The sequence below is a fragment of the Sturnira hondurensis genome, unplaced genomic scaffold (genome assembly GCF_014824575.4).
Source record: "Sturnira hondurensis isolate 20B ecotype Veracruz unplaced genomic scaffold, ASM1482457v3 Scaffold0016273, whole genome shotgun sequence".
Lineage (NCBI taxonomy): Eukaryota > Metazoa > Chordata > Mammalia > Chiroptera > Phyllostomidae > Sturnira > Sturnira hondurensis.
This window is the reverse complement of record NW_028088904.1, coordinates 1,497,645-1,641,823: the sequence shown is the minus strand read 5'-3', so window position 1 is coordinate 1,641,823 and position 144,179 is coordinate 1,497,645. Positions and strand designations below refer to the sequence as shown.

General features: G+C 39.6%; 1 protein-coding gene and 1 pseudogene across 1 annotated transcript; both read right to left on the bottom strand.

The window, feature by feature from the left end:
* Positions 1-2,998: 2,998 nt before the first annotated feature.
* LOC119000750 (ATP-dependent RNA helicase DDX3X-like) lies at positions 2,999-20,587 on the bottom strand. Its single transcript, XM_037065877.1, has 18 exons — positions 20,327-20,587; positions 19,468-19,599; positions 16,472-16,532; positions 15,187-15,234; positions 12,238-12,364; positions 11,301-11,456; positions 11,008-11,107; positions 10,532-10,667; positions 9,546-9,631; positions 9,014-9,112; positions 8,770-8,930; positions 6,257-6,401; positions 6,008-6,152; positions 5,581-5,762; positions 5,391-5,508; positions 4,972-5,125; positions 4,557-4,699; positions 2,999-4,377 (listed from the first exon to the last, which is right to left on the bottom strand). The coding sequence occupies exons 2-18, from the start codon at positions 19,510-19,512 to the stop codon at positions 4,298-4,300; spliced, it is 1,986 nt and encodes a 661-aa protein (XP_036921772.1). The 5' UTR covers positions 19,513-19,599; positions 20,327-20,587; the 3' UTR covers positions 2,999-4,297.
* A 25,094-nt stretch (positions 20,588-45,681) lies between these two features.
* Positions 45,682-108,928, bottom strand: LOC119000754 (eukaryotic translation initiation factor 1A, X-chromosomal-like; annotated as a pseudogene).
* Between the last annotated feature and the right edge of the window lie 35,251 nt (positions 108,929-144,179).

Below are 144,179 nucleotides of genomic sequence, written 5' to 3'. Positions count from 1 at the left end.
TTTAAAAAAAATCCATCACCTGAGGATGCTTTTTTGATTTTAGAAAGAAAAGGAAAGAGGAATACTGATGCGAGAAACATTCATTGGCTTCCTCCCATAAACACCCTGATGGGACCAAACCCTTAACCTTTTGAGGCACAGAACACTCACTACAAGCTGCCCAGCCAGGGCCTGAGTGTCATTCTTAAAAATTTCAATCTCACTGCCCTGGCTGGAGTGGCTCAGTGGATTGAGCATTGGCCTGTGAACCAAAAGGTCACTAGGTCAATTCCCAGTCAGAACACCTGCCTGGGTTGTGGGTCAGGTCCTCAGTAGCGGCATGTCAGAGGCAACTCCCTTCTCTTAAAATTAAATATTAGAAACAAGTTTTCACTTCCCCGGTATTTGTTACAGATACAAATTATCATGTAACAATCATTTCAGCTTTTGGAGCAAGACTCAAGTTTATTTTACTTTATTTTATTTTATATCTTTTTTTAAAGATTTTATTTATTTATCTTTAGAGGGGAAGGGAAGGAGACAGGGAGAGAAATATCAATGTATGGTTGCCTCTTGTGAGGCCCCTGCTGGAAACTGACCTGCAACCCAGGCATGTGCCCTGACTAGGAATCGAAACATGATCCTCTGGTTCGTAGGTCCGAGCTCAATCCACTGAGCCACACCAGCCAGGGCCCCAATTTTAAACAGTCTAACCTGTTAGTACAAGTCACTTTCTCAAAAATTTCAATGTCTTGAGAAGAAAAATCATGGAAAATCTTTGGGCTAGATCACAAAATGGGCAACAGTGTTTGTGTCTGTGCTGCCCAAGTTTACAAACTAATCAGATTAGCTAGAATCCCATGCTCAGTATGTGATCGACCTAAAAAAAAAGAGACTCTTCATATTCTCCATCCTTATTTTTAAAAAGATTTTATTTACTTATTTTCAGAGAGGGGGGAAGAAAGAGAGAGAGAGACAGAAATATCAATGTTTGGTTGCCTCTTGTGCACCCCCTACTGGGGCCCTGGCCTGAAACCCAGGCATGTGCCCTGGCTGGGAATCAAACCAGTGACTCTCTGGCTAGCAAGCTAGCACTCAGTCCACTTAGCCACCCCAGCCAGAGCCCCATCCTTATTTTCCAAATCTATTCCAGGTATTGTAAATGACCTATTGTCTAATGACCTTCACAAAGAGTCTTGTTTAGATAAGCCAGAATTCTTCCACCTTTACCCCATGTTTCTGCCCTCATAGTAATTTCCACATACTGATGCCCAAGTTGTTCCTTAGCTATAAAGTCCTACCACTAATCTATGCTACCTCAACCCAGAGACTCAGCATATAACTTAATTCTACAAAGCTGTCAGAGTAGACTAAAAAGTATGCATATTGTTATCTCAGAGGTAACAATGTGTGAAAGAAGTTATACCAGAATATAAAATAGTACTCTTTATAGTGATGAGAAGTTGGGTGTAAAGAGACACAAAAAAACATTGATGTTGATTCCCTTAATCATTTTTCATATTATTATAGTGTTTAAGATGGTTTGGCTGTTATACTCTGCTAATTCATAGTGGTTGCCTACATGAATGTAAGAGCAGTAGATTATTAGCCAACAAAAGGAAATGAAGTTGGAGACTAGGAATCTATGTCATCTTTGCTATCCCTGACCTGTTCTAATTAATTCTGGATCCTCATACAGATTAATGCTACCCATGCTATACAAGTTATACAAAGTTCTTTTAGATTACTGTGATTTATAATAAAAATCCTGCTTTAGGCATCCCAACCTTTACACCACCTAAGGGCAAAGGAGTACTTACTACTTCATGAAGAAGAGGTATTTCAAAAACAGCTTTAGCAATTAATCAAGAAATGTCCAAAAATAACCAAGAATTTTCAACTATTCAGGTTCAGAGCATAAATACATTTCTACCTTTCTTATTAAGTCACAACGGTTGGCAAAAAGATTGTGTTCAACTTTTTATTTTAGTAAAATGAGAATAAACACAGCACATGCAGCACTAGCATGTACAACTAAAACTGCAAGCAACTACCAAACCTATGGTATGTTGAGGCTCAATGACTTCACAAAGTAAGTTTAAACCAATCCTTACTTACTCACTAATAAAAATGAATGTCAAAGTCACAGATTATGGCAACACACAAAGATAATCACATGGTTGAGGACTGCAAATAAGCCACAAAGTCAGTGAAAACTAAACCAAACAAAACACTTACCTAAAAAAAATCCTCGAAACCTTTGGGAATGTAGAATTTTCCTCTCAGTGTTTACAAAGCATATCATTAATATTTTAAGACAAGTATATCAAAACCCTGGCATATATTAAATTACCAATTTTGCCTTAAATTTTGTCAGAACAACCAGTCACACCAACAAAGCCAGATCTGCTAATTCAACTCAAGTTTAACAGGCCTCAACATTAAAAGCTCACACTACTCTGAAATGTATGATTTCACACATGCTGACATTTAAGTGCCAGTGTTTTTCTACATCTTTTGGTCAAGTTTTTTTAAACTTTCACAGAATTACTCTAGGCTTACAAAAATAAATATTTGTCAAAATGTTCAATAAATATTACACAAAGTAGCAGCAAAAGTATCTAAAATCTGTCATGTGCAAACAGTTTCTTCACAAGTATCATTCCATGGTCCCAAACAAAATTTTAGAATCTAGTTCTTAAGCCACATTTAACAATCTACATGAGATAAAACAAGATTGGAAGTTTAAGGACACACACACAAAAAACTTGTATGGGTATTGCATATTTGTGTGTGTATATGTGCATATATATAAAAATTTTCTGAATGTGCAATAAAATAAGTACTTTGTAAAAAAGTTATGGGCAAAGTGTACAAGACTCTACACCTATACTAACTGAAGTAGCACCATCACAAATGACCTCAGTACTGTCAAGTGCACCTACTTAATAAAGTTTTAGAGCAAGGCACAATATGCTTGAAAATCTATTGCACTTTTAAGAAATTTTTGCTTCCTGAAGACACCATAACGATTAGTTTATAATCACTGATATCTAGCCACAGATTCAGCACAAAATCTCAAGTGGCAGAGGCATTTTTAGTGATGAGCAATCATCTTTGGCGAAATTTAACCATAAAGAGTTATAAATACAATGGTAACCTATACAACTAAAAAAAGGCTAAAATAATATATATAGATAAACACCTTGTACACTTAGTATATTTTTCCAACCTGTGTAATCTCAAGGATTTCAGCTTGTTAGTTGCATTTACAAAGTCTACAAGTGTAAGCCATTTTAACATTCAACACAGCTTAAAGAAAGTAATGTGAATTTCTGTGTTAAATTAAACCTGCTGTACAATTCTCCTTGTTCATATCCTCTTGACCAAAATACACCAACACTAGTATGCATTATAGATCAAATTCCAACCATGTCCATAAAGAGGACAAGTCATTGCCATGGTCAACCATTCTACCTTTCAATTTTATTTATGGCAGGCATTAAAATAATCTAGTCTAAATTCCTCCAAAACACTTAAAAAAATCAAACACTTAAACTTTCCCTGTAATAGCATGGACACACTTGACTACATTATAATCAATACATATTAAAAAAGAAATTGTTGTATATACTTGCATTAACTTTGAAGAGTGCTTTGAAAAATGCATAGCTGTATTCATATATGCCACCTTGTCATAACTGGAATGACAGATAATGTTTTAAGTGCTTGTCTAGGGCACAGTGAGCAAGTCAGAACTTTACAATGTATATTTTGCCACATTAGGAACTAATTTTGCTTAAGATGTTCTCCCCAGCCTGCAAGTATCAAAAACTACTAGAGGCTACTGCCCACATTTTTTTAAATGCTGTGATATTTATGGATAAAGTGATGACTCCTTTTAAGTTATTATCATATCTGTGTGCTTGATTTTAACCCGTGTTCAGTAATTTATTTTGTCAAAACAATTGATATCTAGACCATTATTGAGCCAACAGGACATCATATATTGTCTAAAAGTAAAGTTACAGTACATTAACAAACAAATGATTCTCAGTCACAAAGTTATAAATGCAGTTTGGGATGTAAAATTAGCAGAAGGGTATTAAACCAAAGTAGAGCAATTAAGTCTTTGAAGCAACTTCTGAATGGTGTTGTTATTGTTCCTTTCTTCTTGTGACTTTGAGCTTCCATGAATTTTCAGGAGAATCACACCTAATAATGTACTGCAAGTTCTTAAAGCTACATGATATAGTCTAAATTACATGTGGTTTCCATATTAGCTCATTTGAAAGGGTGATGTTGCTGCAGAGCTGGTTCAGTTGCCCCACCAGTCAACCCCCTGGGAGTTATAATTTCCTCCATATCCGTCACTAGTGTAGAAGCCTCCATAGCCACCTATTAATAAAGGTTCAGAGAGACATTAGGGTTAGCTGGTGTACTGTGATATGAGTAAAAAAACACACAAAAGAACGCTAAAATATTCAATTGCATTCTTTGAAAATAAAATTTCCCCAATATGCTATTCACTGAAAAAGGCTCTTTCCAAAGTTATAACAGGGGGAGATTAATATTACCTCCACCAAATCCTCTGTTGCTGCTGTGAGCACCTCCACTGCTGTGAGCACCTCCACTACTGCGGCTACTGCTTCCACGACTACTATTAAAGCTGGAACTGCTACTTTGTCGATAATCTCTGGCACCAAAGCCTCCACTGAATCTGCCATAAAGAAAAACAAGTATGATGACCTGGAAATACAAAATTCAATTAAAATAACAAGAAACATACACATACCCCCAAACTCTAATTTCTGATTTTCCACTGTTGTCAATACGTGTATTTCCAAAGGCCTCATTAGTAGAGCTGAAACAAATCTGTGTCACTGTTTCTAATAATATTCCTTGCCCGAAGCATGTAACTAGCAGCAGTGTTTTAGTGAACACTGAACATAAGTTCCTACTCAAAGAATGAATGATCCAAACAACCTATACCTCTTAGAACGTCCACGACTGCTACCCTTATAGGGATGCTCATAAGCCATATTTTCTAACCAAGATGGCACTTCTTGTTTAGCTTCAATGAGAAGATCCAATAAATCCTTTGTAATGTTTATATTTCTTTCATTAAAAAATGAGGTGGCAAGACCTGTAACAGAAAGAAAGAAGACAAAAGCAACTCCCCCAAAGACATATTATCTGTACTTCCATTGAGCAGCCCTTTATTCTTACTGTAGTATATAGAACACTTACTAAAACACAAAAAAATTGACCCTACAATCTGAAATGTAACCAATATAAGAAACTAAATCCGAAACTTTTAATGTCTGACAGGTGATGTCACCCTTTCCTTTGAAAATAAGGGTTTAAGTATCCAGGTTCTGTGTCAAACCATCAAATAACTAAACACTTACCAAGGTTTCCTACACGTCCTGTACGACCAATCCGATGTACATATTCTTCAATATCATTTGGCAAATCAAAATTAATAACATGTTTCACATTAGAAATGTCTAGTCCTCTTGCAGCCACCTGAAAAAATAATTTTTGTTAGAAAGAGACAATATTCAAACATGCTTAACTTAAAAATAAAAATATGCTTACAGCTGTAGCCACTAGAATTGGGCTTTTTCCTGAGCGAAACTGGTGAAGAGCTTCTTCTCTATCTCTTTGTGATCGATCTCCATGGATACTAGTACAAGCATATCCTTCGTGGTATAAAAAATCCTCCAGAGAATCAGCACCCTTTTTGGTCTCCACAAACACTAAAGTAAGAGAATCTCTACCTGAAAAATTATAAATAATGGTTTTGTTTATCAATAGCAATATAGCATTAACCACTGATTTGATAGGATCTAATTAATCAACCGGCTTAATTCTTTGATCTTAAGTTATCATGTATACTTCAGTTAATTAAAATATGCTTTGTTTTAAACCTTAGAAAATTGAGGAAAGGGCAGGTTAGGAGTTAAAGCAACCCAAAACCATGTTCCTTACATCTAACTGACACTATTTCTATTTATCACTTTACCTGTTGCATTTAACAGATCAAGAAGAAATGACCGTTTGTCTAACTCTTCCACCCAAACTACTTTTTGTGTGATGTTCTCAGAGGTAGAGCCAACTCTGCCTACAGCCAGAAAGATATATTCATCCAAGAAATCGCGAGCAAGCATCTGAAAGGTAAGAAAACTTATTATCTCCTTTAATTTTTCTAATTATCCGAAGACAACATATCACTTATAAACAAAAATAATCTAAAAATTATGTCAAACAATACCTGTATTTCCTTAGGAAAGGTAGCACTAAACATCATTGTGTGGCGAATACCTTTTGGTGGCATAGTATCTTGTTCAACTATACGACGTATCTGAGGTTCAAACCCCATGTCTAGCATCCTATCAGCTTCATCCAACACTAAGTATCTGTCACAAAAGATGCAGTTTAGAATTTGATGAAAAACTTAGCACTAAGTATAGTTGTGTCTGTAGTTATATTAATATAGTCATATTAGCCTAACATAGTCACATTAGCCTAACATTTCAACACATGTGAAACATACAGATCACATAATCTAATTACCTATCATTTTTCCAATCAGCTATACACATTAATTGTAATTTTCAGTAAAAATATACCGACTTCTGGTCCAGATGGTGGGTAGGTAAACCTACAACCACATCAAAATCACAACTGAACTGTAAGACAACCACCATTCTCACAACTGCCTGCTATTTGGCCGAATGGGAGTTCTGTTACAAGAGAATTTAAGAAGCAGCCACATCAAGTCTGGTAGAAGGGGCAAAGATGCACATCCTATTCCCACATATAATGATAAAATCAGGAGGGACATCTTGGCTGCAGAGGTTCCAAGGGGTCATGGCCCCATACCAGCCTCTTCAACCCAGGGTTCCTATACTAGGAAGAGAAGTCCCCATAACTCCTGGCTGTAAAAACCAAAATAGACTAAGGCTGTGGAAGACAGAAACTGTTGGAGTGCCAGGCAGTTCCTGTGAAAGGGCCAGCACAAGGACTTACATTAAATCAATTGCTCTGAGCTCTACCACTGAGACAACAGCTTGAAAGCCACTATAGACATACAGGAAGAAACTGAAATGCCAGGTATCAGGGTGAAAGACTGAGACACTGGCAGAGGAGAAGGTAAAGCACAGCTTACTCACAGAGAGAAGGGCTTGCAGAGAGGCCATCATTCCTCTGCTGAGCTCTCCTGAGAATCCATCAACCTGCCTCACACTGTTCACATCACCCTGCGGTACAGCAGGCCAACCCAAGCTGTTTACAATGTTTTTTTTAAAAAAATATTTTATTTATTTATCTTTAGATGGGGAGGGAAGGAGGGAAATATCAATGTATGGTTGCCTGTCATGAGTTCCCTGCTGGGAACTGGCCTGCAACCCAGGCATGTGCCCTGACTGGGAAATCAAACCGCGATCGTGTGGTTCGCAGGCCCACGCTCAATACACTGAGCTACACCAGCCAGGGCTACAATGGTTTTTTGATACAAATACCCTAACATTACTCATGTTTGAAACCTTCCTAAAATCTTTCACAGGGTCACACAACCCAGTAATAAGCAGCATCTGGACTTCGCATGCTAACTGCCCTCAGGGCTGGCAATAGTAGTTCACAGTTGCGTTTCACCTGGGCACCTCCAAGGCCACACAAATAGCAGCTAATTTGCCTTGTAGATCATACCAGGTAGCCCCAAGAACAACAAAAGCAGTGGCCACCCTTGGCATACACCTCCCAGGACACAGCATAGTTGGACTATGTCATCAACACCCAATCACATCCACAGATTATACACTCAAAAGGTAGACTCAGCAGGCACCAGAGCCCTACTGAAGTTAAGTCCTTGGGAAGTGGGCAGAGGACAAAGGTTGTAGCCAATTCTTGCAGCTGACTGGCCTCAGAGTACATCCTTCCCACTATTAATAATCAATTTGCCAATAGCAGTCAATACTCAACTACAAATGCAAAGCGTGTGTATCCCATAGAGGAAGTACCTGGAGCATACATATTGAATGAATGGGGAGGCAGTGCCCCAGGACCCAACAGGACACCACTATAATAGGCTATGTTACTAAGTCCAGGAGAAGTAGCAGATGCAATACATAGAAACAAAGGGAGGCTGCCCAGAAAGGAAAAACAAAACAAAACACACTTCCTTAACCTGGTGAAGGAAAGATACACAAGTCTAGGAAGTATGGAGAGTCCCCAAAGAGAGGTCCCCACACCAAAACACATTATAATTAATCTATAAAAGGTCAAAGATGAAGAGAGAATCTTAAAAGCAGCAAAAGAAAAGCAGTTAGTTACCTATAAGGGAGCTCCTATAGAACGTCAGATGATTTTTCAACAGAACCTTTGCAGGTCAGAGTGACTGGTAGAGTGATGAAAAGCAAGGACCTACAACCAAGATTACCCTATCCATCAAAGGTTTATCACATACTATCAAAGGACATTTAAGGAGTTTCCTACTCAACAAAAACCTAAAGGAGTTCTTCACTACCAAACTAGTATTATTACATATATGTTAAAGCAACTTTTAAAAAATAAAGAAAATAAAAAACAAAATAAATACACATGTACAAGTGAATTGAAAAAACAAACAAGTAGAACCAAAGAGGTAAAAACCTCTTTGAAAATTTTAATTTTCAAAGAAAGTTAAAAGTACATTTACATCTTAAAATTAATCCTAGTAAATGCTAAGAAATTAATGACTGCCAATATTTTTAAGATGTTATAACCCATATATAAAAATCAACATACTTGCAGAAGTCTAATCCAATCTTCCCTCGTTCCATCATATCCACTAGACGTCCTGGAGTGGCTACTAATAAGTGACACCCACGTTCTAAGTCTCGAATTTGGTGACCGATATCAGCACCACCATAAACCACACAAGGACGAACTCTAGACCGGTATGAAAACTATAAGCAAAGAATTTATTAGGTGGTCATAAAAAAAGCAGAATTAATGAAAATGCCAAGACTAAGTAAAAATGCACATTTACTTTTCTGGCTTCCTCATAGATCTGTACAGCCAATTCTCTTGTTGGAGCTAAAACCAAGGAGATTGGATATTGTTTACGGCGTCCATACCTTCCAGTATCCTAAAAAATAAGCACAATTTATAATTACATTCAAAGACCTAAAAGTTTTTTATTCTTTCAAAAAGTCCTAACAACAACAACAAAAATAAACTGTTAGTAATTTAAGAATAAAATACAAATACAAGTTATCAATGGAGAAACAATGAAAAGAAAATGTACAGCTCTGGTCAGGTAGGTCATGTGCATAACTGTCTTCCAGGTACACTGAGGTTGTATTGTAAGTTCAATTCCCCCTCAAGGCACATATAACAAGTAATCAAGGAGCAGATAAGGAGTAGAACAAATGGATATTTCTTTGTCTCTAAGAAATAACATTTTAAAAAATGTACAGAAATGTAAATATGGTATATCTGTCACAACTTACAGATAAAGGTGCAAACAGATACTTACAAAACATTTCCTATGAAAAAAGTTCTTATTCAAAAACCTTTACCTTCATTGCCTTCAAAGTCTCGCCTGGACCATCTGTATAAATTTGACTCAAGATCGGCAGAAGAAATGCCGCAGTTTTTCCAGACCCTGTTAAAAAATAACTGGCTTCTAAATTTAAAATATTAATATAATGTGAATTTTTTTCTATAAAATAATTTTAGTTACTTTAATGCATACTTTAAGCCATTTTTTGGATAACATAGTATATTTACACAGCTAAGCAAATAATGCCAGATGACTATGATCTATGTCAAACAATGTGATGTTCATTCCTGTATATGTCATTTTTACAAAAACACAGGACCTCTGCCTATAAACTGGCATCAACTTCCATCCATTTCAGTATTTTTGTGTGTTATTATGTACTTTTGGAATGTAAAGCAGCAATCAGCAAACTTCCTGGAGAGCCTAACTGTAAAGGGCTTTGCAGAACAGTCTGTATCCCTTTGGAGAACGTAAGTTAGGAATACAGTCGTTTCAATAAACGTTACTGGGTTTGGCCCAAGGCCTTAGATATAAGAAATAAAATTCTTTTTTTTTAAAGAAGGAAATAATATTAACTGATAAATGACTCAAGTTTTACAGATTAATATACCCTAGCCCTTCCATTCCCTGGTTTCCTAAATACTGGAAGAAGCCAGGAAGAACCTTTTCCCTACCACATTTTCATAGATCACAGGGGCTTCCCTGATTTTATACTTCCAATTCCAATTATACTGCTAACCTTCCCTCCACTGCATTCACAATCTCCCATTACAGTAATACCAGGCTGACAAGGTAGTTTAACTTTCCCAAGACACACATATGAAAACTCTGTTTTATCCAAAGGCAACAAAGATATAACATAAAAAGAGACATCTTCACTTAACCTTTACCTAATTCAAGATAATGTTAACCACAGTAAATTATGGTAAATTATTTACCATAATTATTTTTAGAGTTAAGCCCAGTCAAGATTAATTTTCATTGTTTATATAGTGAGTTTACCTGTTTGAGCACAAGCCATCAAGTCTCTTTTTTCTTTGATAATAGGAATGGCATATTTTTGTACTGGTGTAGGACGAGTATAACGAGTAAGAGCAATGTTCCCCATGACAATCTCTCCCATCTCAACATCGCTGAACTGTCAAGAGAAATTTAACCATGTCTATCAAACACACATACAACTAGAAATGCATTATATGTTGAAATTTTCTACTAAGGTTGAGCCTAAAAGCAATCAACTAAATGTCTAGGTGTGACTGAGTTTATAGTTGCTTTGATTTTATGCAAAATACCATTTTTAAAAAATGAACTCCTGAGTCTAATGTACTCCAGTTTTTGGATTTGTACTATATTTGATACATTTTCTACTCCAGGACTACTCATAATGGTGAAATTAATTTCAGTATCTCCCTTTTCAAAACCCAGTTGTTTTTGGTATTACTTTTGAGGAACTGTAAAATTTTTTTCAAGCAACTTACACTTTCAATATGTGGAGGACAGTTACTGCCAGTTGCCTCTACTGGAATATCATCATACTTCTCAAAGTTAATCCCAGTGTTTCCTCCAGAAAAAAGTTCACTGAAACCAAATGATTATTGCATGTTATAAAGTAGCAGTAACCTATCAACAGCAATGTAAATATGACATATCAACTGAGTATTTTCAACACAGAAGAACAATCTGGCTTAATCTATTGTCTGAAAGAAATTAAGTAAAAGTAGTCAATATAAAGTAAGTTTCATAACAATTAACATTCATTTCAAAAACTTACTGCTCCAAACGTTCGCTTGGTGGAAGTGGTTTTGACCAATCATCTTCATCTGATTTGTCACACCATCGACTATATCCACTGCGCTCATATTTGCCAAAACCAGTCCTGTCACGACTGCCAATACCATCAGAGTCACTCCGGCCACGATCACCCAACCTGAAAAGTGCAGGCAATTAGGGTATGTCATTTAGCCAATATCATATTACTATCTTTCTAAACACATACTTGTGTATTTGTTGAATTATGAGTTACCAAGTAACTTGCAAAGATATCAGCAATTCAATTTTGGTTATCTCACTTATGAGATATGGCTCTCTAGTCAGCCAGTGGTGATATGTAATTATATATACCACATAATTACACTATTATATATATATGTAATTATATATAATGTACAGTCTTTCTGAAACAGCATCCTTTATTGTTCTTAGATTTAACATGTTTCACATACTGTTTTAAAATACTTGTAAATAGTACTTTACATTTCATTTTACAACAATTCAAATGTTTAATAAGAAAACAAGTAACATGAGTATCAATTATTGTGGATATACAGGAAAAGCCTCTTATTGACAGGACTTCATATTTTTAGTTTTATTTGTGAAAAACAGATCTACTTATCAACCTTATGCAGTCACATAAAAGATTTAACTACAGGAGATGCCATGAATAATTTTATAAAAATAACAGATCCATTCTGTCAAAGAGTATGTTCTTATTGAGCATAACTTGTTTTACAGAAATTAAAAAAAACTGTAGAGACTTAAGAATTGATAAACTAACATTTTGCTTAAAGTCCTTAACAGAGAGATGGTCTATTGAGGAGGAAAAAAATCAAGACTAAAGATCAAGAGAAGTTCATAGAATGAAAATACACCAAACTAGAGCTGTTTACTAAACTGTTACTTGTATACACATTTGCAAACTTAGATTTTACCTTCCTCGTGATCCACCTTCACGATCACTGTAGTAAGCAGACTTTCCCCTTGAATCTCGAGACCCAAAACTGCCATATGAATCCTTATCTTTACAACTCCACCCTGAACTCTCTTTATCATGGAATCCTTAAAAAAAAAAAAGCAAAAGTTGGAAGTTGACAGTATTTTAGGAAGATCCCTGACTTTTCAAATAAGTGGTTTCCTTATCTTATCCTTTGGATGGGGAAGGCACCACGTGTCAATAGGATTATTTTTATTATGATGAGGTCTAAAAACAAGCTGAAGGAATACGACCCCTAAGAGATTAACAAAAACCAAAGAGCCTACCACAATGAGATTAATTTAAACATGATGGTGGCACGAGTTTTTTTTAAAACTTGACTGCAATGACATTGGTTCACAAAAACTTATATTGGTTCACATACAGATTTTAAGTATACAATTTAACAAAACATCATCTAAGTCATCTTAACTATGACTGCTAAAACAAAACTCCAACTAAACAAACACAAAAGCATATGACAGTTTAACAGGAACCTCCAAAACTTTAAAGGTCAAAGGCAGCAACCAGAGCAGCTTTTTGTTATGTCCCATCACTAAATATACAAACCCTGAATATAAAAATTGTCTTACAGCCCTGGCTGGTGTAGCTCAGTGGATTGAGCACGGGCCTGCGAACCACACGATCTCAGCTCGATTCCCAGTCAGGGCACATGCCTGGGTTGCAGGCCAGTTCCCAGCAGGGGACCCAAAAGAAGCAACCACACATTGACATTTCTCTCTCCCTCTCTCCTTCCCTTCCCCTCTAAAAATAAATAAATAAAACCTTTAAAAAAATTAGTAAGTAAAATCTTTTAAAAAATTGTCTTACAATATATACTACATAGCACATACAATAAACATTTTGGAATTTTGCATTAAATACAAGGTTACCTTGTGTACAGTCAGTTAAACTGAGAGAAAAACTTAAATGAAGAAATATACACAATGATTGCCAATAAGAAATATGTCCAATGTATTATGACAATGTTTCAAGATTCACAAAGGATAAAGCTTCAATTACAGGCATTGAGTTATGCTCAAACTACTCATATGGGATACATGCAGTAGGTGGTATGGTGAATACAGGAACTTATTCAATAAAAAAAAAAAACAAAGCAAAGTGGCAGTAACCTATCAACAGCAATCTAAATATGACATATCAACTGAGTATTTTCAACACAGAAGAACAATCTGGCTTGATCTATTGTCTGAAAGAAATTAAGTAAAAGTAGTCAATATAAAGAGTTTTAATGCTATCTACTTTGCTCTAGAAGACTTTTAAGGGAAGAGTATGCTCAGAAGCACCCATATAGAAATATACCCATATTCACAAACTATAACAACTGGGTCAAAAAATATTACATGCTTACAATTTAAGGCACAGAACAGTGAAACATCTACAGTAAACAGATTTTCCCATGAGAATACTAATTTTAGAAAATTCACAACCTATTTTGTAAATAGTTTAAAAATTCACTGTACTTAGAAACAAAGATTTCTCAATCCACGGTCATGAATATCTCTTGTGCTTCACTACTAACATCCAAAATAAGAGTCTGGAGAACCATATTGTACTTCATAACCATGTATACTATTTTTCAAACTCTAGGTGTCCAATGATATTGCTTCCCATGGACATGTCTCTAGAACACATCTACAGATAGATGATGTACTCACTTAAAAATTAACTACATTTACACATTTTGAGTTTACAAATTAAGAGGTTACTTTCTCTCTCCACTAATAGTAGCCAGTCATTTTACCAACACCTTTTACTGGCTAGAAAAAGAACATTAGATTGCATTTAAATATTTTATTAATTAATTCATTTATAGATAGTGGGGAACAAAGGGGAAAAAAAGAACTATCAACTGGGTGCCTCCCACACTCCCCCAATTGGAGACCTGGCTTGCAACCCAGGCCTGCATCCCATTTGGGAAGCAAACCAGGACTACACTCAACCCACTGAGGAACACTAGCCCGGGCAGAATATTAGATCTTTAACTTCTCTTCCACTCCTTAACTTCCTAAGATAATGCCATTTCCTCTGAAACACTTATTTTAGATGCATATTCCAGGCATATAGATTTGGAGATATTCTCATAATAAAGAAAACACTGTAGTTACTGTGAAAAAACCCCTATCACCAGGTAAGTGATCACCTTATAGATACAAAAATCCATAATATTAAATACTGTAAATGATACACTACATATTGGAGGCATAATGCCCAAACACCACCTATATTTTATGTTTACCATTTTCCAATACTACCTACCCACCCCAATTCCTAGTCTAAAACCTTCTTTCCTATTGGTTTCACTTTCCCTTTTTAAAAAAGCTGAAATTCATATCTTGGTGAATATACAAACACTCAAATAGTTATACCTATAATATGATCCTAATAAAATACCACTCTACATTAAAAGCATAACACTAAAAGGTATCTATTTTAATAATATTTTAGACCAACCCTGTAATACCAAACCAAGGCAAAAAAGGTGACATGATACAATCCCTCAAACCCACTAAAATTGCCCAAAGCTTTAATCTTCCAATTGTGAACTCTTCTGCAAGAACTGCATTTTCACTGCGGCAACATTTTAAGACAGCAGTAAAGTAGGCACTCATAGCATGCAGTTTTACATAATTGAGCAACCTACAAACACACATCTTTCAAGTGAAATCATATGTTTACAAATACATAAAGCACAGAGTAGTAAAATTATACTATTAAAACTTTCAGCTCAAAGTTGGTTAAAAAACAAAACAAAACAATCCATTATGTAACATTACATTAACTTGTTCCAAGTTAGGAAACGCAAGTTCTTGAAAACAGATGGAAGCACAAAAGAAAAACTGTATACACTTCCCAGAATTACCTTAAAGTTGCCATAAGCACCTACCTTTTGACACTTCTCTGTTCCTTAAGTGAGGAGGTATATAGCGTCCTTCTAAAGATAAAATGTAAAATTAAAAGCCTATAATATTCTCCAAGACAGAAAACAATTTTAAAATTGCTTTTTAAAAATATTTTGCTGGGGGGAATATCTGAAAATTGGTTATGAATAATTAACAGGCTTTTAAAATCCTAGGCCCCCCAGTCCAAATAGGTGGGGAGAAGCAAGCTTGGCAACATGAAATGTGAGAAAAGAAACCCTCAATCTACTACACTGAAGTAGCTATTACTGGTTATTTAACAAATGTTTTTAAGAGGCCCTGACATTTCAGGAAATAGTTAACATGAATTAAAACATTTAATAACTATAACCATTACTGAAACAAAAAGCCTACTGAATCAATTAACTAATTTCAATTATCCCAAAGGTGCTGCTACTTCTATTGACAAGATAACCATACCATAAAAATATATAAAACCTGGAAAGAAAAATTATTTCAACAGGGAATGGAGTTTCCTGATTCAAGTCAACAATCTAGCCTATGATTAAGAAACAAAATAACTTAACTCACAAAGTAGAAGGAAGTTAACTAAAAACCCAATTTTCTAACTAAATTTCTGACTTTTGACTAAGTATCCCAAACTGTCAGTATGATTAAATCCTTTGCATATAATGGCAAAAAAGATGCAATGTGAATTAACCAAATTTAAAGAGGCTTTTCAGAATATCTGGGTCCAAGCTGAGATCTGCCAAATAATAAACCACCAATCTCCTTCCCTACAGGAACATTAAACTCTAACAAATCTCAAAATAACTAAATAAATATACTAATGAAACACCACCCCAGACTCTTTTCAAAGATCTTCATTTCCAAACAATTTAATATTGTTGATGGTTTAAGAATCCGTATAGCTACTGGTTATCATTAAGTCTCCAGACTTCAGGGGAAATGGTACCACTAGCTGTAGCACATAAAGGTAGATTGTCTTTATTAGGTTGAATAAACAACTCCCAAGAAAAAGGGCATATCCTCATATATTTCATGCTCACCCATGATTTATACTGTACATATATGTGGTTTTCCAAAAATGCATATAACCTTAACTTTTTTGTAACTGATAACTGTTTCAATCAAAAAGGACCAACAAGTCTGTTTTATTACTGAGATATGCCAAAATACTTCAAATATGTAAAAGTAGAAAAAAAATTTATTTTAAAATTGTAAAGTACAATAAGAGATCAACACTAAGTTCTAATAAAGATTCTAGACAAAAAGAAAATGTTTACTTACTGGTTGCTGTACTTCCCTCTTTACTTTGATTATCAGAAGAGTTCAGGTCTAGACCAGCAAACTAGGAGGAGAGATATTAATAGCTCACATGAGGACATACTACATATACTAAGGGGAGGAAAGTCAAGCACAGATAGCCTTGCAAAAGAACCAATCAGGTCCTAAAATCCAGTCCTACCCAAGTAGCATTTACTAGCAAGCTTCCCTGTCTGTCTTTTTGGTATTAAGAATGCTTTTTAAAAAGTCTACACTGTATGACAAATGCAAAAAGGCAGGACCTGGATGCCAGAAGCAGACCAGTATAGATGATTCAAATACATTAATCTAAAACAAATTTTACTGTAACAATTTTCCATAACAAAAATTCTGCAATCACCAAACAAAATGATTATCATCAATTACAGCCAGTGGAGCTCTACTTGCTACTATTTACATCCTAAAAATTTAACCTGAAACATGTTAGGTGAATTTTAACACAACTGAGTTTCTTTACCCCTAAAAATTGTGCAACTTTTAAATTTGGATCAATTGCTAAGCAGCCACACCACCATCCACCACCTGTCACATAGTGAGAATTATTTTACTTAGCACTGTATTATTTAATGCTTGCCATACGGTAAACACAATACTTATTTCTCCCATTTTGGAGATGAGACAAGAACAGAAAAATCACTCACCATGTTTAACTACAAAGTGGCACAAACTGGTACTCGAAATTTTTAAAAGGAACCTATTAATTTTTATTCTTACCTGTCCCTTTACATTGATACATTTCAACACTAGAGGAAAAGTTAATTTTCTCCTATTGTATTGTGTATTACTAAGAGGCACTTACAAGCTGTATATTAACTACCTATATTACAATAAACTTTTAAAAAGCATAAAAGACCAAAGCAAAAACTAAGGTTGCCACCCTGCTTTTAATGTTTATAAACACTTGCCATATATATATATATATATATATATATATATATATAAACTAGATTAAAAAATCCAAGACATTATCAAATTTACATGTACCACCAATTGATACTATTCTTTAAATTATTAAACTTCCAGATCAAATTTGCTTACCACTAAATTCAAATGATCCAGATATCACAATTTATCAAAAGTTAAATGCATTTCAGCTACACATAAAATGCTATAAATCCTATTGTTTGTAGTATTCATATGAGATTTGAACATATACAATTTTTGTGTCATTAATCTGTTTCAGGAGAATTCGGCAGTCTGTCAAACATATTTTGTAAAAGGTTCATGTTTTAAATCAACAATTTTCAACTAGTGTGGCATTAAGAATTTTTAAAACAGGCAATATATGACTAATAAAGGGTTCTTTTTAAATTTTTATTCATTTAATTTTAGAGGGGAAGGGAAGGAGAGAGGGAGAGAAATATCAATGTATGGTTGCCTCTTGTGTGCCCCCCACTGGGAACTGGCCTGCAACCCAGGCATGTGCCCTGACTGGGAATCAAACTGCGGTTGTTTGGTTCGCAGGCCTGTGCTCCATCCACTGAGCTACACCAGCCAGGGCTTTAATAAAGGGTTCTGATGTATTTTCCAGTTTATGGTGAAATGAAATGTTATTGCTGTCCAGTGTAAATGAGCCAAAATTGTATCTATTTTCTGACAGGTTGTCCAAATTGTTTTGTGTGTGTGTGTGTGTGGTACAGAATGTTAGCTATTAGTTTATGTATGCCACGAGATAAATGAGATTGAAAACCGTTGCCCTAAATAATTCCATCAATTAAATGTTTTAAGATAAAAGTGAAGACAAGGTGGTGTTCAGTTAAGGTGTCCCAACGACTGAGTAGAAAGTTTTGTACAGGCAATACCGCTTAACAAGACAGGCTTACTGTCTTGGAAAACAGGCCTGTAAACTCTATTGTCAGATGTAATATAATATTCTACACCACACTTCAAACACCGCATAAGAAGGAAAATTAGAGGTTTGAGTTATGTTCCCCCACCGGAGACAGGACAAATAAGTAAAAAAAACTTCACTTCACTAAAAAATCAACCAAGATAATCTTGGTTGTCTGGGTTTTTTTCTGTTTGACTCCAGACTGTTGTGCCATGTAAATACACATACAACTTACTGTGTCCTCCCCATCCCGCCCCATGACACGGAGCACAGTCAGATAAATGGCCATTCAGTTACTGTCAGAATAAATAAAGAAGTAAAGTGTAGAGCCACATCTCCCAGATGGCTCCCAGCAACGGTCTAACTTGTATTATCTGCACGCATGGTTAAAATAAGGACCGCAGCCATTCTTTCTCCTCTGGAGTACCTCTTTCTGGGTCTTCAGCATAACAAAACTTTATACTTTATAAACAACCTCAACCACCACTCCACTTCATGGCAATAGCCGAGTAGCAAAAGATCAGTAGGGAAGAGAAGCCTAATTCCGTAGGTTTTTTCAGAGTAATTGGCAGCCCGGTTCCGCTGGAGCAGATGTTCAGTTCGAGGACACCAGTGCAGAACCACGCAGCCCAAATACAAGATACTGCCGCCATTATTCAGACAAAACCCCACTTTCTCCCAGCGAATAGTCCGTGGCTGTCCAGACATATCAACGACACCTCAAGGCCTAAGTGAGGTCCATACAATCAGACCTAACTCCCTCAACGAGAAAAACAGCCCTCTTTCTATACCTCCACCCCATCACCTCTAAGCCCACGCTCGCACAAGTCCGTGTGTACGAGGTGGCGCAAAAACACAAAAGCCGCCAATGTACATCAGCCAGTACTATAGTACAGCTGGTAATATGGAATACCCAGACCAGTGATAGTAACAATAACCAACCCCACTGCCATTTTGTTTCCTCCACAAAGTTCAATAAAGTTTCTTTCTCTATCTGTGTACCGCTCCACCCACAGCAACCCACTAGATACCTGGATAAAGTAAAAGCCGGTAGTTATCATTACGCCACAAGGCACGTTAAACCAGGAAAGAGTCCACGAATACACTAAACAGCCATATTTAAACTGACCTGCTGGTCTAACTCGGGCGTGTTTTCCGCCGCCACATGCCTCATGGCTGAAGGAAACCCAGAACTCGGAGAATCCACCGGGTGATCCAGTTTGTCAGGAGGTGTGTAACACTTCGGAAGTCACAGGTTTGCCTAGGCCACAATATACCGAGTTCGAGAGGTTTACGTCATTACGCAAGACGTTAGGGTTCTTTTTTTTCCTGCCCCGCCCACCACCAACTGCATTATTTTTACCGTTAGTTGTTACTAAGTCGCGTTCTTTAAATCTCAAACTCTCGAGATAACCTCGCGACATATTCTACTCAATCTCGTTCACAAACGGTCTCAAAATTTGCGGGAGCTCCGCACTCCCCCTCAATACCCCTACCGCCACTCCAGGGCCCTTCCAAAGTCTGGGAGTTCTTGAAAAGTAGCGAAAATGTATCGATTTCTATATTGGTACCAATTGGGAGATGTTAAACATAGTCCAGGATACCGTTATCTCTCCCATTTTCCTCTACACCCTGCCAGTTTTTCTTGTCAGTCAACTGCTTTTCCTTTCACTTTTGGGAATCCTAACTTTGGTAAAATCTCCCCATTTTCAGTCATTGCTCCCCAATCTTTCTGGCATCAGGGACTGGTTTCGTGGAAGGCAATTTTTTTTTCATAAAGCGGTGTGGGTGAGGGGGATAAAGGAGACGAGCTCAGGTGGGAATATCTTAGCTACGAAATGACAGTGAACCTTCTCTACGTTGCCTATGGCTCACCTGCTGTGCGGCCCGGAACCCAGCAGACTAGGGCGACCTGGGGATTGGCGTAACTTGTCCTATTGAAACCGAGTAAACTGACTGTCATAAAATCAGATATGTAGCGCGCTTACCATTTTATGGAGGGATCAACGACGACTTCTATAGTAGTTTTCAGCTGTGGAGGCGAAAAGTAAAGATGTGAACCCAGTTACTCTACGGAAGTTGGACAGAAAGCGGAGGTGGAATCGGCAGCACCGGAGGGCTGGTCGGAGCTACCAGGAGTGAAGGCGTTAGGCTGCCAGGACTTGCCCAGCATTCCCAGCCTTCTCCCGTTTCCAAGGGGTACGGCGCATTTTATACTCCCGTGGCCTCCGCGTCACCTAGTGACGGAACAATGAGGCAAATAATTCTTAAGACCTACTCCCAACCTCAACTCCCCGCCGCATCCGCCCTACTCCCAACTTTGCCCCTTCTCGAGCAATTAGGCTATATTAGGGTTTTAGATTGCTCCAGAGATCCAGGTCCTGTGGACGCTCACTGAGGATTTTGAACTATCCTCTTGAGGGCCAAGGGACTGAACGCTGTTTGGGGTTTGGCGGAATCAGTCGGTCAAAAGTACCTTGCTGTTAGTAAACTAGGTTCCAATTACATGACCCGCAGGCTGCTGCGGTGGGCCGTAAATAGAAACAAGCTAGGTACCTTAGTTCAGAGTCGGCTCCATAGGTTCCTCAGAGGTCTGGGAACGTATTCACTACTGGCTCTGTGCCTTTAGACAAGTGGCGCCATGTGTTTGATTCCCTGAACCCTTCCTTGATAACGATCTACTGCTAAGATTATAATAGGTCCATTCTCAAAACTTTAACCACATAAATGACTTTCCTGCTTTTTCAGTTTCAAAATGGGAAACTTCAGAACTGATTTGAACAAGTTACTTTGCCAACTTTTTATTAGCTGACTTACATAAGTCGTTCTACATCAAATATGCTCCTAACGACATTTTTACTGTACTGAAATTAATTTATAAGTGATATAAATTAAAACCTCTGATGCAGTTTTTTCCCAAACTGGCCTAATTGTAAAATAAATAAAAGGTAAATAATTATGATAAACACAATAGTCACTACATAAATCTATAGTGGTTGTCCCATTTAGCCATAAGAGAAGCAATGTGTTCACATATTCTGTACATAATGTCACTGCTAGTATTAGTTTCAAAAATTGTGAAAATAAAAATTTACCTGAAGTTACACAGTACTTCCAAAAAAAGTCCTGAAAAAATCTCAGTACACTGACATTGTTTAAAAAACACTATTTATATCATTAAACACAATTGAAGTAAGTAAATATAATCACAAAAAATGGCTTCATTCAACCATTGGTGAATCCTGTCTAGGATTCTATCAGGCCAGCAGAAAGGAATTCAGAGGAGCTATATAAAATGAAAAGCTTTTATAGGCGGAACAGAGAAAGTGCACTGTTTTATGCAAGGTCATCTTTCTTTAGGAGACTCCAAAAGAAGTCTGTTAGTTGTATTACCATACTGGGTGATGACCAGCATAATCCTAGACTGGCAGGTACAAACTATGATTAGGTTAGGAATTAAGTCTTGGTTTGGTAATGTGCATTTAGCACAAGTCACTCCAGTAAGCAGAGTTCTAACAAACAGCATTTTCAACGGTGTGAATGATTCTTTATAAAGAACTGTCCCCAATGTAATGGGAGAAACTGCCTCAGAGAGTGGAGAAGTGTGGAGGAGGGCAAATGCTTGCGACTCCCAGGCAACTCCTAGTAGATAGGTGCTAAGACACTGGGGAAAAGAGAAGCATGTAAGGCGGGCACCAAAAACTAGACTAGAAAGGATAAGAGATACATATGCTACCATCTACTTCCACTGCACTGGGGATTGGGGGCGGGGCTTTTAAGAAGGCACAGAAGGTACAAAAGCCAGGCTTATCACTTTACCTTTTCTTCCCTGGTGGGTCCACAGGTAGGAACTGGGTTTCCTGAGCTAGCCACCTAGGCTGAGATCCCAGTGTCCTCTGACATAGCACTCCAGGGACTGTCTATTTTGGAGCGAGGCTGTCTTTAGGTGAGAGAACAGAGGGGTGGGGACTCAGGCAGCAGGCAAGGTGGGGAGTCTTGCAGCCTGCTGCAAGACTCAGGGAGGCTTGGGCCGGCAAGCCCCCATGCCTCTTGGTCAAGCAAGAAGCTTCATGACTCCCACCCACCCATTGCCCACGCCACTGCGAGTCATTTGACTATGGCTGTGCTGTAACCAGGGAGTGTTAGCTGCCCCACCCTGAACACTTGGGTGCCGCGTCCAGTGCTAACCAGGTCGGCTGACACAGTCACGGCTTGGACACAAAGGCTTCACAGAGGCATTATCTAACCATGTCAGTTGACACAGTCACGACTTGGAGATGACGGCTTCACAGAAGCGTTTTCCAGCAGGACGGACGTGGCATTAATGGATATATGGTGTTGCTTTTATTCTTACTGTTTCTTAGTATTCTAACCTTTACACTTCTGATAATTTGGAATCTCCTAGAATTAATGACCACTCTCAGAGAAAAAACAACAGTTGGCTCAAGTCCTAAGCAATATCACCCTGGCTGATTTAAGGCATCGTACTTTACTTATTTGTTCTTGCGAAAGCCACCCTAGAAAGAACAGTTCAGGGAAAAATATGTTTTCCCACAGAACTGCCTCATAGAATAGCAAAAAAACCCTTTAGAAAATAGCCCCTGGTTGTCAAAGATTTGTTAGAATAACAGCCCCTCCTTTACCTTGAATAGGAATATATATCAATTAGAATTAGACAGGCATAAAAACAGAAGAAGCTGGTTAGCTATTACAAACTAAGCACTTAGAAACAACTACCAAGGAGTCAGAGTCCTAAGTATACAAAAAACATTTTAGACAGCATGATAGATAGCTAAGTTAGATATTACAAAGGCTTATAGTATATTTCCTAACCTCTGCTCGGTCTAACGTACCTGTTGCCAATGACAATTTCTGAGAACTTTAATAAATAATAAGACATTTAAACTGTATACATAGAACTATTTCAAATTGTCTGATTAATGGTTTTCCTGGTCAAAATGACTTTTGTTTAACATAACTGAAACTATGGGAACATTCGTATTTTCCTGGTTACGTTTGTATTGATTTTTTCTGCTTAACTGATCATGCTGTACACCTGTAAATGTTAATCTATGCCAAAAATGAAAATATAAAAAATCAGCTTGTACTTGCAATAAACGGAACAGTGCTTCACCTGCCTTTGAGCTGTGTAGTTGCCTGTTATCCAGTGCTGACGCCTACTCTCACCTGAGGACCCTTAGATGGGCTGCGGCTGGACCGAGGCACTTGGGGCCTGACCAGGAGCACAGCAAGGCAAGTTACCAATGAAATGGTGGGGGTGCGGGGAGGAGTATTGAGCAGGTCCACTAAGGGAGGCAGGTACTGGAAGGTTGCTGGCAGGCGACAAACACGTGTGAAACACCAAGATGGCAACCCACTAGCAGTCTGCTCACTCCTCTGACAGTACTGGTGGGGGTAAGCATCAGAAAATCTACTCTGTACATCTATAAGAAAATGAAAATTCCTGTTCCCTTTTTACTGGACTCTGTCTTCAAGCTTAACTAGCTGTGCAGTTACTGTGGTGGTGCCCAATGTCAGGCCACTTGTAGTAAGTCACCACTGCCCCTACTCCCTAAGGAGTGCCACTGTATGTTACCCCAGTTGCCAGGAATTTCTCAGCAAACCAGCTAGGGGTTTCACAACTTAAAAACACCTCATAGGTGAAAAGGAAATGGATCTAGGAAGGGAAAAGACTCTGAGAAGAAAGAAGGAACACCTGAAATTTAAGGTTATAAACTGGAGTCTGGTGGAAACTGGCAGAGTTTTAAGTGGGCCATAACTCAGGGCACTGTTTCTAAGAATGGTTGATGGAAGGCTAGCTTATGTGTACTCTTCAGAATAATGGACTTGTCGTTTCATGTTTTGCTTGCATTTTCCCATTCTCTTTGTCAAAGCTTTAGGACTATATACCTGGGCCAACACTGGTGATTCTGTGTCGTTTCCTCAAAGGAGCTCACTGGGTATAATTTTATCAGACTGGGGTATGTACTAATTTAGTATCATAATGTGTAGCCTATGTATGTTTTAGATTGTGGGGAAAGGTGGTCCATAGTGGCTCCCTAGATTACTATACTATAATGAGACTGGATCAGTTTTGCCAACTGTTGCATAAATGGGATGAAATCCATCATGTCTAGGCATTTGTGGCATGATGAGATTTCACTAGAAACAGAATTTACTTAATGGAGGAGAGAAGGCAAAGAGATTTGATATTTCCTCATGATAGTGCACAGGAAGAAAAGAAGAATGAGAAAATGGGCCTCATTAATGCCCGAACCTCAAGGGAGGAATGATCATAGCAGAAGAATCACATCCATCATCACCCTAAGTGCAAGCCACCCCACAAACAGAGCCAAGGTAACCAACAGTCCCAACCTTCTATGATGAATGGTGGGTCTCTCCTTCAAAGACACATTAAGGACTCTATTTGACTGGGAGCCTCCCTACCCAGACCAAGGCAGCATCCTATAAGCTGACTAAATCAGCAAGGCCAGCCCACTGGCTACTACTGGGCTCATAATCTGTTCTCTACTTCAGACTTGCTGAGTTGGAAGAATACCAACCTCATAAAGGTAACATCTTCAGAGAATGGAAGATCTTATCACCTCCATTTTTGCCACTCATCATAAAAAATGGGACGTTTAGTACTAAACGTCTTAACACCCGATAAGAGATAGCTGCATATAAACAAGGTTAATGAAGAGGCCTAATAGTTTTACCAGGGCAATCTCAATGGAAATCCTAACCCAGCTGAGGCAATTTCCTTAATAGACCCTGAGTGGGACCCAAACACCAGGAACCTGACTCTGATAAAACATTACAGAAAGTGCATACTGGAAGGCTTAAGAAGTGGGTAGTCCCCACCAAAAGGCCTGAATATGTTATAGGCCCTTTAGCAAAAGCCTGATGAGGACACTTGAGAATTTTTGGAGAGGATCTATCAGCATATAGGGAGCATTCTGATGCTTATGAGCAGGTATCAGAGAGTGTGTAGATGGTGAGCATGACTTTATTTGGACACACTGCTTCAGATATCAGAAAGAAACACTAGAGTTTAGATGGGTGCTGCAAATGAATCCCTCTCAGCTGGTATAGACTTAGCTTTAAAGCCTATAATGCCTGGGAAGCAAGGAAGGTAAAGCAAGCCACAGTGTTCTTAGAAATAGGGTGATGAGACAAGAGGTAGGACCCTAAACAGAAAAAGGGAAAACTGCAAGGCACCTAAAATTGTGCGCATTGCAAGGAGCAGGGCCATTGGAGAAAGGAGTGCCCAAAATTCAAACCGAAAAGTAAGAATGAATACCCTCATTGAGAAAAGCTGAAAAAATGACCAAGTCTGTTGATGAGTGTGCCCAGGGGCACCACTGGATATCTCCCTACTTATTAGTATATTACCAGAGGAGCCTTGGATACAGTTAATGGTGAACAAGCCAGTTGATTTTCTTGTAGATACAGGAGCTACATGCTTAGCACAGAATACAAAAGTAACCAAGGAAAGTTCAGAGACAGTAATGGTTATCGAAGTGACTGAACAATTATAAAATCGGGTGTTCCTTCAACCTTCAAAATCACCAGTTCCTTCAGGCTGGTGATCAAAGAATTGTATACAGTTTTCTCTGTATACAATTCTGTATCAGAGAAACCTGTGCCAGGTTGGTCTATTCAACTGCTAGGTGAAGTGTGCTTTGAAAATTATATATCCAACTAACTTTTTTGACTGAAAGTAGCAACTATGTATAGAAGCCCCACTGGAACATGCTCTCCAGCTCCACGCACTCCTGACCTGTCCAAGGTCTCAGAGGTGAAGACTTCTTTTCTGACATCTATGAGTAAGTTGATTAAACTATTTGGGTTGATAGAACCCAGGGTAAAGAGGTTAATGTCCAACCCTATAAAAGTTAAAATAGGGGTTATGGATTCCATGTAAGAAACAGTACCCTCTCAAAAAGGAAGCATTAGTGGTTATTTGGCCAGCATTAAAGAAATTTATAAAAGTGTAACTAATTTAGTGATGCCACTTACCCAACAACACTCCCATATCACCAGTCAAAAAGCCTCACTATGACGAATGTAGATTTGCACAGGATCTTGCTGCAGTCTGCAAGGTCCAGGGATTCCTGAAAGGTGGGTAAGGCATTGGCGGTGGGTAACAGACGACAACATGCCTCAAAGGTCAGTGAAGCTCTGTTCTGTTTATTGCAAGTAAAAGCAGATCTTTATACTTTCATTTTTGGTAGTGATTAACATTTGGAGGTGCATAGCATGATCAGTTAAGCAGAAAAAAATCAATACAAAGGTAACCAGGAAAAATACAATAATTTCCATAATTTGAGTTATGTTAAACAAAAGTTGTTTTGACCAGGAGAACCATTAATCAGACAATTTGAAATAGCTCTATGTACAATGTTTGAATGTCTTATTGTTTATTAAAGTTCTCAGAGTCTGTCATGGGGCAAAAGGTATGCTAGACTGAGCAGAGGTTAGGAAATTCATTATAAGACTTTGTGATGTCTAACTTAGCTTTCTATCTTTCTGTCTAAAATGCTTCTTTATGTACTAAGGACTCTAACTCCTTGGTAATCATTTCTACGTGCTTAGTTTGTAGTAGCTAACCAGCTTCTCCTGTTTCTTTGCCTAATTCTAATTGATATATATTCCTATTCAAGGTAAAGGAGGGGCTGTTATTTCAACAACTTTTAGACATTCAGGGGCTATTTCATTAGAGGGGGTTTTTCCATCCTTTCAGGGCAGTTCTGTAGGGAATACTAATGTTTTCCCCTGAACTGTCCCTTCCTCTTGGGTGATTTTCACAGGAATAAGTAAGTACAGTACAATGCTTATATTCAGTAGCAAGAGCAAAATAATTAAAATAAAACAGCCAATTGTTAACCCATTTGGAATGCCACGTTCTCTTCCATGGAGATGAATTCCTTGAACTCAAGTCCTCCATGCCCAGACCTTGTCAGACAACATGGTTGGAAGAGGATGTGGCAGATTCTTAGAGCCATAATGACATTGTGCAGGACACATCCTACAGTGGCCAACCCCAGTACTCTGTTGGCCATGGTGCTTGGTGATAGCAATGGTTTTCAATCAGAGACTGAAGGATGCCTTTACTGCATCCCAACAGATGAATAGCCTCAGCAACTATTCACCATTAAATGTCAGGGACCAGAAACTAAAGCCATGCTCCAGCCCTACTGCTGGACTGTGCTGCCACACTGATTTACCAACTCCCCAACTATATTTAGTGATGTGTTGCCCAAGGAGTTAATGGATGTTCAATTGTTATTACGAGTTCTTCTGCAGTGCATAGATAACCAGCAGCACCCATGAGGACTGTTTGTTCAATACCATCACAATCCTAAATCATTTGGCAAAAAGGGGATATAAGGTATCACTTCATAAGGCCCAGATTTGCAAACAGGGAGTGGCAAATAAGAGATCTGAACAGTAACAGGGCCATAGGAGCTTGATGGTGAATAGAAAACCAACCATCGCTACACAGAAAAACCCAGAAAACTGAAGGCAGCCTTGTCAGTTCTTAGGGATCCAAACTTTGGGTTTGGTTCTTAGGAATCCAAACTTTGGGGTTATAGCAAAACCACTCTATGATTCCTTGAAAGGATCCCCTGTATGAATCCTTGAAAGGACTGGACTCTGAACCTTTTGCATGTACAAGGGAATGTCAGATAGCATTTGATACCTGGAAGGAAAAACTATATTCTGCTCCCACACAAGAATTGTCCAATGCATACAAGTCTTTCAAATTGTATGTTAGCAAAAGGCAGGGGATTGGACTGGATTTACTAATTCAGACTCTGGCAAACATTCTCAAACCCACTCTATGTTTTGCAAAAGTTGGGTAACATGACAATGACATGGCCACCATGTATTCAAGCAATAGCAGCCATCTGTGACATTTTACAGCATGCTGAGAAGTTCATTTTGGGACTGCCTAGATCAGTATGGTGTCACATTGGTCTTAAATCTACTGGAAAAGGAAGGACGGTATTGGTTGATGGCAGGGTGCATGGGGAAATACCAGGCCATTCTGTCGGACAATACAAATGTTACTCAGCAGACTCATAAAACGTTAAAACCAGCCACTCTGCTCCCAGACACAGAAGGAAACTCAGCCCTCTAGCATGATTGCTTGAAAATGATTTATGATTAATGATTAAACTTTACCAAGTTTATTCTAGCAGGCCAGATCTACTGGACCTACTATTGGTGGCCCAGCCTTGGAATGTACCCAGACAGGAGAAGCTTCATGGGCAATGTCCCATAATGAGCCAGGTACACAGTAGTCATTGTAGACAAGGTAATAGAAGACCCAAGCCCTTGCACCTGAAATTTCAGCACAGAAGGCTGAATGGATAGCCCTCATGAGATCCTTAGTGCTGTCCCGGGGAAAGAAGGTTAACATCTACAAAGACTCCAAATACACCTTTGTGGTAGTACATGCCCATGAACCAAAATGGAAGAAGAGAGAGCTCTTTTTTTTTTTGTAAAGGAAAGATATCTCAGTGCTTAGATTAAGTTATTCTTTGCTTTAACTTTAGTTTCATTTCTTGCTTTCTGATTTTTGGGGGGACTTGGGTAACAGATTTTTTTTTACACTGGGAATCCTCTCTGTGCCATTTTTATTTTGAGCAATTTGGACCTAATAAAGATTGTCTGGTGCTGGATAGAGCTGGCTGGAGTGAGAGAGCACATCTGCCATGAGACTAGTTGGTGAGAGGTCATTTCTGCCAGGACAGCAGTAAACGCTCTGGTAGGGGAGGAGATGCCTCTACCATTGGGGCTTTCTGCCATGGTTGCCAGGTAGAATTCAGCTGGGGCAAGAACATATCTCTGCCATTTGAGGCTTTGTGCTATTTGGTGCCTGAGAAATGTCATTTATGTGAGCAGTAAGTGGGACTAGTTGGTGGGAGACAAAATTCTAAGCCTAGTTTTAGTTCCCTCTTTTGCAACTCTGTCCTTGTTTTGGAGTTTTGTTTTGTTTCTGTTTGTTCCTTTTTTATATGAATAATTACTTTTTTATTTAAAGATTTTATTTACTTATCTTTAGTGGGGAAGGGAAGGAGAGAGGGAGAGAAATATCAATGTATGGTTGCCTCTGGTGTGTTCGCTGCTGGGAACTGGCTTGCAACCCAGGCATGTGCCCTGACTGGGAATCGAACCGTGATCATGTGGTTCGCAGGCCCACACTCAATCCACTGAGCTACGCCAGCCAGGGCCTTGTTTGTTCCTTTAAAAAATTTTTTATTTATTTTTAGAGAGAGGGGAAGGGAGGGAGAAAGAGAAGAGAAACATCAATGCGTGGTTGCCTCTCATGCACCCTCCTACTGGGGACCTGGCCCTCAACCCTTGCCTCTCATGCACCCCCTTACTGGGGACCTGGCCCGCAACCAGGGCATGTGCCCTCACTGGGAATTGGACTGGCCACCCGTTGGGTCAAAAACCCAGGCTCAATTCACTGCGCTACATTAGCTGGGGTGGATATTTGGTTGGTTCTGTTTTGATAAGGTTGAGGTTCCTAAGGGGTAAAACTTCACACCAAGTGGAAAAGTAATGAAATGTGTAAGGCATGGAAATGCAATTTTGGTGCATATTGGAAGAACTAGAATTTTCCTTTTTGCTTTTTTATTTTTCTTCTGATTGATCTCTTAGAATTTGGCATTCTTGATGAGTAATGATATAAAATTTTCTTTCCATGAAACCAATAAGACTAGTTTCATTTGGGGGTTTTAATAATCAAGAGTTTGACTGGAATGCCATGCCTGAAGGAGGCGTGCCTGGGCTCTGGTTGTTAGCAGAAAGCCTTGAGGAACTGAGATTAACTTTTGAACCTATCAAAAGTCCACTGGGAAAATGACCTGGTACCTTGTTTTGTTGTGTGGTACATAGCAGTTTTTCTGAGAAAGGGAACAAAGGTTGCTTTCCTGAAAGATGCCAACAAGGAAACTTGAGACATGTTGTGAACCTCAATGACTTGAGGAACACAGGTAGTGGAGGGGCACAGGGCCCTCTGCTGTCAAGCCTACCCATTATTGTAATGAGGCTTAAATTTTTAGGTGCTGGCCTGCTAACAGGCCCTAGCCTCCTTTTCTCCCACTCTTATTAATGTTCGGGGCCTAGAATTTCCAGCCCCATCAGGGAAGGGGATTATAGAAGGAATTGCATCTCTCCATGTTGTTTTTTTGCAGTGAGTCTCATCTTTCATCCCACTCCCCTTACACTACCCCCACCCCCAGAAGGCCTTATGTGTCTCAGTTTGCAGCAGCCATGGCTGCCAGGGCAATACATGCATGTGTTACTCAACCCCTCTGCCATTTTCAGGCTCCCTCATTATCCTATCTCACCATACAAGCATGTCCACTTGTTTTATTGCCTTGTCCAGGACAAATACAAGTTATTTAACTCTGTATCACTACTAAGTGGTTTTTTATTTGTAAATGCTGATTTACAATTAGTATAAGCTGCTTTTGTTCTAATGGGATAACTCTATAGTCTTAAAATAGATTGATTACTGATGAACAGTGTTCTTAATGATTATTTTAGGAATTTCCCGACTGCTCTTCCTGCTTCCATTCTTTATCTCTTTATCTCAGTCTTTGTATTTGAATTGTTTCATAAAACATAGCTGATTGTATCATACTCCCCACTAAAAAGACTTTGATATCTCTCATGACATGCAAGATAATTTATGATGTGGTTTTAAAAGGGCTGTTTGATCACATTTTCTATATCTGATCTTTTCCCATTTCTCCTTCACTCTGTTCTCTACTACCATCATTGCACTTTCACCCCAAATATAATGACTACTTTCACTGAATACTCTCAGTATTTCCCTACTTTTGTGTTATGTTGACACTACACTTAAATAGGCTCTGGCTGGTTTGCTCAGGTGGTTAGAGTATCATCCTGATATGCCAATGTTGAGTATTTCATCCCTGTCAGGGCACGTAGAAGAATCAATTAATGAAAGCATAAAAGCGGAACAACAAATTGGTATCTCTCTCTTCCACCCTCTATCTCTCTAACATCGATATATTTAAAAAGTAAAGAGGGTTGCCAATTAGGAGGGCTTGGGAGAGGTAGCCAATTGATGTTTCTCTTCCTCTCTTTCTCCCTCACTATCCCTTGCTCTAAAAATAGAAATTTTAAAAAACTAAAATTAAAACCACAGTGAGTTATCACCTCACACTTATTAGAGTAGCTACCATCAATAAATCAACAAGTGCTGCTGAAGTTGAGAAGAAAACACAAGGGACACTGTAGGTAGGAATGCAAAATGGTGCTGACACTTGGAAAACAGTATGGAATGTCCTCAAAAATTCAAAAATGGATCTGCCTTATAATCCAGCAATTCAACGTCTGGGAATATAGCCATAAAAAACCCAAAACACTATTTGAAAGACCAAATTGCATCCTTATGTTCATAGCAGTATTATGTACAATAGCCAAGATCTGAAAAGTTCCTATCAGCCTAAGGAGGTGAGGGGCTAAAAAAGCTCTGGTACATTTACAGTGGAATATTACTCAGCCACAGGTTGGTTTTTTTGTGGGTTTTTTTTTTTTTTTTTGCCTTTTACCACAGCATGGGCAGACCTGGAGAGTATTATACCAGGTAAAAAAGTCAGTCAGAGAAAGACAAGTACCATAATATTCACTTATATGTGGAAACTAATGAATGAAATAGATAAGAGACTCACAGACACAACAGATTGACAGCTGTCAGAGGTGAGGGGATTAGGGGCACTGAGTGAAGGTGAAGGAATTAAGCAAAAACAATCAAACAAACAACTTATAGACACAGATAATAGGGTGGTGGCTACCAGAGGGAGAAGGCAGTGGGGAGGGGTGGCAGGTAGAAGGGGATAAAGGGGAGTAAATGGTGATGTAAGGAGACTGTGACAAACACAAAATATGACACACAGATGATACGTTGTGGAACTGTATATGTAAAATTTATATTAATGTTAATTAATTGGCAATAATACTAGTTGGAATTAAAAAACATAGAAAATTGGTACAAGAACATAAAAGTGTGTGACACCTCTTTGTAACAGATGTTTAAATCTAATCCTACATTTACCTCCAAAAATTATGCACATCTGGAAAATATAATAATTAATAAATAATAAAAGAATTGTGTTCTGTGTCACAACTGTAAATCTACTTTTCCTTACCTGTATATTACTGTTTGTCAAGTAAATAGATTTACTGTAAACACTCAAATATATGCTTTGATGTAAAAAAAATAGTCCAGAGTATATATTATGGCCTGTGTAGTACAGCATTTAGCTCATCCAACAAAAAAGTTAATACAAGCTTCAGAATATTCTGCCTAACACTTTTTGTTTACCTGGTAGCTTTTGGTCTCAGTGTATTATCACAATGTGTGGACTTTGTGACCCTGTGACATCCGATAGCCATTCACGTTCATGAGACTGAAGTAATAACAACCCTGGGCATCAAGGCATGAGTCAGTTTCATAGATTGGTAACATTTCCTACATATTGTTTCATGTCACTGCCGGAAAAAGTTGGCTCTCTACATGACGTCAGTGGGAGATGCCAGCTTGGAAACTTTGGATTTTCAAATCCAATATACCAGGAGTCCCCAACTCCTGGGCTGCAGATTGGCACCAATCTATGGCCTGTTAGGAAGGAGCAAGTGAAGTTCGACTGAACTGCATCTTCACTCAAACCACCTTGTCTGTGGAACAACCAGTCACTGCTGCTAAAAATGTTAGGGACCGCTGCCATAGACTCTGCCTGTGTTCCTTCTCTGACTGATTTTAATCTATATCCTTTTATTAATAAATTGCGACCAAAAGGCATAAAATCGAAGTTTCATAACCTTTCAGTCAAAAGTTCTCAGTTCACTCTGGAAGATGGAGACAAAGTGGGAAGGAGGGGATTCCACTTCCCCCTACATGTGGGAGAAAAACCTGGCCAATCTACAGAGGAACAGAGCAAACAGCAAACAGTGCTCCCACATATATGAAAGTAAGAGACCAGAAGTTGTAGCAGACACTGAAAAACCAGACACTAAGAAGAAAGCTGCAGGACAGTAGGGTCCCAGGGACCTGCACTAAGACAGAAGCAGCATCAGCCTTGGCCCAGGCCGGCACCCAGCGGGTCTACCACAGACTCTTTGGGAGATGCAGACCTGCCACAGGGTCCTTGGGAGAGAAATGGATTATCAGGTCCCTCCCTCCCTAGCCAAGCAGGGTTTGGGCAACACCAAGAGAGACCTGGTGGCTTGAAGTTGCAGGGAGAAGAATAAGGACAAAGAGGCAAACACAAGGGTCATGATTACCTGTGGAATCTGTGGTAGTGCGTGGCTTGGGAGAGTTGAGAATCCTGCACTGACTTGCACTGACCCTGATAGTCACCGGTCTGGCTGGAGAATTGGGCTGTACTGAGTGGATGGCAGGCTTGATTAGGAGGAATTTCTCAAAAAGTAAACTGTCTGAAAGATTGTCCCACAAAGCCGCTTGGCCTACTCACCACCCAGCCTGGCAGCGAGGTTGGGCAGAAGGCCCTGCATTCCCCCGAAACACTGGGAAGGGTTCGCACCCAAACCTGCAAGACCCTGGCAGCCTGGCCAGGTGTGCGTGCCCACACCCCAGTCCATGGTGATGATCTGTGGGGAAAGAGTGCTCTGAAGAGGACCTGAATCCCGTGCGTGGGGTACTGGGGAGAGGCGCCAGACTAGCTCTTGGGAGTGTGCTCCCAAGACTGCCTGAGTACACATTGGGAAGGGAGAAAGGCTACACCAATCACCACTTAGCCTGCTGTAGGCAGTGAGACCAGAAAAACCAGTTTGGCCAGTCTGAAATCAATTAGAGATTTTCTAAAGTAATATTTTATTTTTTTAATTTTATTTTATTTTATTGTTTTGTCTTTCAATACCTTTTCCCTTCTTTTCTCTCTCTCTCTCTCTCTCTCTTTCCAAACCTGTCGCTTCTTCCTCTCTTCTCCTGCCTTTTTTTTTCTTTTTCTTTTTACGCACAAGTGAGACAAACAACTTGGAACTGTGAAAATACCAGAGTTGGACCCAAAGAGGGGGCATCCCAACAGTAGACACAGAGAGACAAATTTCACTTTGCTATAGCAGAGAAGCTACAAGTTGCTACATTTTATTTATTTATTTATTTATTTATTTATTTATTTATTTATTGTTCTCACTCCTTTTATCTTAATAGTATCTTTGTATTCCTCCTCCTTCTGTATAATCTTTGCCTTGGTTGGTTATATTGATCATTTGACAGGTTTTCCCTGTTCTCTCTTCCACAGTGTACTGCTAATTTGCTACCATTCATGTCACTTATATTCCTTTAGCACACTGCTCAAAGTTCTATACCCTCTATTCATGTTATCCAGATAACATAGATTCTGTCATATGATTGTTGCTCTGATATTATTGTAAATAATAACTGTTCTATAAAACTGTAAATACTTCACAACACCCTGAATGAATCTCAGCTCACTTCATGGTTTCCTGAACTCTATTCCTGTAGCAGTTAACTCTATTCTCTCACACACTATACCTATTTACCCTCCTTTACTCTCACCTTACCTCAGAATCTGACCTCCCTCAACCTCACTGCTTTCTAGATCCAACTCACAAGCCTTCCCTCTTCAAAAAGAGTCTTATCTTCTTTCCATACTTTCTGAAAAGTTGCTAGTGGTGTTAAAAATTACAGTTAACATTATACAAAGCCTAAAGATCTCCCCTATCTCTTCTCTATTGGCTGCTATTGTAATATCATAGAATACTCTCCTGCTGCCATAAACCAGTTTGTCTCCCCCTCCAACTGATCACAAATACAAAAGTAGGTGGAAAAGGTGAACACCAGGATGCCCATTGAAAGAGGAATCCCAACAACAAAGGAACCACCAACAGATAACAACAGGAGAAGGTGGAGGAGGGAGTGGAAACCACACAAACCTCATTCCAAGAACTATTTGGGAAAAAACAACTAAACAGCAGAGAAACTACCCAGTATAAACAACTGAAGAATAGCAAAAGGGAATCCTCAAAACCTTGTATACACAGAAGAACTAGCTTCAACACAACCTTCCCTCACCAGTACAACAGACTAAAATAGGTGGCGGACAGAGGGAACATCAGTTGACCAACTGGTAGGAAGGGCCACCGAAGAAAGACCCCCTAAACAACCTAAACCCAAAGACAAACACAGAGCCAATGTAAAGGACAGCCCAAGACCAGCAGCCTGGGGAGATCAAGGAGACCACACCACCAAATTTCACAGATATTATACCACAGAAGTTCACTCAATAAACTCAGGAAGCCACAAAAAATCAATTTAAGAAGCTGAAGCTAATAAGAAGAGTCTGACAAACAATGGGAAGACAAAGAAACAATCCCCAAATGAAAGAAAAGCAGGAAGTCTCCCTCTATTGAGGAATGCTCCCTCTATTCCCACTTTGCTGAGTGTTTTTATCAAAAATGGTGTTGTACCTTCTCAAAAGTTTTTTCCAATCTATTGATATGATCATGTGATTTTTGTCTTTGCTTTTGTTTATATTATATATTACATTTACTGATTTGCAGATATTGAACCATCCTTGAGTCCCTGGGATGAATCCCACTTCGTTGTGGTGTGTGATCTTTTTGATGTATTGTTGGATGCGATTTGCCATTATTTTATTGAGGATTTTAGCATCTATGTTCATCAGCGATATTGGCCTGAAGTTTTCTTTCTTTGTTGTGTCTCTATCTGGTTTTGGAATTAGGATGATGCTGGCTTCATAAAAAGAGTTTGGGAGTTTCCCATCATTTTGGACTTTTTGGAATAGTCTATGAAGAATAGGGGTTAGCTCTTCCTTAAATGCTTTGTAGAATTCTCCCGTGAAACCATCTGGTCCAGGGCTTTTGTGTGATGGGAGTTTTTTTGATTACTTCTTCAATTTCATTTGCTGTTATTGGTCTGTTCGGGCTTTCTACTTCTTCTTCATTGAGTTTTGGAAGATTATATTGTTCTAGAAATTTGTCCATTTCACCTAGGTTTTCAAATTTCTTGCATAGAGTTCTTCATAGTAATTCCTTACAATGCTTTGCATTTCTGTGGTGTCTGTTGTAATCTCTCCTCTTTCATTTCTGATTGTGTTTATTTGGGTCCTCTTTCTTCTTGATGAGCCTACTTAAAGGCTTGTCCATTTTGTTTATCTTTAAAAAAAAATCAGGTCCTGGATTCATTGATCCTTAGAATTGTGCTTTTAGTGTCTATGTCATTTAATTCTGCTTTGATCTTGGTTATTTCCTTCCTTCTACTTTCTCTGGGCTGTCTTTGTTGTTGTTCTTCGAGTTCTTGCAGACATCAGGTTAGGTTGTTTGTTTGAAATGTTTCTATGTTTTTGAGGTAGGCCTATATTGCTATGAATTTCCCTCTCAGGACAGCCTTTGCTGTGTCCCGTAAGTTTTGGGTTGTGATGAATTCATTTTGATTTGGTTCCAGGAACTTTTTGATTTCTTCCCTAATTTCATTCTTGACCAATTTGTTGTTTAATAGCATGATATTCAATTTCCATGATTTTGAGTGTTTTGGGTCTTTTCCCTTGGGGTTGGTTTCCAGTTTTAGTCCCTAGGGGTTGGAGAAAATGCTTGTTATGATTTCAATTTTCTTGAATTTGTTGAGGCATGTTTTGTGGTCTATCATGTGGTCTATCTTTGAAAATGTTTCATGTGCATTTGAAAAGAATGTGTATTTAGCTTCTTTAGGGTGAAGGGTTCTCTATGTTAAGTCCGTTTCTCTAGGGCATTGTTCAACGCCATAATATCTTTTGATATTTTGTTTGGAAGATCTGTCCATTTTTGACAGTGGGGTGTTAATATCCCCTACTGTAATTGTGTCATTGTCAATATCTTTCTTGAAGTCCTCTAGAATTTTCTCCATATATTTGGGTGCTCCTATGTTGGGTGTATGTAATTTATGACATTTATGTCTTCTTGGTGTATTCTTCCCTTGCGTGCTATGAAGTGACCTTCTGGGTCTCTCTTTATGGCCCTTTGTTTTGAAGTCCATTTTATCTGATATGAGTATTGCTATCCTGGCTTTTTTCTTTCCTGGCTGTTTGCTTGAAAAATTTGTTTCCAGCCCTTCACTTTTAGTCTGTGTAGGTCTTTTGTCCTGAGGTGGGTCTCTTGTAGGCAGTGTGGGGATGACTTTTCCCGCAAGTCACCCTGTCAGCCATGAATGAAAGTAAACAAGGCATGATCTGCTTGGGGAGGAGAGGGTGGCCTTGAGCCCCTTCCTCTAGGGGCTTTTTTGGGGTTGTAATACACAGGAATACAGGGCAGCAGGATCAAACAGTAGATAGCATTTCAAAGGAATCTGAGGGCTTAGTGTGAGTCAGTGTCTGTCAGGAACGGGTTTTGTAGAAACTTTTAGGGTTTCCTGCTTGGACTAACATATGAATCAAAGCACTTTTAGCAGAGCAGGTTTCACAGTTTTTCAGGAATTCTTTGTGATGACAGATTTTTTCATGGGATCTGCTCTGGCAAGGCAAGGAGCTGCACCCCTCTCCATCAGGTATTCAGGTTTAAGGGGATTAGAGCCAGGAAGTGCTTCCCCCAGAGGACATGGGGACTTGGGCTATGTCACATAGCTAGAGGGCACAGGTCTTGCTCAGTCTTTGTTGCAGCACCCTGAGTCCTTCCATAATGGCCTCCCAAGTGATCATGTCTGGCTTAGGTTGTTCCGTGCTGTGAGGGGTCTTACCTGTGAGGGGCCTTACAACATAGACCATGCTTTGGAAGCAGGGAGAGGAAACTGAGGCAGCATTTGCTACCAGAGACAAACTTTGTCTTCTGTGGCTTGCATTCCAGAAGCTACTCCCTTATTCTTAGCCATGGGGGGTAGAGTTACAATTCCTGAAACCAGGCAGAGTGGGCCACAACAGGCAGCATATGTGTGGGTCATGCCTTCTTATCCATTCAGCTATTCTTTGTCTTTTGATTGGAGCATTTAATTCATTTATGTTTAAGGTTATTATTGATAGGTACTTATTCACTGCCATTTTTGTACCTGTGTGCCTCTGTTTCTCTCTTTTCCTTCCTTTCCTTAAAGCTTTCTTTTTAGCATCTCTTGCAGAGCTGGTTTGGTGGAGGTGTATTCTTTTAGATTTTCTTTGTCTTGGAAGCTCTTTATTTGGCCTTCTATCTTGATTGAGAGCCTTGCTGGGTAAAGCAGCCTTGGTTGCAGGCCTCTGGTTCTCATTACTTAGAATATTTCTTGCCATTCTCTTCTTGCTTGGAGTGTTTCCATTGAGAAGTCAGAAGCTAACCTTATTGGGGCTCCCTTGTCTGTTACTTCCTTTTTCTCCCTTGCTGCCTTTAAGATTCTCTCTTTGTCTTGGAATTTTTGCCATTTTAATTATGATGTGTCTTGAGGTGGGCCTCTTTGGTTCCTCTTGAATGGGACTCTCTGTGATTCCTGGATTCTTGTGACTTTTTCTCTCATTAAATTAGGAAAGTTTTCCATCACTACTTTTTAAAATAGGTTTTCTATGCCTTGTTCTTCTTCTTCTGGTATTCCTATTATTCAGATATTATTACATTTCATATTGTCTTGCATTTCTCTTAATTCCTCTTCATTCTTTCTGAGCCTCTTTTCCTTTTCTTGCTTTTTCTGGGTGTTTTTCTGTACTTTGTTCTCCAGCTCACTGATCTGGTCTTCTGCCTCATTGATCCTACTTTGGGTTCCTTCCACTGTGTTCTTCAGTTCAGAAATTGTATTCTTCATTTCCTCTTGGCCCTTGTTGACAGTTTCTATTTCCTTTTTCATGTTGATATAGTTTGCAGTGAGTTCACTGTAGCCCCTCCCCCCTGTAGTTTCTGGTAGCTCATTGTGAACTCTTTCCAATTCCTGGTAACCAATGCTTTGAATTCAATATCTGATAGCTGACTTGCCTGTATTTCACCTAGCACTCTTTCTGAGGCTTCCTTCTTTCCTTTCATTGGGAGTTTGTTTGTCTTCCCTGTGTTTGTGAGATTCTTGTTGTTAGCTTCAGCATATTAAATTAATTTGTTCTGGCTTCCTGGATTTATGATGTGAACTTCTGTGGCATAATACCTCTTAGATTCAGTGGTGTAGTCTTCTTGATCTTACCAGCTCACTGGTCTTGGAGTGTCCTTTACGTTGGCCCTGAGTTTGTCTTTGGGTTTTTGTTGTTTCTGGGTCTTTTTTTTGTGGGTCCTTCCCACCAGCTGAACTGATGGTCCCTCTGTCCACTACTCATTTTAATTTGCTGTGCTGCTGAGGGCGGGTTGCGTTGAAGTTAGTTCTTCTGTGTACAGGGTTTTGAGAATTCTCTTTTGCTCTTGTTCAGTTGTTTTCCCTGGTAGTTTCTCCGCTGTTTAGTTGTATTTTCAGATAGGTCTTGGGTTGAGGTTTCTGTGGTTTCTAAACCCTCCTTCACCTTCCTCCAGATCTTTCTCTCCACCGTAGCATGGCCCCAATATCCTCTAGACAACCAGAATCAATCCCCAGAAAGCAGATTTTTGATTCTGACAGTCTTATAGATCTTGACAGTTTCATACTGTGCACTGGTAAGTGCTCCAAACTCATATGTCTCCAAGCTTTTGGACACTTAGGGCCAAGCCCTCACTCTGCCAAGAACTCACCCGTTTCAACTCCTCCTCTCTAAGGAAAAGGGATCTAAGCCTAGTCATTCAGCACCCCTTCTTCCTGACTCCTCATCAGCCATTTCCTTTGACCCATAGATCACCCTCCGCCCTATGCAGGTCCCTCATTACAGTGTGTAACACACACTCTAAACCCACAAACAGTCCTGCTGCTAACCTTAGGAAGCCAACCTAACTCCCCAGCGCCCAACTGATCAGATACCACCTTCCTTTCCTCTGTTGACCCTGGACTTGGCACACAGAATACCTTTCTGTCCCACATTTTACCATTCCCCTTTCCTCCCACTCACAGGACCACTTTGCCTTCACTTGGACGGACACAACTACCAACTTAACCAAACAGCTGACTAGAACCACCCTCCCTTGGGGTTTTAGAGATAGCCCCCATCTCTTCAGTCAGGCCCTGGCCTCTGACCTACAAGAGATAGACCTAGCTAGCCCCCAGCACTCTGCTCCGAGATGTAGATGACCTTTTACTCTGCAGTCCATCTGAAGAAATCCCACAAGAGCACACCATTGCCCTTCTTAACTTCCTATTAAAAGCAGTTATCAGGTCTCCAAGGAAAAGTGGCAGTTTTCACAGACTCAGGCCACCCACCCAGGACTTTTACTAACTCTCACCCACAGCGGTGCCCAAGTCTCATTACTAACCCTCCTCTACCTCAGACCAAGCAGGACTTACTTTCCTTCCTGGGGCTAGCCAGCCTCTTTAGGACCTGGATTCCCAACTTGGGCCCAGTAGCTAAACCTTTATACCAGGTGGCCACTGGTGACTTGCAGGAGTCCATAGAATATGCAAAGGCTATTTCTAAAGCTTCCCAGAAAGTTAAGGACCCCCTTGGGCAGGCTCTTGCTTTAGCTCTCCCAGACCCACAATGGGCATTTGTCCTATAGACGGACTCGTGGGATGGCTATGTTTTAGGCCTCTTAGCTCAACACTATGGGCCCAACCTAAGGTCCATAGCTTATTTTTCTAAGCCACTAGATGCTCCATTCCTAGGCTGGCTCGCTTGCCTCAAAGCCATGCAGTAATTCCCCAACCCTCAGCAACAGATAAGGAGTCTGCTAGTCATCTGGTGGTAGGAATTTATGGAAGTTCACCTGTGTAAGAGACCCAGGTGCACCCTCCTGGTTATACCACTTTTTGTTTTACAGCACCAGCCTAGAGTGTTAAACCACACCAGGCTGAAATTTCTGGCTCTTCCTTGCTAATAAGACCAGCCATGCAGAGACAGAATGATTTCGCTCCCTTTTTTATAAGGATACTAAAAGTCATCCAGTTAAACTTATTTCAATTTTTGCCAATCTTAACCACATATAAAACTTCTTTCAAAAATGTATTTTATATACTTTTAATTGAACCCACCACACTCTACCTTTTTTGCATATGGAAATGTTATTATTTCTAGTGGTTTTAATCACATATATATTTTGAAAACTTTAAAATTCTAATGAAAACTATAGTAAGTAAGCAATGTGAACTGTCTTACACAATTATTTTTCCAGATTGACAAGTTCTTAAATACAGTTAATATTTTCTAGAGGTATACGCTTCCTCCTCCTATAACTTTGTAATGCTGCACAAAACATGTTTGGTATGGATCCAAAAGCCTTTAAAGTAAAACCCCCAGGAGTTGATAAACCTATGTACAATAAATAATACTATTTTATCTTATTTGGAAATATTCTCAAAATATAATAAATTCTCATTATTTAACTTATCAAAAATTCTAAATGTTCAAATTAACCCCTAAAAGACTTCAAAGCAATTTTAAGTACACATACTGTAATTTATAATTAGTGCTTAAAAATTACCTTAAAACTTTTTCTATTTATTTCTCTTTCATTTATTCTTAACAATTATGTGTAAATGACCCATAAAAACTTCATAAGACATTATTAGACAGAGTCAGCCATCATACCAAACTACTATTCTGGCTGAAAAGAAATCAGATTAACTAATTTGGCTAATAAATCCAGATAGCATAAAATTTTTTTTAACATTGATAACTCTTAGACATGCTGGTTTTAACTTAACCAACAAACACATTAGTTTTTATTTACTGAAGCTTAATCCTGGATCACATATCTTAAAAAAAACTTGGATTACTTTCCATAATTAAAAAAATTATAAAACCAGCCCTGGATGGTGTAGCTCAGTGGATTGAGTGCGGGCCTGAGAACCACCCAATCGTGGTTCGATTCCCAGTGAGGGAATCGAACATGCCTGGGTTGCAGGCCAGTTCCCAGCAGGGGACTCACGAGAGGCAACCATACATTGATATTTCTCTCCTTCTCTCGTTCCTTCCCTCTCTAAAGATAAATAAATAAAATCTTTAAAAAATTATAAAATCACTTTGTCAATGAAATTTACTTTGAATACTTAAAACTGTAAAAGATATATTTTTAGACAGAGGGAATGGGGAAACATAGAGTGGTTGCCTCTTGTGCCCCACCTACTGAGAACTGGCCACAACCCAGGCATTTGCCCTGACTGGGAATGTCACCTTCAGTTTGCCCTGGTTCACAAGCCAGTGCTCAGTGCACCGAGCCACACCAGCCAGAGCTTAATTTACTTTGGAAATACTATTTTAAGGTATAAGGTACTAAACATCTACAACATACATGCGTAGACAGACATAACAAGCAGAGATCTTATACTGTAGTTTTAAGACAGGATACAAATGCACGTAAAATTTACTAGTTATAAAAGTATAATTTAAAATGTTTCTGGGCTCAAGTTGTTGAAGGTTTTTAAACTAATGTGTTAAAAAACCTATTTCTCGGTAAACTTAAAAACACAAATAATCATCACTTGTTTTTGACTAGTAATCGCATATGAACTGTGGGATAGTTTACCTTTTATTTTTGTAAAAAAGGAAAAAAAATCAAATCTAGGATGGCAACAATGTGGGCTGGAGGGTATACTACAGTTCCTCTCACTGCCAAAGAGGAATTACAACTAAATTATAGTAAAATAGTACCGAATAACTAAATGAAAACTTGCTGAAGTATTTTTATAAGCATAGATTTAGAGAAGCCACTTCAAGACTAGGAAGGATGACATATGAAAAGATATGGCCCCACTCTCAAGGTATTCCAGAAGGATAGGTCAGCTGAAAAGAATCCTGAGGAAGTGGGGTCTCAAACCTTGCCAGGCTCTAATCCCCACACTGGATTTTCCATTCCAGAGTAACAGAGCCAGGAAGAGGCACATATATAACATGTGGCTGTGAAAAGCAGCAAGTTCTGCCTGCCAGACATACACATCCTCTTAAAGGGATAAAATTTCATTCAAAGTCATATTCTTGGCTGTGGGAGAACAATGGTACAGGTAAATACAGTCAGGTGAGGAGAGATGAATTTGTGGCTATGAAATGAAAGTTGAAGGACAAGGACCAAGATTGCTGTGCTGATAACCTCTCTTAACACCATAGATACCATCTTTCTTGACTAGAGCATTCCCCTCATTACATCAGCCTGGGGGAAAGCCACAGCCCCACTTTCTGCACTGTCACATCCCCATCCCCATAGAGCTCACATCTTGCTGAGTCAGCTGCTTCATCTGGGCTGTAAAAGTCTGGGCGACTCAAAGATCAATGAGCAGTGGCTATAAACCCACTCCCAAGAAAATGACCAGCATCAGCATGCCCACACACGAAATCTGACAGCCTTACCCTCCTGACTCAGAGCCTGGGGAACCCAGCAGAACCTGAGGAAGGGTCCATTTTTCCATAGCCTGCCCTACTGGTGGAGCCCTTCCTTCCTTTGGTGAATTCTTTTTGTTGTTAATCTTCACCAAAAGATATGTTTATTGATTTTCAGAGAGAGAAAATGGGCGGGTGGGGGGGGAAGAGCGGGGGAGACAGAAAGAGAAAGAGAAAGATCAACTTGTTGCTTCTCATATGCACCTCCGACCAGGGACTGAACATGTAACCCAGGTATGTGTCTTGACTGGGGATCAAAGACAAACCCTTTGGTGTATGGGATGACACTACAACTGAGGCACTCAGCCAGGGCCTATATGTGTGTATAACTGAAACCAGTTAAAGACATCAATCCTTTACGTTTATTTTTCTCTGCTGAAAGTAAACCCTCTGGAAATAACTGTGTTTCAAAAACTACTTAGTCTTTTCTATTAAAGTTGTGTAAGATTTAACAGTGGTTAGTATTTAGCTCTGTTACAGAACAGATACACCGGGGCCAGGAATCCAGAAGATGGTACACTAATATGGTCCAGACCACCTACTGGGCCCGATCCTCTGTTGCCAATTGGAAAGACATCTCTCAATGCCAGAGATTTGTGAGAAGGAAATATTTAATGCTATACAGACCTAACATAGTAACTTAACATCTTCATTAAAATATCAAAGTCCTTTAGAATATCGACCTACGAACACAGAACTCCCTTCTCCCCCTGCTTAATTCAGGGTACTAAAACTCAGGAAAAGAGCACACGTGGGTTTTTCCAGGCCACTGGTACCACTGACTGTGTCACCATCCAGGTAGGATCTCCAATTAATCCGAAGTCATGTGGCACCTTCTCACGGTCCACTGGTAAGAGTTCTTTGTACCCATTTTTTCAGGCAAAGTCTCTCCTGCTTGCCGGGCCAAACCGCCAAAGGGAGCACGCCAAAGCCACGTGGGCCTCTTCTACCAAAGCTGCAGGGGTCTGCACTCCACCAAAAGCGCGTGGCTTTCTTCTTCACCTGGCTGCAGGAATCCCTATTCTGGTAAAGCCACGTGGTTCTCTCCTTCACCTGGCCAAGAGGGGATCCTCACTCTGCTAAAACTGCGTGGCTCTCCCTCCAATGGCTGCCATGTCTGGGTTTTAATCCCTGCACCAATCTTCCTCTGTACCCCTATTTCTGACTCCTCCTACACCTGCCAGTATTTCTGTATTATTACAAGTTTACTGGGCTGCCATCATGAATCTGGGCAGGTGTGGCCCCATGTCCTAGCACCAATCTTCTTCAAGTTCCCACGCAGGTGCTGTAACTCGGGGGACCTGAGTGACTTCATCCCCTTGGCTCAAGCCTCACATATCCAAGTGACCCTCCAAAGTCTATATATATGTTAAATGACTGGGCCATGGATTAGCCACAAGGCTGTGGCTGTACAAAACAGCCCTGCATGTTGCTGCTCCATGTGTCCCTTCCCCCAACTCACACCTGTGGGGAAAGGGGTAAGGACATCTTATATGTCTCTCCAATATTCCTATGCACCTTGAGTTCTGGACACCATTCCAAATCCCTTTTTGGGGGCCCCCCTCTTGGCTGCATCCTGTATCAGCTCTACCCTTAATTTCATTTTGTTATGATGGGAAACTTTCAAAATGGATAAAACATTAAAAAATCACAATATATATTCCTAGTAAATATACATGAAAAATTGGTACACACAATAAATACAACAGCAACACAGAGTATAACCAAAATACACTCAATGAACATTGTATTTCATATCTTGGCTGTGGTTTCATGCTTTTCATTCTATGCAAGTTTACTATAAAATTAGGTTTTCACTTATATATTGTCATTTATTCTCCAAAAAATCCAAAACTATAGGTTACAAGTATATATAAGTTTTGACAATGAAATGACATATCTTAACATAAGTTTTTGGTATAGTATAAACTATTTTCCTTATTTTGCCATTACAAGTTGCCTTATTTAAGAAATTTTCTACACATTAAGTAAAAAAAAAAACATTGTCAACAATATATCACAACTTTCAACTTTGAATTAATTGGGTATTATTCAGGCCTGAGTTTTTGAAACTATTCATGCTATAAATTCAAAATTGCTCCTCAAACCCACATTCCAAAATCTGCAGTTTGGAAATGCTTATTTATGAAGATGACAATAAAAAATAATAGAGTATTATCAAACATAGTACAAAAATACAGCTACAGAAATATAAAAATAGCCCATTTTCTTGACTTCGAATATAGACTTCAAACTTCCTTATGTTTTAACAAAAATCAAAGAAAACATCTAAGTCACTGCAACCTCTTCTGCAAAAAAATTACTTGGAACTAAGACTTATAACTAACTATAATGATAAGATAATTTATTCAAAACATCCATTAACCGGAAAATGTTTTTTATTCATTCTCTGTCTTTTTCTTGTGTGCTTTCTATTGTTTTTACCATAGACATTGTAATCTTTTACCCCTAAGTTCTATTACTTCAAAAAAATAAAGTGTTAACATTTTATTTAAAGACATATAAGTACTGTAAAACAATGAAAATAAATTTGTATGCCTTAACAGACCACATTCATGCTGCAGTTTTAGTCTTCTTAAATGGTGAGGGGCAAAATCCACACTGTAGAACATTACTATGAACATCTAAGTTCAATTTAGATATCATCAATGTCTTCATCATCATCTGCAATATCATTAACTGGATTTCATCATCATCTCCAAGACCAAATGTATCTGTTTCACTGATTTTAGCATGTTCTGGAAGCTCGCCATATGCCTTCAGACTTCTGGCTTCATCTGCATTGTACTTTAAAATTACAGCAGCTTTGTTATCCTGATAGTCTCACGGACCAATCAATATAATATCGGAGGTATTTAACCAAACCTTTTTTCTCAGTTTTCCTCTGATATGACATAACCTCTTTACACCATCAAAGCACATTGCTTCTAATTGTCCATTTCCCAACATTTTGATTACCTGAGCATACTCTTGTCCATCCTCTTTAAAGACCAGTTCTCTTTTTTCGGATTCATTCTCATTCTTACCTCTATGCCTATTTTTACCTCCTTTACCTTTATTCTTAGGCGTGATGACGCGGATTGTTTCCAAGGGTTTCTGATTCTTAGCCCGTGCTCTATACTGAACAGCGATTCCTGCTAGGAGCTTGGCAGGCCAAACGGTTGATGCTGTGTTCTAAGTAGATGCGTATTCCACCACACTTCTTAAGAAAATGGCGTCGTGGCCGTAAGTTCTTTATATATTTTGGACATTAAACCCTTGACTGAGGTATCATTGGCAAATATGTTTTCTCATACAGTTGGTTCTCTTTTTATTTTAATACTGTTTTATTTAGCCATGCAGAAGCTTTTTATTTTGATGAGCTCCCATTTGTTAATTCTTTCCTTGATGTCCTTTGCTCTAGGAGACATATCAGTAAAAATGTTGCCGTATGAAATATCTGAGATTTTTCTGCCTATGTTTTCCTCTAGGTCTTTAATGATGTCATGGCTTATATTTAAGTCTTTTATCCACCTTGAATTTATTTTGGTGTATGGTGTAAGTCGGTGCTCAAGTTTCATTTTTTGGCATGTAGCTGTCCAGTTCTCCCAACACCATTTGTTGAAGAAGATATTTTTACTCCCTTTTATGTTACTGTCCCCTTTGTCAAATATTAATTGACTATAGAGAGTTGGGTTTATTTCTGGGCTCTTTGTTCTCTTCCATTGGTCTATGTGCCTGTTTTTATGGCAGTACCAGGCTGTTTTGATTACAGTGGCCTTGTAATACAGTTTGGCATCAGGTATTGTGATCCCTCCTACTTTGTTCTTCTTTCTCAAAGTTACAGCAGCTATTCCGGGTAGTTTATGGTTCCATATAAACTTTTGAAGTGTTTGTTCTATGTCTGTGAAATATGCCATTGGTACTTTAATAATTATTACATTGAATCTGTAAATTGCTTTGGGTAGTACGGACGTTTTGATGATGTTAATTCTTCCAATCCATGAACATGGTATATGTTTTTGTCCTCCTTGATTTCTTTCTTCAGTGTTGTGTAGTTTTCTGCATATAGGTCTTTTACCTCCTTAGTTAGGTTTATTCCTATGTATTTTATTTTTGGTTTTGCTATATCAAATGGGATTTTTTTATTTCTGATTCTGCTGATTCATTGTTGGTATACAAAAATGCCTTTAAATTCTGGATATTGACTCTGTATCCCGCTGTTTTGCCAAATTCATTTATTAGGTCCAGCAGTTTTGGGGTGTAGTCTATAGGATTTTCCATGTTCACTACCATGTCATCTGCAAACAGTGACAGTTTTGTTTTTTCTTTCCAATTTGGATGCCTTTCATTTCCTTTTCTTCTCTGATTGCTGTGGCTAAAACTCCCAATACTACATTGAAAAGAAGTGGTGAAAGTGGACAACCTTGTCTTGTTCCTGATCTTAGTGGAAAGGATTTTAGTTTTTGTTTATTGAGTATGATGTTGGCTGTAGGTCTCTCATACATGGCCTTTATAATGTTGAGGAATGTTCCCTCTAATCCCACTTCGCTGAGTGTTTTTTATCATAAATGGGTGCTGTATCTTATCAAATCTTGTTCTGAATCTATTGATATGATCATGTGGTTTTTTTCTTTCCTTTTGTTTATGTGGAGTATTACATTTACTGATTTACAAATATTGAACCATCCTTGCATCCCTGGGATGAATCCCACTTGGTCATGGTGTATGATCTTTTTAATGTATTGTTGGATGCAGTTTGCCAATATTTTGTTGAGGATTTTAGCGTCAATGTACATCAGTGATATTGGCCTGAAGTTGTCTTTTGTTGTCATGTCTTTATCTGGTTTTGGAATTATGTTGATGCTGGCTTCATAAAAAGTGTTTGGGAGTCTTCCATCATTTTGAATTTTTTTTGAATAGTTTGTGAAGGATACAGGTTAGCTCTTCCTGAAATGCTTTGTAGAATTCTCCTGTGAAACCATCTGGTCCAGGGCTTTTGTGTGTCGGGAGTTTTTTGATTACTGCTTCAATTTCATCTGCTGTTATTGGCCTGTTCAGACTTTCTGCTTCTTCTTCATTCAGTTTTGGTAGATTATACAGTTTGAGAAATTTGTGTATTTCACCTAGGTTTTCAAATTTCTTGGCACAGAGTTCTTTATAGTAATTTCTTACAATCCTTTGTATTTCTGTGGTATCAGTTGTAATCTCTCCTCTTTCATTTTTGATTGTGTTTATTTGGGTCTTCTCTCTTTTTTTCTTGATAAGCCTGCTTAAAGGCTTGTTGATTTTGTTTATGTTTTCAAAGAACCAGCTCCTGAATTCATTGATCCTTAGAATTGCGCTTTTAGTCTCTATGTCATTTAGTTCTGCTCTGATCTTGGTTATTTCCCTCCTTCTACTTGCTCTGGGCTGTCTTTGTCATTGTTCCTCTAGTTCTTGTAGGCATAGGATTAGGTTGTTAGTTTGAAATGTTTCTACCTTTTTTTTGGTAGGCCTGTATCACTATGAACTTTCTTCTCAGGACTGCCTTCCCTGTGTCCCATAGGTTCTGGGTTGTTGTGAGTTCATTTTCATTTGTTTCCAGAAACTTTTTGATTTCTCCCCTAATTTCATTCTTGACCCATTCATTGTTTAATAGCATGCCTTTCAATCTCCATGATTTTGAGTGGTTTGGGTTTTTTTTCTTGGGGTTGGTTTTTAGTTTCAGTCCCTTGTGGTCAGAGAAAATGCTTGGTATGATTTCCATTTTCTTAAATTTGTTGAGGCTCGTTTTGTGTCCTATCATGTGGTCTATCTTTGAAAATATTCCATGTGCATTTGAAAAGAATGTGTATTTAGCTTGTTTAGGATGAAGGTCTCTGTATGTATCAGTTAAGTTCCTTTCATCTAGGGCATTGTTCAATGCCACAGTATCTTTGTTGATATTTAGTTTGGGAGATCTGTCCATTTTTGACAGTGGGGTGTTAAAGTCCCCTACTATAATTGTGTTGCTGTCAATATCTTTCTTGAAGTCCTCTAAGATTTTCTTTACGTATTTGGGTGCTCCTTGTTGGGTGCATGTATATTTACAAAGTTGATGTCTTCTTGGTGTATTCTCCCCTTGAGTATTATGAAATGACCTTCTGGGTCTCTCTTTATGGTCCTATTTTGGAAGTCTATTTTGTCTGATATGAGTATTGCAACCTGGCTTTTTTTTTTCCTGTCGGTTTGCTTGGAAAATTTGTTTCCACTCCTTCAATTTTAGTCGGTGTAGATAGGTCTATTGTCCTGAGGTGGGTCTCTTGTAGTCAGCATATGTGTGGGTCATGCTTTCTTATTTATTCAGCTATTCTATGTCTTTTCATTGGAGCATTTAATCCATTTATGTTTAAGGTTATTATTGATAGGTACTTACTCATTGCCATTTTTGTACTTGTTTTCCTCTCTCTCTCTTTTCTTTCCTTCCCTTGGAGCAGTCCCTTTAACATCTCCCATAGAGCTGGTTTGGTGGAGGTGTGTTCTTTTAGACTTCTTTTGTCTTGGAAGCTCTTTATTTGGCCTTCTATCTTGATTGAGAGCCTTGCTTAGTAAAGTAGCCTTGGTTGCAGGCCTCTGATTCTCATTACTTGGAATATTTCTTGCCATTCTCTTTTTGCTTAGAGTGTTTCCTTTGAGAAGTCAGCAGCTAACCTTATTGGGGCTCCCTTGTATGTTACTTCCTTTTTCTCCCTTGCTGCCTTTCGGATTCTCTCTTTGTCTTGGAATTTTGCCATTTTAATGATGAAGTGTCTTGAGGTGGGCCTCTTTGTGTTCCTCTTTACTGGGACTCTCTGTGTTTCCTGGATTTGTGTGACTTTTTCTCTCATCAAGTTAGAGAAGTTTTCCATCATTACATTTTCAAATAGGTTTTCTATCCCTTGCTCTTCTTCTTCTCCTTCTCCTATATCTACTATATGGCTATTATTACATTTCATATTGTCTCGCATTTCTCTTAATCTCTCTTTATTCTTTGTGAGCCTCTTTTTCTTTTCTTGCTCTTTTTGGATTTTTTTCTACTTTGTCCTGCAACTTGCTGATCCAATCTTCTGCTTCATTGATCCTGCTTTTAATTCCTTCCACCATGTTCTTCAGTTCAGAAATTGTATTGTTCATTTCCTCTTGGCTCTTGTTGATAGTTTCTATATCCTTTTCCACGTTTATATAAAATTCATTGCAGTTCCCCTGTAGTTTCTGGTAGGTCCTTGTGAGCTTATTGAACTTCCTGATAACCAGTACTTTGAATTTAATATTTGATAGCTGACTTACCTCTATTTCATGTAGCATTCTTTCTGAGACTTCCTCCTTTTCTTTTGTTTGGGTATTGGTTCTTTGTCTTCCCATTGTTTGTGATACTCTTCTTTTTAGCTTTAGCTTCTTAAATTGATTTGTTCTGGCTTCCTGGGTTTATGGTATGTACTTCTGTGGTAGAATACCTGTGAGATTCAGTGTTTCAGTTTCCTTGATCTCCCAAGCTCACTAGTCTTGGGCTGTCCTTTAAGCTGGCTCTGTGTTTCTCTTTGGGTTTTCATTTTTTGTTTTGGGGTCTTTCTTTTGTGAGTCCTACCCACCAGCTTATTAACGATGGTTACTCTGTCCACCACCATTGTAATTTGTTGCGATGGTGAGGGCAGGTTGTGTTGGTGAGGGCAGGTTGTGTTGAAGCTAGTTCTTCCGTGTGTTCAAGGTTTTGAGGATTCTGTTTTGCTCTTATTCAGTTGTTTGTACTGGGTAATTTCTCTACTATTTAGTTGTATTTCCAGATAGGTCCTGGATTGAGGTTTGTGTGGTTTCCACTCCGTCCTCTACCTTTTTTGTTGTTATGTATTGGTGGTTCCTCTGTTGTTGGGTTTCCACTTCCGATGGGTATCCTGGTGTTCACCACTTCCACCTACTCTTCTTTTGTGATCAGTTGGAGGAGAAGGCAAAATGGTTTATGACAGCAAGAGAGTATTCCATGATATTTACAGTAGCAGCCAGTAGAGAAGAGATAGGAGATCCTTTGTCTATGTATAGTGTGAACTGTGATCTTCTACCCAACTAGCCACTTTTAAGAAAGAATGGAAAGAAGACTCTTGTTGGGGAGGGAAGGCTTGTGAGTTGGATCTAGAAAGCAGTGAGGTTGTGGGAGGTCATATTCTGAGGTAAGGTGAGAGTATAGGATAGTAAATAGTTGTAGTGTGTGAGAGAATAGACCTAGCCACTACAGTAATAGAGTTCAGGAAACTGTGAAGTGGGCTAAAATCTGGGAGGGGTGTTGTGTAGTATTTACAATTGTATGGAACAGCTATTATTTATAATAATATTGGAGCAATAGTCATATGACAGAATCTACGTGATCTGGATTACATGAATAGGGGGTATAGAACTTTGAGTAATGTGCTAAAGGAACACAAGTGACGTGAAGGGTAGTAAATTAGCAATACACTGTGGAAGAGAGAATAGGGGAAACCTGTCAAATGATACAATATACCCAGCCAAGCAAAGAAGACTATACAGAAAGAAGAGGAATACAAATATAGTATTAAAGTAAAAGATGTAAGAATAATAAAAAATAATACAAATATGCAGTAACTTGTAGTTTCTCTGCAATAGCAAAGTGAAATTTGTCTCACTGTCTCAACTGTTGCAATGTCCCCTTTTTGGGTCAACTCTTGTCCTTTCACATTTCTGAGTTTTTTGTCCTACTTGTGGGTATTAAAAAAAGAGGCAGGAGAAGGGAGGAAGAAGAGATAAGATTGGAAAGAAAGGAATAAGGAATAAAACAAGAAAGAAGGAAAGAGAGGGAAAAGGTATTGAAAGATACACAATAATAAAAATTAAAAAATAAAAGATTACTTAGAAAACAAACAAACAAAAAAATAGCTGTTGTTGGTTTCAAACTGGTCAACCAATTTTTCTGGTCTTGCTGGCTGCAGCAGGCTGAGAGGCGGTTGGTGTGGCCTTTCTTCCTTCCAGACGTGTATTCAGCCAGTCGTTATAGCACTCTTCCAAGAGCTGGTCTGGAGCCTTTCTCCAGCATTCCACTCAGGGCATCCAGGTCTTCTTCAGAGCATTCTTTCTCCAGGGGTCATCGCTGTTGCTGGGGTGCAGGCACAAGGGCCTGGCCAAGCTGCCTTGGTCCCACAGGTTTAGGTGCGATCCTTTCCCAGGGCTATGGGGGAATAGGGCCTTCTGCCCAACCTCAGGATCGCTCCCCACCCCCCACCCCCAAGCTGGGTGGGGAGTAGACCAATTGGCTATTGCAGGAGAATCCTCCAAGCACCTTTACTTTTTGAGAAATTCCTCCTATTCAAGCCTGCTGCTCAGTATAGCCCAATTCTCCAGCCAGACCAGTGACTATCAGGGTCAGTGGGCATCACTGCGGGGCTCTCAACTCTCCTTAGCTAGCGACCACAGACTTTCCAGGTGATCACAGTCATTGTGTATTTGCCTCATTGTCCTTATTCTTCTCTCTGCAACTTCAAGCAACCAGGTCTCTCCCAGTGCTGCTTAAACCTTGTTTGGCTGGGGAGGGAGAGAGTAGTTGACCCACCTCTCTCCCAAGGACTCTGGCACGTCTGAAGCTCCCAAGGAGTCTGTGATAGACCCAGTGCCAGTACCGGGCACTGGGTGCAGGGCCTGGGGCTACAGCTGCCCCTGTCCCTGTGCTCGTCCCTGGGACCTTATTGCCCTGTAGCAGTCTCCTTACCGTCTGGTTTTTCAGTGTCCGCTACAATTTTTGGTCTCTTATTTTCATATATGCTGGGGTACTATTGGCTGTTTGCTCTGTTCCTCCATAGATTGGCCAGGTTTTTCTCCTGTGCGTAGGGGAAAGTGGAATCTGTTCCCTCCTACTCCGTCACCATCTTCCCAACCCTCCTGTTAGTATAAAATTTATACATCAAGTCTGGTCAGAAACTTGTTTCCCATTCATTCTTTTTTCCAATTATTTATTAATGATTTTATTTTTATTAGGTATCCTGTGGGTCAAATGTACAAAATATAAGAGTAAATGAGGAAAGTTCTCCCTCCCACCACCATACTTGGGCCATCGTTCAGTTTCCCCACAGGCCACCAGCATCGTTAGTTTCTCATTTACCTTTTCTCAATCTTTTGTGTAAGAATGAATAATCAAATCTCAATTCATTGTGATTTTACTAAGAATGGGACTATTACTAACATCTCATGTGTGGGGGTGGGTGGAAGGTGGTTGGGACTTTCCTTTTATGATTTTCAGCTTTGATCTTTCATCTTCAGACTCATAAAATTGGCCCTGAGCACCCAGTAGTTCATTGCACTCTCTATTGCTCTATCCCAAAGAGCATAGCTAGCAATGTAACAAAGTCTTTTCATGAAGCCACAATTAAGCAAATACTACTCTACCATGCAGGACCTCTCCCAGTTATTTTCCATCTCTCTCTCAGATACTATCAGTCTTCCAAGTTACTATGCCAACAGGTTTCTTTGGCAAGATATCAAGAAAAGAAAACTTTAGCTTGTCCTTCACTCAAGATGGACTGTGGAGGATTAAGTCTCTATTGTTAACTTCTCTTTGTAATCTAAAGAAAAAAGTTGCTTTATAAAAAGTTCTCTAGAAAACAACGATTCACAGCCTCTAAACCTTTTTTTTAAAAGAGAGTTTTTTTTCTTTCTCTGCACATTTGTCCTCACCAGATTTGGAGGAACGTTTTAAGTGGGTTTGAGGGTAGATTGGATTTAGAGAAGGATTTTACCACTGGATTATTGACCAATTCCATTATTTTGTGTGCCCCAAACTCACCCACTCCCTTTTCTGTGTATTGCCTCCTCCTTGTAGGAACTATCCCTTCTTCCTGCTTATCCACATGATTAATTTGGGAGCAGCACATTAGCTCAAACATAGTTTCAACTCTAGCTACAATTTGTTGTTTTTGGGTGGACACCAAATCCAATCTGGGTCAATAGAGCTCCTTCTCAGGGAATTTAGACTTGGGTCTAGGACAATTCAGTCTCTTTCCAAATAGCTGGACCTACAAGGAACATTACAAATTCAGGATCTTTGGGTTACTTTTGCAGTTATGAGACTAGAAGAAGTGGAGGCCAGTGGTCTAAAGAGAGGAAAACAAGAAAGAAGCAGAGACGAGATGGAAAGCTGTTGACAGGACTCCCATCCCTTGCTCTGACTTGTGCTGCTCTTGCTTTCCAGAAGCTACCTCAATCTTCTTTTGGTGTAAGCTGTTTTGGGTTGATTTTCTGTTACTTGAAACCAGAGTCTAACAAATACAGAGGGGGATGGCAGCAATACACAGTCAGGCCTGTGCCGCAAATGGCGAGGCTTTGAGATCTCCTTGCAGCATTTTATCCTTTCTGCTAGTTAGAAGTTTGTACTCTTAAAAACTTAACCTCTACATCTTGTTTCTAACTGAAATACTCATCTGAAATGATTTTCTTATTTTAATGTTGACTTGCAGTAGACTATCATTGACAACCCAACCACCGATGTCAATATTGTTTGGGGTTTTTATAATTTGTATTTGTTTTCTCTAATTATTTCCTCTTCTCCTACTCAAGCAAACTCTCATCACTATTAAGGAAAAACCTGTTTCCTGACTCTTGTGTGTGCAAAAACCTCAGCCCATGCAAGAATGATGCTAACTGCTTCTGGAGAAATTCATCAGAGCTAAGTAGGAACTCCCCACCTGAGGGATCCAGGAGCAGAAGAAACTTTATTTACTAAGCAGAGACCCTGCGAGATGGAAAAACCCTGGGGAAAAATGTGGAAGTGGAATGTCTGTGCAGATAGATTATCACAGACAGCTTTGCTGAGATCTGCATCTTCAGAGAGGTAGGGAAGCAGCATATCCACCCCCATTTACATCATGGAAGTCCAATAAAAAAGGGCTGGGCTGAAAGCAGCTGTGAGGGTAGCAATGGTATTTCAGCCCAGACCTAGGAGAATTGTGTCCAAGACCATAACTACAGATGTTTCAGTGGACACATGTGGACACAGAGGACTGGAGGACAAGATGCCACCACCTCCACAACCCCACTTGGTGCCATAGTTCCATTAGAGCCTCCTGGAATGTAAGACAAATCTTGGGAAATGGAGACTCTAAACTGGTAAAAGTTAGTTTCCACCACCCTAGCAAAATGTAAGCCAGGAAGAGAAATTAAGTGGAATGATAGAAAAATAAAGCTATATTTTATGCTCACTTTAATTTCTGGACTGAGTGAGATTCATACATGTATACCTGTTATTACATTATACTTTATATTTAGGACAAGCAGTATATCCCCAAACATATCTATATTCAGTTAAAATCTTTAATGATAATCTAAGAAACTGTTTCTTTTTCTGTTCAGAATAACTTTTGAGCACTTTTATTGTGTCAAGCATTGTGCTAAAGACTTTAAATTATTATATTCAATATTTATATTTTTAAAGGAAGGAAAGTGTTTTTTAAAGTCAGTTCATACTATGCAGTATATTATATTTTATTTAAAAAGTATTTTATTGTTTATGTATTACAGTTGTCCCAATTTTTCCCCCTTGCTCCCTTCTACTAATCCCACCCCCTCCCTTTCCCATAGTCAATTTCCACATTGTTCATTGTCCATGTCCCTGGGTCATGCCTATATGTTCCTGGACTAATCTTTTCACCTTCTTTCAACCAGTCCTCATCTCTCCCTTCCCCTTTACAGCTGCCAGTCTGTTTCATGTTCCCATGCTTCTGATTCTATTTTGCTTGTTAGTTTATTTTGTTTATTAGATTCCACTTCATATGGTATTTGTCTTTCACTGACCAGCTAATTTCACTTAACATAATAGTCTCCAGTTCTATACATCTTGTTGCAAAAGGTAAGGATTCCAGGAGGGAAATTCTTATTATCAGTATTTTATAGATAAGAAAAGTGAGTCATTGAGGATATAAAAAATTTACCAATTTAGGCATTATGAAGGATTCTATTCTATTTGCGGTGATGGTTTCTTTCAAGGGATTATTTAGATGAAATGGATATCTATGGCAGAATAAAAGTTCTCTAGGGATTTCAAACTAACTACACAGTGTATGAAGCCAAGATCATCATTGTACATTGTTCATTAGCATGAAAAGTCATTCACTGAGGGCCAGTTTGAACCGGAAACTGTGTCAGGAACTTGAGTTAACAATGTCACTCTCTCCTTTAATCAAACCTGGCCATTGTGGAGTTTGTTAGGAGACAATCTAGATTTACTATCTCAAGCACAGTAGCTGTTATGTCAGAAAACCACAGCTTTAAGGAATTGAAAGGATCACCAAAAATCAGTTCAGCAAGTTATTGCCTCAGACCAGCAGAGCACCCCTATCCTTCTTCTATTGATGGCGCAATGAAGTCTCTTGGTGATCACAGGGAGCAATGGGGACTAATTATCTTGTCTTTTAATACAATACTTTTTTCACATTACCATACTGTCCCTCATTCTTCCAGAAGAGAATTATTTATTTAATAAAAAACTCTCAAGAGTGTTCATATTACATGAGAAGACAAAAAACAGAGAATGGAGATGTATACTATTCTGTACAGATATTTGGTTAAATCACAACATAATACCAATACCAGCATATGTTCATTAGGGTACTCTAGAGAAACAGAACCAATAGGAATATATCTATTTTTATGCCTATGTCTATGTCTATATCTAATCTATACCTGTATCTAATCTATCTGTATCATCTATCTCTGTCTGTATCACCATCTATTGAAAAATTGCTTTTTAAAAAAATTGGCTCATGTGATTATTAGAGCTGGCAAGTCCGAAATCTATAGGCCTGGATGGCAGTATGGGAATTCAGGTAGTAGTTGAGGCAATGTTGAGGTCAAAATACAACGGGCAGGTTAGACATCCAAGTAGGGTTTCTATGCTGCAGTCTTGATGCCAAATCCCTTCTTCTCTTAGAAACCTCAGAATTTGCTCTTAAGGCTTTCAATTGTTTAGATGAGGCATGCCCACATTATAGGAGGGCATTCTAGTTTAAATATTAATCACATCTAAAAAATACCTTCATGGCAATATCTTGACTGGTGTTTGACCAGGCCAACTACAATCATTGACTTACAAAGCTGAAAAAGCTCCTCTGGTTCAGAGTTCCACCAAAGACAGAATTGGAATTTTTAGTAAGCATGCCACCCAAATAGTTTCCAAAATAATTTTATTTGTTGTTCAAATAAATAATTTTTAGTAAGCATGCCACCCAATAGTTTCCAAACATTTTATTTGTTGTTCAAACAATGTGAAAGTAATTTATTTACTATAGAAAGCTTTTCTTATTATAAAATTTTAATTTTATTATTTTTTTCCTATTACTATTTGTCCCTCTTATACCCTCTCCCCCTATAATCACCACACTGCTGTCCATGTCCATGAGTCTTTTTTTCTTTTTGATCAATATCTCCACCCCTTAACTAACATCCTCCACAGAGCTGTCAGCCTGCTTTCTACATATGAGTCTGTCTCTATTTTGCTTGTTAGTTCAGTTTGTTCATTAGATTCCACACATGAGTCAAATCATATGGTATTTGTCTTTCTCTGACTTACTTATTTCACTTAGCATAATATTCTCCATGTCCATCCATATGGTTGCAAAAGGTAAATTTTCTTCCTTTTCATGTTCAAGTAGAATTCCACTGTATAAATGTCTCTTTGTTGTTTTTTCCACCTATCTACTGATGGACACTTGGGCTGCTCCCACCCATATCTTGGCAGTTGTAAATAATGCTGCAATACACATAGGGGTGCTTATGTCCTTTTGAATTAGTGTTTTGGGTTTCTTTGGATAAATTTCCAGAAATAGAATTTCTGAGTTGTAAGACAGTTCCATTTTTAATTTTTTTGAGGTATCCCTATACTGCTTTCCACAGTGGCTGCACCAGTCTGCATTCCCACCAGCAGTGCAAAAGGGTTCCCCTTTCTCCATATCCTCACCAGCATTTGTTGTTCATTGATTTATTGATGATAGCCATTCTGACTGGTATGAAGTGATACCTCACTGTGGTTTTAATTTGCATTTCTCTGATGATTAGTGATGTTGAGCATATTTTCAAATGTCTATTGGCCATCTGTATGTCTTTGGAGAAGTGTTTATTCAAGTCCTATGCCCATTTTTAATTTGGTTGCTTACTTTTTTAGTGTTGAGTTTTATAAGCTTTTTATAAATTTTGGATATTAAACCCTTATTAGACATATTGGTGAGTATGCCCTCCCAGTCTTTCTTATGAGGTCTTTTTTATAAGTCTTTCTTATATAGTGAGAATGCCCCAGGGAGGGTCTATAGTTTGTAGTGATCTTTGGTTTATATAATCATTTAACTTTTTTTGTGGGTGTGTGTGAAAGTCATCTCTCTGAACCAGTGTTTCTTGATGCAGACACCATCAAAACCAATTTCTTTTTATGCAGCTGAGGAAACTGAAGCACAGAAAGGTGATGGGGCCCTGAGTCGCAGAGAGCTGGTATTAGAGACCCAAATTTGTTGACTCTGATGTTCTGTCAAATGCAAATATCAAAAGCTGATAATAAGTGATGAGGATTGGGGCCATTCCTAGGGAGGTGTTTAACCTGGGTCAGGCAACTGCAATTGATTCTGTACTGTGCTAGCTTTTCTGTATAGCTGTAAGTTAGACTTGAATAAGTACATGATAGATGGTTACATGGTAAAAATGGCAGCCCAGCTGGCTTTGTTATGATGATGATTGTGCATGTAGATTATCTTTTCTCCTTGAGACCAATTTCTCTAGTGACAGCTCAGTGGCCAGCACAGGATAGTGGGAAGAGGATTGAGTGAATTAATTTTGGAGTTTGAGGCGATTGCCTCCACTTGCCATACTTTGAACATGAAGACGGTAAGAATTCCTACCTAGTTAAAAAATGATATGAAAGGCTATAAATCAGTGTGGCATTTCACTCAAAGAGGAAGCTACCAAAGTTAAAATTAATAGAATATCTCCAAAGCTTTTTCCAGGAGAGTAAAAAATTCTTCTGATGTTGATTCTTTTTTTTTCTTGGCTGCTGACTTGGGCAGGTATTTAAAAGCTATAGTTTCAGACTTATTATATTCTCTTCCAGGAATAAATGTCACACAATGTATGAACTTCTTATATGCATTTTAATCTTTACATTAAAGCTTCCTGGGAACTGTTTGGTGATCCCATGTCAGATAACAGCATATAAAGTTGTTCATATTTTTCCCATGATAGAAGAAAATATGAACTGTTTTCATCAACTATTAGGTGCCAGTATTTAATTTATTATGTCATGTGTCCTAATGCTCTCAAAAAATTGTGGATAGGACTGAGACATATACTAAAAACATAAAATTAACCCATAGAATCAAATTATTGATACAGTCTGGAAATGTTTTGTAGTAGTTCTTTAGGAACTAATCTTGAAAATTAGTCAATAATTACTTATGCATCCCCTTTTGGTCTTTATAATCATTATAGACCTATAACTTGCCACCCCATCCTCTTAATTTTCCTTAAATTTTTCTCTTAGGGTTCAGAGGATCTACATATTTCCTATCCATGTTATAAAGCAGTCTTGGTATAAACCTTACTCTTGTGCTCTATTTAAGGCACTCATTGTTTCTGAGAAGTACAACAAAATAGATACTATAGGCATATGCACTTTCTTTAAACCTAGTGTCTTAGATAGGGTTTTCTCATAGCTGAGCCTGCAGCAGGGATTCTTGCATGAGCAATGAGCTTAGAGAGGGATCTCTCATGAATGCTGTAAGGGACTGAGGGGAGGAGGATAGCACCAAGAAGGAGCTAAGTCAGATGTGGTTTCAGCTGAAGTATAGCCACAGTCAGATCCCATGGGGAGCTCTGGAGCAAGAACAGCACCACAGAATTGAGGCTGGGGAGACTTTTGTGTTTCTGTGTCAGTTAATGGCTGGAAGTTGCCCTGGGGTAAGTGTAACCTCTCAGTCACTTCTGGCTACCACAGCAACTCTCTGAAGAAGGATGCAGCAGCTAAAAAATGGTATACTGGTCCAGTAAAGGAAATCTGAGTAAGTTACCAACAACACCTATTATTCCTAGGCCAACTTATTGTCCTGATTCCCTATTTTCCTTCTCATTCTGCTAACTGTAGCTTAATAACCTAGAAGGAAGAATAATGACATCACGCATTGTTCTCCCTTGACTTAAAAAAAAAAGATCCAGCTCTTGACATCCCTCCTATACCCTACTATGTAACTCAAACATCAACTAGAGTTTCTAACGTTGAATGAAAAATTTTTACCTTCACATCTTCAAGCTTTGAAACCCTTTTGTCTTCGCTAGTTTTGTTCTTCTCTGTTATTCCATGACAAATGTTTCTACTCAACAACCACCCAGTGTTGGTTCTGGGAGGGCAGTGTATTAGTTATATGTTACTATGTAATGAGTTACTCTAAAATTTAGTGACTTCAAACAATAAACATTATTTTCTTATAGTTTCAGTGGACTTGCCTGGGTTTTTTGGCTCAAGGTTTTGTTTTGTATTTTCTTTCGATGAGTTTTATGCAGATGTTGGCTGGGGCTACAATCATTTGAAAGCTTGACTGGGGATGGAGTATTGCTTCAAAGGGGGCAAGACCTCCATTACTCCATTGGTGGGAGACCTCCATTACTCCCCATGTGGTCTCTTGTAAATGAGCAAAGGTCTAGCTGCCTGCCTGCTTCAAAAGCCAATACTCGAGAGACCAGTGCTGGTGTAAAAGGAAGTGTTTTATTTTCAGGTCCCACAAGCTGAGAAGATAGGGGACTCTTGTCTCAAAGTCTATCTCATGGTAGGTAGAGCTTTTATAAGGAGGGGAAAAGGAACAGAACAAAAAGGTCAAGGGAGGAGGTTAAAAGTTCTCTATGTGAAGATGAACACAGTCCATTCTGATAAGCCAAGTGATAGTCTGTTGGGCGTCACCCTGGTTTAATCATCTTGGATTTATGTTACCCTCTGTTTACATCATCCTCACTCTACTGTTGAAGTTCAGCAAATCTTCTGGAGCTGAGATGCCTGAAAGTCAGGGTCTGTATCTTTTGAAGTTAATTCCTAGGCTTTTATATAAACATGCTGTTTATCTATAGGCTACATATTAGTCAGAATAGGCATTTACAGAAAAAACATCAAAAGAATAATGGAGTGGGTTAAATTTCTGCTGTTACATTCTTCATAGGGCTGCTCGAATATCTCTACTGTATGACAGCTAACTTTCCAGAAAGAGTGGTCCAAGAGGACAAGGCAACAGGAACAATGACTTTTATGGCCTGCCCTTGGAATTTGCATGTACTTATCTTCACCAGTTGGCCACACAGTCCAGCTCTGATTCAGTATGGGGGAAGACTGCACCATGGTGTAAGTAGAAAGAAGCAAGAATTTATGAGGATCATTCTGGAGGCTTGTACCTTGGCATAGTATATTCTTATAATCCTTCTCAATATTTACCTGCCTTCCCACTCTTCCCATTGGCAAAAATATGATGACTCCTCACTTCTCTATCTATAATTTCTTCTTTTTGTATCCTTGATATTTCTCAAGACGTTTACTTGAACTGAGACATGTGGGATGTGAAACTAGTAGGCAGTTATATAGATATAAGCAGAGCAGGAATGATGGGCCAGGTGCAGAGGGTCACCAGGACAAAGAGCCCTGGGTGCCTGGCAATGGGAAAAAACTGTCAGCCCTGGCATGACCACTCCCTATAAGCATTAACCTCTAGAAGATGATATCTGGGCTTCAGCTGTATTTCAGCTCCAGGCCCAGAAATGCAGCCAAAACAGGCAGAGCAATGTCATAGCTGACATCAGGACCAGCTAACATGACGAATGACCCTTCCCCTGGTACTCCAATCAGTGGAGACCTTGACCCTGAGGAGACACACAAGGAAAACTGATGAATGATCTATTAAGATCCTCTCCTGAGACCTCAGATAATGGCCTCAGGATAGAGGACCCAGAGCAGCTTTCTCTAAGGAGCACGCTGTGCCTCTTCCCACCCCATTCTTCCCTCAGGATTCTCTCTCTCCCGCTCTCTTCTCTCCAGAGCATGCCTGAAACTCTCCTTCCTCTTTTGTCTATTAAAGTGCATCTCTCTTTCTCTCTTAAACTCCAAGGACCCTTCGTTTGCTGTGGCTTGTTTCCTGAGCCCATTTCTTCTACAGCTCACTTATTTTACCTCTGTGGCTTTCTAAATAAACTTTCCCTTATAATTTAAATCTTGGCTCTGAATTTTTCTCTTAGCCAAAGCTCAAGAATTGAAGTTACTAAACTGAATTTAACACCTGGTGCTATTTTCCTGCCACTAACAAAACCAAAGGAATATTTAATGAATTTTAGCAGTTTCTAAGCTTTCAGAGCTGTCTACTAACTTTGTGGAAGCTGGTGGAAGATTATTTCTAATCTTCATGATTATATAATCTTCAGTTATGCCTACTTCCAGCCTTCATCTTCTCTTGGACAGTCTTGACTTATAAAGTATATCTGTCTTTCTTCAGTTACTCTTTTGTTCTCTCCCTGGGTATTCAACCATCCACTTTAGTGCCATGTCTACTCGGCCACAAAGATTAAAAAATGAAATCCCCTTCCCCCAAGATGGCAACCCTGAGGTATTACTGTATTTGAGCCTGAGTTGAAATTGCAAAATTAGGCAGTTTGGCAGGAAGAAAGGTAGAATGGGGTACTAGAAGGGCTTGCCTGATCTCTAAAAAGACCAAGACTTTTGACCAAAAACTATATTCTGTGATGTCAGATATCAGGGAGAGTGATTTTTGCTTTCACAGTGCCTGGATTTCATAGAGTTTTTAAAATTCTGACTGGGCAGTAGCACCACAGAAAGGTTATATAAGTTAAGCTCTGTTTATGTATATGGGCTTTGGAACATTCACAAGATTTTGGCTAAGCCTGACCACTCTGCCATCTTATTTACTTCTTACTTTTCTGATGTTTTTCATCTGTTCCAAGACAGAAAAACTCTGTTTCACTAACATAGGCAATACTCCTAATCTTGCCAGCTGTCTTACAGAGTATATGTCAGTGGTCACTGAAGGAAAAGAAAGGAAGAGTCTAACTCTTTCTATGGTTCTAAACAAATATCAATAGAGATAGAAAATATTTTAGGTCTTTCAGGTCATATATGATCTTTGTCACATATTTTATGATTTTGTTTGCTTACAACTGCTTGTAAATAATAATCATAGCTTTGAGAGTTGTACAAACACTGGCTTTGGTGGGATTTGGCTCATGGACTCTAAGACCACAACAACTTTTTAATCTAAATTGATGAGTCAGTAGATTTCACCAATAAACGTCATGCTGCCACTTTGGTAAGATCTGAAAGTAACTGTGAAATTCAAGCACACAAAGAATTGCCCACAACAAGCAAAGGCCAGGATAGAATTAATGTTCAGCCTTCATATCTGTAAACAAATTGTCTGTCATGGGAGAAGTGTGATGGTCCTGGTCCATGGTTGGTTCTATGACAGCTTCCGCATCTTATAAAAAAAAATTTACTCACATTGTGACAACACACAATCTTCTTCACAGAGAAGTGCTGTTGTCAAACTTTTCAAGATGAAGCAGTAGAAAATTTTGGATGGTGGTATAATATGGCTAATTTGATATACAAAGGCTAATTAACTTCAGAATATTTTAAAATGGTGTGAAAACCTGGACAAAGACCATATAAATATCACGCTATAAACAGAAATTTGGTGGTTTACCACAGGAAGAATTTTTAAGAGGGATTCTGAGCTAAAAAGTGAAATTAAGAAGTGCTTTCAAAATAATATTGGCCAACCAAGTGCTCTGAAGATAAACAATGACTGCAAAAAGTACTTCTTTTAGTAGATACCATTCATCATGTGAGCTAGTTTCTCACATTTCTGCAAGGCCCTGGAGAAAGTTTGACTTCAAGTGACAAGATTCTTGAATTTAAAAGGTAAGTGAGAGGGATTTCTGACTTAGGTGATGATTGAATAAGACCATTCCGAAAATCTTCCCTGCAGTAAACAACTATAAAACCTGGACACAAAGCAAAAAGCAAAGATCTTGACATTGAGCAAAAACAGAAGCAGATATATACTGGTGAGAAATAAATACTTTGAGATGGGAGCTGTATTAAGTAAGCCCTGGTACCTGTGGCTTTTAGACTGGGTGCATGGCCAGTGCATGGTGGGGAAGGTGTCAGAAAATCCAGTGTTCCTGGTAGGGGAATCCACAGCTGATGGAGAGAGTTGGAGAATACCAGAAGATAAAGAGACAGAGAGGACATTCCCAAATTCTGTCTATCAGTTTCTCTGACTGATTACTGAAACACACTTCATGAAATAGATTCAAGGCATCTTAGCTAAAGAAAGATGATCTGAACTGAGATTAGAACTGTTAATCAAAAAATAGAGTTGCATAAGCAAAAGAAAATCACTTGTTAGAGAAAAACAATATCCCTGGCTGGTGTGGCTCAGTTGGTTGGAGAATCATTCTGTGATGGAAATGTTGCATGTTTGATTCCCAGTCAGGGCACATGTCTGGGTGGTAGGTTTGGTCCCTGGTCTGAGAACATATGATCCCCATTCCAGGAGTGTACGGGTGATGGCCTGTCAATGTTTCTCTCTCACATTGATGTTTCTCTCTCTCCTTTTCTCTCTGAAAGCAATGAAAAAAATGTCCTTAGGTGAGAAGAAAGAGAGAAATAATAGAGTAAGTGAACCTAAAGTTCACTTACTGATCAATAGTAATTACACAGTATAAAGAATATACAGAAAAAAGATTGGAAAAAAACCCCAGAAATTTTTACACAAATAGCATGCTCCAACATATGTGTAATTGGAATCTCACAAGAAAAGAAAAATATACTTAATAAAATGACAAAAATATTTCCCAAAATCTGATGTAAAAACCCAGAAATTTACAGATAAAGTATCTTCAAAAGACATCAAGTACAAAAAGCATAAACAATTCCACATCAAGGCACATCATAGTCAAACTGTTGAAAACAAAGAGAAAAAGCAAGTCATCAAAGAATCACAGAAAAAAACCCTCATTATTTATAAGAGAATCATAACTTAATTAATGGCTGAGTTTTCATCAGAAATGATAGAGACTGGCTACTCAATGAGCAAAAACTTAGAGCTTTCCCACTAAGATCAGGAACAAGACAAGGATGCCTGCTTTCACCACTCCTATTCAACATAGTACTGGAAGTCCTAGCCACAGCAATCAGACAAGAGAAAGAAATAAAAAGCATCCAAATTGGAAAGGAAAAAGTAAAACTGTCATTGTTTGCAGGTGACATGGAAGTGTACATAGAAAACCCTATAGACTCCACAAAAAAACCACTTGATTTAATAAATGAATTTGGCAAAACAGCAGGATACAAAGTCAATACTCAGAAATCAAAGGCATTTTTGTATGTCAACAATGAAATATCAGAAACAAAAATCAGGAAAAAATTCCATTTGATATAGCAGCAAGAAAAATAAAGTACCTAGGAATAAACCTAACCAAGGAGGTAAAAGACCTGTATGCATAAAATTATACAACAGTGAAGAAAGAAATTAAGGAAGACACAAACAAATGGAAACATAAACTGTGTTCATGGATTGGAAGAATTAACATCATCAAAATGGCCATACTACCCAAAGCAATTTACAGATTTAATGCAATCCTTATTAAAGTACCAATGGCATATTTCACAGATACAGAATGAACATTTCAGAAATTTATATGAAAATGTAAATGCCCCTGAACAGCTGCAGCAATTTTGAGAAAGAACAAAGTAGGAGGGCTCACAATACCTGATATCAAACTGTATTACAAGGCCACTGTAATCAAAACAGCCTGGTACTGGCATAAAAACAGACACATGGACCAATGGAACAGAACAGAGAGCCCAGAAATAAACCCAAGTCTCTATGGTCAATTAATATTCTACGAAGGAGGAAGAAGCATAGAATGGAGTAAGAACAGCCTCTTTAACAAATGGTATTGGGAGAACTGAACAGCTACATGCAAAAAATGAGACTGGATCACCAACTTACACCATAAACAAAAATAAATTTAAGGTGGATAAAAGACTTAAATATAAGTTGTGACACCATAAAAGTCCTAGAAGAAAACATTGGTAGGAAAATCTCAGACATTCCACACAGCAACATCTTCACTGATATGCCCCCTATAGCAAGGGACAGAAATGAAAGGATAAACAAATGGGACCTCATCAAATTAAAAACCTTCTGGACAGCTAAAGAAAACAGCATTCAAATGAAAAGAGAACCAACTATATGGGAAAACATACTTTCCAATGATACCTCAGTCAAAGGTTTGATCTCCAAAATATATGAAGAACTCACAAGACTCCACTCCAGCAAGACAAAAAAACCCAATTACAAAATGGGCAAAGGACTTGAACAGACACTTCTCCACAGAGGACATGCAGAGGGCCCAGAGACATATGAAAAGATGCTTAACATCACTAGCCATCAGATACACAAATTGAAACTACAATGAGATACCCCCCACACCAGTCAGAAAGGCCATCATAAAAAAATGAACAAACAAGTGTTGGAGAGGATGTGGAGAAAAGGAAACTCTCGTGCACTGTTGGTGGGAATGCAGACTTGTGCAACCATTGTGGAAAACAGTATGGTTTTACTCAGAAAATTAAAACTGGAAGTGCCTTTGACTCCACTGCTGGGATTATACCCTAAGAGCCCTGAAACACTAATCTAAAAGAACTTATGCACCCCAAGGTTCATAGCAGCACAGCTTACAATAGGCAAGTGTTGGAAGCAACCTAAGTGCCCATCAATACGTGAGTGGATCAAAAACCTATGGTACATTTACACAATGGAATTCTACGTAGCAGAAAAAGAAGGAGCTCTTACCCTTTGCTACGACGTGGATAGAACTGGAGAGAATTATGCTAAGTGAAATAAGCAGGCGGTGAGGGACGAATACCATATGATCTCACCTTTAACTGGAATGTAATCAACAAAAGAAAAAAGCAAACAAAATATAACCAGAGACATTGAAATTAAGAACAATCTAACAATAGCCAGAGGGGAGTGGGGAGGGGACAGTGTGGAGAGGGGTTTTCAGGAACTACTATAAAGGACACATGGACAAAACCAAGGGGGAGAGTGGAAGCAAGGGAGGGAGATAGGTTTGTGTGGGTAGGGTGGAGTGGTGGGGAAAAATGCAGACAACTGTAATTGAACAACAATAAAGTAATTTTTAAAAAATGATGGAGGCTGCAAGAAAGTTAAAAAAGAATTTTTAAAATGCTGAAAGGAAAAAAGTCATCAGTGCAGATTCAATGTCCAGAAACAAAATACCCTTCAAGAATGTAGGTAAAATAAAGATATTTTCAGATGAAATAAAACCAAAAGTATCATCATCAGCAGACCTAAAGTACAGGAAATGCTAAAGGCAGTTGCTTAGGCTGAAGATAAATAATTCTAGGTGGGTATTTGTGTCTCTCTGAAAGAATGAATAACAGCCCTGGCTGGTGTAGCTCAGTGGATTGGACGCGGGCCTACAAAGCGATCGCGGTTTGATTCCCAGTCAGGGCACATGCCTGGGTTGCAGGCCAGTTCCCAGCAGTGGATTCAGGAGAGGCAACCATACATTGATATTTCTCTCCTTCCTTTCCCCTCTAAAGATAAATAAATAAAATATTTTAAATATTTTTTATATATGGACCTAACTGCAAACTGTTGATCTCCATATTGTTTTTTATATTTTTAAAAATATTTTATTTATTTATCTTTAGAGGGGAAGGAGCAAAGGAGAGAAATATCAATGTATGGTTGCCTCTCGTGGGTCCCCCGCTAGGAACTGGCCTGCAACCCAGGCATGTGCCCTGCCTGGGAATCAAACTGCGATCATGTGGTTCGCAGGCCGGCGTCCAATCCACTGAGCTACACCAGCCAGGGCAATAAAATATTTTTTTAGAAAAGAATGATAACATAAAAATCACAAATGTAAAAAATGTTTTTGTTGCCCTTTTCCTCTTAATTTCTTCATATAAATCACATAACTAAAGAAAAACTGTGTTGGTCTCATGTGATTTGTAATAAATGTAGCTATATTATATGCAATAATTATAACAAATAATGGGGCCATATGGAACAAACAACTTCATGGTTTCTGTATTTTATTTTAGTGATACAATATTAAAAGTAAGTGAACTATGAGAAATTAAGGATGCATATTGCACTCCCAGAGCAATTACTAAAACAATACAAAGAAGTATAACCACTTCTTGTAACATAAAGTAACAGGGATAGGATATATACTGTCCTGGATATATACTGACAGGATATATTAGTCTTTCTGAAACAACTAAAAAACTAGAAAAATATATGAACTCAAGACAGTGGAAATCAAGAAATGATAGAAAGTGATCTCTAGGAGATGAGAAACAAATAAAATGAACCTTACAATTATCTTAGCTGACTGGAGAGAGTTTCAGGTGATGATGTAGGGAAGAAAAAAACAGCAAGAACCCAGCTGCTCCCTGAGTTGAGGACTCAGAGCTGGGCAAATAGGGAAGGAAAAGATGCCAGAGAGGAGAAAGGGAAGTGGGGGGTGGGGCGGGGGAGAGAGAGAGAATGTCTGGAGATTAGCAAAGGCTATTCTTGAGTTTTCCTTCAACTGCATATTAATCAGTGAGTGCATATGTCCGAGATTTGCAATGGTGAAGAAGAAACTATCCAAATAATTTGAGGGAAAATACTGGACGTTAACACAGAGCTTGGAAAAGTTCCTGTTCCTAACAGCCACAGTGGAAAATATCATTATTTCTGGGGAATTAGGTAAGATGTTTGCCTCACTACTCAGGAAAAAATTAGTCCTAGACTAAACACTCCTCTGGTTCCACCCAAAAAAGCTTAAAAACAACCCCCAAAAGATCAAACTGTTGCCAAGTAATTGTACTGCATCTAAAGACAGAGACCAAGAATATTTATAGGAATACAGATTTAAAGAGTTAAAATTAACAATACCTGAAATATAATAAAATATTAGCAGCTGTGTTAAATATTTTTGCTGCATAGCAAATAACCACAAGCTCTCTGGCTCAAGATAATACCCATTTATCATTTCACCCTTTATCAGTTATGTAGGTCAAAAGTCTGGGCAAGGCTCAATTGGCTTCTCTGCTCAGGGTCTTATAAGTTGTAACAAAGGTGTGGGCCAGGGCTACAGTGTCATCAAAGGCCCACTTTCAAGTTCATTTGACTGTTCGCAGAGTTCATTTCCTTGCAGCTGTAGAACTCATGGAGATTGTATCTTCTTCAAGGTCATCAAAACTGTGTTTCTCCAATAACCTTTGTCTTTGTTTTATAGATTTCTTATTAAGAGCTCACCTAAATATATCAAGCCCACCAAAGACAATTTATCTCTTGATTAATTCAGTTGATTTGGGAACTTATATTTTGTCTGCAAGATTTCATCTTCCTTTATATATAATGTAATGTATCATGAGATCATGAGAATGATATCTCCTCATCAAAGCTAGTGAATTATAGAAGGGTCACTGGTTCACCTTCCAATTGTGCCAGGTATACTAGGTACAAGGAGTAGGATATTATGACCCATAATGATGAAAAATTTTATCATTATGAAAAATGATGAAAAATTTTATTGGAGTGAAATCAACTATGATTCAGATGCTATAATTGGTAAACAGGGATACATAAACATTTATTACAGTTACAATCTGTACAGTCAAGAAGGTAGAGGTGTGGGCAGTGCAGGAGTAAGCAATAGGAGAAAATTAGGAAAACTAACTGAACAATAATAAAAAACATATAAAAAATAAAATCTTCTATCATGTTTACACCAAGAACAAACAAAAGAAACAAAGGTAGAGGAAAGACTGAATATATTAAATAAGGCATAATAAGACACAAATGTAGGATTCAAGATGATGGCAGAGTAGCTGGCAGCTCCATTCATCTGCTCTCTGACTCACAACAGATTTGAAGTCAGAACACAGAGCATAGAGTAAGTGAAAGCATCTGTCAGTGAGCACTCACATGGACGAGAGTGTGGGGACTGTGCAGGAGTATGCAGGAACTGGCCTGCCTGTAGTGTGCCCAGGGGCCAATAGCCTGGGCTTTCTAGGTGGACTGCCACCACTGCCCAGCTCAGCAATGCTGGATGCACAGATTTAAGGCAGCTGTAGATCAGCTCAGGATCTGTGAGCTACCAGGGTGGGAAAAGAAGGCCTGGGAGGTATGGGCTCCAGAAACAGAATGGTAGAAACAGGTATGCCCAGGATGAAGTTCACTGGAGGGAATGGGATTAGCACAATGTTACTACCTTGTGTTGTAGTATAGCTGAGAGAGTTTTACCAACACAGTGTGGGAAGGATTCAGAGAGAAACTTTGTCTAAAACTGTCAGAGGTGCTATAAAGAGGTGGCCAACCCTGACTGTGAGAGACTATGTGATTTTTGGAGAGGGAGTGCATGGAGAACAGGACTCCCAGAGACTGGTGATACAGCATGGGGGCCATACAGAAACTCTTTTAAAAGGGGAGCTGAGGTGTGACCCAAGGCTTGGCAAGGACCCAGGCTCCCATGACTGTGCACAAGGGTGGGACACAGCAGCTTTGCTAGCCAAACACCAAGAAGCAGAGAAGACACTGACAAAACAGGTGAACCCAACCCAGGACAACTCTCGAGCAGAGGGCAGTGCAGAGTGGAGCATTTGGGCAAAACCTCCTGTGAGAGAGCAGCAGGCTTGCATCTGGAAGGCAGAAGCTGAATGTCTGAGATTAACTGCAGTCAGCCAGAGCCTTTCACAGACAGGCAAACCCAACCCCCACCTGCAAGATTATAGGCTCTGATGATCTGCAAGGCTAGGCCCAGGAGTTTCCTGCTGTGTACATTTCCTCAGGGGAAAGAAGAAAAAAGTGATAAAAGGGCTCTTCACCAGACACTACGTGCTACACAGCTCCTCAGGCTGGTTTACTAAACCCAGCAAAGTAGAGAAAATAGAGACAGATGCAACAAGATGCTATCTCCTTTCCTGCGTATGATTAGCATTCATTTCATACCCTTCAAATTTGGGCACAATATTGCACCACGTTTTATAATATAGTGTATTTCAAATTGCATACATTGTTCTTCCCTTGTCTTACTACATACTACCTCCTTTCTCCTCATTTGTATTTTTTAAAGATTTTATTTATTTATCTTAAAGGGGAAGGGAAGGAGAGAGGGAAAGAAATATCAATGTATGGTTGCCTCTCATGCATCCCCTGCCAGGAACTGGCCTGCAACCCAGGCATGTGCCCTGACTGGGAATTGAACCATGATCCTTTGGTTTGCAGGCCCACGATCAATCCACTGAGCTACATCAGCCAGGGCTCCCCATTTATATTTGGTTTTAAATTCTATTTACTCTCTTTCATGACTTGTTTCTATTCCACACTATTACTATTGCTGCCCCCTTCAGCCTCTCAAAATCGTTTGTCATTGCCATTAGTCATCTTACATTCCTCCTCCTGTTCTTAAAAATACTTTATTCTCTCTCCACCTTTATCATCTTTACTCATAGGTTGAGGATAAGAACTGTTGTTACAGTTCTTCAATCTTATTTTTAGCTATCTTTGTATTTCAAATCTCAAATTTCACTGTTACCTCCTCTACTACATTTTGCCTTCCTCTTGCCTTTTCTTTTTTCATTTTAAACGTTAACTTTCCCCTGTCTTAGCTTGATTTTAATCCTGCATTCTTACTATTCCTTCTCCCTCTATCCTCTCAAAAGACCCTTCTCTTTCCTAGAGACATCTCTTAAGCTCTTCTTTCTTTACATTTGTTCTCATTTCTATTCCACCTATATACATCTTTGCTCACTGGTTGTTGATATTTCTGTGATGGAGCTTTTTTTGCAGTTAGGTCCATATTGTTATATATATAACACTTCCTAACTTGAAGCGAGAAAAAGTCATGCAAGTCAAAGTAACACAGATGGTCCAAACCAGGATGAACCCAAAGAAGCCCACTCCAAGACACATCATAATTAAAATGGCAAAATTAAAAGACCAGAGAGAACCTTAAAGGCAGCAAGGGAGAAGCAGACAATAACATACAAGTGTGCTCTAATAAGGCTAGCAGCTAATTTATTAGCAGAAACTACAAGCCAGAAATGAAAGGCAAGAAATATTTCAAGCAATGAAAAGCAAAGGCCTGCAACCAAGACTACTCTATCCAGCAAGGCTCTTATTACTTATAATAAGATTATAAAATGGAAGGCCAAGTAAGGAGCTTCCCAGACAAAAGAGGGCTGAATGAATACACCTCTAATAAACCAGTATTGCAAGACATGCTAAAGGGACAGCTTTTAAAAGGTCAAGAAAAAGAGTGTGAGAGAGGGGAACACAGCTACAAAGGGGGAAAATGGCAATGAATAAGTACCTATCAATAATAACCTTAAATGTAAATAGATTAAATGCTCTAATCAAAAGACACAGGGTAGCTGAATGGATAAGGAAAAACGACCCACATATATGCTGTCTATAAAAGACCCACTTCAGAACAAAAGATCCTACCCAGTCTGAAAGTGACGGGCTGAAAAAATATTCCAAGCAAATGAACAGAGGGAAAAAAAGCCAGGGTAGCATAGCAATACTTATATCAGACAAAATAGATTTCAAACCAAAGGCCATAAAAAGAGACACAGAAGAACACTTCATAATACTCAAAGGGATAATCCATTAAAAAGACATAAATATTGTAAACATATGTGCACCCAACCTAGGAGCACCCAAATATGTAAGGAAAAACTAGAACTTCAAGAAAGATAAGACAGCAACACACTTCTGCTAGGGCATTTATACTAGGGCATCTGACCATTGTCAACAATGGACAGATCTTCCAAACAAGGAATCAATAAGGATATTGTGGCACTGAATGACACCCTAGATAAAATGGGCTTAACTGATATATACAGAACATTTCAACCCAAAGAAGCAAAATACATGTTCTTTTCAAATGCACATGGAATATTTTCAAAGATAGACCACATGATAGGACACAAAACAAGCCTCAATAAATTCAAGAAAATTGAAATCATATCAAGCATTTTTTTTGGATCATAATGGCTTGAACTTAGAAACCAACCAAGAAATAAAACTCCAAAACAATCAAATTCATGGAGACTGAATAACATGTTATTAAATAATGAATGTGCTAACAATAAGTTCAAAGAAGAAATCAAAAAGTGTCTGAAAACAAATGAAAATGAATACACAACAGCCCAAAACCCATGGAACACAGCAAAGGCAGTCCCTAGAGGGAAGTAATACAGGCCTACATAAAAAAGATAGAAACATTTCAAATAAACAACCTAACCCTACATCTACAAGGACTGAAGGAACAACGACAAATAAAGCCTATGGCGAGTACAAGGAAGAAAATAGGATAAGGGCAGAGTTAAATGACATAGAGACTAAAAGAACAATTCAAAGAATCAATAAATGCAGGAGTTGTTCCTTTGAAAAGATAAACAAAATTGACAAGTCTTTAACCAGACTCATCAGGACAAAAAGAGAGATGAACCAGATAAATAAAATCAGAAACAAATGGGGAGAAATTACAACTGATACCACAGAGATACAAAGGATTGTAAGAACATACTACAAACAACTGTGTGCCAAGAAATCTGAAAATCTGGGTGAAATGGGCAGATATCTAGAAATATATAATCCTCTAAAACTAATTCAAGAAGCAGAAAGCCTGAATAGACTGAAAAGAGAGAGTGAAATTGAAGGAGTAATCAAAACACTCCCGCCACAAAAAAAGCCCTGTGCCAGATGCTTTCATAGAAGAATTTTACAAAACATTTAGAGAAGAGCTAATCCCTATTCTTCTCAAACTATTCCAAAAAACCCAAGGTGAGGGAAGACTCACAGACTCTTTTTATGAGGCCAGCACTATCTTAATTCCAAAACCAGATAAAGGCACAACAAAGAAAGAAAATACAGGCTGATATTGCTAATGAACACAGACGCTAAAATCCTCAATGAAATATTGACAAACTGCATCCAGCAATACATTAAAAAGATCACACCCCATGATCAAATGGGATTCATCCCAAGGATGCAAGGATCATATAACATTCACAAATCAATACATGTAACAAACAAAAGGAAAGACAAAACTCACATGATGCCCTGGCTGGTGTAGCTCAGTGGATTGAGCACGGGCCTGTGAACCAGATGATCACGGTTCGATTCCCAGTAAGAGCACATGTCTGATTTGCAGGCCAGTTTCCAGCAGGGGATGCACAAGAGGCAACCATACATTGATGTTTCTCTCCCTCTCTCCTTCCCTTCCCCTCCAAAGATAAATAAATAAAACCTTAAAGAAAAAACTCACATGATGATATCAATAGACACAGAAAAAGCATTTGATAAGGTAGAGCTCTCATCCATTTATGATAAAAACACTCAGCAAAGTGGGAGTAGAGAGAGCATTCCTCAACATGGTAAAGGCCATATAAAAGAAACCTACAGCCAGTATCATACTCAATGGGCAAAAACTAAAGGCTTTCCCGCTATGATCAGGAACAAGACAGGCATATTTGCTTTCACCACTTCTATTTATTTATTTATTTATTTATTTATTTATTTATTTATTTTACCCCTCCCCAGCACCCTAGCCCTCCCCACCTCCCTCCCCTAATTCCACCCCCCTTGTTTTTGTCCTATGTCCATTATAATTGTTCCTGTAAACCCTTCACACTTTGCCCCTTTATCCCACCCTCCCTTCTGATCACAGTCAGGTGGTTCTCAATTTTAATGTCTTTGGCTATACTTCGCTTGCTTGTTCATTTTATTGATTAGGTTCCTGTTAATGGTGAGATCATATGGTATTTGTTTTTCATTGCCTGGCTTATTTCACTTAGCATAATGCTCTCCAGTTCCATCCATGCTGTTGCAAAGGGTAGGAGCACCTTTTTTCTTTCTGCTGGGTAGAATTTCATAGTGTAAATGTACCATAGATTTTTAAAAAGATTTTATTTACTTATCTTCAGAGAGGAAGGGAAGGAGAGAAGGAGAGAAATATCAATATATGGTTGCCCCTCGTGAGTCCCCTGCTGGGAACTGGCCTGCAACCCAGGCATGTGCCTTGACTGGGAATCGAACCACAATCCTGTGGTTCGCAGGCCCATTCTCAATCCACTGAGCTACACCAGCCAGGGCAATGTACCATAGATTTTTGACCAACTCATTTACTGATGGGCACTTGGGTTCTTCCAGCAGTTGGCTGTTGTAATTTGAGCTGCTATGAACATTGGGGTGCATAGGTTCTTTTGGATTGGTGTTTCAGGGTTCTTAGGATATACTCCTAAGAGTGGAATTGCTGGGTCAAATGGCATTTCCATTTTTAGTTTTCTGAGGAAATACCATACTGTTTTCCACAGTAATTGCATAAGTCTGCAATCCCAGCAACAGTGCGCTAGGACTCCTGTTTCTCCACACCCTATCTAACATTTGTTGTTTGTTGCTTTGTTTATGATGGCCATTCTGAGTGGTATCTCATTGTGGCTTTAATTTGCATCTCTCTGATGGCTAGCAATACTGGGTATCCTTTAACGTCTTTGGACCCTCTGTATGTCCTGTTTGGATAAGTGTCTGTTCAAGTCCTTTGCCTATTTTTAAATTGGGTTGCTTGTCTTCTTAGAGTGAAGTTGTGTGAGTTCCTTGTATATTTTGGAGATCAAACCCTGAGATCAAGTGGAGATCAATGACTGAAGTATCATTGGCAAATATGTTTTTCCATAAAGGTGGTTCTCTTTTCATTCTAATACTGTTTTCTTTAGCTGTGCACAAACTTTTTATTTTGACGAGATCTCACTTGTTTATTCTTTCCTTTATGTCTTTTGCTCCAGGGGACACATTTGTGAAAATACTGCTGTATGGAATATCAGATTTTCCTGCCTATGTTCTCCTCTACGACTTTAATGGTGTCATGGCTTATATTTAAATCTTTTATCCAGCTTGAATTTATTTTTATGTATGGTTTAAGTTGATGGTTTAGTCTAATTTTTTTTTTTTGCATGTAGCTGTCCAGTTCTCCCAACACCATTTGTTGAAGAGGCTGTTTTTACTCCACTTTATGCTTCTTACCCTTTTGTCAAATATTAATTGACCATAGAGACTTGAGTTTGTTTCTAGGCTCTCCGTTCTGCTCCATTGATCCATGTGTCTATTCTTTTTTTTTTTAGATTTTATTTATTTATTTATCTTTAGAGGGGAAGGAGAGAGGGAGAGAAACATCAATGTATGGTTGCCAACTGGACTACAACCCAGGCTTGTGCCCTGACTGGGAATCGAACCGTGATCATCTGGTTCACAGGCCCGTGCTGAATCCACTGAGCTACACCAGCCAGGGCTACCATGTGTCTATTCTTATGCCAGTACCAGGCTGTTTTGATTACAGTGGCCTTGTAATACAGTTTAATATCAGGTATTGTGAGCCCTCCTACTTTGTTCTTTCTCAAAATTGCTGCAGCTATTCAGGGTCATTTGCATTTTCATATAAATTTCTGAAATGTTCATTCTGTATCTGTGAAATATGCCATTGGTGCTTTAATAAGGATTGCATTAAATCTGTAAATTGCTTTGGGTAGTATGGCCATTTTGATTATGCTAATTCTTCCAATCCATGAACACAGTTTATGTTTCCATTTGTTTGTGTCTTCCTTAATTTCTTTCTTCACTGTTGTATAGTTTTCTGCATATAGGTCTTTTACCTCCTTGGTTAGGTTTATTCCCAGGTACTTTATTTTTCTTGTTGCTATGTCAAATGGATTTTTTTCCTGACTTCTGTTTTTGACATTTCATTGTTGACATACAAAAATGCCTTTGATTTCTGAGTATTGACTCTGTATCCTGCTGTTTTGCCAAATTCGTTTATTAGGTCAAGTGGTTTTTTTGTGGAGTCTATAGGGTTTTCTATGTACACTACCATGTCCTCTGCAAACAATGACAGTTTTTTTTCCTCCTTTCTAATTTGGATGTTTTTTATTTCTTTCTCTTGTCTGATTGCTGTGGCTTGGATTTCCAATCCTATGCTGAATAGGAGCTCACCACTTCTATTTAATATAGTATTGGAAGTCCTAACCACAGTGATCAGAGAAGAAAGAGAAACAAAACACATCTGAATTGGAAAAGAGCAAGTAAAATTGTTACTACTTGCATATGACATGATAGTGTACATAGAAAGCCCTATAGACTCCACAAAAAAACTACTTGACCTAATTCATTTATTAAAATGAATTTGGCAAAAAAGCAAGATTCAAAGTAAATATTCAGAACTCAAAGGAATTTTAAACACTAACAATGAAATATCAGAATCAGAAATCAAAAAATAAGTTCTTTTTATATAGCAACAAGAGAAATAAAGTACCTAGGAATAAACCTTACCAAAGAGGTAAAAGACTCATACTCAGAAAATTATATAACACTGAAGAAAGAAATTAAGAAAGACCCCCCAAAGTGGAAGCTTATACCATGTTCATGGGTTGGACAAATAAACATGATCAAAATGGCCATACTACCCAAAGCAATTTACAGATTTAGTGCAATTCTTATTAAAGTACCAATGGCATATTTCACAGATACAGAATGAACATTTCAGAAATTTATATGAAAATACAAATGACCCTGAATAGCTGCAGCAATTTTGAGAAAGAACAAAGTAGGAGGGCTCACAATACCTGATATCAAACTGTATTACAAGACCACTGTAATCAAAACAGCCTGGTACTGGCATAAGAATAGGCACATGGAGCAATGGAACAGAATAGAGAGCCCAGAAACAAACCCAAGTCTTTATGGTCAATTAATATTCTACGAAGGAGGAAGAAGCATAAATGGAGTAAACATAATCTCTTCAACAAATGGTGTTGGGAGATCTGAACAGGAACATGCAAAATGATGAAACTTGATCACCCACTTATACCATACGCAAAAACAAATTCAAGGTGGATAAAAGATTTAAATATAAGCCACGACACTATTAAAGTCCTAGAGGAGAACATAGGCAGGAAAATCTTAGATATTTCATACAGAAATATTTTTACAAATATGTCCCCTAGAGCAAAAGACATAAAGGAAAGAATAATCAAATGGGATGTCATCAAAATGAAAAGCTTCTACATGGCTAAAGAAAACAGCATTAAAATCAAAAGAGAATCAATCGTATGGGGAACCATATTTGCAGATGATACCACAGACAAGGCTCTTTTCTCCAAAATATATAAAGAACACACATGACTCCCCTCCAGGAAGACAAGCAACCCAATGAAAAAATGGGCAAAAAACTTTAACAGATAATTCTCCATGGAGGACATACAGAAGACCTAGAGACAAGTGAAAAGATGCTCAACATCACTAGGCATCCGAGACACAAATTAAAACCACAATGAGATACCACTTCACACTGGTAAGAATAGCCATCATAAACAAATCAACAAACACAAAGTGTTGGAGAGGATGTGGAAAAAAGGAAACTGTAGTAGTGAACTGTTGGTGGGAATGTTGACTGGTGAAGCCACTGTGAAAAACAGTATGGAATTTCCTCAGAAAACTAAAAATGGAATTGCCTTTTGACTGGGCAATTCCACTGCTGGGATTATACTGTAAGAATCCTGAAACACCAATCCAAAAGTACCTATGCACCCCAATGTTCATAGCAGCACAGTTTACAATAGGCAAGTGTTGGAAGCAACCTAAGTGCCTATCAGTAAATGAGTGGATCAAAAAACAATGGTACATTTACACAATGGAATACTATGTAACCGACAGAAAAAAGAGCTCCTACCCTTCATGATAGCATGGATGGATCTGGAGAGTATTATGCTAGGTGAAACAAGCCAAGTGGTGAAAAAGAAATATCATACAACCTCACCTATAAGTGGAAGCTAATCAACAAAACAAACAAGCAAACAAAATACAACCAGAGACATTGATATGAAGAACAATCTGGCAGTAATCAGAGAGGAGGACAGAGAGGGATAATAGGGGATAATGGGGGAGGGGCATCAAGGAACATGTATGAAGGACACATGGACAAAGCAGAAGGGGGTGGGTTAGAGTGCGAAAGGGGGAGTGGGTGGGGCTGGCGGGCATGGTGGGCTGAAAATGGAGACAATTATACTTCAACAACAATAAAAAAATAGGAAAAATACCAAGAAACAAGGTTGGATCTCAGGTCCCTAATTCTAGAGCAGGTAGTATGGTATAGCAGTTTAGAGACTCTGTATACATTCTTCTTGGGTTCAACTCTCAGCTGACCACATTGCAGCTGTACGATTTTGGATGTGTGACTTAACTACTCCATGCTTCATTCAGTCTTCTCATCTTAGAACAGGGGTAGTAATAATGTCTGCCTCAAAGACTGCCTGTCATGTAGAATGAGGATTTATATGTAAAGCAGTTAGAACAGTGCTTGACACTGTTAAATGTTCAATAAATGTTAATTACTTTTGTCAGCTATTATCAACCCGATGCTTACTTATTAATCCAGTGCGTTTGGGGGGATGTTCTCTATATCCCCATGAAAAGGTTGATTAAAAAAATAATAATAACAGTCTTTAGATTCTACTTGTCGGTCATACCGTCCATTAGGGAGAAAAGTAAACTAGCTTGAGGAGTGCCACTTACAGCCACTCACGCATGTCAAACAGAGCAGCTTCTTAGTTGAAGACAGTGTTTCAGAGCATGCTGATCAGAAAGCATGAAATGATTTCTACAGATCTGATTGAGACCACGTCTTCTTCATATTCTGATTTCACTTTCAGAAATTAGTAAATTGCAAGTCACTTATATCAGGGAAATGGGACAGCATTATGAAACCTCTAGCATGAAGAAGTCAAACAGGTTTTTCACATAACAAGAGCTTTAGCGTCTCACCCAGGTCTTAGCTCCTTGCCAGTTTCTCCATTCCCTAGACAAAGGTAATGAATGAGCTCTTTGGACAGGATCCAAGGTTAGGGCATAGGGCAATGTACCAGTCAGGGCAGTGGGAAGCTGCTTCTACTCTGGCTTAGAGAAACTCTGGAATATGCGAGGTTAAATACAAGTGAGAGGCAAATACTTAAGAGATGCCTGGCGATCCCATCTCTATCGGGAGTTCTGGGCCTACACCTACCTGGATCCAATAGAACCTTCAGAACTCACAAATCTCCAGGAGTTTCCTGAAGGATCTTCAATTCTATATCAGGTAATAAAGGTTGGAACTAACCCTGAGAACCTTCCCCGATGCTCACAATCAAGAAGCCGCACCTTCACTCATGTGTAACAGCTTGCATAACAGATCTAAATATTCTACAAGAACTAAGAACACAGGACTTAGGGAGATAAAGACCAGGTTTCAATCTGGAAAATGCATATCTTTTACTGAAAGACTAATAAAAAACCTAAAAAATTACCAAAGCTTTCAACACAAGCATTCTATTCATTTTTTATTCTGAACTGCTGGGATAATCATAAAACACTCATATGGCACATGAGGTCTGAGTAGAAAATCTAATCAGTTCTATAAAATATGTGATCTCTCTACTTTTCTACGTTCTCTTACTCAGACAAATTGGCTTTGAGACTGGTGGGCCTCACTTCTGGTGTATGATAAAATTTGGGGTGTTTTTATATTAAGAAAATTAATTAACAGGAATGCTATTTTTGACATTGGATTGAAAAGGGAGACAGAGTTTAAACTACATATCACGAGGACAAACACTCCATTTTAGGTTTGTTCTTGAAAGTTTAGTAAAAGGAATCTTGTTAAACAGGTTGGTATTTCTACTTTTGTAATGAGGATTGCTGCTACTTAATATCAGGTATTGTTCCTGGCACTTTGCGTGCTTTATCTCTAATTCTTATGGTAAACCTGCCAGGTGAACATAATTGCTACATTATAGAAATGAGGAAACTCAGGTTCAGAGTGGTTATTAAGGCAGGCTTGCTACTCTAAAGCACCAACTTTTTTCACTGTACCACAATGTCTCCCCCAAAAGAAATGAAGTTGTCTTGAAGTGGGTTGTCTTCTGGTTTAGGTTGCTCAGAGCAGAGCTAAACATTCACTAGAAACTTGAAGATGGAATCATACTTCCTTTAAGGGTCAAGAGTTTGTGTTTTTCTTTATTTTTCCTTCTTGCTTCAGTACAATCAATCAGAGCAGGTCAGCATAAAAGTACCTGCAATTTGTGAGCAGATCTTGGGCAAATGGTGTTGAGAGCAATACCCAATCCAGCCACACTGTCCTGAAGGCTGTTTTAAAGGACTCCGTGAGAATCTGCTCCTCTTCAGGGTAGTTCCTGCAACTACACAGTCTTTCTCTTTCACCTTGTACAAAAAGAGCCAACTCATCGACTAACCAGTCCCCACCCCCTTCCCACCTGTCTGGTTTATCTTGGTATCTCCCATGCAGCACTTACTAGAGGCCTGCTGTTAGCTGAGACCCTATAGTTGGCTGTTGATCCAACAAGTGGATGTGAAACAAGATGCTACATGCCACAAAAAGGTGAAGATATCAAATTATTCACAATTCCCTGCTCTCACAAAGCTGGGGTGATATGGATCTATCAGAAAAAAAAATCCAGCTAGTATTTGAATTGGGGCTCTAAGTTATTTGTGTGGTAAAGACCACAAGTGCAACAGAGAGCATTGTGGGCTAGAGTCCTTGGGGGTGCTTCTGAAAAAGGAGAAATTTGAAGGATTGATAGGACGGGGGTAGGTGGGGAGGCATGGTGGGTGATGGAAGCAAACATGGGGAGTAGTGGGTAAGGGAGAGGAAAATCATGTTGGATGGAGGAAAAAGTACTTCTCTCATACTGCTGCTGCTTTCTTCCTCCCAGCATTCATTGCATTCATTAAAGGTGGACCTCTACATAAGTTTCATTGCATTCTTATTACTACACAGAACCCCCAGTGATGTGGTGACAAGGTGTGGGGGTGGGTGAAGTAGGCCATAGTCTTCATTGGAGCTCAGTCACTTCCTGAGCCTGTGCTCCTGGGATGTGACCTTTACCAGTGCTTCTTCCCCCTTCAGTGAGACAGAAGGGCTAGAATGGGTGGGCCCTGGGAATTTCTCCTCCTCTAGGTCACTTAGGCTTTAGTAAAAACCCTGTTGATTACATGTGAAATACAGTTTCCCCTGAGGTGGGCTGATTAAGAACAGAATGCTCTGGCATATTTCAGAATGGCTACTTTAGTACAGAAGCCAGAGGGACTTAATTTTCCTGTTTGGTCTTCTCTGTGAGAACCTGTTAGTGCACAAAAGTGTGGGGCACCTTCTTAAGACAGACTCACCGCTGGAGTTTCTATCACTCCAACTGTCCACACTGAGCCTCCAGCAATGCACCCAGTGCAGTTTATGTTTCCCTACTTGGCACTGGTTCCTGCAGAGGTCTGTGCTCTGATAATCCACCCTTCTTTGTATCTAAATGCCTGTGGGTCTTTCTCTGAATTGGGTGGCAGAAATTTGCTCTTTGATCTCAATTCCCTGATGGATTGAAGAAGAGTTTTTGATTTTTAGTTTCTTCAGCTTTATTGTTGTAACTGTGAATACCGAGTGATGACTTCCAATCTCCTTGCATACATTTCTAAAGCAGCATTTTCCCAAAGTGTGTTTTGCAAAGCACGAATGTGAGTTTTACAGCATGTTAGTAATACTCAACAACAGAAGGGTCTCATGTTCAAGTACTTGTGAGAAATACTGGTTTCTTTACAGCAGGCCTTTTCAGTGTCTTTATTTATCTTATTTTATTCCTTATTTTTATCCTATGACAGTTGTTCTAATTCTAATCCTTACACTGTTTGTTATCCAGGTCCATGGGTCATTCATACATGTTCTGTAGTTGGTGCCTTTATTATACTCACATTCATTTGACTCTATTTTATGAGACTATAGATTATATTGTTTCCTGAATTGATGTGACCATGAAATTCTTTTGGGGAAGAGTGTTTCATAAGACTATATTTCTCAGATCTTGAGAAATGCTGCCTTATAGTCTTTCTAAACATATTTCTAGGCATAGAAATATCATCCGTCTCACAGATACTTATTAAGTATCTGATATGTGCAAGGCAGTATAATAGCTCTGGTGGATGGATGTGAAATGATTGGGACATGGTGCCTTTTTTGCACTGAGAGTTTAGTATGGAAGGTTAGAAAGAAATGTACAGAAATAACTAATTCTAGAGATTTCAAAAAAAAAGGCTCCCCAACATTTTAGCTATTTACAAAAAGTAAATCAAATTAAATCTAGAAAGCCAAACTGAAAACTTTTTTTTAAATTGAGGAGCCAAGTTGGCTTCAAAAGTGAAAAAGGCTTATGGATCAGGTTTTTGGGCAGGTGTCCACAAAGCCGCTCATGACCTGACACCCTGTTCCTGGCCTGTGCCTATTGTAACATCTCCATATTATGTTTCCAGGAATCCCTGTGAGCAGAATCTGTGGGCAGGGAACTAAGGAGTGGGTGGACTCCCTTCAAATGCTTGTTCTGAACAGGTGTTAGGGCTTTGTGAAGGAGTGAATGGTGAGCTTTGCTGTGCTTTTCACCGATCAGACTCTTGCAAGACTTTTGGATACAACTTTTTCTGGCTAGAAGGCTCATCTTCCACAACATCACTCTAACTCATCTTCCACAGTATCACTCTAACTCCAAGAACAGGCAGAGCTGCTTTTGCACTAGACACAAGCATCAAGAAGGGAAAGAAAATTGGCAACGAGTAATCAGCATGTCAATTATTGTGAAGAGAAATGGTCTTTTATTTAGACAGGTAGTTCAGTGCAACCTGAGATGGTTGAGAAGATGCTGACACCCTCACTCAGATGCAGTTGTGCCTGAAATCCACTCTTAGTCAGGCTTTCTCTGGCTTAATTAGTTCCTCTCTGGAAATCATTTTTTTAAAAGGCAAATACCTAAGGAGAGGAGATATGACTTTATATTACCTCCTTTGCATGGCTGTGTTATCAAATGACAGACTTTTGGGGGTAAAAGGAGTCAAAGGCCAATCACTTCATATGTTGTTCTTCAGTTTCCTTGTTTGTAAAATGACAAGGGGTGAATTAAGAAAGTTCTAAGTTTTGTTTCTACTTTATGACTCATTACCACTCCCAGAATTGAAGCAGCATAAAGGCACTGGTAACTCAGGAAAGCCTCACAGGCATGAAATATAGTTAGTGGGTTGTAATCAGCAACTATTTTCTGTAATGAAAGAGAATAAAGAATACCAGACTACATTGCATGCAAAAAGGTAAGTATTGTTTTGTGAATACTATGTATAATACCTATATATTAACTATATATGTAATAATATAGCACATATTATTCATTGGGGCTTTTCAGAGAGAGAGAGAGAGAGAGAGAGAGAGAGAGAGAGAGAGAGAGAGAGAGAATGGAATTGAGAGGCTAGTTAGTCCAAAATCTGCAGGGCAGGGGACCAGGTTAAAGATCTAGGGAAGAGTTAATGTTGCAGCTCAAGTCCAAAATTGCCTGGAGGCAGAATTCCTTTTTTCAGAGGACTTCAGTCTGTTTTCTCTTAAGGCCTTCCATTTATTGAATGAGCCCCACCCATTTTATAGAGAATAATCTGCTGTCACCAAAAAATACCTTCATATCAACAGCTAGTCTGATCTTTGACCAAATATCTGGGTAGTGTAGCCTAGATAAGCTCATGCAGAAGATTAACCATCACTTATACGTGTGTGTATACTGGGTAGTAGAATAACATATATTTCTTATACAGGAATACCTTGGAGATAATTGCAGTTCAGTTCCAGATTATCACAATAAAGCAAATATTACATTAAAGCATGTTATAATCTTTTTGCTGGTGAAGGGTCTTGCCTTCAGTTTGTACAAAAATGCAACATCTGTCAAGAGCAATAAAACAAAGTGCAATCAAATGAGGTGTGCCTACAGTGGATATTGGCCAAGAAGGTCAAAAGCCTCTGTGAGTCCACACAACCATTCCTGACGCAGCTTCTAGAACAGTACTGTCCCTACCATAAGAAAGGGTACCATATCCCCAAGTGTCAAGGTGTCCTTTCCACATCCTGGCTCTTATCTAAGAGCCAGGGTCCCTTGTCTAAAGGAGCCATAGACCCTGTTAACAGCTTGCTATCCAATATCCTTAGACTTCCATGTTGCTCATTTTGCTCTAGGCATCCTGACTCTTCTTTCTTCCTTATGGCTTCTCATGGGTTCCCACCGCAGGACTTTGTATTTGTTCTTCCCTCTATTTGGAGGCTTCTTCTCCCAGATCTTCACACTGACTGACTCCTTCTCACATCTCAGCTCCTTACTCAACACTGCTATCTCCTGAGAGGCATTCCTTAATTATCTCATTTGAACAATCCCTGCCCATGTATACCCCATACATTCCCTAGTGACTCTGTCCTATTCCACAGTGTTATTTTCTCTGTTGCACTTATTATCTGCACTATCTTGTTTCTTTATTTTTTTTGTCATTCTCTCCTAATACAAAGGTATGCTCCAAGTATTTCCTACTCTCCTTTTCTTCTCAATGCCTAGAATAGTGCTGCACATAAAGGGTTATGGAATGACTGAGGTGTTAAAGTGGATTTTGCTCATGATTTGGCTATTCACCACCTGAACCTCCTTTCTATTTTAGGAACACCCACTTTATGAATCTCAATGGGAGAAAGCAGCTGATGATTTACTCACTTTCCCAGACTCCCTTTGCAGTGTGGCATGGGCATGTGACCCAGGCTCAGCCAATGAGATGCACCCTCCCTGGAACTAGCACTAGGAAGCAGATACAGCAGATAACACATATGGTGGTGAATTACAGCAAATGATACATATGGTGGTGAGTTGCAGCAGCTGCAATAGTCACTTCCAGGTTGGGGTAGCAATAGCAGTGACATGGGCAGCAGCCACACAAGCCATGACGTCCAGTGAACAGAGGCATTAATTGGTGTAAGATTTTCCTGGACTGTTTTTATGGTATGATTTGGCTTTACTCTGATTGTACCAACCTTCCCACACTCCTGCCTTTCTAAGTCCAGGTCTCTACTTTCCCAGTGATTTTATAAGCTTTCATATACCCTTTTCAAAAAGTCCTGTCTGCTTAACTGAGAGTGGTTTCTGGTGCTGAAAGACCTCTTGTATCTTCCTTTCTCTTATCTTTCTCATTTTGTGTCATCACTCCTTGCCTTGATTTTTTATGTCCTTCTCCCAACTAGATTTTATGCTCACTGGGACTCCTAAAAATCTTGGAAGTTACCTTGTTCTAAAAAGAATTAAAACCTCTGTGACATTGTTTTGCTATATATTATACTACCACCAAGGGTGTGAAGGGCTGAAGACTGTTGTGTGGAAGAGAAATAAAGATAGTGGACTGTTGTGTGGATATGTGGACTGTTGTGTGGATATGTGGACTATTGTGTCCCAATCTCCAGCGTTTGTTGGGACTTAACTGAGGGACCACTATTTTTAACATCTCACAGTGTATTTAGGGCTATTCATAAGTGCAACATGTGTGGTTTAACCTCAAGGAACCTCTATAAAGTAAAATAAGGAAGAAAAGTCACAATTTTTTTAAAGAAAGGTGACAGATTGTACTCGCTAAAGGTGACCACAACGATATCTTCTATTTGCTCTTCTACATTGTTGTTTTGCCAAATTCCATCAAGACTTGGACTCTCTATCTCCATTTCCCTTAATCTGGATGAGCCCTGTGAGTACTTAGACCAACAGAATAAAGCATAAGTGATGCTGTGCTAACTTGGCATAGGATCCAAATTGCCTGACAGCTTCTGCTTCATGTCTCTCGGAATCTAGCCATCACTTAAGAAATAGGACGCATTGAAACCATAATGCTGTAAGAAGACAAAGCTATGTGGAAAGGCTGTAGTAAATGAGGTACTGTGTGGAGAGAGAGGCCAAGGTGCCAGACTCATGAGTGAGGAAGCCACATTGAAGGCAAATCCCTCAGCCCTTTGTGTCCCAGGTAATGCTGTGTGGACCACAGACCAAGCACCTGCTGAGTTCTTCCTGACTTCCTGATCTACACAACTGAGAGTGAGATAAATTGTGTTTTCAGTCACTGCATTGGGGGATGGTTTGTTATGCAGCAATAGATAACTAGAACAAAGGGCAAGGACCCATAACCATGCAATGTTTCAAAGCATCTGTTTGTGGCCATGCAGAGTGCTTTGTATAAGGGCAGAGAGTCTTCAGTGGGAACCCCAGAGTAGATGCTTCTGTCTCCTGGACATACTCAGCACCCTTAGAAAAGCCAGCCTTCAAACAAGAGAAAACTTAAATCTGTTCAAGATTGAGAAGGATCTTTCAGTCACATGCTAATTATTTGTAGAATCATGAGGAGACATCTGGCATAGAGAAAGAAGACCGAGAATCATTATTAAAACTAATAAGAGCCCTTCATCATCTGGATAGGCACAAATAATGCTCGTTAGCTCTGAGCTCCCTACACCTAATGAATTAATTCGTGGGATCCTTCTACTTCCAGGCACTGGAGGAATCAAGGAGGTTTTTTTGTGCCCTGACTCTTTCATTCCCCTACAAAATTGCATTTACCTAAAACCTTGGAGAAAATCAGATTGCAATCAAACATCACCACAACAAGCACACATTCTGATGCATTTTAGTCAAAATGTTACAGCATTTTATGTAAAATCTTCAAGGAAACACAATTTAAATAATCTCTTGTGTACTTATGCATTGCTTATATTTCTTCAGGAAACACATTTATAGCTTGCACTAAAAAAAAGGATTGCTGTTTTGTTTTGTCTTATCTATGGTATCCTTCGTATTGGATTTGGTGGCAACTCCCAGTTGAAATCTGAATGTTTCTGAGTTAATCTGTAAACAGATAACTCCACAAGGTTAACCTGAAAGTAAATAACTCCAGATTGCTTTGTGGCCTGTGTGCAGATACAATTGTAGCTTTCCTGGAAACCTTTAGGTAGAGCAGTGTCAACTAAGGATCATTGGAACCAGTCCAGTGCCAAGAGGAATTTCCAGTTTGGGATGCAATGAAAAAAGAAACTTTACTCAGTGAAAACAGGTAAATTGTGATATAGCATGTCTGTAGAATAGCTCACTTATAAAGTAGAACAGGACTCCCTCCAAGATGAGGCATAGGTAGACACACTGTGCCTTCTTGCACAACCAAAATAAGGACAACAATTTAGAAACAAAAGCAACCAGTACTGAGAGAAATTGAACTGTATGGAAGTCCAACAACCAAGGAGTTAAAGTAGACACATTCACCTAGACTGGTAGGAGGGGCAGAGTTGGGCGGCCAGGCCAGGAGAGGTCACAGCAAAAAAAAGCAATGGCTGGTGGATCCCAGGCGCACAACGCAGCAGCTGGCAGACCTAGTGAGGTGGTGGATTGTGGAGGATCACAGTGCACAAGGTGGCTGGTGGACCTGGCAGTCCCACATTTGTGCACAGGTGAAACTGGGGAGCGAGACAGACCACACAACCCAGGGCTCCAGTGCAGGGAAATAAAGCCTTAAACCACCAATTGACAACATCTGTGGGAGTTGAGGTGCCAGGAGAAACTCCCAGCCTCTCTCTTCATTGGAGAGACCCACAGGGTCCTAGAATGCACACAAACCCACCCACACAGGAATCAGTGCCAGAAGGGCCCAATTTGCTTGTGGGAAGCAGAGGAAGTGACTGAAATCCGTCAGAGAGAGGATCAAGCACCATTGTTTCCTCTCAGACCCCTGCCCCACATACAGCATCACAACGCAGTGACATGGGTTACCCCACCCCAGTGAATACTTAAAGCTCCACTGCTTACTAAGTAACAGGCATGTCAAGACAAAAAAAATGGCCCAAATGAAAACAGGTCAAAGCTCCAGAAAAAATACAACTAAGCAACAAAGAGATAGCCAACTTATCAGATGCGCAGTTCAAAATACTGGTGATCAGGATGCTCACAGAATTGGTTGAATTTGGTCACAAATTAGATGAAAAAATGAAGGCTATACTAAGTGAAATAAAGGAAAATGTACAGGGAACTGATAGTGATGGGAAGGAAACTGGGACTCAAATTAACAGTGTGGACCAGAAGGAAGAAAGAACCATCCAATCAGAAAAGAATGAAGAAAGAACAATTCAAAAAAAAATGAGGAGAGGCTTGGGAACCTCCAGGACATCTTTAAATGTTCCAACATCCGAATTATAGGGGTACCAGAAGGGAAAGAGGAACAGCCATGAGTGGAAAAGATATCTGAACAAATAATAAAGGAGAACTTCCCTAATCTGGCAAAGGAAATAGATTTCTAGGAAGTCCAGGAAGCTTAGAGAGTCCCAAAGAAGTTGGACCAAAGGAGGAACATACCAAGGCACATCATAATTACATTAGCCAAGATTAAAATGAAGGAGAGAATCCTAGAAGCAGCAAGAAATAAGGAAGCAATTACCTACAAAGGAGTTCCCATGATAGTCAGCTGATTTCTCAAAATAGACTTTGCAGGCAAGAAGGGGCTGGAAAGAAGTATTCCAAGTCATGAAATCCAAAGACCTACATCCAAGATTGCTCTATCCAGCAAAGCTTTCATTTAGAATGGAAGGACAGATAAAGTGCTTCTCAGATAAGATCAAATTCAAGGAGTTCATCATCACCAAGCCCTTATTATATGAAATGTTAAAGGGACTTGTCTAAGAAAAAGAAGATAAAAACATGTACAGTAAAATGACAGCAAACTCAAAATTATTAACAAACACACGTAAAACAAAAACAAAAACAAACTAAGCAAACAACGAGAATAGGAAAAGAACCACAGAAATGGAGATCACACGGAGGATCAGCAACAGGGGAGTGGGAGGTGGAGAGAGAGGGAAAAGGTACAGAGAATAAGTGGCATAGATGGTGGGGAGAAAATAGACAGGGGGAGGGCAAGAATAGTGTGGGAAATGTAGAAGCTAAAGAACTTATGACACATGGACATGAAGTAAAGGTGGGGAATGTGGGTGGGAGGGAATATGCAGGGCATAGGGGAGTGAAGGGGGGGAAATGGGACAACTGTAATAGCATACTCAATAAAATATATATTAAAAAACCCAGCACAATTGTGGAACCACATAGCTGTGGGGTGGCCTGGGGGTAAGGTGGCTCTGGTGTCAGGGTCCTCTCCAAGTAGATAGGTCTGCTCTGCTCTGCCCATCCTGCTCTGCACTGGCCAGCAAAGTACAGTTCTAATTCTTAGGAGAATGGGAAAGTACAGTCCCTGAGCCAGAGGGGAACTGAGTTGCATAGACAGAAGTCCCCGCATAGGTCCTTGATTGTTCCATCATTATACAAATGAGGACTCTGAATCCTTGCAGTTTGATTCGTCCAAAAGACACTGTCCTGATTAGTCAAAATGAAGCTGTTCTGATTGGTCAGTGTAGATGCTGGTGGGAATATAGCTGTACAGCTGTACTTGGATGGAAAAGTCTCAGTCCTATTGGTTGAAATATGATTCCAGGAACTCCTTTAAAAGGGCTGTCTCAGATGGCAGAACAGTGCAGGCAAGGTGGTTCAGTGTGAGAAGCAAGCAGTTCAGTGCAGACTTCTCCCTCAAATGCAATTTATGTGAGAGGCTCCTGTTTAAAAACAGCTGCTAGGTTCTGCTTTTTAAGTTGAGCCCAGCTAGCCACCAGGAGCCTTTATTGGTAGGTCTTTCATAGGGCCCACAGTAGATTCTATCTTTTGCTTACCCCGGAGTCATCGCCTACCTTAGTTTGATTTTTAAAATGCAGCAAGTAACCAACTCCTTCAGGGCTACACCAAGCAGTTCTTTAGCCCAAGGAGTGACTCTTAAGTCAACAAATAAAATTCCATTCTCTTTGTCACTGTTCAGTTCATGAATAGGTATATTACACTATTCAGGCCCATGAGGTTCAGAAGTCTGATGTAAGACTTCAGGGACATTTCTCCTATCTTTTCAATAAGCATGCAAGGAAGGAATATTCTCCATCCTGGCTTCTGCCATTTGAATACTAGGTGAAGCATGATACCTGGAGTCACCACCTTGTCCACCATGAGGGAAGACAGCCCAAAGAAAAAGTCAATGAGCTGACCAGAGTGAAGAAAGAAAAAGGACCTGTGTCCTTAATTGTATTGTGAGATTCTAAGCAAAACTACCGTGGAACTGTTCTAACTCTGGGTTTTTTGTTATGTGAAAGAATATTTTTTTCCCACTGTTAGTTAAATTTTCTGTTACTGATAACATCCTGTTCATAGTTAAGAATATGAAATAACAAATGATTACTCTCATACTAAAGGAAAAAAAACACCTTTATACCTTTATCACTGGGAAGGCAAAAATATTGCATGTTTTGTATAATAAGGGTATAGGAACATATGTTGGATTGTCTGCTGATTTTGGGGATCCATGTTTGTTAGAAGACAAAGCAAAACCCCTTAGAAGCACTTGAATTGAGCTAAGTTATAAAGAGTTCAAAATAAAAAGTCAAGAACAAAAAGCCACTGATATGCAGTGTTTTTCCAAGGTTTCATTAGTCCACAGGAAAATGCAGAGTGTCTGAAAGGTCTGACAGCTTAGAATGAAGCTGTCACAGAACTGTGAAGATGCATGTGTCTTCCTAGGCAAGGATGGAATAAAATGGGCAATGTAGGGTTTTAATTATTGCATCACCTAGTCATGATGTCTTAGAGTAAATGCATATTTACTGTAGTTCAGCTGTGAGATAAGTAACAGAAATTCTTTGCAAAACATTTCTGGATGGCTGAGGGAGCTGTCCAGCTCCAGCTGGCTATCCCCAGAGAGTTGTACCAAGATGTGGGCCTCTTGGACATGCACCAATAACCTGGCTTGTGTTTGGACACATGCTGCCATTGGTTTCTTTGACAATACAAAATGATGAAAAAATTCTTGACACTTAGAACTGTTCACATTTTAATTCATTTGTCACAGTATCAGTGGGTAGCCTGTATGCTTTGAACTATATCCTGATGTATTTCTCAGGATGAAGAAACCATACATTTTCTAATCTGACAGATAACAGAAATTCTTCAACAAGCAGCAAAAAGGCTAAAACGGAAGAGTAACCACTTCTCATAGCCCAACCTCCTTGCCTCCACAAAGTCAATTTGGGTTTAATGGAGGATTTTTTTTTTAAAGTTGGTTTCTCTTAGAAGTGTCTAAAAGAGAGAAAAGAAGCCCCTGTGGTCCTAGAGCCTGGTGTCCCCCCATTGAACATAAACAGTTTTATAGAACACCAACATAAGACAAGATTATTTCATAATTTTAAGTGAACAAGAGGGAAACGAATCCATTTTGTAATCATGTCTGAACACAAATACAATTTGAAAAATGTTCAAGTCACAGTACACCAAGCGTACACCTCTCCTGGCTGGTAAGAGTGGCCACTGCTTCTTTAGCCTCCCTATAGCCTGCCCTCCCTCTAGATAAAATTTACAGAGATATTGTTTTAGTTTCCTAAGGCTGCCATAACAAATGACCATAAACTGGGTGGCTTAAAACAACAAACATTTACTCTTCTGCCATCTGGAGTCTGGAAGTCTGAAATCAAGGTGTGCAGGGTTGGTTGCCTCTGGAGGCTATGAGCGAGAATCTGCTCCATGCCCACCTTGTAGCTTCTGGTGGCTGCTGGTAATTCTTAGCATCCCATGGTTTTTGGATGCATCACTATAACATGTATCTCTGTCTTAAAATTGCCTTCTGTCTTGTATTTCTCTTCTTTGGCTCTGTGTCTTCTCTTCTTTGAAGGATTCTTGTCATTAGATTTAGAGCCCACCTGGTTAATCCAGGATAATCTCATCTCTACAACCTTTGTTTAATTCTATGTGCAAAGACTTCTTTTCCAAATAAGGTCACATACATAGGTACTGGGGTTTAGCATTTGGACAAATCTTTTGGGGTAGGACAATTTTACCCACTCCAGGTCACTAACCACAGAATTATTCCAGCTTTCTGATGGCATCCAATCTAGAGCAAGTCTCACTTTCTTAAATCCTGTCCAAATTACCTAAACACAAACTCAAATCTTATCACAATCTTTTCTAAAGCTCTTACTGAGATGGCCCATAGTTAATCTTGTTGTATATTCTCCTTCACCACGGTGGGTAATGAACTCAACTTGTCCAACTACAGGAGTATTACTAGTGGTCTTTCGCTGGAGGGCACTGATACTTTTTAATACTGTACTTAACATTTATTGTGCCATGCCAATGCTCAGATGCAAGAATTCATTGAATCTTTGTAGCAACTCTATGAGTAGGTGTTATCAATTCTCATTTTATAGATGATGAAGTTGAGGCTTAGAAACATTAGCATCTGTGTTAGGGTTCTCCAGAGAAAGAGAAGAAATAGGATGATCTATCTATCGTCTATCATCTATCTATCTATCTATCTATCTATCTATCTATCTATCTATCATCTATCTATCTTCTATCTATCTACCAATATTGTAACAGTTGGGAATTGTAACCCACTCTACCATTCTTTTGACATTGTTTCTATAAATGCTGACTCTGACTAATATGTAGCTTGTAGATAAACAACATGGTTGTATGAGAATCTAAGAAACTAACTTCATAAGACACAGACTCCAACATTCAGTCATCTCAGCTCTGGGAGATTTGCTGAACTTCAACAGTAAAACCAGGATGACATATACCAGACCATCATGTGATCAGTTTTGAGTTCCTTATTGGAAAAGACTGTGCTAGTCTTCATGTAGAGAACTTTTTTAACCCACCCTTTGACCGCTTTGTTCTGCTTTCTCTCTCCCTCCCTATAAAAACTCTGCCTGAGTTTTTTAGAGAGAACCACAGGGCCCACAAGCCCACCCACCTGGAAATCAGCACAAGAAGGGCCCAATTTGCTTATGGGTAGTGGATAAAGTGACTGAAAGCTGACCAAGAGTTGAGGAAGTGGCATTGCTCTCTCTCGGGCCCCTGCCCCACCTATAGCACTACAAGGCAGTGATGTGGGTGGCCCCACCCTGGCGAATACCCCTTACAAGGCTCTACTCCTTACAATGTAACAGGTATACTGAGGCAAAAAAATATGGCCCAAATGAACAGATCAAACCTCCAAATATAAAGCTAAGTGATGAAGAAATAGCCAACCTATCAGATGCAGATTTCAAAACACTAGTAATCAGGGTGCTCACAGAAATGGTTGAGTATTGTTGTAAAATAGAGAAAGAAGTGAAGGATATGCAAAGTGAAATAAAGAAAAATATATAGGAAACCAACAGTGAAGGGAAGGAAATGGACTCAAATAAATGATTTGGAACAGAAGGAAAAAAATAAATGTTCACCCAGACAAAATGAAGAAAGAAGAATTTTAAAAAATGAGGAGAGGCTTAGTTGAACCTCTGGGACAACTTTAAACATTCCAACATGTGAATCAGATTGCTGGCATTTGAATCACCTCTCTCACAAGTTTGGCTTTCTTCAGGGTAGGCAGCTGGACCTGTGTTCAGTTATCATATGTGATATATAGCCTAAGTTCCAAGATCTGCAGTTTGCAAAGTAAATACCCTGGAGAGTCAGTGCTTTACTTCCAGTCTGAGTCTGAAGGCCTCCTAACCAGGAGAGCCCATCATTCTAGTCCTAAGGCTGGCCAGCTCCAGGTTTGAGACCCAGAAAGCCCTGATGTTTCAGCTCATGTCCATAGGCAGGATATAACACTGATGGTCCAGTTTTAAGGAAGTCGGGTGGGAAGAAGCCTCTCTTACTTAGTAAAGGTTGGCCTACTTGTTTTATTCAGGCTTCAACTGATTGGGTGAGGCCCACTCATATAGGATGATCTGCTTTACTCATTCTCTTAGGGCAATCTACTTTACTCACTCTACTGATTTAAATGTTAATCTCATCCAAAAACACTCTCACAGAAACACCCAGAATAACTGTTGACCAATCAAGTAATTAACCATCACAGTATCTTTCCCAAGATCTCACACCTGGTAATTGGTGGAGCCATAATTCAAACTCTGGGCTATTTGACTCTCAAGTCCATGCTCTGCCATACTGATCCCCTATTATCTCCCTTTTCATAGATTATGGGCTTTTTTCTGGGCTTTATCCAGAGACAATCTATTATGGATTCTATACTAATTCACACTGATCTTAGAATCTGAACCAATAGTTTGGAGCCAAATTACATATTGTCTCATATTTTTGCTGTTGGTTCACAAATGATTTTTCTCACCTCAACCATTAGATTATAAGGAATTTGGAAAAAAAGGACTGTATTACAGGCTTCAATGATATCTAACATTATTAAATACTGCCAATGAAAACTGAGTCTCTGTAAATTTAGGAAAATAATTTATTTGGGTCAAACTGAGGAGATGACTGAGAACAGAGCTGCAAGAAGCCTTGAAACAGTGCTCTAACTTTAGAAAAGTGAGAGAATGTTTATATAGGCAGGAGGATAAATAAAAATATAGCTATGCATCAGCATCTTTAGTTAGTTATGTATATTCAAGGATTAATAGTTTTACATCAGGTGGAGAGAATGTACAGTAAAGGTAGTGCTGTTAAACACCTGCAGTGGGGAAGGGGTCTGGAAGCAATTATTTTGAAACTTTTATCAGGATGTAGAAAAACTAGGTACTGCCTTCTAAAATAATTTATCTTAGTAATAGGTACTGTTGGAAAGTATATATGGCTAGCCCCATGGAAGACCTTGACTAAGAATTTGCTGTGTTGCCTTGGTTAGTGATGGAGTTGGAGCAACTTAGACATACTTTCCTTTCCAAATACCTACTGTGGACTTGGCACTTTACATGTATTTATTCCTTTAATACTGACAAAAACACCTTAAGGTGCTACCTCTATTATCCCATTTTATAGATGAGAGAGCTATAGCCTAGACACTGACCCACCTGCACAAGGTTAATGGGGACAGTAGTGGGGCCAGGATTCTAACCCAGGCAGCCTGGTCCCAAGCCCTGTACTCTTACCAACAATCTGCTTTGCTTCTTGTATCCTTTTCCCCAGTTGCCCCCACTTCCAGTATTCATCTCAGTAGGTACCACATGTTAGCACCCAGAGGCTCTCATCAAGTAGTTAATTTCATGGAATAAGAACTGTTTGGAGACCTGGCTGGTGTAGCTCAGTGGATTGAGAATGGACCTGCAAACCAGAGTATCTTGGTTCGATTCCCAGTCAGGGCACATGCCAGGGTTGCAGGCCAGTTCCCGGCAGGGGACTCATGAGAGGTAACCATACATTAATATTTCTCTCCCTCTCTCCTTCCCTTCCCCTCTAAAGATAAATAAATAAAATCTTTAAAAAAAGAGAACTGTTTGGGAGGCAGAATGGCTTTGAGGTTGGCCGATCAGGTGTGTGGGGTGGAGTCCCCTTGGCAGGGTGTATTTGGCTTGTGGTTTGGCAAGTGCTACTCTCTAAGACTCTCCTGCCCAGATTCTTGGTCCTCCACTGGCCTCAGCTCAAGGACACACCTCCTGGGAAGCTGTGGTTGAGGGTACTCTCTAGAGAGGCACTCAGGCTGTCCTCATCTGCCTGTGTTCCTGCCAGTGTTGGCCGTGAAAATGCAATGTCACCTTACTAAGCACAAACTGGCTCTTGATATTATGAGAAAGAGGCTTCCCCATCAGGAGATGTCAAACAGGTTCTGTGCAGGAGAAGAGATCTGCAGAGTCATGCACGGGCGGCATAGTGCCTGGGTCACTAGGCTTGGGCACACCTAGTCTTCTCAGGCTGCTGGAAGAAACTCTAACTCAGCATGACAGGAAGTTGAAGTTGGAGTCGTAAGACCCATCTCCTAACTCCAAGCCCACTCAGCTCCACATTATCTGAACAAGCAAGTGACATTTAAACTTCTTTAAAACTACAGTATTGCTTAAGTATTCCAACAACCTTAAATTATCGGCATGTTGTCAGAATCAGAATGGGCATGGAGTTTTCAGCTTGGGAAAGTGCCTCTTCTTGGTAGCCATAAAGTAAATAGATGCTCTGCTGTATGAATCTGAAGAGATGTTCGTTGTTGAGGCATCATATTTCTCAAAGACTAGACCATGAGCTCTCTAAGAGCAGTGCCATATTTTATTGATCTGTGTTCCTGGTACTTAGTAATGGCTTGCAACATAGGAGTCCCTTAGGGACTTTTTTCTGAATATAAAATCTGTAGGATTCCCCTTGATCTTTTATCATATTATTATCAACATAAAAACTTGCTATAGATCATCTTACAGGATCATCTTCATGAAGATGAGATGCTATGTCCCAGCTCTGGGGAGAACTAGCTCTGTAACTTTGACAATGTAAGTTTACTTCTGGACCTCAAACTTATGTATCTGGATGAATAAGTTTGGATTTGAGCAATTCTAACTTCCCTTCAAGTTTAACATCCTAGAACTCTGCTTGTGAAATGCTCTGCAGAGAGGAGCTTATAGGAAGGTAGTTATGCTGTATCTGATTTTGTAGTCTAAGAGTGAGAACGCAGGCCCTGGCTGGGTGACTCAGCTGGTTGGTGACTCTGGTCTCATGCACCAAAGTGTTGCAGATTTGATTCCTGGTCAGGGCACATACCTAGATTATGGGTTTAATCCCCAGGTAGGGAGTGTGTGGGAGGCAAGCAACTGATCTTTTTGTCTCTCTCTAAAACCCAATGAACATATATCCTTGGGTGAGGCTTTAAACATAAAAAGAGTGAGAACATGGTCACAGACACGCTGTCATGGCCCCTCACTCAGGAGCTACCATCTTGAGGGAGTGACTGAAAAAGGAGTGAGGTGATAGCCCCTCCAGAGCCCTTGGGGCAGTGGGGTTAAAATCAGGGTCCCTGCCTTATGGACTTGGCACCTGCTGCCAGGAGCCCACATTACAGACCTTGCCATAGCCTCTACTGCCTCTCCCACCATTAATCTCTGTAATCCTGCTGTCAGAATATGATGCAGGCACCCCACTTTATGCCATATGCTTGGGAAAAACAGCCTCACACAGACTCCTGGGAAAAAAGGAAAGACATAACTCTTTGATCTTGATCCATGACACAGAATTTGTCTTGGGGTCTTTGGAATTTTGGGAGCAAAATAAAAAGACCTGTACTTTCAAAGCTTCCCTCCTTTGATGTATAGTACACTGGGGTGTGGTGGGGGCAGATATTTCCCTCTGGGGCAAATATTCCTTTGTTCTGGGAGGACACAACAATGGAGATGGATGTTTGATTATTCTAGAATGCAGAAACTCAGACGCTGCCTTTCCAAGGCGATCTGGTGTCATGCACAATAACATAAAAACTGTTTTCATCATGGGTGGAATGCAGCTCTGCAAATTGTTTTCTATAGGAAAGTGTTTCATCTTTAAAGAAGATTTAGTGTTCAGAGTCTGTAAAAAAGTGTTTCCTCTTCTTGAAAAATATGTGAATGTTCTTACTGGAGGAGAGGCTAGAAGTTGGGTGCTGGAGGGGGCGCAGGAAGTCCCCCGCACTCAGGCTGATGGAGGGATCACCAGGAGAGCTAGATGGGGAACTCAGTTCAATTCTATTTTATGCAACATTCTAGACTAATTAACCCAGACTTTGGAAAAGGACTGATGTTTAATTTTTTTGTCTTCTAGTTTAATGTCTTGTTAGGGACCCTCAGGCAAGACTGACCCTCCCAGATTGGTGGGGACATTTCAACTGTTAATCACACTGGGGCATGTTAGAAGGGGATCAAAAGTAAGGGAGGGCTTGGGGAAGGTCGAACAGGGATTATGAGGCAAGGACTCCACAGAAAGAAGAACCAGAGGCCCCTTTCTCTCCTTCTCATCCCCCCCGCCCCCCACCCCGCCTTCCTCTCATCTCTCCCTCTCCAATGACAGGAAAAGCAGGGTCGAGGTCTGGGGAAGTGGCTGGAGCTGGGCTGGGTGGTGACCAGAAGAGGTACTTAGAGAGATCTGACCTGTGAACTTTACAATTCCTCATTTGTAGCACCAGTTTTAACTGTCTCAGAGTTGTAACTCCTGTCTGTTATTTCCAAATGTTTATTAAAATCTTGTTATTCATTAAACTTGGGATTAGCCATGCTCTTGGCAATTCAAGGCCTGGATAATCACTAGCACTAGGTCACAGGTTTAGAAAGGACTGGCAGCAAAGTGAACAAAGTCCATGGAGGAAGACAGGATAAAGATATGGACTGAGTGAATGTAAGTGGCACAATGTGGTTGCAGACTGATGAGGTAGTTGTCATGAGGTAACCCCTCTCCCCAAATATACGAGAGCAGAAGGGATCTTTAGAGAGAGAGGCCAGGACCTACTAAATTTATGCTGGTGGGAAACCCTGTCAGCAAACAAGTGGTTACATTTAGTGAAGTTTCTCCTTTGCCTAGAACGACACAGGGCAAAGTATTGCAGGCCCTTACCCTTGTGGGAAGAAGGGGACTCCCAGGGCTGTGATGAGCACATAGGGAGCAATAATAATGAGAATGAGTGTGTGCAGAAAGGAAAAATTTTTAAAAGGTTTGTTTTTGTTTTTTGCCTTTTGTTTTTGCTATCAGGCACCTAAGTGTAGTAGAAAGAGTATTAGAGACAGGTATTCTGTCCTAACTGTCACAAACAGGGTACAGTCACATCTTTGGAGATCACTTTTCCCATGGTGGGTGATTCGTATACTCAGGATGCTTCCACCATCCCCCATTATGTTCTCTGTCTAAGCAAATTTGCCATCATCATGCAGCAGTTTGACAAACATACTGCTCTAGTCTTTACTTCCTTTTTAGATCTTTCCAGGGGTCTACTTGGAGCAACGTTGATTGTGCCACCTAATGATCTATTGATCAAAATAGGCAAGCACCTCTATGGAGCTGTGCTGCTGCATCTGGTTACCCAAATTCGACCTGATGGTTCAGGGAAAACGATGCTCAGAGGGCTTCTCCAGGATGATACATTTCAATAGTTACTGCAGTGGAAATTGTGGATTTTGCCATTTCAGATGCCTGTTCCAATTTTGGAAGGAAGTCATTTATGTATTAGACTCTCAGATGCTATAGACATATCTATAACTACTCATCTGTAAGTCCTGGGTCCTGTTCTCTTTGCAACTGCAGTGACAGTATTAGCCTGATACACACGGGCACTTAATATATGTGTGTTGAGTAAGTGAGTTAATAAAATCTGCAAATAGTTATGGGAACCATATTTTCCAAGCCAAGCATCAAACCATATTGTCTGCCATGTTGCTTCCAGATGTATGAGACAGTTTGGAAGTCATCATTTAGATGCTGAAACTTCTGAATAAATTCGGGCACAATTTTGGAGGTTTTGGGGGACTGGGAAGAATTTAGCATTTAAAAAGTATAGCTGAATAATCACTGTATAGTACTTAAATGTCCTTCCTGCCCTTAAAAAGAAGAGCCCCAGTTAAAAGCCTGAAGCAAATAAGAATTATCCTTTGTCACTTAGTCAAGATGGCAGAGCTGATAAACAAGGTACTCACTTCCTCTCACAATCACATCAAAATCACAACTAAACTACAGAACAACAATCATTCAGAATGACCATAAACTGAAATGAATAGAAGTCCAACTACAGAATTAAAGAAGAAACCATATCAAGACTTGTAGAAGGAGCAGAACGCAGAACAGGCTGGTCTCACACCTATGTGTGGCAGACAAAAAATGGGAGAGATATCTTGACTAGCCAAGGTACCCCCAAGGAGGGAAGGGCCCCAGCCCCATACCAGGCTCCCCAACCCAGGGTTCCAGTGCCAGGAAGAAAAATCCCCATAACTTTTGTTAGTAAAAACTAGCGGTGATTGAGACTGAGAAAGATGGAAACTTCTGGAGTCCCAGGCAGTTCCTTAAAGAGGCAGTTCCTCTTAAAGGGTCCACACATGGACTTACTCAGATTCACTCCCTCTGAGCTCCAGCAAGGGGGAAGCAGCTTGAAAGGCACCAGAGCTATATGGGGAAAGGTAGCTTTCTCTCAGACAGAAGTGTGGCAGGGCCATTGTTCCTTTGATGAGGTCTTCTCACACAGAGCCAGCAAACTCCATCAACCTGGCTCACATTGTTTGCCCCACATTAGTGATTCCCTGATGCCAGAAGGAGAATAGAGAGAGAGAGAAAGAGAGAGAGAGAGAGAGAGAGAGAGAGAGAGAGAGAGAGAGAGAAGAGAGAGAAATAGAGACCGCACACAAGAAATTAAAACCTGTTTGAAAAAGTAATGACAGAAAACTTCCCTAATTTGGTGAAGGAAATAGACATAAAAGTCCAGGAAGCACAAAGAGTCCCAAACAAAATCAATCCAAAAAGGCCCACTCCAAGATGCACCATAATCAAAATGCCAAAGGTTAAAAGAGAATCCTAAAAGCAGCAAGAGAAAAACATTTAAGTTAGTTAACTATAAAGGAGCTCCCATAGACTGTCAGCTGATTTCTCAAAAGAAGCTTTGCAGGCCAGATGGAATTGACGCAAAATATTTAAAGTGATGAAAACAAGGACCTAAAACCAAGATTACTCTATTCAGCAAAGCTATTATTTAGAATCAAAGGACAGATAAAGAGCTGCCCAGAAAAAGCTAAAGCAGCTTATCACCACCAACCTGGTATTGTATGAAATGTTAAAGGATTCTCTTTAAATAGAAGAAGAGGAAGATAAAAAATATGAATGATAAAATGGCAATAAATACACATCTATTAACAGTTGAATCTAAAAAACAAAATAAACAAACAGAAAGAACAGAAACAAACTCATAGACACAATAAATGTTTTGAGGGTTTCCAGATGGCAGGGATATTGGGGGGATGTAGAGTGCACTATAGGGAATATAGTCAATAATAATCTAATTAAACTTTATATGGTGTCAGATGAGTGTGAGATTTATCAGGATAAACACTTAATACATTATGTAATGTCCAATCACTGGAGTATACACCTGAAACTCATATAATAATATGTGTCAACTGTGATTGAAAATAAAAAATGATGAAAAGAAAAATTATCCTTCGTGATCTCAATTCTCCTCTTAGAATTCTTCTTGCCCAAAGAGGACTTCCCTTTCCCCCAGGCTGTCGAGAGCCCCTCTCTGCTGTGATCAGACACTGATACTACTTTACTGACACTGACTAGACCCTGGATTTTCTGTGGTGTTGGTTTAAATGAGAAAGAGGAGAGAGTGGTCCCCATGCCTTGCCAAACTAATTTGGAGCTTTACAAATATCCTCCAGAGACCTTTGGGCAGTTAAATGCTTTACCCCATCCAGAAACCTAACCATGTGTAGCAACCTAGCTTTGGGCCCAAGCTTCCTTTGTCTCTTCATTCTTTTTTATTTTATGAGGTATAGGCATCTTTCCAGAGAAGCCTGGAGAATCTGCTGGAGACAAATGTTTATTTCCTAAATCTAGTAATCTGGAGAGTCTGGAAGAATATTCAAATAGGTCTGGGAATAGAGAGTGCCCTTGGCAAGTGTTTGGGCCCCTGTAAATGGAGCATAAATTTTTTTTCATTTTGATAAAAACTATTCATCCCACCTTTCTATTGTACACCTTGATGGATTAAATGTAAGCAGGTCTAGTATGGCTAGTGCTGGAGAGGCAGAATAGGGTCCACTGTTGACTTGAAAATTGACTGGATTTAAATTCTGGCCCAGATCCACAAAGGCCAAGGGCTGTTAGGCAGGTAACTTAACCTCCTTAAAATCAGTTTCATCTTTTCTGAAATACGTACCTCATAGAGTTATTGTTACTACCATTATCACAACAAAATACTTAGAATAATGCCTAAGTATGCCCTGCTATTCTTGTTCTAGGCAGTCCTTGCATCTGAGCTTTTGTAGAATATTTACATGATCTTAGGACACAATATTTCCCAAGGGCTTCTGATCAATGCCCAAAGGCTTATGGAGAGAAAAGGAAATTGATTGATATCCTCTGACTACCTAAAAAGTAGGCCTAGTTCTCAAAAGTGTTTGTTCCCCTCAAAAAGTTCAGCTGGAAGAGTGTCTATTAGCACCCAAGGCAATGCTGTGTAGGGCACACCAACCACGTGCTCTAGTGTCAGCCCAATCTGACATTCTTCATTTCCATCGAGAGTCCTGTTTTTGAGTGGCTACCACCGTGCTTGGGTTTGGGGCCTTTTCCAGGTTCAATGGCTACACTTCTTGCCCTAATATGAAAATGAAATGTACACAGACCTTTACATTGTGAATGCCCAATCTTAAATAGGTGAACCCGTGCACACAGTTTCATGGTTGCTCTCCTAATTTACGGGGGCTTTGCTGAACAAATTTACTAAGAACTCTCTGTTGTTTTAGTGTCATGCCCTCCAAATGACCCTGAAATTCATAGAATGAAAATAATGTTTCTGTTATAAATTGGATATCAGATGTAGACAAGCCATCAAAAACTTTAGTTGAAATCCTCTCTAGTGTGCCATATTTAAAGATTGAAAAGCAATTTCCTCCAAATAACAATAGGGCCACCCACTTATCACTTCAGCTTTAGTATTTTGTTTTAGGAAGCTTAGTCTCTGATTTTGGCAAGGGAAAAGCTACAATAGAAATTACTAAGAGTAAAAGGCAAAATTTCATATTAGGCTCATCCCTAATGTAAAAGTCAGTGTCTTAGCAAGTGAATTGTATAGTTATTTAGAATGTCTTCCATTAAACAAACAAAGTAACCTCACAGGTTGATCTGATCATAAATTTCTAACCAGTCAAGTCTTGGTAGGTAGTCACCACCCAGGCATATAGTAACTTCTTCAGTAAGATGTTTATCTTTGCCATAAGCAAGGATTTTTCTTGTTTCTGTGCATCTAGGTTAACATACCTTTGAAATAAACCATAACCATCCTCAAGAAGGCACATAATCTTGTTAACTATCCTGTAATTCAATTCCTGCCTTTCTTTTTCACCTCCATGTAATCTTCCTAACTTTCCCTCCTGAATTTCAAATGCATAAAAGAAGTAGCAAAACTGTTATTCGCAGGAATAGTTGAGATCTTACTTCTTAGCATATGTCATCAGTTTGGCTCAAATAAACGCTTATAAAAATTCTCCACAGATTTGGATATTTTCTATGTTAACAAAAAGAAGAAATTAATGCTAGAAAATTGAGGCAGCATGGCCTGAGCATTCAAGTGTGCAAGGGAGTAGCACAGGGCGCACTCATTCACTGGATTACATCTGCCCCACACAGAGTCAGCCCAACTACCAGAAGTGGCAGAGGTGCAGTGAAAGAGGGTATATTTAGGCCTGCAAAAGCCTAGGCCAGGGCGAAGTGAATGAACTCATATTGACTTAGAAATTATGTTTTTCCAAAGAGCACTAAAGAAATCTTGTCCCTCCAATCTGCTCATTCTCCAACTTTCTAGCTCCCATATCTCAGATAAAAAACAATAAATAAATCATATGACTTTAAACAGTGTCCAGAAATGAACAGGCAACATTGTGTGGCCTTCAGCAGCCCCTCATGTTGTGTTCAGCTATTTAATCCTATACCCACCCGATGGAATGATGTGGCAAGCACAATCATGTCATTTAAAAGATGGCATAGGGTTGTGTGTCGCCGGCGGTCAAGGCCTGGCAGACTCACTCTAGATTTAGGGAAACAGAAGAAAATGCATGGGGGCTTTTATTTCCCAAGGATATGTCCAAGTGGCTGTTTGCCCTCGCACCTGGCCTTCAGGTGCAGGCAAGAGAATATTCCCATTTTCCCATGCCTGGGTTCTGTACCTGCGGTTGAATTGGAGCTGCGGTCCAGTGGAGTAGTGCTAGCACCAGAGATGCCCCCCATCTCCCCACTGCAGCTCCTCTCATTTAGAGTCAGGAGGACAGTCCATACGCATTTCATCCAGCCCCTCAGTGTAGGGGTGGCAGCAGCAGCTTGCAGGCCCTGCTTTAAGAGACCATTGTAATGTAACATTCAATCATCCCAGCAGCTTGCCAATGATAGGCCACATGGAATTTTCAGTCAGTCTGCAAGTCCCGAGCCCATTGTTGTACCAAAGCCCCAGTAAAATGTGTCGTCTGATCACTTTCAATGATCAAGGGTCACCCATAAGCAGCACATTACTGCTCCAATGCAGCAATCACAGCTTTTTGATCTGGGTGCCATGTGAGATAAGCAGCTAAAAGTCCTGTAGCTGTGTCCACACCTGTAATAGCATACTTATATCTTTCTGAACTAGGTAGGGGCTCAATTACATTCACCTGCCACTGGGTCAGCAGTATCTGTTACCTCACCATGTGTCCAGTAGTTCCCACAGGCCTTTGGGGATGCTCTTGTGAGCAGACAACACAGGTCTCACAAGTTTGTTGTACCTCTGCTAAGGGGGCAGGTAACCCCCAAGTTTTGATAGTGGATCACATGGTCTTTTGTCTAGCATGTGAGAGGTGATGGTGTAGCCACTGAGCCACTTCCCTTCCCGTGGGACTGGCAGGTACTGTTTCTAGCCACTGCACCTTGGCTAGAGTATCAGCCTCAGGCATCCCAAGGGTGCGTGTCCAGTAACATGACATACAGTGATTTGGTTCTGGTGGTCTAACTCCCAGGGATCTTACCACAAGATCTCTGTTCCCACAATGGCCTATGCATAACCATCCATTTATTTGCATGCCACCTAGAGGTCCATAATATTAGCCCCTGGCACACTGCCCAACTCTCTGCAAATAGTCAGGGGCTGTGCTTCATTAGCAGCCATGAGCCACATGGCCCAGAGTTCTGCCCACTGGCTACTCTGACCCATGCCAATGTCAAAGCAGATTATGTCTGTCTCTAGTGAATTGCTATGGTGGTCCACACGGGGATCTGACCTCTCCTGGGCCCATCAGTGTACCATGCATCTGAGGGAATAGGTGCCTGTCGTTTGTGGAATGGGCTAGCTTCCACTTCTATAGGGACAGGAGCACTAGATTTGTCATTTATGTAAGTAACAGGACCCAGCACTTACTGTAGCTCAGCCTGCAAGGGCCTAGTGGACAAAGTACTCCTTTGTTGTAGATAAGCCCCAACCCCCGCCCACTTAGCCAACATGGGCATCTGAGTTATCCCTCTATGAGGCTTGGCCATCCAGTCCTGGACCCACCCTTCGATGGGATAGGTGGTCCTAACTGTCATAGGGGCAGTTCCTGTTATAGTGTCTGTGGCCAACAGGGCAGCGTATACTGCAACCAATTGTTTTTCAATTAAGGAGTATCATACCTCTGCTCCCTTCCATAGTTGGGACCAGAAACCTGAGGGTTGACATAGCTGTTCTGATCGCTGCTACAAACCCCATCCAAAGTTTTCCTGTGTCACATGCACATTTAGCTCATGGGTCTAGCAGGGTCCAGAGCATTTGAGGCCTGGGCACACTTAATGATGTGCTTTACTCCTTGGAGTAAAGGTCAGGTTCTAGTCCCAGATTGCTCCTCTTCTCACCAATGAATACAAGGGATGAACAACGTGGGCTAGATGGGGCACGGATGCTTTCTAGTACCCCAAAGGGTCCAAAAATGTCTGGAGCTGTTTCACCATGGTAGGAATCGGATATGGCTGAATTTTATCTATCACCACAACAGGGATGACTTCTGCTTTACCTACCAGACAACCCCGAGAAATCTGACAGACAATCTAGGCCCTTGCAGCTTGGTTCCACCGACTGCCCAGCCTCATGACTTCAGGTGTGACAACACTTGCAGCACTGCCTTCTCTAACTCTGCAAGAGCATCACTGGTTAGCAAAATGTCATCAATGTAATGGAACAGGTGTACCTCTGGAGGCCATGACCACTTAGCCAGGTCCTCTGCCACAAGCCTGTGACAGATAGTCGGGTTGTGCAAGTACGCTTGAGGAAGCACAGTAAAAGTCTACTGCCAGCCTTCTCATGTGAAGGCAAACTGACCTTGACTCTCTGAAGCAAGGTCAAAGAAGAAAAAGGCATTTGCTAGATCAGCTACAAAGCAGTAAATTCCCAGCTCATTAGTTACCCATTCCATTAAATCCACCACAGAAGGGACTGCTGCATGTATTGGAGGAGTGACCTTACTGAGCTCCCAGTAATCAACTGTCATTCTCCATGTACCATCTGGCTTTTTTACTCGCCATGCAGGAGAGTTAAAAAGACTGTGGGCAGCCCTAATTATGTCCACCTTCTCCAACTCTCCTACACTGGCTGCAATTTCCTCATAACCTCTGGGCAACCAGTATCGTTTCACTGCCGTTACCCATTATGGAGGTGGCAATTGCACAGTGGGTGGTTAGCATGTCCCCTCAAAATGGCTTTAACCACCCACACCCACAAGTGAAACTCTGCTGTGGTTGTGTGTGGAGTCTGTCAATACCCAGGATATACTGGAGAATGGGGGATACATAAACAGTGTACTCACGGGAGAGGGGCAAACACCCGATACCCAGAGAGAGTGGTGCAACCTTCATCCTCACACTTTGTCCCCCATAATCATCAACAGAGACCTCAGGCCCTTGACTTCTCAGGGTTCCATGTAAGAAGGTACATTCAGCTCCTGTATCCACAAGAGCTAACACTCACTGGACATCTGCAGGGGACCAATGAACAGGCAATTCGACATGCAGCCTCCTACTGAAGATGGATCCTTGGCCTCTCCCCTAGCCAAAAGTCCAAAGGATATCTCCTCCTTCATCTGGGGAGGTTTATGCAGCCAAATGATCTTCCAGCCAGATAGGACAGGCTTCTTGGGGCTCTCAGGGTGTACCCCCAGATTTCTCCATCTGTTTCTTCTTCGGGGGCTGCAGGAAGTGTTGGTCAGCTCACAGCTGCTTCCAGAGCTCTAACAGATTCACATTTGATTTTTTTCAATCTTAGTGTGATCACTCCAGCCCCTAAAAGATCTGACCACATCTATGCTCCAGTAATCCGCATAGGGGAGTGGTTCAACCGGGGAAGAGAAGGACTCAGAGAGACTGTACAAACAGCTTTTTGTTGGTGGCGAGACTCTGCTTCTCCCACACTGGCCACCATAGTCCTGACGTTGTTTATGTGACAACCCACATACGGCACCAGAATCGCCATCAGTGAATCAAAGGATGTTGGGGGCAGCGTGCTGGAGCACAAGATCCCTCATTCCAGCTGTACAACATTCATCATCAGGGCCCTGTGCATTGGGGTTGAAAATGGCCTGGCACATGCCTAACTCCCGCGAGATTTGCACTAAGTCTGAAAAGGACTGCCACTTGCTCACCGTATCCGGCATGTCACTCACATTCACCCAGACCATAAGGATAGCCACCATTGCCCGCTCTATCAAGGAATGTGAGCCCTGTCCCTACCTTGCCTCCGGCTATTCTGCAGCTGCTGGCACAGGGATGGGTGTGTTGCGATGGACGATATCTTTTCCAAACCTCAGTGGCATTGCACACAATGCTACCCACCCCTAAATCACACAGGCCAAGAGCGACGCAGCTAAGAGCTCCCCAGGTTGCTGGTGAAGCTGATTCACAAGATCCACCAGTTTGTCCTGTGTGTAAGGTCTGTAAGTGATATGTTCTACCACTTGAATGAGACCTGCGGGGTTCCCCCTAGGTGGCATAGGTTGCTGGGATTTCATTTTCTGTAACACTAGGGGGTGGGCCTTCCAGGAATGTGGTTTCGCATCTAGGTCATCTTCCTCTGCTCAGATTGGTCCACCGCAGCAGGAGACGGGGATTGGCGTCGCTGTTCTGTTGCTGGCAGATCTTCTTCTAACACCAATTCTGGCTTCCAAGGCTTCTTCTTGTCCTTGGAGCTCACGTAGTTTCGCTGCATTGCAAAGCCTGGTCTCCGTCTCAGCTTGCAAAGCCGTAAGAAACACCCATCCCACGGCCCCCTCGGCTGCATGGGTGCTGCCGCTCCAGGGTCTCTCCAGCCTCCAGCAGGACTTTCTCCATGGTGTCACATGCACCAATGACATTTGGCCACTTTCTTGGTGGGGCCTGTGATGCCAGGAGTCTTGCCACCAGGTGCCACATCTTGGTGTCAGACTACCCATCGAGGCTCCCCTCAGGGAACCCCAAGGGTTCCCCCATTTCCATGTGTGAATCCTGACTACGCCATGTTGCAGCTGCTCAAGGCCTGGCAGGTCCACTCTCGATTCTGGGAGATGGAAAAAAATATGCAGAGTCATGTGGACGCTTGACGCGCCTTATTCACGGGTGGGTGAACCACGCACGCTGCAAGCTGTGTGTCCCCACATACTACACTGCATGCCACCTGTTCCCTCTCTCACCTGTGTCCTAGCAGGAAGCCCCTACTCCCTTAAATACTGAAGAGGACAAAGCTGGCAGGGAGCCAAAACCGGTGAGAGTCTGCACATGCGAGACCCCTCAAGGCCGTGGGAGTACTTAACAGGGCACAGTCTCAAGACTATGAGAACACTATTGATCTTAGTTCCCCAGACACATGGATGAGGAAGTAAGATTGCCTCTGTTTATCCTACAGCTTGCTTTAGTACTACCCTCTGGTTTCACTGATGAGGAAAAAAAATCACTGTTTGTTTCACTTAACACACTTTCCTCATTCATCTGTTACCTGTTAGGCACAGGGCAAGGCTGGAACGCACTACTGTGAGTAAGTCCCACCTGATATCTGCCCCACAGTAAAGTCTAGTGGCAGAGGAAGAGAAGCAGCACATACATACACTGTGTTGAGTTCTGTGATGAGAGAAGTCCAAGATCTTTGAAACACAGGAAGGGAAAGGTGACAGGTGTGGAGCATCAGGATGGGCCTCGAAGAGAAGGTGAAGGATGAGGAGGGAGGAGGGCAACTAGTGAGGGGAGTGGGAAGAGAACTCCAGACAGGGTTGGGAATGAGAGAGGGTGGCCCTTTATAAGAGACAAGTGACTAGTTGAGTGTCACGTAATTGGTGGATAACTGCAGAACTGTGTCTTGTCAAAGAATGAGGCTTTGATTGTATTTAGACTTAAAATTTATAAAAAGCCATTTTATTAAACTTGAGCTTACTGTAAACAACTATGGCAGGCAAAGAGCAATTAGGAAGAGCTGTATCACATACCTGAAGTTGCCATAAGGTTTTTATATAATAAAAATGAAGGAATAAGCTCTGGGAAATAAAGAGTTCCCCAATTCTTTAATATAACAGTATATATTATAGATGCTATAATAAACACTATAATAAGATAAATAATAATAAACTTTCATGATTTCATTGAAAATTTATTTTTGAAGTAATTAACATGTACAGTTTATGTAGCTTTACTATCTCCTTCATTAAACTGTTTTTTAACTTTTCACAATTATCTAAAATATATTTTTTCAAGCCTTTCTGTCCTGATATGTTTATATTTTAGAAAGATAAAAGTAGGCTCTGTGATAAAACTTGGCAGAATTTTCTTTCTGTTTCTATTGAGTGTCAGGTATTCAACAAGTATTTCTTGAACAGCTGGTGTTTACCAGGCAGTATTCTAGTCACTGGGGATACAGCAGTGACCAAAACATATGCAGTACCTGCTCTCCAGGAATTTATACTATAGTTGGGAGGAAGATTATATAGATACCAACCAGCCAACAGATAAAAATATTTCAGATGGAATTGGTGTTATAGAGAAAAACAAAGCAAGGTGTGGGGGCAGGGGGAGTAGGGACAAAGAGAGGTGCTATTTGCAAGGAGATCAGAGAAGCCTCTCTGAAAATGGGGGTCAGATCAGAGTGGTGATAGTGAACATAAAGAGAAGTGGGGAGATTCTTGATATATTTAGAATGCAGAATTTACAGATCTGTGGAGGATTGAAAGAAGGTTGAAGTAGACACATACGTAGGGGGCAAGAAGGTGAGATTATAGAGAATTTTGTTAATGACAGACCTGGACTAGAAGACAAAAGTCTGGGGGTTGGAGTTGTATGTGACATTGGGCTAGATTAGGGAATTTACAGAGCCGTATGATGACGACAATAAGGAAGATGGCAATGACTTAGGATCCCTAGGTGCTTGGGGTAACTGAGGGAGTCAGGGATGGTGGACATGACAGAATTGTTCCTGGTGGTCCCCAGAGCAGGTTGCGATGTCAGAGGAGGAAGGCGAAATTCCCATGAGCACACAGGGCTTTGTGAGACCTCACCTCAGTTACACTGAGAGGGGTCAGTTGTGGTGGCCCTGGGGCGAGCTAAACTCTGTGTGCTTTCTGGCACGTAGGAGATGCAGGGCAGAGGCAAATGGATCTTGTTGGGCTCCTATCTGTATAAACAATGTGTTTAAAAATGTTTCACAAAATTGATAGGTTCACGGGAGGGGATTCATTCATAAAGGTTTAAAATAGTGGACCGGGAAGTAGTACTTAAGTATTTTAAAATTTTTCAGTCTGAGGATGTAATGAGTCTTCATAGTGCCCAAAAAACATTTGTTCCCACTCAGGTCCAAAAACCATGTTCTTCATCTTTCGAGGAGATGGGAATATACTTAAACTCAAATGTGCTCTTCCTGGTTAATTTCATATCTTTCACTGTGAGAAAAAGGTAGTATCCATTGTTACTCATATCATCATGGCTCTTTGAAACCTGCTTGTATTGAAATGATATGGATCTTCTTGATGCTGCAGTTTCCTAGTACCAACTATTTAATGCTGTTTATATCCTAACTCACGGTATGTCATCATCTGTGATGCCATCTGTGATACTGGTTTCGATTGATTCTCACTGTGCTTCGTTGATGATGACCACAGATGTAAGCTTTAGCCCGAGTGTGCAGAGAAGTAAATTTTGGTCACGTCAAACTTTTTTTCATGCTTTTCAAAAATATAAACATAGCCCTGGCTGGTGTAGCTCAGTGGATTGAGTGCGGGCCTGCGAACCGGACGATGGTGGTTCCATTCCCAGTCAGAGCACATGCCTGGGTTGCAGGCCAGTTCCCGGCAGGGGACACACCAAAGGCAACCATACATTGATATTTCTCTCCCTCTCTCCTTCCCTTCCCCTCTAAAGATAAATTAATAAAATCTTAATATATATATAAACATAGAAAAATACACCTTACACAAATTCTCTTAAACTCTACAGCCCACAATTGCTGCATTCCTAGAATATGATCTCTTTCAGTGTTGGTTGCACTTTGCCTTCCACATGGCAATCAGTGAAGAACATAGGCCAGCAGCCTATGCACAGAGCAACTAGTTTTGTTAGCCAATTCATGAATCTTCAATCCTTTTCCCACAGGGATTAGGACAGACCTAGGAGGTGGCAAGCTCATGATATCAATCATTGGCAAAAGAGGACTTCAATTAAAAGGGCTTGTTGGCATCTCTGAACTATGGTTTCAAGAGCCCTCAGAAAAATTGGTGTGGCCACTCACAAAACTGTGCAACCAGACATGGCAGGGTAGCGTCTGTGAGGCTGTGGGGGTAATCCTGGGTGCTAACAACAGAGGGAGCAAAAGGTAAAGGAAGCCTGCTGCCGTTTCTGCTGTCTCAGGTACTGCAGACTGAAGTAGCATGGTGGTTAGAGCATAAATGGGCACGATCTAATCAAGGGGCTCACACTGGTGGCTCAAACGCATGGATCAGCAGTGACTAGTCAGTAGCCCAGAGTTCTGAACCTGTCCTCTATCCAGCACAAATTAAAACCACCCAGAATCAGCATGTCCCTACCGCTCTGCTGGCCCAATCTTGAAAGAAATAGTTTCTGGTCAACAGGAGTGATCAGCTCACCTGGCTACCCACTAGGATAAATTCAGCTAATAGGACCCAAGATCACCTTACAGGTGCAAGTGCTAGAGTTACTGCAGACATCGGATGACCCTGAATAGGAGGAATTTTAAAAGTTTGGAGTGCTGCTGAAGAGGAGAAACAAAAATGAGGCCTATCCCACCTGGGCAGGGGCTCAGGGACCCCACCTGGTGGGTAACTGTGGGATGGGGAGAGACTCAGACTGCAAAGTGTGCCCTTGCTTCCCCTTCCCAATCCTTCCCTCTTCTGTGCTTGCCCAGGTCGAAGGGTGGTACTGTCTGACCCCATAGCTCACAACCTAGCAAAATCAAATTTAACTTTATTTAAGCTTTTGCTTCAAAGTTATTAGTCAGCAAATTGAACCTGTGCTTAGTCCCTGGGTTATATTCTATATCTTTCCATACTCTTATTAGCACAAAGAAGATATGTACAGAAAAGTGTCTGGCTAAACAAAGAGATTTTTAAACCCAGGGGACTCCTCAGTTTCCTTTTAATTAAAGTCATTTTTAAAAGGAAGACTTGTATTTCTGATATCATATTTTACTTTCCTAATGGCTTATGACACTATTCTTTTTCATGGGCTGGAATGCAGATCTCCTGGTACTAAGGCCAAGGTGATCTAGGACACACAAACCACATCTGTATACATTGGTAAGTACTGGAAGCCACAGGCAACAAGGAAGGAGTGAGCTCAAGTCCACTTTACCTTGCCACACCCCACCCTGAAACACCAGCGGGCTCTCCCTGGCCATCCTCTCTGTCTATTGGTGAGCAGCTTGGCTGGGAGCCTCACTGAGTTTTCAAATTTTTGGTGTATGTACGTTTTTATATTTTGTTCCTCTCCCACCTTTATTCCCTTCAATTGTTCTTGGTACTTGGGCTATATACTTTTAGGGAAAGAAAACATATTCACAAAGTTTTGTGGAAAAAAATTCTAAATTTAAGTATATTGCCATGAACTAATGCTACAATACCTGTAATATTTTATCTTTTAGTTAAACTTTGTATCAACATTGACTATTCCTCAAAGAGGTTTAGCCAGTCCTTGATTTTCATATAGCCTACTCTCATCAGTTGGACCTCCAGAGCTCTGCTGCTCAGGGCATTTATGCTTCAGCCAGCAAACAAATGTTAAGCCATGTTATGGTGGCTCTGTCTGCCTGTCAACATTCTATTTTTGCCAGTCATTATTTGTGGATGTTCATGCAATTATTTAAATATCAATAGCCTTTTGCTTTTATTTTCTTGTAAAAATGCCTGAAAGGTGGCAAGATGAAAGGGCCAGTACCAGAAATGATGCAGTTAGGTATGCTGAGGGCAGGGCAGCATGACCTTTAGTCAGATGCTCCATGGATGTGAAATGTTTGACTATAAGTTTAGTTGCAGAGGAAAAGAGCCAACTAGAGGGCGTGGATGACAAACATCATCAAAGGCAAGGTGTGCTGAGGGAGAAACTGGGGTGCCCACACAAGTGCTGATTGAGAATGAGCAGTGATCCAAATGCAGGGAAAAGTACACCAGGCTATAAGGACATAGCTTCTTGCTTGCCTCTTTTTAAAGAAGATGGCTGGCATTCCACTTGCTCTTGAAGACCATTTTAAGAAACTTGACTGACACCATTACATAGAATCAGCTAGTCCTTAAATAAGTTTTAAATAAGTTTCTTCTCTAGGCTGAGAAACTGGCAGTTGAGGTAGAGAATAAATTATTCAAAATATGTATTTTTATCTGTATTTTAAGTTTATTATTTTTAATGTATTAAATAGTGTGTACACATTGCACACACAGGCAAAAATATTTTAAATAATTGTGGATTTTATAAATTCTGGGCTGTCTAAAAGCAGAACTCTCTGTGTTTGACTATCAGACGTCCAAATACATTTTCAGGAAGTCATTATATATGAATGTAGGAGACTTTATATGTGTATATGATTTATTGGGGGACCATCTTGTTAAGAACACTGTGTTGTTCTTCTGAAAAGAATATTCTCTTTTATAATGCAAATGTTTTGAGTTTATTTTCTGTATGTTTCCATAAATAAGTGGAGAAGTAGTCTTCAGTATCAAGGTCACTTGCTCGCTGGCTTTTAGACTGCTGCCTGGAGACATTTAAAACGCAACAAGCAAATAACACTTTGAAGCCACTGATGGCTATGGACCTGACCATGTGCTAGAAATATTGTCACCATGATTCAAGTAGAGCTGACCATTTTATGGTGAAGAAAACAAGAATCAAGAGACCTCTGTTTAGTTTTCACAGGAAAAAGTTGGAGGTAGACCATACTCCCATCCCCATGGCTCGTCTTTACCTGGAGTTTCAGGTTAAAACAAAATCAAAACCTTAATCAAAACCTTAAAAAAATGCTTACTTGGCCTTCTAAGTGAATCAAGTATATATCCCTTTGCCAGTAGATCTGCTTTTACTTTTTTCAAATATTTTATAACAGAGTTGCTCACAGCACCATGCTCAGAATAGCTTGAAGCTTGTGATGACCTATTTTTGAACAATTCCAAAAATATAGATTTCTAAATATATGTTTTCTTAGTTTATATTTTGAAGTTATAATCCCTAGTCTATGACTAATGTTTACATATATCAAAATAGAACTCTTCGCTTTAAAGCTATATCTTGCTAGCATTTTGAAGAAAAATCAAATTTTAAAATCTAAATATTTAATAATTTCATCCACTTGGTATTCTGGATTAGGTTGGTTTGAAAGTATTTGGTGCCTTTTGAACCAGATTCCTGGTGGAAGCTGAAGGTATTCCCATAATAGACAAAGCAATTGAAACATTATTGAAGATGATGATGGATGGGGATTTGTGTTTTAATAATATACACACATTGCATGTTCAAGCAAAAATGGATGCCTTTAATCACAATTATGGATTTTTATAGTGCTCTGAGGTCTCCACAAGCAGGACTCTCTATATACATACTATCTAACTTTCAGATACATGATTTTTGTCAGAAATTTGAGAAAGTGCAACAGATTCTATAATATCTAAACCCAATTTTGAAAATATATAAATGCACAGGAAAGAAAAGTCTGCAAAGATATACTGAATTACTAACAGTGGTTATACTGGTTGATGGGAGTATAGGTTTTATTTCCTTTTCTGTCTTTCCCAAAAATTCTATAATAAAAAATATTTTTAAAGTAACTCAAACCATGCCTGTTAAACATGGAAAGGAAAAATTTTGGAATAGGTAGGTAGTTCTTTTAAGGCCTTGCAATTCTTCTGGTTCCTGGTAGTTCAAATATTGAAATGGGCCTAGTAGAGGTTTAAGGGACAAAGTTTTTTAAACATGGCATGTTTTCATCAACAGTGTAATAATCCCACTTTGCATTTCAGTGTTGTTTTAACACTGAGGTTTGTGTCTCACATAGACTTTGATGCAGATTGGGTATCTCTTTTTTTATTTAATTATTGTTCAAGTACAGTTTTCTGTCTTATATTCACAGCCCTGCCCCCCAGTGCTCCCCACCTCCTTCCCATTTCCACCCCTCACCTTAGTTATTGTCCATGTGTCCTTTACACTTGTTCATGTGAGTCCTTCCCCTTTTCCCCTGTGATTCTCTCCCCTCTTCCCTCTGGTCCCCGTCAGCCTGTTCCGTATTTCAGTGTCTTTGGTCATATTTTGCTTGCTTGTTTGTTTTGTTGTTTAGATTCCTGTTAATGGTGATATCATATGGTATTTGTCTTTCACTGCCTGGCTTATTTCACTCAGCATAATGCTTTCCAGTTCCATCCATGATGTTGCAAAGGGTAGGAGCTCCTTCTTCCTTTCTGCAGCATAGAATTCCATTGTGTAAATGTACCATAGTTTTTTTTAAATTAATTAATTAATTAATTTATTTATCTTTAGAGGGGAAGGAGAGAGGGAGCGAAACATCAATGTATGGTTGCCTTTTGTGCGTCCCCTGCTGGGAGTTGGCCTTGCAGGGACCTGGCCTGCAACCCAGGCATGTGGCCTGACTGGGAATTGAACCGCGATCATCTGGTTCACAGGCCTGTACTCAATCCACTGAGCTATACCAGCCAGGGCTGTACCATAGTTTTTTGATCCAGTCATTTATTTACTGGTGGGTATCTGGGTTGCTTCCAACTCTTGGCTATTGTAAATTCTGCTCCCACAAACATTGGGGTGCATAGGTTCTTTTGGATTGGTGCTTCAGGATTCTTAGGATATACTCCTAAGAGTGGAATTGCTGGGTCAAAAGGCACATTCATTTTTGGTTTCCTAGAAAATTCCATACTGTTTTCCATAGTGGTTGTACCAGTCTGCAATCCCACCAACAGTGAACTAGGGTCCCCTTTTCCCCACAACCTCTCCAGCACTTGTTGTTTGTTACTTTGTTTATGATGGACATTCTGACTGGTGTTAAGTGGTATCTCATTGTGGTTTTAATTTGCATCTCTCTGATAGCAAGTGATATTGAGCATCTTTTCATGTGTCTCTGGATCCTTTGTATGTCCTCCTTGGAGAAGTGTCTGTTCAAGTCCTTTGCTCATTTTTTAATTGGGTTGCTCGTCTTCTTTGAGTGGAGTCATGTGTGTTCTTTGTATATTTTGGAGATTAAACCTTTGTCTGAGGTGTCATTGGCAAATATGTTTTCCCAAACAGTTGCTTCTCTTTTTATCTTGATACTGTTTTCCTTAGCCATGCAGAAGCTTTTAATTTTGATGAGATCTCATTTGTTTATTCTTTCTTTTATGTCCCTTGCTCTAGGGGACGTATCAGTAAAAATCTTGCTGAGTGGAATATCTGAGATTTTCCTGCCCATGCTCCCCTCTAGGGCTTTAATGGTTTCATGGCATATATTTAAGTCTTTTATCCACCTTGAATTTATTTTGGTGTATGGTGTAAGTTGGTGCTCGAGTTTCATTTTTTTGCACGTAGCCATCCAGTTCTCCCAACACCATTTGTTGAAGAGGCTATTTTTACTCCATTTTATGTCATTTCCCCCTTTGTTGAATATTAATTGACTGTAGAGAGTTGGGTTTAATTCTGGGCTCCCTGTTCTGTTCCATTGGTCCATGTGCCTGTTTCTATGCCAGTACCAGGCTGTTTTGATTACAGTGGCCTTGTAATACAGTTTGATATCAGGTATTGTGATCCCTCCTACTTTGTTCTTCTTTCTTAACATTGCAGCTGCTATTTGGGATCGTTTATGGTTCCATACAAATTTTTGAAGTGTTTGTTCTATGTCTGTGAAATATGCCATTGGTACTTTAGTATTGCATTGAATCTGTAAATTGCTTTGGGTGGTATGGACATTTTGATGATGTTAATTCTTCCAATCCATGAACACAGTATATGTTTCCATTTGTATGTGTCTTCCTTGATTTCTTTCTTCAGTGTTGTGTAGTTTTCTGCATACAGGCCTTTAACCTCCTTGGCTAGGTTTATTCCCAGATATTTTATTTTTGTTTTTGCTATATCGAATGGGATTTTTTTCTTGATTTCTGCTTCTGCTGTTTCATTGTTGGTATACAAAAATGCCTTTGATTTCTGGATACTGACTTTGTATCCCGCTGTTTTGCCAAATTCATTTATTAGTTCGAGCAGTTTTTGGGTAGAGGCTATAGGATTTTCCATGTACACTATCATGTCATCTGCAAACAATGCCATTTTTGTTTCCTCCTTTCCAATTTGGATGCCTTTTATTTCCTTTTCTTGTCTGATTGCTGTGGCTAGAACTTCCAATACTATATTGGTGAAAGTGACAGGGTCCAGAGGGAGAGGGGAGAGAATCATAGGGGAAAAGGGGAGGGACTCACATGAATAAGTATAAAGGGCACATGGGCAATAATTAAGGTTGGGGGTGGAAATGGGAGGGAGGTGGGGAGCACGGGGGGGAGCAGGGCTGGGAATGTAAGACAGAAAACTGTACTTGAACAAGAATTAAATAAAAAAAGAAATAATTCAGAATAAATGTAAAAAAAAGAAGTGGTGAAAGTGGACAACCTTGTCTTGTTCCTGATCTTAGTGGAAAAACTTTTAGTTTTTGTCCATTGATGTTGGCTGTAGGTCTTTCATATATGGCCTTTATTATATTGAGGACTGCTCCCTCTATTCCCATTTTTCTGAGCGCCTTTATCATAAATGGGTGTTGAACCTTATCAAAAGCTTTTTCCGCATCTATTGATATGACCATGTAGTTTTTGTCTTTGCTTTTGTTTATGTGGTGTATTACATTTATTGATTTGCGTATATTGAACCATCCTTGCATCCCTGGGATGAATCCCACTTGGTCATGGTGTATGATCTTTTTGATGTATTGTTGGATGCGATTTGCCAATATTTTACTGAGGATTTTGGCATCTATGTTCTTCAGTGATATTGGCCTGTAATTTTCTTTCTTTGTTTTGTCTCTATCTGGTTTTGGAATTAGGGTGATGCTGGCTTCATAAAAAGAGTTGGGGAGTTTTCCATCATTTTGTATTTTTTGGAATAGTCTGTGAAGAATAGGGGTTAGCTCTTCCTTAAAAGCTTTGTAGAATTCTCCTGTGAAACCATCTGGTCCAGGGCTTTTGTGTGATGGGAATTTTTTTATTACTGCTTCAATTTCATTTGCTGTTAATTGGCCTGTTCAGGTTTTCTGCTTCTTTTTCATTGAGTTTTGGAAGATTATATTTTTCTAGAAATTTGTCCATTTCACTTAGATTTTCAAATTTCTTGGCATACAGCTCTGCATAGTAATTTCTTACAATCCCTTCTATTTCTGTGGTATCAGTTGTAATCTCTCCTCTTTCATTTCTGATTGTGCTTATTTGGGTCCTCTCTCTTCTTTTCTTGATGAACCTGCTTAAAGCCTGTCTATTTTGTTTATCTTTTCAAAAAACCAACTCCTGGATTCAATGATCCTTAGAATTGTGCTTTTAGTCTCTATGTCATTTAATTCTGCTCTGATCTTGGCTATTTCCTTCCTTGTACTTGCTCTGGGCTGTCTTTGTCATTGTTCCTTGAGTTCTTGCAGGCGTTGGGTTAGGTTGTTCGTTTGAAATGTTTCTACCTTTTTTTGGTAGGCCTGTATTGCTATGAACTTCCCTCTCAGGACTGTGTTTACTGTGTCCCATAAGTTTTGGGTTGTTGTGAGCTCATTTTCATTTGTTTGCAGAAACTTTTTGATTTCTTTCCTAATTTCATTCTTGACCCATTCATTGTTTAATAGCATGTCATTCAATCTCCATGACATTGAGTGTTTGTGGTTTTTTCCTTTGGGGTTGATTTCCAGTTTCAGTTCCTTGTGGTCAGAGAAAATGCTTGGTATGATTTCAATTTTCCTGAATTTGTTGAGGTTCGTTTTGTGTCCTATCATGTGATCTATCTTTGAAAATGTTCCATGTGCATTTGAAAAGAATGTGTATTTAGCTTCTTTGGGATGGAGGGCTCTCTATATATCAGTTAGGTCCATTTTATCTAGGGTGTCATTTAATGCTGCAATATTTTTGTTGATATTTTGTTTGGAAGATCTGTCCATTTTAGACAGTGGGGTGTTAAAGTCCCCTACTATAATTGTGTTGCTGTCAATATCTTTCTTGAGGTCCTCTAGGGTTTTCTTTATATATTTGGGTGCTCTTATGTTGGGTGCATATATATTTATGATGTTAATGTCTTCTTGGTGGATTCTTCCCTTGAGTATTATGAAGTGACCTTCTGGGTCTCTCTTTATAGCCTTTTTTTTGAAGTCTATTTTGTCTGATATGAGAATTGCTACCCCGGCTTTTTTTTCTTGTCCATTTGCTTGGAAAATTTGTTTCCATCCTTTCACTTTTAGTCTGTGGTGGTCTTTTGACCTGAGGTGGGTCTCTTGTAGGCAGCATATGTGTGGGTCATGCTTTCTTATCCATTCAGCTCTTCTATGTCTTTTAATTGGTGCATTTAATCCATTTACATTTAAGGTTATTATTGAAAGGTACTTATTCATTGCCATTTATGTACCTGTGTTCCTCTCCATCTCTCTCTTTTCCTTCCCTTCCTTAAAGCAGCCATTTTAGTAATTCTCGTAGAGCTGGTTTGGTGGAGGCATATTCTTTTGGACTTCTTTTGTCTTGGAAGCTCTTTATTTGGCCTTCTATCTTGATTGAGAGCCTTGCTGGGTAAAGTAGCCTTGGTTGCATTTCTTGGAATATTTCTTGCCATTCTCTTCTTGCTTGGAATGTTTCCATTGAGAAGTCATTAGCCAACCTTATTGGGGCTCCCTTGTATGTTACTTCCTTTTTCTCCCTTGCTGCCTTTAAGATTCTCTCTTTGTCTTGGAGTTTTGTCATTTTAATCATGATGTGTCTTGCAATAGGCCTCTTTGTGTTCCACCTGATTGAGACTCTCTGCAATTACTGGATTCGTGTGACTTTTTCTCCCATCAAATTAGGAAAATTTTCCATTATTACTCTTTCAAATAGGTTTTCTATCCCCTGTTCTTCTCCTTCTCCTTCTGGTATTCCTATTATTTGTATATTATTACGTTTCATACTGTCTTGCATTTCTCTTAATCCCTCCTCATTGTTTCTGAGTCTCTTTTCCTTTACTTGCTCCATCTAGGAGATTCTTTCTACTCTGTTCTGTAGCTCATTAATGCAGTTTTCTGCCTCATCAATCCTACTTTTCATACCTTCTACTGTGTTCTTCAGTTCAAAAATTGTGTTCTTCATTTCCTCTTGGCCTTTGCTGATGGTTTGTATTTTCTTTATCATGTTGATATAGTTTGCAGAATGTTCATTGTAGCTCTCCTGTAGTTTTTGGTAGCTCGTTGTAAGCTGTTTGAATTTCCTGATAACCAGTGCTTTGAATTCAATATCTGATAGTTGACTTGCCTCTATTTCATCTAACATTCTTTCTGAGGTTTCCTCCTTTTCTTTCATTTGGGGATTGTTTCTTTGTTTTCCCATTGTTTGTGACACTCTTCTTGTTGGCTTCAGCTTCTTAAATTGATCTGTTCTGGTTCCCTGGGTTTATGGTGTGAACTTCTGTGGTAGGATACCTGTGAGATTCAGTGGTGCAGTCTCCTGGAGGTATCTTGGTGTTCGCTTCCACCTACTCCTCTTGTTGGTTTCCAGCTGGTCAAACCTTTTTTTCTGGTCTCACTAGCTTCAGCAGCCTGAAGGGCTAGTAGTGTGGCCTTCCTCACTTCTCGGTGAACTCAACCGGTCTCACCAGTGCCCTCCCAAGATCCAGACTGGCGCCTCTCTCCAGCGCCCCACTGAGAGAAGATTTTTCCCCAGGATTCACAGTCCTGGCCTGGCATGAGGGCACATGCTCCCAGCCAGGCTTTCCTGGTCTTGCAGGCTTGGACGAGGACCTTTCCCAGTGCTATGGCAGAAAGCACAGGGCAACTCTCAATTCTCCGAAGCCGGAAAACACAGCCTGACTCCTGGCGTTTTTCAGTCTGCGCCCAGCTGGGTAGAAAGGGAGCTGATGACTGGCTCTCTTCCAGGGGCCTTGCTGGCAGCCCAAGGCTCCCAGAGTCTGTGACAGACCCGGCTCAGGCCCAGTGCTACAGGGAATCCATGGGTGACTCTCAGTTCTCCCACGCCGGCAACCACAGCCTGACTCCACAGATTATTAAAGCTCTCTGGTTTGCTTCCTACTGCCCACTCCTCTCTCTGCCACTACAGGCAAACCGATCTCTCCTGGTGTTTTTCAATCTGCGCCCTTCTGGATAGGGAGGGTGCTGATGACTAGGCTCTCTCCCAGTTTATACTTAAGTATAAGTATAAACTTATACTTAAGGACATTTGAGCTCACACAGCCCCTTCATGCCTTTCTAGGCAAATCACTTCCAGACTTAGAAAGCACTGATAACCATAGGTGGCATTAGACTGGCACACATCAGTGTGGCACACACTGGTTATCATTACACTTGGTTGAGTATCCACTTTAATGGTCAGTGCTCCCATTGAAGTGCAACCTAGGTTGGATGGGGCAGAGCCTTAGGTAATTGCCAGGGAAGGGCAACTCACATAACCGGGTTGATGGGGTCTCACATATGGTGTCACTACTATGTGGCTCTGTGTGAAAGAGGGCTCAGACAAGGGACAATGGCCACTGCCTGGCCTCTGGAGTTTTGTCTAGGAGGAAGCTTTCCCCTAGCACTCAGCCTGATGCCAGACACTTCAGTTTTCCCTTGTATGCCGCTGGTGTTCCAGTGCTGGAGCTCTGAGGGAGTGAGTCTGTGTGAGTCTTAAGGCCAGGGTGGACCCTTTAAAAGATGTCTGAGAATCCCATGGATTCTTCTGCCACCCCAGCCTCTACTGGGTTTTACAATCAAATGTTATGGGGAATTATCTCCCTGGCATGGAACCCTGGGCTGTGTGGTCTGGTGTGGGGCTGGGATCCCTTGATGCTGAGGTATCCCTCCCAATTTTTAGCCACCACATGTGGGTGTGGTACTGCCCATTCCATGTCTCTGCATCTCTGCCCCTCTTACTCTTCTGTACGAGTGTGACTTCTTTAATTCATTCATTGTTGGACTTCTATACAGCTTGATTTTCTGATGATACTGGGCGATAGTTGCTTTGTAATACTGTTGTAACTTTTGCTGTGGTTGTGGAAGGAGGGGAGCTGTGTTTACCTGTGCCTCCATCTTGACCAGAAGTCTCCAGTTCTAAAGCTACCTGCTTGATTTTTGGAGAATGTTTTCTTTCACAAAAACCTTCACATAAAAAATTTCCTTGCCTTGTTTAGTGTTAGTCAAATGTTTTCTCTTTAATCTGAAGACACATTATCCTCTTTCAAGTATACTTTGTATTTCTTTTTTTAAATTGAATTTATTGGGGTGACATATAATTTAATAAAGTTATATAGATTTCAGGTATACATTTGTATAATACCTCATCTCTATATTGTATTGTGTGTTTACCACCCAAGGTCAAGGCTCCTTCCATCTCTGTTTATCCCCCCTGTACCCTTTTCTACCTCCCCTTGCCTCCTTTCCTTCTGGCAGTCACCATACTGTTGTCTGTGTCCATGAGTCTTTCTTTTTTTTCTTTGCTTAATTTCACCACCCTTTATATCCACCCCAAACTGCCTCCCCTCTGACAGTTGTCTGTCTGTTCTCTCTATCCATTTGTCTGTCTCTACTTTGATTGTTAGTTTATTTCATTTATTAGATTCCTCACAAGTAAAATCATGTGGTACTTGTTCTCCTCTGACTGGCTTATTACTCTCCACATCTATCCATGCTCTTGCAAAGGTAAGATTTCCTTCTTTTTTTTTTACAGCCAAACAGTATTCCATGGTATAAATGTACCACAGCTCTTTTATCCACACATCTCCTGATGACACTTGGGCTGCTTCTGAATCTTGGCTATTTTAGAGTGCTTCTGAATCTTGGCTATTTTAGAGTGCTACAATGAACATAGGGTGCATATATTCTTTCATGTTAGTGTTTTGAGATTATTTGAATGTATTTGCAGAAATAAAATAGTTGGGTCATAAGGCAGCTTCATTTTTAATATTTTGAAGTAACTCCGTATTATTTTTCACCATGGTTGCACCAGTCAGCATCCCCACCAACAGTGCATAAAGATTCCTTTTTCTCTGCACTTCACCAACACTTGTTGTTTATTTATTTATTTTTGGAGAGATATGTGAAAAACAGATTTATTTGATACAATAAAAAATTCATTTAAAAATTGGTATGTTGAACATCAAAATTAGGAACCTCTGCTATTTAAAAGGAAAACCACAGACTGGAAGAAATGTTTTCATATGGCATATGATTAAAAACTTATGTTCTGAATACATATTTTTAAACTCTCAAAACTTAATAAGAAAACAAACAATTCAATAAAATATATGTAAAAACTTTGAATAAAAACTTCACCAGAGATGATATATGAATGACAAAGAACATGAAAAGGTGTTCAACATCATTTGTTGTTATGTAAATGCAAATTAAAATCATTACACATTTATTACAATAGATGAAAACAAAAAACAAAAAATGGTCGAACATACCAAGTGTTGCCAAGGATGTAAAGCAATTGGAACACTGCTGATAGAAAAGAAACAGGTACAGCTAACTACTTTGGAAACAGCTTGGTAGTTCTTGTTGTTATTGTTTTCAGTTTAATTTTTTAATTCAATATATTTTAACTGAAAAAAGAATTCAGCTCATTTCCCACACTCAACTGCCTACCTGTGGCAACCACCAATTTGTTTTTGTTTTTGCATATTCTATAATAAATATTAATATATATTCCACATACAAAAGAGATCATACAATATTTGTCTTTCTCTGTCTAATTTCACTTAGAACAATGCCCTCAAGATCCATCCATGTTGTCACAAATAGCAAGATTCATTATTTTTATGGCTGAATAAATTTTCATTGTATATATAACCACAATTTATTTATCCATTAATCTATCAATGGACACTTAGCTTGTTCTTTTTAAAAAATCTTGGCTATTGCAAGTAATGCTATAATGAACATGGTGGTACATATATCTTTTTAAATTAGGGTTTTCATTTTCTTCAGATAAATACTCAGAAGTAAAATTGCTGGATCTTATAGTGCTATTTTTAATTTTTTGAGGAACCTTCATACTGTTTTCCATAGTGGCTGCACCAAATTGGCAGTTTTTAAAAATTTAAATGTGAATTCTCCATACAATCTAGCCATTCCATATCCAGGTATTTACCCAAGAGAAACAAAAGCATCTTCCCATAAAGGACATATACACAAATGTTAGACTTAAAACTATAAAAATCCTAGAAGAAAACAAAGGCAGTAAAATCTTGAAAATATAGCAATATTTTTTCTGATACATATAACTTTGGGCAAGGGAAACAAAAAGAAAAATAAACAAATGAGACTATATCAAATTAAAAATTTTTTGCACAGCAAAGGAAATCATCAACAAAATGAAAAGACAGCCCACTGAATGGGAGAACATATTCGCTGATACATCTGATAAGGGCTTAATATCCATAGTTTCTATGGAACATATAAAACTCACCCCCCCCAATCCAATTAAGAAATTGGCAAAGGAACTGAATAGACACATCTCCCAAGATGAAATACAGATAGCCAATAGAAATATGAGAAAATGCTGATTGTCACTTATCACCAGAGAAATGCAAATTAAAACCTCAATGAGATATTACCGCATACCTGTCAGAATGGTTATCACCAATATATCCTCTTTAAGTCTCTCTTCCTCATCTATTAGTTTTCACTCATAGAAGTAACCAAATTTCCTTTCTCTCTGTCCTCACATAATCCTCGTTCTGTGCAATGGCTTTTTGAGTTCTTATTCTCTTTCTTGCTTCTGGACACCTTACATATGGCCCTCCCTGCAGCCCAAGGCCATTTAGATAATGTAGTCTGATCCCAGTTAAACTATTTTACCAGTAACTGAAAATATGGTAAATGTATTTATTAATCACTATTTTATCTAACATCATACCAATTCTTTCACCAATGATGCTTAAATTTTTATCACAAGAACAAAATGAGAAGATACTACTTTTAAGATACTAACATTTTTGCCACAGACAGATGTTGAGTAGCTGGCTCACCATATTGCACCAGGCAGGTTTTCAGAAGCAGCGTTTTTATATATGGGTCGCTGCTAATGAGACCTTCTGTAAACTTGAGATCTGCTAACAAATCTGCTAACTTCTTCAAAATGCGTGTGAATGACAGGTTTCCCCTGCCTCAGACATGAGCAAACTACATATGGTAAATAGTCCTTCTCTCTAACAAGTGAATTTATTTCTCAGTCTGTTACAATGTAAACTCCCCCCAAAGTAAATGTAGCTTCCTGCCACCGCAGGTTTGCCAACGTCTTTGTTCTTAAATATCCTTAGATAAAACTGCCCTTTGGGGAGTTACACCCTCGGAATAAGTAACATTTAATGCTTGGATAATCAAACTGATTTTGTCCAGGATGCTATCATTATTTCTAAGAGAAAAATAGCACCAATCCTGATAGAAATGGATGGCTCTTCTCAAATTGATGGTTTAGAGTTGCAATCCCTTTGCCTCCCCAAAATGATACATGATAGATAGACAGACAATTATGTAGTCATTATGTAAGGGATAAATGAAAATGGAGCAAAAACTGACATCACATAGAAGGCATGTGACTGGAGGCTGAAGAGTTTGTGTGACAGGAAAAGAATCAATAAGAAGAGAAATAGTGGTTAAACTGCCCCCTTAGGAGTACTGGGAAGAACAGTTTGGGGAAGATAGCCTGCCTGTGTGTCTTGATAAAAGAAAAGCTTGAAATCAGAATAGAGAAATTAACCAACCTATAAGGTTTCAAACTTTCAAAGAAAATAATACCACCTGATTCCAAGGACTGATCCTGGAAAGTGAGGATCTAGTGCACAGTTGGCAAAGGCAAAGCCCTTGGGCTGAATCCCAGCCTCCACCTTGTTTCATCCCACCTGGGACCTTGTTTCTACCTGGTGGCAGCACTGAGCTCTCACTTAACTGTTAAGGAGTAGTTACATTTATACAGTCCTAAAATTACATTCAGCCTTTGCAAGGCTACCACGAGGCTGATGTGGCCCCTGGTGAAAATGAGTGACACCCCTGTATTATTGTGAGAGACTGTTTCCCTACAATTGTATGGCTAGAAAGTGGTAGAGGCGGGAATTGAATTCAGATCCTTCAGATCCCAGAGTTGCTGCTTTGCATCATACCAGATGGCCACATATTAAATTGGGAGGTAAAGATTTAAAGAAGAAGGAGAAGAAGGAGGGGGAGGGGGAGGTAGAGGAAGAGAGTGGGAGAAAGGGAGAAAATTAAAATCAATACAGCACAGAGGTATTGGTGATCCTGAAATGCAATGCAAATAGAAAAATCACCAGCATGTACTTACAACTTTAAACACACATTTAATATAAATAAACATATATAGATATGCATTTATAAATACATATATTTAAAATCAATATAACCCAATATTGATAAACATATATTGTGCCCAAATCTTGATTCCTAAATACCATTTTCCAATGGAATGGTATTTAGGGCAAGGAAAATGCAAGATGAGCATAGAACATCTTGTAGTTTCAAATAGAGAGAAAGTGCTAAAAAATGAGGACATGTTGGGACACAGAAGCCAGGTCGAGTGGGCTTCCACTAGCTAAACTGAGAAAAACTTGAGAAAAAATAAAACTATTAATGGTAACAATGGATTACAACTCATAGCATAAAATACAAATTCACAAATCCATACCTATATAAATAATTTTAAAAATAAATGGCAGAGGTGGGAAAGCTCTTCCTTATAGCAGAGTTGCAAATGATAAATATAGAAAGCATGCTGAAAATTAAAAATCACCAGTTGCCCAAATACCACAATAACTGTTTCAGGCAAGAATTACTGATGGACATAGAATTACTGAGTGAAAATGTGATGAGATACAGACTGTTGACAGTCTCAAATGTCTCCCAACAACATATATATTTAATAACAGAGATAAATAGGGCTGGAAGACAACACCTTATTCAGGAGAACATAGTTAGCATTATTAGTAGTAGGATAAATTTAAATGTTTTGTCTTATGATAACGATGCACTGAGGAGGATCCACTGTCACTTCTGTGATATTATTGGCCCAACTTTACCACACAAATTTAGTCCTGAGGAAACATCAAACAAATTCAATTTGAAGAACAATTTACAAAATGACTGGCCAGTGCTCTACATATGTTTCAAGGTCATGAAAAATATAGAAAGACATGAGAATCAAATGCAATCCAAGATGCTGGTTTGGATCCCAGACCAGAAAAAGGCAATTAGTGGGAACAATAATACAATTTGTATATGGTCTGTAGATTAATAGTACAATACCAACATTAGTTTTCTAATTTAGATCATTGTACTATGCCTAAGTGAGATTTAACATTTAGAAAATGTTTGTGAAGTATACACAGACATTTTTGTAGTATTTTTGCAATTTTTTCGTTAGTATGAAATTATTCCAAAATTAAAATTAGACATTAAAAATATTTTAAACAAAGCAAGTGACATTTACTTCGTTTTGTCCCACAGCGCCCAATCCACAGCTTTCCAGGGTGGGAGAAACTGACAGGCTCCTGGGCAGAGATAGAGGTGGACTAAGTTATCCTCATTTAACCACAGAGGCACCATCCTTAAAACACCATCTATGGACCAGTCACAGAGGTTATCACTTGGAACATATTAAAAATGTGGGCTCTCCAGCCTATACCTACTACAACCACAGTGACTGAATTAGAATCTGCGTTGTAACAGAATCTCCAGGCAATTTATATGTATCTTACATGTTGAAAATTCCTTATTTATCTTAGTGGTTCTCAACCTTGGCTGCCCATTGGGATCATCTGGGGAGTAAAAAAACATTCCTGAAGCTTAAGCCCTTAGAGACACTGATTTAGTTGAAGAAAGGGAGACTCAGAGCCTAGGGGTTGAAGGTGAGGGATGAAATACAAGAAGGTATTTTAAAGGTCTTATTTATTCATCCCTTCACTGGACAACTAATTTCGAGCCCCTGTTATGGCCAGGCACCCTTCAAAACTTTAAGGACACAGCAGTGAGCAACACAACCTTTTTGCTCTCATGAGCTCAACTTCTAGATGGGGAGATAGAAGATAAATACATCAAGAAAATATACATCATAGATGTAATTTGAGACTGTGATAAAAACTACAAAGAAAAAAATAAAACCAGGTGATAGAATAGAGTGATGGAAGTGAGGATGGAGAAGGTATCTTTAAGGTGGTCTCCTCTGAATATTCCATTAGATGGAATAGCAAGGGATAAGAGAACAAGGTTGGGCAGTGAGGAGAATGGCAAGAAGGCCAGTGTGCCTAAAGTGGAGTGATAAGGAAACAAAGAGTGGTAGAATTTCTCAGAGATATCACTGCAGGGCTTTGTGGACTGAGATAAGGAGTTTGATTTTTATTCTGAGTATAATAGGAAATTATTACAAGAGTTTGAATGGGGAAATTAAATTATCTGCTATACCTCTTAAAGATTTCTCTGGAACCTGGGTGAGAAATTGACTATAGAGACAGGAGAGCAGGGATTGGGGACCCAGCAGAGACTGTGGCTTAGGTGAGAGATGGTTGTGGTAGAAAGAATTATATTTGGGATATATCTTGAAGGCAGAGCTGATAAAAATTTGTGCTACACTGGATTCAGGATATGAAGGAGAAAGGAATGTCACATATGGCCATTAGGTTTTGACCTCAGCAACAGGGTGACTGATGATATCAGTGACTAAGATTGGACTGCCTAATGTTACTTTGCCTGGAAGGGCTCACTTAGGTGTGGCTAGAAAACAAAACAAAATAAACAGAACCAACCACTGTTTTGAAGCCCCTTTCAGTTGAATCTGTACTATTTCCTTCTGATGAAATACACACATTCTCTTGCCCTAATGAGATGCTGGCCCTTTACTCTCCTCTCCAGTAGGAGTCTGGACTGAGCTGATCAGACCTGGGTGCAGAGAAGACATCGATGAGTAAAAGAGCTGAGGGGTCTTGGGACCCGTTCCTCCTCCTCTCTCCTCTTCTCAGAGAAGTCAGTGTGGTGACTGACTGGCATTTCCTTTTTTCCAAGACACTGTGAGCAACAAATGGTGAAGAATGTGCACATGTGAACTGATATTAATTCAATGATCAAATGACACTTCTAAAAAACTTCAGACAGATTTTGTGCTATGCATAATTATTGCGCAATGTGGTGGACTGGCATACATGTCATAAATTTCCATAGTTAGGATTGCTTTCATATAGCAAGGCTGACCAATTATACAATCAGTACTGGCCTGAGGTCTGAGGTATCCAGGAAGACCTCTTAATTTGAAAAGTTTCCTCTTGTAGAGAAGTAGACATGAGGGGTTCTAAATAGCATAATACTATTCTTGTTTTTTTATCTAGGGGAGGGAGTTTTTAAATGAGTACCAGTTTCAGAGAAGTGATAAGATCTAGAGAAAGAAGAGAAAGGCAGAACAGACTGATGATATTGGCATTACTGCTTATTAAATATCCCCTAGACACCAGGCACTAGACTAGTCGCTTTGCATATATTTTGTCTAACAATGATAAGAATCTTTCAAAGAGGATGTTACCATCCTTTTTTATTTGTAAGGCAAGAGAGGCTCAGATATAATCAGTGTTATTTCCTAAAGGCACATGGGCTACAAGTAATGTACTCATAATCTCACAGCAGGCAACTTTGAGCCACTCTCAGTGGGCTGAAGAACCCTGTAGAGTCTAAATGATTCCACAGGGAGAGCATGACAAATCAATTTCTCACTTGAAGAAGATGTAGATAGACAATGGTTTATATAGTATTTTCACATTGAGGACCATATGTATGCAGAACCTGCCCACGTCATCTCAACAGTCTCATACTTTGAGGAAGATGAATATGTAGTAGGCCTTTCCCATTCCATGTGGTTTGTGATCTGCAAAGGAGTCATACAGTTCACAACTCCTTCACCCTTTAAGCCCTTTATTGTAAGAGTAAGACCATCTACACTGAGAAAACCCAGGTATATTTCCAAATCCAGGTGTCTTTCCTAAAAACGTAATTTTTAGAGAGGGGGGAAGGGAGGGGAGAAAGAGGGGGAGAGAAACATGGATATGAACTTCCAGCCAAGTTGGAGGCATAGGTAGACACACTTTGCTTCCTCGCACAACCATAAGAAAGATCACCACTAATCTCAAAGCAAAATACAAGAACTGCCAGAAAATCTAACTGTATGGAAGTCTGACCACCAAGGATCTAAAGAAGAAATATCCATCCAGATGGGTAGCAGCTGGGGCAGAGAGGATGCAGTGAGGTGACAAGTGGTATGGCAGTGGCAGCTGTCCCACATTCACTTGTGGCAGATAAAAATAGGGAGGGACACCTAGGGAGCAAGCCAACCCAGCCCCTGGCCAGACTGCAACCCAGTGTTCCAATGCCAGGAATAAGGCCTCATAACTTCTGGCTGTAAAAACCAGTGGGATTGGGGGAAGCAAAAGAAACTGCTGGTTCTTCAGGAGGGTTCATTTAAAGAACCTGCATGTCCTAGAACATAGGCAAACCCACCCACCCTGGGAATCAGCACCAGGACAGCAGCTAGAAGGGCACCAGTTGCACACAGGAAGTGGAGGAAGTGGCTGGAAATGGGGTGAGAGCCAAGCAAGTGGCATTGTTCTCTTTCAGACCCTCCCTTACATACGGTGCCACAAAGTGGTGAAGTGGGTTGTCTCATCCTGGTGAATACATAAGGCTCTGCCTCCTACAGTGTAACAAGTGCACCAGGATGGAGTACCATTCTTTCCTAAAAGCAACTCTACTCAGGGTAGGGTAGAGTTGCCCCACCCTGGAGGTGGGTGATGCTAGATGATAGAACCCAGATACAAATTTCAGGTTGGTTGAGAGATAGTCCAAGAACATCCAGGCTTATGCTCAATTTGGTCCTCCTTGTGGGTTAAACTGTGTCCTCCAAAAACATGAGTTGATATCTCAACTCCCAGTTTGTTAGTGAATGTGATCTTATTTGGAATTAGGGTCTTTGCAGCTATAAATAAGTTAAAATGAAGTTATACTGGATTGGGGTGGGACCTAATCAAATGACTGGTGTCCTTATGAAAAGGGGGCAACTTGGACACAGAGATACACAAGGAGAACAAACACCACGTGATGACAGAGGCAAGTGTGGCTGCAAACTGAAGAATGCCAAAGGTTACCACCAACCACCAGAAGCTCCAGAAGGAACTAATCTTCTGACACATTTATTCTGAACTTCTAGTTTCTAGAACCATGAAATTTATAGTTTTAAGCCACATCGTTTGTGGTGATTTATCATGGAAACCCTAGGAAACTGATTCATTCCTGTTGTAACCAACAAAGGTGGATATAATAGAAGACCAGTGGTGGAGAGAAGTGTCTATACTAGACTGCAGGACCAGTGGTAGCATGGAAGAGAGAGAGAAATTCACCTCACCTCTTGTGATATCCCTCACAGGGTCACACAGAAACCTCTATATCTCTTCTCCAACATATGTTGATAAGATTGAAACCAGCCTCAAGTTGGCAATGATGTGAGACAGCCTATCTAAAGACATGTAGGCTACCAGAACTATTTGTATAGCTCAGAGAAATAAAACCTCAGCCACAAAAGCAGTTCAAAATGAGTGAATAGATTTCTGGCCAAGATGGAGGCACAGGTACACGTGCTTCACTTCCTCACACAACCAAAAGGACAACGATCAATTTAAAAACAAAAACCAACCAGAACATCCAGAAAAATCAAACTGCATGGAGGTCCCAACAACCAAGGAGTTAAAGAAGAAACATTCATCTAGACTGGTAGGAGGGGTGAAGACGGAGAGTTGGGGCAGAGAGATGCACAGAAAGGCAGTGACTGGCCCCACATTCAGTGCAGATAAACCTGGGGAACAACTGGGGAGCAAGACAGACCATGCAACCCAGGGTTTCAGCGTGGGAAAAGAAAGCTTCAAAACCTCTGGCTGGAAAAGCCTGGCAGCGGGGTGTTGCAGAGGTGGAGGAAACTGCCACTCTCCCAGAAGAGTCCGTTGGAGGGACTGAACACCTGGGCAATCCTGATGGGTCTTCAAACGGAAAGTTCTGCACTAGGCTGGGCTATCTTGGATGATCTGATCACTTGGGTTTAAATGCGGCACAATAACTATGTGACAGCTATAAGATTGTACTGTCTGACCCCTTCACCTGGGCTGGAAGATGTGAGTGGGAAGAGGGTTTCTACTGTCCCAGTTTGCTAAGAGCACACCCTATCCATCTTCTCAGACTCTGCTCTTTTAGTATCACAGAGAATTTTCCTTGAGTGTTTTCTTAGCCCCAAACTTGTATTTAACATTTAAAGCTATCTCCTTCTCTGCCATCAACTTGGATGATTTCCACAAATCTTACTATATGTTACTTATGAGGCAGGATAGTAAGAAGCTAGGAAAATTTGTTCATAAGTGGAATCAGGAAACTGAGACAGACAGCTGAACAAAATGGCAGAATAATTTACAGCCAGATACAGGAGGTCACTTTTCTAGAGAGAACATCTAGGCCTCAGTTATATTTTCATTCTAGGCCCAGGAAGACAGCAAAACCAGGTGGGCAAAGCCAGGATCAGCTGCAATGACTAAAGACACCCTCTCTGTCACTGACCAATCAGTGGAGACCATGACCCTGAAAAAGCACACATGGAAAACTGATGAATATTCTGCTGACCGCCCCCCCCCTCCCCCCCCCNCCCCCCCCCCCCCCCCCCCCCCCCCCCGGCTAAGACTCCTACCTGCAAGGGAGAGATAAAAACTCGAGACAAAGGACCTAACACTTGTGTTCCCCCTCTGGGGAGCAGTCTGTATCATTCCCTTTCCCATCTTCTTCTTCGTCTGACTTCTCCACCCCCAGGCCCACCCCCCCTAAACTCTAAGGGACCTCAAGACTTGTAATTAGGGGAGTAATGAATAGCAGCAGCTCTGCTCAGACTAATTCCCTGACCCTGTCCCCAATGCCCCCTTTTCTCTGACTTTCTAGTGGGCTAAAGCAGCCCAGCCATGGCTCTCCTGTTGCTTGTCCTATGCTAAGCCTGTCCTCGTTTTGCTGTTCCCAGCTTCAATAAATATATCATCGAAGTCACTTAGACTCGTATAAAATCTTTCCTGCATGAAACCAAGAACCCACACACTCATAGCTGGCTCTAGGTAAACTTACTCAGGGCCAGCTCCCTGTCTGGTAACACTTATATGTAGAACAATGAAAATTGCTTTCTACTTTTTGTCAATCCCAGGCAACATTTATAATCCTATTCAGTTTATAGTCAAAGCACAATGAAACCAAGAAAAATATTGTGTGGTGTCAAGAATGGGGACTTAAAAGAGTATGTTTTCACAAATCTCTCTACCTTACGTAATACCTGGGGTTGTCCATCCCAAATGATAGTTTCTTATGTTTGTTGGTTGACAAGCTGGGAAACATTTTTCAATCCTGCAATTTGCTTTGATTTTTTTTTAGTTTCATAATCTTTTGGGAGGAAGGATAGGATATGTTCAGAAAAAGAATAATTTACTTGACAGAGGGAAGCTCTGAATTGATCAGAGTTTTGAGAAACAGAGAATAAGTATACATGTAGCTTCAAGGTCTCCCTCTGACCAGAGACACAGTGGTGGTCCCAGTTTATGCCTAGAATTCAGAAAAATGCCCAAATCATGCAGTTAGATGGCATGGGGTCATGTACCCTGAAGCTGGAGAATGGATCTTGCCAGTTTTTAGCTTGCATAAACTGGCATGCTTGAAGGTCCTTGGATCTAAAGTTTTTGCTACATTTGTTAAAGATGCAGTCCTTTGAATAGTAATTAAAAACAGAAGGGAAGTACAGAGAAGGCATGAATTTGGAAAAATAATTGAATAAAGTTCTGAAACTGTTAGAAACCTTTAGATTGTAATGTAGTCACCGAGAGAGACCAGACTGGCCAGAGAGGAGTTATGGGTTAAATTGCCTAGTAACTTACAGTTTTGTATTTTTCCTGCCATGAAGGGAAGGCAACTGTAGTTGAATTTGTTGGTTGTCTGTTAGAAAAGAACAAAATATTCTTCAGTTGGGTGCTAAGCTTTGTGTTAGGCAGTCTATCTATATCATTTCCAATTAATTCTCATCACAATTCAACCGGTTATTATTGTTTCCCATTGAATAGTTAGGAAAGGCTGTTAATTGGGAAGGCTAAATGCTTATACAAGCAACTCCCAAGTCTCAGAAACTTAATACAAATACAGATTTATTTCCTGCCCAGGCAAAAATTCACTGTGGGTGTTCCTGGCTGGGTGGCTACCCCGGGGGCTCTCTTCCCACTTATAATTCAGTGATCTGCCCTTCTATGGTGAGGCTCCACCGATGGGGGTGAGGGCAGGGAAGAGAAGGAACAAAGAGAATGTGTGGCATAATTATAGCTAAGCTTATAATTGTTGTATAATATTTGGACCCCCCCACTCAATTGACTAGAACTCAGTTTCACATACTTATCCAGATTCAAGGATGGGTTGGAAATGCACAATAACTATGTATGTGCCCAGAGGAAGAGGGAGGGTGAATACTGGTGAGCATTAGAAGTTTTGTCACAAACCCTGACAAATGAGAGGTTGTTGATTTGTTGTGGATTTTCTGTCTTCTTTCAAAAAGATCTCAGGCAGAGCATTCAAGGTACATGTTCCAAGTCACACAGCTGTTAAGAGCAAGGCACAGCAAAGACTGAACTTAGGCTCACATGGTTTCAAAGCCTACTATAGTAGCCTGAACTACACTATATATGATTTCTCAAGCTATACTACACCCAGGAGAAACTTTGCAGTATACATTTACAGACACTTAAGAGCATAAAGCACCTTTTTCATGCTGCACAGGACACATTCACTTCAAAAGCCTATCAGAGAAGACCAAAGGCAAATGTAATTGAACACTAAACAATGTGTGTGTGTTTTCAGAATATGGGGAGGAAAAGTTTAAAAGAGCAGAACCACAGTGTGTTTTGTTTATTTCATTTTTATTTTTTATTTTTCAGATGCTACTTAGATCTATGGGTTTACCACCTCCTACCTTTTTCATCTGGGCATAGTGATGAAAATGCTTCCAGAAAGGGTGCTTAGCCCCTTGATGTTTTACTCTTAATATACTTATAGGCTTAATTCCATCCCTAGGTCAGCCATTGCCAGGCACAACACCAGTTTTCCCATGTCCCTGGGAATAAAAGCCTGCCATCAAAGCAAACCCTCTCTCTCATCTTAGTTTCAAAAAAAGTCATTTAGGGAATATGTATCCCAAGGCAAGCAAAGAATGTGTGTGCTCTCTTTCTTTCTTTCTTCTGTTAAAAAAAATTTTTTTTACTGTTTGTACTATTACAGTTGCCCCAATTTTCTCCCTTTGCCCCTCCACCCAGGCACCCCCTACAATCAATCTCCACACCATTGTTCATGTCCACAGGTGATGCATACATGTCTTTTTGTCTAATCCCTTCATCTTGTTTCAGCCACTCTGACCCTCCCCTCCCCTCTTACAGCTATCAGCCTGTTCCTTGTCTCTGTGTCTATGATTTTCTTTTGCCCATTAGTTTATTTTGTTCCTTAGATTCCAATTACAAGTGAGATCATATGGCATTTGTCTTCTATCACCTGGCTTATTTCACTTAGCATAATAGTCTCCAGTTCTATACTTGTTGTAGCAAAAGGTAGGAACTCCTTCTTATTTTACTGCTGCAGAGTATTTCATTGTGTCAATGTGCCACAGCTTTTTTATCTACTCATCTACTGATGGGTACTTAGGCTGTTTCCAACTCTTGGCTATTATAAATAATACTGCTCTGAACACAGGGAGGCTTATATTCTTTCGAATTAGTGTCTTGATTTCCTTTGGATATATTCCCAGAAGTAGGATCACTTGGTAGAAAGGCATATTCATTTTTAATTTTTTGAGGCACCTCCATACTGCCTACTGCTTTCCATAGTGGCTGTACCATCTGCATTCCCAGCCATTATGCAAAAAGGTTCCTTTTTCTTCATATCTTCAACAACTCTTGTTGATTTATTGATGATAGCCATTATGACAACTGTGAGATGATATTTCATTTTGGTTTTAATTTGTATTTCTCTGATGATTAATAATGTTGAGCATCTTTTCATATATACAGATTGGCCATCTATATGTCTTCTTTGGAGAAGTCTCTATTCAGGTTCTCTGCCCAGTTTTTAATTAGATTGTTTTCATGGTGTTGAGTTGTATAAGTTCTTTATGTATTTGTAAATTAAGCCCTTATTAGATGTATCATTGGCATATATGTTCCTCCGTACAGTGGGTTCCCTTTTGATTTTGTTGATGGATTTTTAGCTGTGCAGAAGCTTTTCAATATGATGTAATCCCATTTGTTTACTTTTTGCTTTGTTTCCTCAGCCTGGAGAGATATATCTGATAAAATATTGCCATAAGCAATGTCTGAGATTTTGCTGCATTTGTTTTCATCTAAAATTTTTATGGTATCATGACTTACATTTAAGTCTTTAATCTATTTTGAATTTATTCTTGTGTGTGGTGTAAAAAGGTGATCTAGTTTCATATTTCTGTCCAATTTTCCCAACAACATTGATTTAAGAGACTGTCTTTACTCCATTGTATGCTCTTGCCTCCTTTGTCAAATATTAATTGATTACAAAGATGTGGATTTATTTCTGGGCTCTCTATTGTGTTCCACTGACCTTAGGGTCTGTTTTTATGCCAGTACCATGCTGTTTTGATTACTATAGCCTTATAGTATAGTTTGATATTAAGTAGCATGATTCTTCCAACTTTGTTTCTCTTTCTCAAGCTCGCTGTTGCTATGCAGGGCCTTTTGTGGTTCCATATTAATTTTTGAAATATTTGTTCTAGATCTGTGAAGTACATAATTGGAATCTTGATAGAATTCATCAATCTTTTGAGTTATTTTTAGACTACATTTCATTTATTTCTGCGGTAATCTTTAGTGTTTCCTTCCTTGTACTCATTTTCAGCTTTGTTTTATTCTTTTTAAAGATCCTTTAAATGTAAAGTTAGATTATTTATTGAGCTTTTTGTTTTAGATAAGCCTGTAAAGCTATGAATTTCCCTTTTTGGATTGCTTTCTCTGTGTTCCACAGATTTTGGATTGTGTTTTCATTATCATGTGTTTCAAGGTGTATTTGAATTTATTCCTTGATTTCATTTTTGACCCATTCATTGTTTAATAACATATTATTTAGCTGCATGTCTTTTTGTGTTTTTCAATATTCTTATTGTGATTGATTTTTAGTTTCATAGCATTGTGGTCAGAGAAGATGTTTGATATAATTTTAATCTTCTTAAATTTATTGAGACTGATTTGTCTCCTGACATGTAGTTCATCCTAGAAAATGTTCTATGTATATTTGAAAATTGTGTAGATTCTTCATCTTTGGGGTGAAATGCTCTGAAGATATTAATTACACTCATTTGACCTAGTGTGTCATTTAGGTCCACTGTCTCCTTGTTGATTTTCTCTACAGAAGATCTATCTGTTGAAGTCAGTGGGGTGTAAAATTCCATACTATGACTATTTCTTTTATCTATTTATTTATTAAAATATATTTTATTGATTATGCCATTACAGTTGTCCCATTTCCCCCTTCACTCCCCTCCATCCTGCACATCCCTCCCCCACCATCCCCCTTTTAGTTTATGACCACGTGTCTCAAGTTCTTTAGATTCTATATTTCCCTACTATTACTGCCCTCCCCCCATCTATTTTCTACCTACTGTCTATGCTACTTATTCTCTGTACCTTCTCCCCCACTCTCCTCCTCCCACTCCCCTGTTGATCACCCTCCATGTGATCTCCATTTCTATGTTTCCGCTCCTGATCTAGCTGTCCTCTTAGTTTGCTTTTGTTTTAGGTGTGGTTGTTAATAATTGTGAGTTTGCTGTCCTTTCACTGTTCATATTTTTTATCTTCTTTTTCNTTCTTTTCTGGTTGGATGTTTCTTTCTTCCTTCTGGTCCACTCCCTTGATTTGAGTCCCAGTTTCCTTTCCATCACTATTGGTTTCCTGTGCATTTCCCTTCATTTCAATCAGTTTAGCCTTCATATGTTCCTCTAATTTGTGGCTAAAATCAACCAGTTCTGTGAGCATCCTGATCACAAGTGTTTTGAACTGTACATCTGAAAGGTTGGCTATTTCTTGGTCACTGAGAATTATAGGCTCTGGGGCTTTGAGCTGTTCTTGAGCCATAATGTTTGGTCTGTTTGAATCTGTTATGTATGAGGGGCGGAGCCTTAGGTGTTCACCAGGGTGAGGTGACCCAGTCGCTGGGTTGTGACACTGTATGTGGGGTCAGGGTCAGAGAGGAAAAAAATGGTGCTTTGCTCTGCTCAGCTCTCTCTCAGATTTCTGTCCCCCTCTTTGGCTTCTCACAAGTAAATTAAGCCCCTCTGGTGCTGGTTCCCAGGTGTGTGGGCTTGTGTGCTCTCCAGGACCCTGTGGGTCTCTCCAATGAACTCTCTGTGACCCTGGGAGCCTCTCCCAGCCCCTCGACCCCGAGAAAGTGTTTCCAGTTGGTGCTTTCAGGCTCTAATTCCTGTTGCTGGGGCCCTAGCCTGCAGGGTCTGTCTCACTGTTCGCTCCTTCACTGGGTTTATCTGCACTCGAATGTGTGAGTGCAGTCAGCCAGCCGCCCTCTGCCCTCACTGGGTCTGCCCATTGCCACCCCAAGCCTGGGATCCACCAACTGCCTCTGCCCCTGCTCCTGGGTTGGTTGGACCAAAGGCTCTTTCCAGGTCGACCCCACTCTGCTGCCAACTCTGCCCCTCTTACCGGTTTGGCTGAGTGGTTCATTGTTGTCAGACTTCCATACTTCTCTTCCAATTTTCACTGTTTTGGCTACGTTTTTGTTTCTAAAACTTTGCTGTCTTTAAATTTAGTTGTGGGAGGGGGCACAGTGTTTCCACCTACGCCTCCATCTTGGCCGGAAGTCTCATACTATGACTATATCTGTCGACCTCTCCTTTTATGTCTATCAAGATTTGATTTACGTATTCACATGCTCTTATGTTTACTGGGATTATATCCTCTTGCCCTTCATCATTATGTAGTGTCCTTTGTTTCTTACTATAGCCAAGGTTTTAAAGTCTATATATTTTTAAAAGATTTTATTTATTTATCTGTAGAGGTTAAGGGAAGGAGAGAAGGAGAGAAATATCAATGAATGGTTGCCTCTCCTGAGTCCCCTGCTGGGAACTGGTCTGCAACCCAGGCATGTGCCCTGACTGGAAATCGAACCACGATCGTGTGGTTCACAGGCCCACGCTCAATCCACTGAGCTACACCAGCCAGGGCTTAAAGTCTATTTTGTTGGATATAAATGTTACTACTCCAGCTTTTCCCCCCTTTCAATCTGCATAAAATATCTTTTTCCATTCCTGTACTTTTAGTTGTGTGTATCTTTCTATCTGTGGTAGACCTCTTGGAGACTGCACATATATGGGTCTTTTTTCTTATCCATTCAGCCACCCTGTGTCTTTTGGTTGGAGCAGTTAAGCCATTTATATTTAAGGTAATTATTGATAGTTACATATTTATTGGTAGACTATTATTACTAGGTTATTGCTAGATTATTTTCCTCTGTAATTTTTTTCTCTCTTCTCCTCAAAACAAGGCCTTTAATATTTGTTGAAGTACTGGTTTGGTATTATAAACCCCTTTAGCTTATATTTGTCTGGGAAGCTCCTTATTCCTCCTTCAATTTTAAAGTACAGCCTTGCTGGGTAAAGTAGCCTTGGTTGTAGGTCCTTGCTTTTCATAATCTTGAATATTCCACCCTACTCCCTCTGGCCTGAATTGTTTCTAGTGAGAAATCAGATGACAGTCTAATTGATGATACCTTGTATGTAACTACCTATTTTTCTCTTTTGGCTTTTAGAATTCTCTCTTTGTTTTAAGGCTTGGCATTTTAATTATGATATTCTTCAGCACAGGCCTCTTTGATTCCAACTTATTTAGGATTCTCTGAGGTTCCTGGACTGTGTGTCTTTTTCCTTCACCAGATTAGGGAAGCTTCCAGTTATTATTTCTTCAAATAGGTTGTCAATCCCTTGACTGACTCTCTTCTCCTGCTGGTATATTCATGATGTGGATGTAGTTATACTTCATGTTGTCCTAAAAGTTTTTTAATCTCTCCTCATTTTTAAAAAAGTCTTTTTTTCTTTTTGCTGCTCTGCTTAGGTGTGTTTTTCTATCTTGTCTCCTCATCACTGATTTGATCCTCTGCTTCATGTAACCTACTGTTTATTTCTTTCAATGTATTATTTATTTCTGATATTGCATTATTTATTTCTGACTAGTAATTTTTTATGGTTTCTATGTCTTTTTCCATGCTGTTGAGTATCCTTGTAATCATTACTTTAAACTTTCTATCTGATAAATTGCTTGCCTCCTTCTCAGTTTGTCTTTCTGATAGTTTATTATTGGTGTATAGAAATGCCATTGATTTCTAAGTATTGATTTTGTATTTTTATGCTGCTACTTTGCCAAATTCATTTATTAGGTCTAGTAGTTTCTTGTTGGAACCTGTAGGGTTTTCTATGTTCACAGACAATATCATGTTGCCTGTGAATACTGACTGTTTTACTTCCTTCTTTCCATTTTGGATGCTGTTTATTTCTTCTTATTGCCTGATCACTGTGGCTAGGACTTTCAATACTATGTTGAATAAGAGCGGTGAAAATGGACATCCCCGTCTTGCTTCTGATCTTAGAGGAAATGCTTTTAGGTTTTTCCCATTGAGTATGACATTGGCCATAGGTTTTTCATACATGGCCTTTATTATGTTGAGGCATGATCTTTTTATTCTCATTTTGCTAAGAGTTTTTATGATAAATCAGTGCTGCATTTTCAAATGTTTTTTTGCATCAAATGATATGATCATGTGATTTTTATCTTTCATTTTGTTTATGTGACATTATCACATTTATTAATATTTGAATATGGTACCAACCTTGCATCCCAGGGATAAATCCGGCCTGATCATGTTGCATGATCTTTTTAACGTGTTGCTGGATCTGGTTTGCTAGTATTTTGTTGAGGATTTTAGCGTTAATATTCATCAGGTGTATTGGCCTATAGATTTCTTTCTTTGTCTTTATCTGGGTTTGGAATTAGGATAATCCTGGCCTCATAAAATAGCTTGAAAGCCTTTTCTCTCCTTGAATTTTTTTGTAATAGTTTGAGAAGGATAGGTGTTAGTTGTTCTTTAGATGTTTGGTAAAATTCAACTGTTAATTCATTTGATCCAGTTCATTTTGTTTGTTGAGAGTCTTTTCATTATTGCTTTTATTTAATTAGTTGTTATTGGTCTATTCACATTTCCTGCTTCTTTCTGATTCAGGTTTGGGAGATTGTATGATTCTAGAAATTTGTCTATTTCACCCAGGTTGTCCAATTTCTTGGCATATAGTTGTTCATAGTAATTTATTGCAATCCTTTGCATTTTGGTGATATCTCTTATTTCTCCTCTTTCATTTCTGACTTTATTTATTTGGGTCCTCTTTCTTTTTTTTCCAGCTTATATTTTCAAATAAACACTTTCTGAATTCACTGATCTTTTGAATTGTTTTTTTAGTCTCTATCTCATGTATTTCCCCTCTGATCTTGATTATTTCTTTCCTTTGCTCCCTTTGGGTTTGCTTCTTGTTACTTTTCTAGTTATTTGAAATGTAGGGTTAGATTGTTAATTTCATATCCTTTTATCTTCTTCTGGTATGCCTGTAATGCCATAAACTTCCCTCTCAGGACTGCTTTCACTGTGTTCCATAGGTTTTGGGTCATTGTGTGTTTATTTCATTTGTTTCCAGGTACTTTTTGATTTCTTCCTTGATATTGCTGATAACTTATTCATTATTTAATAGGATGCTATTTAATCACCATATATTTGAATGATTTTGATTTTTTTACTGAGGTTGATTTCTAATTTCATGCTATTGTAATCCAAGAAAATATTTGATATGATTTCAATTTTCTTGAATTTGTTAAGACTTGGTTTTTATTCTACCATTGGTCTATCTTTGGTAATGATATACGCGCATTTGAGATGAATGTGTACTCTGATACTTTGGGATGAAATATTCTATAAATATCATTTAATTCTATTCCATATAGTGTGTCATGTAAGGTTGCTGTTTCCTTGCTGATTTTTGGTTTGAGAGATCTATCCAATGGTTACAGTTGGGTGTTAAAATCTACTATAATGACTGTACTGCTGTCAATCTTTTTTTTTTAGGTCCACCAATATTTTCTTTATATATTTAAGTGATCCTGTAT

Coding starts and splice junctions, on each gene's coding strand:
- LOC119000750 (XM_037065877.1), bottom strand. CDS start 19,512: ATGAGGCATGTGGCGGCGGAAAACACGCCCGAGTTAGACCAGCAG. Junction 9,632..10,531: donor GATGGCTTGTGCTCAAACAG/GTAAACTCACTA, acceptor ATTTTTTAACAG/GGTCTGGAAAAACTGCGGCA. Junction 8,931..9,013: donor TCTATGAGGAAGCCAGAAAA/GTAAATGTGCAT, acceptor CTTTGCTTATAG/TTTTCATACCGGTCTAGAGT.